General features: G+C 43.4%; 5 protein-coding genes and 1 long non-coding RNA gene across 8 annotated transcripts; all 6 read right to left on the bottom strand.

The window, feature by feature from the left end:
• Positions 1 to 548: 548 nt before the first annotated feature.
• On the bottom strand, positions 549 to 8,043 carry LOC121570359 (E3 SUMO-protein ligase CBX4-like). The gene is made up of 5 exons (XM_041881816.2): positions 7,673 to 8,043; positions 7,530 to 7,573; positions 6,642 to 6,707; positions 3,916 to 3,982; positions 549 to 2,371 (listed from the first exon to the last, which is right to left on the bottom strand). Exons 1-5 carry the CDS (start codon positions 7,739 to 7,741, stop codon positions 941 to 943), a joined length of 1,677 nt encoding a protein of 558 aa, XP_041737750.1. The 5' UTR covers positions 7,742 to 8,043; the 3' UTR covers positions 549 to 940.
• Positions 8,044 to 50,580: 42,537 nt separating this feature from the next.
• LOC121568786 (TBC1 domain family member 16-like) lies at positions 50,581 to 78,991 on the bottom strand. The gene is made up of 14 exons (XM_041879211.2): positions 78,834 to 78,991; positions 76,954 to 78,684; positions 69,778 to 69,984; positions 68,771 to 68,933; positions 68,134 to 68,451; positions 61,383 to 61,577; positions 60,867 to 61,014; positions 60,463 to 60,627; positions 59,972 to 60,120; positions 57,020 to 57,154; positions 55,252 to 55,438; positions 54,749 to 54,928; positions 54,287 to 54,433; positions 50,581 to 53,479 (listed from the first exon to the last, which is right to left on the bottom strand). The coding sequence occupies exons 3-14, from the start codon at positions 69,950 to 69,952 to the stop codon at positions 53,195 to 53,197; spliced, it is 2,247 nt and encodes a 748-aa protein (XP_041735145.2). The 5' UTR covers positions 69,953 to 69,984; positions 76,954 to 78,684; positions 78,834 to 78,991; the 3' UTR covers positions 50,581 to 53,194.
• A 5,868-nt stretch (positions 78,992 to 84,859) lies between these two features.
• Positions 84,860 to 86,234, bottom strand: LOC123491186. Its single transcript, XR_006661161.1, has 3 exons — positions 85,899 to 86,234; positions 85,645 to 85,693; positions 84,860 to 84,902 (listed from the first exon to the last, which is right to left on the bottom strand). It is a non-coding gene; the product is annotated as an uncharacterized LOC123491186 (long non-coding RNA).
• A 967-nt stretch (positions 86,235 to 87,201) lies between these two features.
• On the bottom strand, positions 87,202 to 96,738 carry LOC121568787 (lysosomal alpha-glucosidase-like). Of its 3 annotated transcripts, XM_045221066.1 has the most exons (12): positions 96,589 to 96,738; positions 95,418 to 95,775; positions 95,013 to 95,164; positions 92,938 to 93,103; positions 92,725 to 92,821; positions 92,311 to 92,430; positions 88,822 to 88,940; positions 88,451 to 88,582; positions 88,090 to 88,200; positions 87,650 to 87,813; positions 87,417 to 87,471; positions 87,202 to 87,306 (listed from the first exon to the last, which is right to left on the bottom strand). In XM_045221066.1, exons 1-12 carry the CDS (start codon positions 96,603 to 96,605, stop codon positions 87,286 to 87,288), a joined length of 1,512 nt encoding a protein of 503 aa, XP_045077001.1. In that variant the 5' UTR covers positions 96,606 to 96,738; the 3' UTR covers positions 87,202 to 87,285. The 3 variants fall into 3 exon arrangements, with proteins under 3 accessions (XP_045077001.1, XP_045076999.1, XP_045077000.1); XM_045221064.1 differs by lacking the exon at positions 96,589 to 96,738 and having other exon boundaries at positions 95,418 to 96,059; XM_045221065.1 differs by lacking the exons at positions 87,202 to 87,306; positions 96,589 to 96,738 and having other exon boundaries at positions 87,416 to 87,501; positions 95,418 to 96,059.
• A 732-nt stretch (positions 96,739 to 97,470) lies between these two features.
• On the bottom strand, positions 97,471 to 120,392 carry LOC121568785 (serine/threonine-protein kinase/endoribonuclease IRE1-like). The gene is made up of 14 exons (XM_045221063.1): positions 120,248 to 120,392; positions 119,453 to 119,500; positions 118,784 to 119,032; positions 118,322 to 118,342; positions 111,537 to 111,599; positions 110,864 to 110,945; positions 110,528 to 110,732; positions 109,078 to 109,180; positions 108,764 to 108,957; positions 107,598 to 107,745; positions 104,587 to 104,714; positions 103,997 to 104,132; positions 103,644 to 103,714; positions 97,471 to 98,741 (listed from the first exon to the last, which is right to left on the bottom strand). Exons 2-14 carry the CDS (start codon positions 119,463 to 119,465, stop codon positions 98,535 to 98,537), a joined length of 1,620 nt encoding a protein of 539 aa, XP_045076998.1. The 5' UTR covers positions 119,466 to 119,500; positions 120,248 to 120,392; the 3' UTR covers positions 97,471 to 98,534.
• A 6,820-nt stretch (positions 120,393 to 127,212) lies between these two features.
• Positions 127,213 to 137,696, bottom strand: LOC121568784 (sterile alpha motif domain-containing protein 9-like). Its single transcript, XM_041879209.2, has 4 exons — positions 137,650 to 137,696; positions 137,238 to 137,355; positions 130,272 to 130,328; positions 127,213 to 128,995 (listed from the first exon to the last, which is right to left on the bottom strand). The coding sequence occupies exon 4, from the start codon at positions 128,181 to 128,183 to the stop codon at positions 127,224 to 127,226; it is 960 nt and encodes a 319-aa protein (XP_041735143.2). The 5' UTR covers positions 128,184 to 128,995; positions 130,272 to 130,328; positions 137,238 to 137,355; positions 137,650 to 137,696; the 3' UTR covers positions 127,213 to 127,223.
• Positions 137,697 to 144,179: the final 6,483 nt, after the last annotated feature.

The following is a 144,179-nucleotide window of genomic DNA, read 5'->3' as shown; positions in this document are numbered from 1 at the left end:
TCAGAGTATCCCCCTCTGTGAAACTGGGTCTGTATAATGTCGCTGTGGGTGCCTGGCACACCCAACATTCATATTTGCATTTCTTCTTCCATTAATTTCTCCTGCACTCACAAACAATAACAAAACTCACCAACATGAAATATGACACAGCAGCCTCAGACTGAGCACACCTGGCTGGAGTAGATTGTAAAGCAATGGAAATAAGTATATATTATATGGAGAATACATATACAGTACATAGTACAAATTAATATACACACATAGGTGAATGCAATGAAGTGCTTTTAAACGGATCTTTGATCACCATAGTTACTCAACCTCTTCTACTTATGGACCAAAATAACCGCCATTATTAAGTAGAACATACTATATGTATAAAACGTCATACATCTCAGACTAAACTCCTAGAAAAAAGGTGCTATCTAGAACCTAAAAGGGTTATTCGGCTGTCCCCATAGGATAACCCTTTGTAGAACTATTTTTGGTACTAGGTAGAACCCTTTTGGGTTCCATGTAGAACCCTTTACACAGAGGGTTCTACATGGAACACAAAAGGGTTCTACTTGGAACCAGAAAGGGTTCTCATATGGGGACAGCCAAATAACCCTTTTGAAACCCTTTTTTCTAATAGTGTATAAGTTTGGTATATACCATCAAGCCACAACAGAAAACGCTATTCTATGTGACTTGATATTTCATAATGGACATTTCATTAGTAATTTACATCCACCTGAATGCAGTCACTGAAATCCATGAGGGCACTTTCTTGGCTACCACATCACAGAAGAGTTGCAGTATAAAACATCATAAGAAACTTATTGATTTTGAATGATAAATTATATATCTCCATATGTACAAATCTTCACTTTCTTTTTACATATGCACATATTTAAAAGGCCGTCAAATCAGTAGTCCTCCGTTTCGATTGGTTCAGGGACTGTTAAACAGAAACGTATTCCTTAAAAGTGACCGTGAGACAGTTCGTGGTGATGTCAGTGATGACAATGTTTCCCATAAAAGGAGAGAACTTTAAGACAGGCTCCTCTTCAGCCTCCTCTGTTGTTGTTGTTGTTGTCGTTGTTGTTGTCTCTGACTCCTGTACCACTGGAGTTGGGTCCTTAGGCTCCGGTTCTGGCTCTGGCACTGGCTCAGGTTCAGGTTGCTTTCTGGTTCTAGAACAGCTAAGATCCATAGGTTCTTCCTGACTGGTGCTGGTGTCCGTAACCTCATACCCATACCTGCTACTGCTGCTCCGGCGGGGGACAATGAGGTGGAGGTCCATGGGTTTGTCCTGGGGCGGAGTGGGCACAGCACTGGGGACACTGATGCTCCTGGAGCTCAGAAACTTTTTACACGCGCCCCTGTCCTCCTTGGGTTGGGAGAGCTTGCGCTTGTGGTCGTTATTTGGGGTGGGGAGTGTCCGGATCTGGTCCATAGGGCTAGGGGCGGGGAGGCTAGTATCCATTGCCCAGGGGGAAGGGGTTGGGTTGGTGGTTAGCTGTAGGGGGTGATCATCCGGTAAGTCCGCCTGGCCCCTCGCAACCTCTGTGTTGTATTCCTCAGCCGTGCTGGGCGATGGTTTGCAGAAATGTCCGTCTTCTGGAGAGTGTTTCTTGGGATGCTCAGCGGCCGGAGGGGAACTGGCATTACAGATCTCTTTAGGGACATTGGTGGTCCCCTGTACCTTGGTCCTGTCTGACTGCTTGGTGTGCTGAGGTTTCTCTTCTCCAGTCAAGTCTGAAGAGTGTTTACCCTTGGCGGCCCCAGCCTTGTTGCCGTCCATGTACTTGCTCATGACGATGACAATGCGTCCATTCTTGTTCTTGTTCTTGATTATCTTCATCTTGCTGCTGACGGTGCTGGGTAGGGCTGCCTCCTTTGGGCTGGGCTTCAGTGCGCATTCGCTCTCAGCCTCGTTGACGCGCACCGCTGGTTTCTTCATCTCCACCATCGTCATGTCTTTGACTTTGCTCAGGCAGCCCGTGTTTTTGTCGCGAACCCATTTCTGCTGCAGCGCCGGTGGCAGGTTCCACCCAGGGTTGGGATTGGTGGGCGGACTGTGTTCCTGACCTTTGGCCACCTCTTTGGGCCTGGCGGACTGGGTGTTGTACATATTGGGGTCAGGCTGGTAGTGGTGGTGTTTCTTGCTATTGAGCTGATAGAATAACTTCTTCTTCCCGTTGCCTAGCTGGTCCGCTGGGACTTCCTGTTTGCTGGGCTGGTACTGGTGGTGCTTCTTGCTGTTCAGCTGGTACTGTTGGGGCTGGGAGCGGTGCATCTGGATCAGGTCTGACCTGAGGTGGTTCTCAGCCTCCGGAGACGTCTCCTCGAATCCGGCAGGGATGCTGGATCTTCGTGCAAACGAGGGAAGCTGAAAAAGTTGGAAGACAATGGAAGGTTATTATTCTGGAAAAATGAAAGCACTCCTTTCATCTTTTAATGTTGGGGTTTAACTCACGAGGGAAATAGAAATGGCAAAAGACAACAAACAGGAATTTACCATAAGTCTACATTTATGCTGTGTTGCTTCTCATAACTAGTCCTCAGCCGTAGCCAGCAATCCAATCCAATTCAATAGGACATTATCAATCCCCTCAAGGGCAATTCAAAGACATTGTCGGAGCACAATAATACAATATCATTGCATAAATTATCCACATACTGTAGGCCTAAATGCAACACACAGGCCTTGGCTAATGGCTACATTTGTACATTGGGATTCAGATGTTATCGGCACATTCCATTAAGACATTCTAGTCCTTGGCTACCCTGGCATAAAGGACACAGACAACCAATCTATAACTTTGTGTGAGGAGAGCATCCAGTCAGTGCTCTCCTCCTGGGATTCCTTCCTCCATCTTCTCCGATCCCTCCCCCCTCCTTCCCTCTCCACTTCCCATGCATGACCCCCCCAGGCCATGAGAATGCTATTTCAGAAAGGGGCGGAAGACACTATGTCTGTGACCTCAGGGTCACTTAGGTGCCACTAGACATGTCACGCTTGATCCTTGATGTCAAACCACGTGTGGTTGTAGCAACGTGGTGTGTCTTTTAAAGGCCCACTTTTTACAGACATTTTTGAGGATTGTCAATCCTTGCTTCCATAGCTCCATCTATGAACTTGAGAGTGGTTACATTTCTCCAGCCTTATCCGTCAGCTTTGTAGCAAACTAAGTGGCAGGGCTGCCATTTTGTTTTGTTTTTCAAATTAAGGAGTGGGTCTTTAAAGGCTTGACAACTCGTAGTAATAAATGCAGTGGCTCTAAACCACTAGCCGTTTGTAATTAGATCTGGCTCCAAGTGTGTTCATACAAAATCCTCAACCTCAGGGAACTGTGAACTGTGTTCTGTTATTCTTTCACTTTTGCTTTGAATAATTCCGGAAAAGGCTAATTTTAGAGCTAACAAATTGCGAACGTGAAAATGGAATGGCATACCAAATTTCCCATAGGCAACATGGTTATTCATTTGGGGAAGAGAAAATAACACTTGAAAAATCTTAAAAGGGAAACAGCCATTTGCACGCTATTAGCATAAAATAAAATGAATGCGCTCAAGCAATACTTCCAGAGCCTGAGGCAACAAACTGGGTTTCATGATGAGTGTGTAGGCCAGACCAGCTGGAGGACCCCATACCTCTCTCTCTCCTAATGCAAATCTACTCAAAATAACCACAGCTATAATGACAGGGATCTCCAAAACACCTGACACTGGTGTGTCACAGGAACTACTGTTCTCTCTCTCTCTCTCTCTCTCTCTCTCGCTCTTTCTGCAGTTCAGTGGCATCACAACTGTAGTTCAGTGGCATGCCAACAGAATGGGGATACCTGACTGAAAATCCTGTTCTTTTTAAACAAATGGAACTATTAAACATAAAAACAATATGGACAATAAGGCGGGGATGATGATAGTTACCTGGACTAAGAGATGTTTTGGTTTTGGTCCACGTTTACGATATCCCATCAACTGTTCCTGTCTCTCTCTGTCAAAGATAATGAAAAAAACATAGATTTACCATGAGAGTGGATGTTGGCATGAAACGTAATCTTGTGTCATCATTGTTTTTGTTTTTTTACATATTGGCATACTGGTAGCTTTACAACATATTAATGAACTGCACATATTGACAGACATGTGCACAAACAAAACACAGTTATATCCCTCTATTGGTCTTATTACTAATTCCGTAGCATCTCTAGACCAATTTATTTTTCAAAAACCGAAATTAAATGCATTTGGATCTCTTCAAGGTTGAAAGTGGAATTTTGATTTTGAAGGCTAATGAAGACCCGAGTGTGACCTGCTGCAAAGCATTCTGGTCTGTCTGTATTTGCATAACTCTCTCCATAGTAATATGCCCATCATTCCATATTCTCATTATAATGGAGGAATTCAATTAGTTCTACAGCAGGGGAAGAATCTCCCCCTCTCTCTTCCACATCCTCTCCCACCGCCAGTCCTTACACCTCCCTATGGTTCTGTCACAGTCAAATCTTAATTAGGGTCACAAGGTGTGTATGAAATTGAATAAATACAAGGTTGAAGTGGGGTTTACTGAAAATGAAATAACTGCAACACAACAGCATCTACCCTGCATAAAGATTAGGTGACAAGGTGTGCATGAAATTGAATAAATACAAGGTTGAAGTAGGGTTTACTGAAAATGAAATAACTGCAACACAACAGCATCTAGCCTGCATAAAGATTAGGTGAACACAATGGTTGATTATTAACTATGTACATTTGAATATATTGGGTTGTATTCCCGAGTAAATTACACTCACTGAATAAATGAATGAATAACTACATTCCAGAGAACTATAGCCTACCAAGAATAACATTATATTTGTTTGGGTTTACAAAACTCTCCTCTACAAAAAGAAGGAGAGAGGTGTGCAGAACGTTATTCTTCTGTTGTGATCATATGCACAGTCATGTCCATATGAAATAATTGCTCCCTAGTTGAGGCCTTGAGTCATAACATGCTCGTAAATATAACCCACTAGCCCAGTGGCAGCTGGACTCGACGCACCCACACTGCTGCGCATTAGCGCATGTGGCTAACACACAGCATTAATGTAGTAGGCATACTATGCTACAGTATGAGTGTGTAAGCAAAACACTGAGCAAACTCGTGGTGACACGGCCTGTCCCCGTGAACTTTCTGCATCATAAAGCAATAACGTGGTGTGATTTTACACCGGAGACGTCCAGCGGGGCAACCTCCATTTACAGAAGATTTGGCAATTGCAACCTCCCATGTCGATTCCCCTCCCCCATCCCCCGGGACGAGAGCAGAGCGAGCCGAACACATAGGCCTCCTTCCCTCCCCACACAGCGCAGAGGCAGCGCTCTGAGGCCGACCGTCCAGCCCAGACACACACAAGGCCGCCGGGGGACTGGAGAATATGAGGTCGCCCACTGGAAATGCCGGAGAGCAGTGGATGTCAATCACGGTTTCCATAAATGTGATACCCATCCCCCGTCCTTTAGGCCTTCAGCCTTCTATGTATCTCCCTGTCCCCACACCGACGTGAAACACGGAGTGGTGGTGGCCTATGGGGCGGGTAGCAGGTTATCCCGTGGATGAGAGAGAGACCAGCCGCCTGCACCACGCAATGCTCATGTGATACATTGTTGGAGTGAAATGACTGCGACATACGTGGTCATTAACGCAATCAAGTATTGCATGTGATGTAGGCTATTTGTGAATTTGCTGCGCAAAATTGTTTAAGCCCTATAGGCTTTCGCACAGACATAATACTTTTATGCAGCCTTGCTTATAATCAACTATTGTAAATACTCCAAAGCTTTTAGCTAATACAAAGATTATTCCGATCAATAGTTATGAAATAAAATGTGGTTTAAAATATCCCATTGCGTTTGAATGTAGCCAAACGATAGTCCTAATCATTCGTCGCCTGAATCTTAAGGCTAATTGTTGAAATCAGCCCATGTTTCGGACTACACAAGAGTGGTTTTGTCATTGTATAGACTTTCACAATGATATATTCATGAATTGACTCCCAGGGACCAGACCACCAGAATACTACTAGGCCTATATGGACAGATTCGTAGTTTCTTCACAATAGCATCCCATCGCCGTTATTTCCTGCACCTGCACGACTTGCTCACTTTTGACAGCAGCCCAAGTCTTTGATTGTAATAGGCTACACAATAGGCCCGTACTCTCGTAAATTAGGCCTATAGGAATATTGCTAATGAAGGATATTAACTTCATACATATATTTACATAGTTTATTGATGGACAACCTCACACCGAATGTCTAATTTATTTTGTGAAAATGTAGCAGTTCATTGCATTGGACTAGCCTATATTAACTGCCATGCAGCGAAGCATGGACTCCTTGAGACCAGACCATGACAACAAGCCATGAGGTAGTCTAGGCTATTAAAATGCAGAATGCAGAATTTAATACTAAAACTATGCACACGTGCGCGTATCTAATCAATCCATACGCGTGTCTTTGGAGTTCTCCCAACATTCAAACACATCCCCCCATGGGAGGCTGTGTGGTGTATGAATAACATGCGTTGCTACCCACCGCCCCCCTCCTCTCGTGACCATATAAGGTCATGACTCAACTCGAGGCTGCTAGGCCATATCCAAAGACTCTCACCTGTTTTGGAACGCCACGAGAAGGCGCGGGTCAAGGATGTTTTCCTCGGGTTCCCATGTGTTGTATCTGTAGAAAGAACAGAAAAACATATGTAATTCATGTTGAGAAAAACAACATAGGCTATTCCCTTTTACAATATAGAGGCTAAGGTTGTCTCTCAATATATTATGGGTTATGAATTACATTCTGTTCTTGACTCTAGCCTACAATGTCGTTGCAATTGTCTTCATGCGTAAAGTAGCCTATCCACCAGCATGTTCCAAAAATGTGTTATAGCCTACTAATGGGTTAATCTCTGGGATGATTCACTACGTCTGGCAAGGGAAGCCCATTCCAAAACAAATGCGGATCATGCCTGCCAAATACCCCAAATAACCCTGGGTATGTCTCAAGTAGTCTATGCAAGAGAGAGAGAGAGAGAGAGAGAGAGAGAGAGAGAGAGAGAGAGAGAGAGAGAGAGAGAGAGAGAGAGAGCAGTACACAATTCAAAAGACTGGGTAGGGTCCCTGCTCTATCCAAACGCGAACGGTATAAAACCAATAATCTTTGCACTGTGCACCGAGTTACAGTCGGCCATTTTAACACCACTGTCTCGTAAATTCGCTGGCAGTGCAGCAATAATTAAAACGGGATTACATGGCTGTGCCTACCCCCTTCCCTCGCATAAATTAGTGAAGGCATCCGTATCGCTCTCTCTCTCTTTCTCGCTCTCTATACTCCCCTCTATCTCTCTTAAGCGCGCGCGCGCGTCCCCATTGCTGCCTTTCGAGCGAGGATTTATTTTTTTTGAAAAACAAAATCGGTTGCTGCCTGCAGAATCCACCTATGGGTACTATCTTGTGTCCGAGCATTTAAAATCATATGCGCAATTCAATGTTTCACACTTACTTGGGAGACCACCCTCTCCACTTTACCAGGTATTCTATTTTGCCCTGTAGGAGAAGGGAGAAGGAGAGAGATTTGGTGAGAAAACCGATAACATTCTAATTGAGCTCAACGCTATTGAAATGTGCATTGGTGAGAAGTTTTACCTTCCGAATGCGCTTCTTTTCGATGCCCTCCACCGCAAATACGTGCTCTCCGGCGGCAGGTAGCTCCATTCTGGCTTGAATCCTTTTGAAGCGAACGAACGTCGAAATAAGAACGGTTGATGCCTTCGTTCACTCGGTGCGTTCTCTCCTTTGGTAGTTTTCCAGTTATAAGAAACCAAATTGTATTCCCTCCTCCACTCCTCTCTTTCGCTCCTTCTCGCTCTCTCTGTCGCTCTGTTGCTCTCTCTCTCTCTCTCTCCTCTCTCTCACACACACACTCTCTCGCAGGGTCCTGGCTCGCAGGCAGTAAGCAGAAAGATATCCACAGTCCACACTAGCGGGGCTGCAAGAACACTTCATGCAATAGCCAGGCACATGACGTCAGAGCGAAGAGGGGGAGGTGAAAGGCAGAGGTTTGTCCCCTCCGTGTGTGCAGAGCAGAGTTGGACTGCAAGAGACAGGCAGCTATGGAAATAATGAAACCATTACCGTATAATTTACATCCACGGGCAAACAATACCCTTGTTGACAAAATATGTGTCCTATACCAGTTTCATTCGATCAGCTCAAGATGTATGTTGGATTGGAATCTTCCAATGCCATTTAGAAAAAGAAAATACAACATTTTTAGTTTGAAAACATTTTTCATGTTTAGGACTTTTCATAGGTGCATAACATGGTATTGATGCTTTATAGTCTATTTTCCCAGAAAAATATAGTTGTCAAATTGTATCATCAATTTGCTACGAATAGAATAGAATAGAATAGAATAGAAGGCGCAGGTGCAAAGTCTTCTCCGAATGTTGGGCACATAAGAGCCTGTCGATATGATGACCGTGTCTCTAAATGTAATAGATGCATTATGCAATGGAGTCGAGATGAATTGATCAAAATACGTTATCAATGCGTTTTCATAATGTAGCCTAAGAGCCGAAATTGGTCAGTGGGACAACACTTGTCAACCTTCAGCATAATATAAAACGTGTCGTTGTGGATGCTGAAAATGTTGAATAACTTACATTATTCAAAGGGAAATTGTGTAATATTTTAAGGTTTCCTAAAGGAAATGGCACGATTCAATGAAGAGCGGCATTCAGTGGCATTGTTTTAATGCGACCCCCGTAGGCTAGGCTATGCGTCATGTTCTTCACCGACGACCATAAGCTGCCTATTGACTTTACCTTTTGACTTTCAGGATCATATTCAAAGCAGTAGCCTGCTTGAAGTATTTGAAAATGTGGAGAGCCTATTGGTTATGAGGTTACCAAATATCTAGGTCATGCACTAGGCTACTCTACATCGAAACCAGTTTCATATGCTCCGGGCGTTCACAAATGCCATTTGAACATTGATAGAGACCAGACGGCTGCTGCAATCCATATTCTGGCCAATTTTATAATAAGCCATTTAGCAGACGCTTTTATCCAAAGCGACTTACAGTCATGCGTGCATACATTTTTTTTTTGTGTGTATGGGTGGTCCCGGGGATCGAACCCACTACCTTGGCGTTACAAGCGCCGTGCTCTACCAGCTGAGCTACAGAGGACCACACTTTAGGCTGTATATTAGCCATATATGGCTAAATGTGCTCTCTGAAAAAAATTGAATTCAATAATCTTTCAATAGGCTATTTCAATGCATGTCCAGAAAGATGCAAGCTATAGTAAAGCAACTTCATATGCTACCCTGCTGTGTCGGGTACTACTTCGTTTAATAGTTGTGCCATTAATATTTAGGCTACTCGTTTGTAGGAAATTAATGATTGATTAGACGACCGATAACACCATTGCGCATTTGGTGTACCAGCCGCAATGGTGATATATTTTGATCAGGTCTACCTCGAAACGATTAGACGAGGGGTAAATCGAGAAATCAACACCAAAATGCGAAGTATTCTGACACATAAAGCTTTTCCCTCTCAACTATAATTCAGCACCACAAGGGTTAATGCACGATCTTCCATAGAGCGGCAACCGCCAGCCTATTGCAACCAGGCACGATACAGCGCTGCCCTTCCTTATAAGGTAATGGATAGAAACAAGCGTAATATCACACGGTGTACTAATTAAAAGCCATATTTCACACTCGAAATACATACTGGCCGACTTCCTGATACCGCCTGCCGTAAAAGCGGTCGTTAAAACGACGGATTTGGATCATATTCACGGTTTTCATTTGCCCTTCAACTGCGGTCAGAGAGCGAATACGCCCTGCTCCCTTAGCAACAACATTCGGAGCGAAAGACAATTTAACTGGGACTATAGAGCCAATACAGCCCATAATTAAATGTCATAGGTAGAGCTCACGTTTTCCTATCGTTTGCGAATTTCCTGTCTTATTAGTTAAGCGTTTTAGAAACGAAATGCATGGCTGAAGGCAACATGAAGCCGTGGAGTGAAGACGATATCTATAATTTAGAGGTGTTATTTCTCAATGGCTGTTAAATTGTATATAGTAGTAGGCTACATGCATTCATTCCCCTTCCATGAGGTCATGTTAGTAGGGATGATTTTATGGCACATTGAAGGGAGCATTCATTCTGCATTGGCTGCTCCTGACGCAGCCATTCTGTAATGCTGCTGCCGACTTTTTCCCGATAAGAGTTTGATGGAATGTTGCAAGTGCATTTTTGTGTTGCCTCTCACGTCGATACAAACATCCAACTCAGCACAACCACATAGAATGTCTACACACTAACCTTGTATAATCACCACTGAACAGAAACGAACGACCCTATTAAAATAGGCTTAGAAACGCATTGCGCATAATACATTCTTGTTTCAGAGGGCATTTGTCTGTTTAAACTACGTGATATGGTTTTATCTTATAGTTTTTGTTTTCAAGTTAAACAAATGTCCCCCCATTTAATAAACCCTATTCCAGACTCACAAACTACTCTAGGCTGTGAGAATTCAGGTATAGGCTAAATCAACCAACCTACCAACCCTGCGAGAATTAGTAATCATTTGGGTGTGGTTGCACATTTGCAAGTAGACTGTTTTAATTGATTTTCTCACACCTTGATTACATTCAACGTTTCCCGCCATGTAGGCCTATAGCCAATGTTGTTCTCGACCCATATGACCATTATATCCATCTCTGAACACACAGGTGCAAAAACTCACTGGTTTGGCTCCAGGTTCTGAGGCATCTCTAGTCAATAGCTGTGCCAATAGTTTTAGGTAAAGGCAATCAACTTCGATTGTTCATTCCGACTAATAAATTATTCGGATGCCTAAATACAACCGTTTCTAATGAATATTGTTGGATGTGTAATGAAGATAGTAAGCCTTCCATTCCAACTTTCTGACAGTGTTTCTATAGCACCACATGGTTTATTTTATAGAGAGCATTTGGCCGTGTTGAAGCTAAACACTGTAAAATAATTATAGGCCACAGTTCGAGTTATGAAAGCAGCAATTGAACAAAAATATAACTTTAATTGATTAGAGTTTTTAAACAGATAATTGCACTCTCTACAGCCGGAATAGGCCTATGCGTAAAACGGTAGGTATAATGTGGCAATGCTGCTCGCAGTGTATCTCAAAGTTTCTCCATAAAATACATCCATAGACTAAGTCTATATAAGTTGTGTCTATTTGTGACCGGGTAAAGTATGCAATCTTGTAAGAACCGTGGACGATTTTTACCCACAATTAATAGGTTATATTATTTACACTAACTTCTCAAGTCTGGGACACAAAATACATAGTTGTTGTAGTGTAAAGCAACTGTAAAATAGACACAACAGCCGAGCCAAAAATATAGAATAAATGTTTTCAAATGAGCAATGGCATGGCACATGTTCTAAAAATGTAAAACATTTCTGCTACTGTTAAGCTATCAGATATGAAGGTCAAAATGCGGGGATTGCAACTCCTGTTGGCATGTTGGTGACGGTGTTACTGAAAACTAATGTTAGATATGCATGCACATACATGGGCCTGGGTTAGAATGTAGAAGCCTTTTGTTCCATCATCCCATGGGTAGCTCATTTATCATAGAATTGATGGTGGAAGCACTGTGCTATTTAATATATGAAATTACTGATGGTTTACCACTGTTTATCATACTGGGCTAAGCCTCTGTGCAGGAACATACTTAATAGAATACACAAATGCTGTAGTCTCATATGTTGTATTTCATTATTACTTATCTACATTTGTACTGGGTTGTAGACCTTCACTATACCTCAGATGGCAAGAGAGGCCTGCAGATCTCCAAGAAGTGAGAGAGTAAAAGAGATTGAGAAAGAGAAAGAGGTGTGTGTATGTGTGTGTATGTGTTCCTGTGTGCAAGTGTGTGTGTATCTGTGTGTGTTCAGCAGGGCCCAGGGTCAGGCTAAACCGTGATCTCTGCTCCCCTCACCGTGGGGAGTCATGAGGCGGTGAGGAGAGAGATGCTGGGTGAGATCCCAGACTGTGACCTTTACACAGCCTCATCCCAGAGCCTCTCTCTCTCTCCCGCTCTCAGCCTCTCTCTCACAGCCTGCCTGTATAATCATCCAACCCACAAAATGGTGTCCGCTTAGAGAGGGCTTGGCACTCGCAGTGCCCAGACAGTACCAACTGGGGAAATGGAGAGATCTGGGTAGCGGGGCATGGTGGGGCAGAAGAGGGAGAGAAGAAAATAGAAAGAGGAGAGAGTGAAGAGGGTAAAGAGAGGGAGAGGGAATGTAAAAAAGAGAAGGAGAAGAGGATTAGAAAGGGAGGGATGGGAGGAGGGAAAGAGGAGAGAAAAAGAGAGATGAGAGAAAGAGAGAGAGAGAAAGAGAGAAAGAGAAAGAGAGAGAGAGAAAGAGAGAGAAAGAGAGAGAGAAAGAGAGAGAGAGAAAGAGAGAGAAAGAGAGAGAAAGAGAGAAAGAGAGAGAGAGAGAGGCAGCAGCAGCAGTAACAGCAGCAGGACCACAGCGGATGCTTGCATTGCTCAGCCAAGCATCTGATTCATCCCTCTCAGAAAGATGGAAGAAAAGAGGATTGGATGAGGGGTAAGAGTGGAGGGGTAGAGGGGTAGAAGGAGGGGGGGGGGTATTACAAAAATGTTAAGAGGGCCCTACAGCTCAGTGGGCGGTCATTAAGCCCCCCTATCAACCAGGCTGATGTGGCAGGGAGAGGGGGAGACACACACAATTAGTAGGGGACGTTTTCCCTCTATGAGAATGCCGTTTGAGATTATTCAAGCTGTACACTGTATATCTGGCAACCTTGAATTACTTGGTTTTTCAACAATGTGGTTTCGCTTATTCCAAGCCTTGTTGAATTAGCATCTCTATTATAGGGAAGGATGTGATTTTGTTTGCACGCTTGGAAAAAAGCATAATCAATGCCTTGTAATCACTGCATTATTTTTGATAAATTCTGTCACAGTAGAACATGCCAAGTTAACCTATATGAATTCATTGAAAATGATATGATAATACAGCTGGTCATTTTAAATCCAAACTCCTAGCATTTGGGTTTTAATGCAGCTACCTCCCTTCATCTTGGTTTGTTTCTGACATATGTTCAATTATGATAATGGTAACAAATGAAAGCCATTAGTATCCAATTAATCTTGGCCGCCTAAGATGTTAAAGGCCCAGCGCAGTCAAAAACGTGATTTTCCTGTGTTTTATATATACACTGCTCAAAAAAATAAAGGGAACACTTAAACAACACAATGTAACTCCAAGTCAATCACACTTCTGTGAAATCAAACTGTCCACTTAGGAAGCAACACTGATTGACAATACATGTCACATGCTGTTGTGCAAATGGAATAGACAACAGGTGGAAATTATAGGCAATTAGCAAGACACCCCCAATAAAGAAGTGGTTCTTCAGGTGGTGACCACAGACCACTTCTCAGTTCCTATGCTTCCTGGTTGATGTTTTGGTCACTTTTGAATGCTGGCGGTGCTTTCACTCTAGTGGTAGCATGAGACAGAGTCTACAACCCACACAAGTGGCTCAGGTAGTGCAGCTCATCCAGGATGGCATATCAATGCGAGCTGTGGCAAGAAGGTATGCTGTGTCTGTCAGCATAGTGTCCAGAGCATGGAGGCGCTACCAGGAGACAGGCCAGTACATCAGGAGACGTGGAGGAGGCCGTAGGAGGGCAACAACCCAGCAGCAGGACCGCTACCTCCGCCTTTGTGCAAGGAGGAGCAGGAGGAGCACTGCCAGAGCCCTGCAAAATGACCTCCAGCAGGCCACAAATGTGCATGTGTCTGCTCAAACGGTCAGAAACAGACTCCATGAGGGTGGTATGAGGGCCCAACGTCCACAGGTGGGGGTTGTGCTTACAGCCCAACACCGTGCAGGACGTTTGGCATTTGCCAGAGAACACCAAGATTGGCAAATTCGCCACTGGCGCCCTGTGCTCTTCACAGATGAAAGCAGGTTCCTGCAAGAGGAAGGCATTGATGCTATGGACTGGATCGCCCATTCCCCAGACCTGAATCCAATTGAGCACATCTGGGACATCATGTCTCGCTCCATCCACCAACGCCACGTTGCACCACAGACTGTCCAGGAGTTGGCGGATGCTTTAGTCCAGGTCTGGGAGGAGATCCCTAAGGAGACCATCCGCCACCTCATCAGGAGCATGCCCAGGCGTTGTAGGGAGGTCATACAGGCACGTGGAGGCCACACACACTACTGAGCATCATTTTGACTTGTTTTAAGGACATTACATCAAATTTGGATCAGCCTGTAGTGTGGTATTCCACTTTAATTTTGAGGGTGACTCCAAATCCAGACCTCCATGGGTTGATACATTTGATTTCCATTGATAATTTTTGTGTGATTGTGTTGTCAGCACATTCAACTATGTAAAGAAAAACGTATTTAATAAGATTATTTCATTCATTCAGATCTAGGATGTGTTGTTTAAGTGTTCCCTTTATTTTTTTGAGCAGTGTATTTCCACACTATGAGGTTGGAATGATACTGTGAAATTGTGTAAGAGCTGTTTGAAAAGACCGCCTGAAATTTCTGCTGTTTTGGTGGGATGGAGTTACAGTGATGCCTGTAAATTAGTTAATAGACAAATAAGAAAGCGAGTTCCAAACCTCTCTGCCAATAACAGTTCATTTTCAGTTTCCCCCTCCCCACTTAGACCACTCCCGGATAGTCCAAGCAAAATTCTTGCTTGAGAAATTGCTCTTTGCTAAGAAGCTATTTGTGTTTCTTTTTGACCATTTTAATTGAAAACAATCACAGTAAGGAACTTAATTGTTACCCAGAAATGATTTGATATTAGAGAAAAACGTCTACATTCGACCTTTAATGCAGCCTACAGCCTCTGCATCAGGCTGTATGGGCTGTGTGTATTAATGCAGGAGGGCAGTGGAAATTCCTCCTCCAGTGTCTTTGTCAGGCCCATTGTTGTCGTGGGCGGCTGGTCTATGGAGAGGAGCTCTCTATGAGGGTGGGCTGCCTCACTTTCCTCCCTGCCTGCCTGTCGTCGTGTGGGGCTTGCTCAGTCACCCCCCCTCCACCCCTAACACTCCACCCCTCCTGCGACCCCCCTCTACTCCCACACCCAGGAGTCTGTGCAGGGGGTGTGTGGGTGGGAGTGAGGGAGAGCTGGGAGGGGGGCTGATAGAGAGCGCCATGCTCCCCGGGGATGGGGTGGGGGGTCTAGTAGGGTGTTTGTGGTGGAATCCGCTGCAGCAGACGTGTCAATACTGTATCGAGCCACCGCTATGCTGGCCTGGGCTGCAGTCTCTGGATTCTACAGCCGAGACTGAGCAGGCATAACACACAAATATAGAATGAATAGATACAGACTACTGCCCTCAGTGATACATATGTAGCAAATGCAGTTTCCCACAGCAGTTGTGAGGCAATGTATGTTTACATGTTTGACCGTTAAGACGTGGTTTCATCTTTATGAACTACAGCCCACTGTCTCTTTGTTCTTGTAACATGGAGTGGGTCCATTCATTAGTGTCGCAGGCTGACATCCCGTAACCAGAGCTCTTTCTTCAGATTCACTTCCTCTTCCTGGCTCCTATTATGTTAATGATGAGTGGCATAGCTAGGCCCGTCGTCTTTGGCTGAGTGCTTATAATCCTTGTTGTCTTCCCCCTCCGTCTCTTGGGACGGCTTATTTGCTTGTTTTAATTGCATTTTAATTTACAATAGCCTGGAAAGTCTCTCTCTCTCTCTCTCTCTCTCTCTCTCTCTCTCTCTCTCTCTCTCTCTCTCTCTCTCTCTCTCTCTCTCTCTCTCTCTCTCTCTCTCTCTCTCTCTCTCTCTCTCTCTCTCTCTCTCTCTCTCTCTCCTCTCTCTCTCTCTCTCTCTCTCTCTCTCTCTCTCTCTCTCTCTCTCTCTCCTCTCTCTCTCTCTCTCTCTCTCTCTCTCTCTCTCTCTCTCTCTCTCTCTCTCTCTCTCTCTCTCTCTCTCTCTCTCTCTCTCTCCTCCTCCCTCCCTCCCTCCCTCCCTCCCTCCCTAATAACAACGTCAAGCGCAGCCCACACCGTGTCTCCAAGTCAACACAACAAACCAGCAGGTATATATCACAACCTGGTTTACTCTATAGTGGATATGAGAGGTCAGTGGCGGATCAAAAACAATCAACTGTCTGGCCAGATAGAATAGACAGCGAGAGTGGCTGGATGTTAGAAGTCGATGATGTAGATGAAAAGAGCAAGTGTAATAAGAGGAAGGGTGAAGGGGAGAGGAGAGGAGGCAGACAGACAAGTTTAATGTGCCGGCCTATCTATATGGAAATTCAGTCACTCTGGCTCCCGCCCTGCTGATTTTTTTATATCATACTGGATTTTGATTGGCTTCTGGGAAAGCAAAGAGGAGTTCAGAAGAATGGTACAGAGATAAGACTGGCTTTCTTATTTGGGCAAAGAGCACAATGCGGATTAGAGATTGGTATTACATCTATAGAGACAGTAGGGCTGGGGTAGGAGGACTGACGTTTTGTTTCAATCATTTAGAAATTTGCAGTCCACTGCGTTTTGGGATTGGCACACAAGAAACAAAGACATGGATGAATGGATTTGTTTTCTCTCTTTTTCCCTCTCTCTTTACTGTGTCAGTACTTCCTCCCACTTTCCTCCTCTCATGTTTACCTACACCTGAGGCTGATGTCCTACGGCGCCTCGCTCTCTCTCTCTCTCGCACTCTCTCTGTATGTGCATGCTTTTGTGCCTATGCGTGCACATGCATGTGTGTGTCTGTGTGTCTCAGCCACTCATCAGCCTGACATACATTGTAACACGCATTAGAAAAAAAAGAGAAATAAATCACTGTCATGGCCCATAGTGAAGTGTCACTCTCAGTCAATCTGTCCCCTCTTTCACCTAGCACACCCTTCCAGTGGCATCCATATACCAGCTGACCAACAATAGAGACCCTGCTTCATAATGTGCTTCCCAAGACAAAGAGACAACATACCACAGATACAGTGGAGGCTGCTGAGGGGAGGAAGGCTCATAATAATGCCTGGAATGGAGTTGATGGAATGGTATCAAACACATCAAACACATGGTTTCCATGTGGTGGTTACCATTCCATTGACTTCATTCCAGCCATTATTATGAGCTGTCCTCCCCTCAGCAGCCTCCACTGCACAGAAATAAGAAAGCACTACACAGTAAGCAATGAAAGCTGATACATTTTAAGCTGTAAAGGTCTTATTCAGCAAAGTGTTTAATTGATAACGACGCTATGGGTGTTTTCGATATAAATATATTAGAGCAGGACAGAGGGTATTCACCAGGATAGAAGGATTGCATTGGTTATTTCAAGCCTCTCAAATGGTGTGCGCCCCAAATGGCACCCTATTCCCTTTATAGTGCACTACTTTGGACCAGGGCCCTGGTCAAATGTAATGCACTATATAGGGAATATGGTTTAATTTGGGACTCACCCAAGGTCTCCAATATTGTTTCTATATGACATACTGTATGTCTCATGTCTGTCTGTGATGGATATTTAAAGGGAGAGGTATGGATTTTCTCCCCCATTCAACTTAATGGTAAATCAATAGCCCAGCTGGATAAAAGATGGGAGACCGAATTGAAGTGGAAACACAGAAAAAATATAAATAAATATATATTTAAACTGCTGTTTTTAATCTAATAGTCTGGTTTATGTTTTTATTTTGGTTATTATTTTACTGAGCACCAACATCCTATCACTGTAAGTAAATTGGTTGGGGCCTCCCGAGGGGCGCAGCGGTCTAAGGCACTGCATCGCAGTGCTAGAGGTGTCACTACAGACCCAGGTTCGATCCCAGGCTGTGTCGCAGCCGGCCGCGACCCATGAGGCTCCGCACAATTGGCCCAGCGTCGTCCGGGTTAGGGGAGGGTTTGGCCAGCCGGGGTGTCCTTGTCCCATTGTGCTCTAGAGATTCCTTGTGGCGGCCAGGCGCATGCAAGCTGACTTTGGTCACCAGCTGTACGGTGTTTCCTCCGACATATTGGTGTCGCTGGCTTCCGGGTTAAGCGAGCAGTGTGTCAAGAAGCAGTGGAGCTTGGCGGGGTCGTGTTTCGGAGGACACATGGCTCTCGACCTTCGCCTCTCCCGTGTCTGTACGGGAGTTGCAGCGATGGGACATGACTGTAACTACCAATTGGATATCACAGAAGAAAAACATTTCAAAGTATAATTGGTTGGATAGTTGGTGGTTTGAATGTTGGAGGTTATTCTGTTGGCCGGAACATACAGAATGTTGTAGGGAGAAATGCAGTATAAAGCAGGAACATTCTTTACAGAACAGAGTGAAGTTTCTGTGTGTAGAAGTGCGTTTCCTGTTTGTTTGGATTGGGAATGTGTACGTGTGTATGTTTGCGCTCGCGTGTGTATGTATGTACAGTGGTGTGAAAAAGTGTTTGCCCCCTTCCTGATTTCTTATTTGTTTGCATGTTTGTCACACTTAAATGTTTCAGATCATCAAACAAATTTAAATATTAGTCAAAGTAACACACGTAAACACAAAATGCAGTTTTGAAATGAAGGTTGTTATTATTAAGGGAAAACAAAATCCTGTGTGAAAAAGTGTTTGCCCCCCCTGTTATAACACAACTCAACTGTGGTTTATCACACCTGAGTTCAATTCCTCTAGCCACACCCAGGCCTGATTACTGCCACACCTGTTCTCAATCAAGGAATCACTTAAATAGGACCTGCCTGACAAAGTGAAGTAGACCAAAAGATCCTCAAAAGCTAGACATCATGCAGAGATCCAAAGAAATTCAGGAACAAATGAGAAAGAAAGTAATTGAGATCCATCAGTCTGGAAAAGGTTATAAAGCCATTTCTAAAGCTTTGGGACTCCAGCGAACCACAGTGAGAGCCATTATCCACAAATGGCGAAAACATGGAACAGTGGTGAACCTTCCCAGGAGTGGCCGGCCGACCAAAATTACCCCAAGAGCGCAGCGACGACTCGTCCAAGAAGTCACAAAAGACCCCACAACAACATCCAAAGAGCTGCAGGCCTCACTTGCCTCAGTTAAGGTCAGTGTTCATGACTCCACCATAAGAAAGAGACTGGGCAAAAATGGCCTGCATAGCAGAGTTCCAAGACGAAAACCACTGCTGAGCAAAAATAACATTAAGGCTCGTCTCATTTTTGCCAGAAATCATCTTGATGATCCCCAAGACCTTTGGGAAAATACTCTGTGGAATAACGAGACAAAAGTTGAACTTTTTGGAAGGTGTGTGTCCCATTACATCTGGCGTAAAAGTAACACCGCATTTCAGAAAAAGAACATCATACCAACAGTAAAATATGGTGGTGGTAGTGTGATGGTCTGGGCCTGTTTTGCTGCTTCAGAACCTGGAAGACTTGCTGTAATAAATGGAACCATGAATTCTGCTGTCTACCAAAAAATCCTGAAGGAAAATGTCCAGCCATCTGTTCGTGACCTCCAGCTGAAGCGAACTTGGGTTCTGCAGCAGGACAATGATCCAAAACACACCAGCAAGTCCACCTCTGAATGGCTGAATAAAAACAAAATTAAGACTTTGGAGTGGCCTAGTCAAAGTTCTGACCTGAATCCTATTGAGATGCTGTGGCATGACCTTAAAAAGGCAGTTCATGCTCGAAAACCCTCCAATGTGGCTGAATTACAACAATTCTGCAAAGATGAGTGGGCCAAAATTCCTCCACAGCGCTGTAAAAGACTCATTGCAAGTTATCGCAAATGCTTGATTGCAGTTGTTGCTACTAAGGATGGCCCAACCAGTTATTAGGTTGTAGGGGGCAATCACTTTTTCACACAGGGCCATGTGGGTTTGGATTTTGTTTTCCCTTAACAATAACAACCTTCATTTCAAAACTGCATTTTGTGTTTACTTGTGTTATCTTTGACTAATATTTAAATTTGTTTGATGATCTGAAACATTTAAGTGTGACAAACATGCAAACAAATAAGAAATCAGGAAGGGGGCAAACACTTTTTCACACCACTGTATGTGCACGTGTGTACGCACAAGCCTACATGCATGTGAGAATCCTGTCAGCTTGCAGTTGTCTGACATCATGTTCCGACAGGGATATTTCCATGGGCCCGGCGAAGGGAAGGGAGGAGGAACAGGTTGTTACCATGACATGGATTTCACTGCATTTTCCGATGTTGCTGAAATATGGGAGAGGAACAGAACAGTAACTAATTCTGGGAAACAGAATAGTACAGGCAGAGATGAAAACATGAGAGGAGAGGAGAGGAGAGAAAAAGAAAACAGTAGACCTACCACAGTGGTCGTGAACCCATGCTGGATGACATAGGAGAAATGGATTGATCGTCTCAGAAGCCTTTCCATGATCTCAGTCTCCTCTCTCTTCCTATCTTTCACACAACAACCAGCAGCAACACACCCTTGCGTGAGTCACCAGCCATTCAGTCACCACACTCACACTGAGTGGCCTTTGCTTTGTGTAGGGGTCAAGGAATCACACTAAATCCGGTTTAATCATTTCTACCACCATAGCTGATAGCCTGTGTCACATTTTCCTGTTCTTCTCTCACTCTGAGGTGGTAGCTTGGTTCCATATCTGTGTGTGCTGTCTTTCCTACTCCTTTGGTAAGTGTCATGCCAACAACCATAGGAGTTGGCTATAGAGCACAAACAGATCTAGGACCAGGCTAGGGAGGTGGAAGGTGGAGATGGAAGATGACTAGATGATTTAGGTACAGTGCCTTCAGAATGTATTCACACCCCTTGACTTGTTGCACATGCTGTTGTGTTACAGCCTGAATTTAAAATGGATTAAATTGATATTTTGTGTAACTGGCCTACACACAATACCCCATAATGTCAAAGTGGAATTTTGTTTTTAGATTTTTGTTAAACGAATTCATTAAAAAAGAAAAGCTGAAATGTCTTAAGTCAATAAGTATTCAACCCCTTTGTTATGGCAAGCCTAAATATGTTAAGGAGTAAAAATGTGCTTAACAAGTCACACAATAAGTTGCATGGACTCACTGTGTGCAATAATAGTGTTTAACATGATTTTTGAATTACTACCTCATCTGTGTACCCCACACATACAATTATCTGTAAGGTTGAGCAGTGAATTTCAAAACACAGATTCAACCATTGGCGTCGGCTAATGGGGATCCTAACAAATCAAATCAAAGACCAGGGAGGTTTTCCAATTTCTCGCAAAGAAGGGCACCTATTGGTAGATGGGTAAAAAAAAAAAAAAAAGACATTGAATATCCCTTTGAGCATGGTGAAATTATTAATTACACTTTGGATGGTGATCAATACACCCAGTCACTACAAAGATAAAGGCGTCCTTCCTAACTCAGTTGCCGGAGAGGAAGTAAACCGCTCAGGGATTTCACCATGAGGCCAATGGTGACTTTAAAGGACATGGGAGTTTTTTTGGATAAAAGGAAATGGAATAAGATAAGCACAGGCAAAATCCTCGAGGAATACCTGGTTCAGTCTGTTTCTGGCAAGACTTGAAAAGGGCTGTCTAGCAATGATCAACAACCAACTTGACAGAGCTTGAAGAATTAAAAAAAGAATAATTACAAATATTGTACAATCCAGGTGTGCAAAGCTCTTAGAGACGTACTCAGAAAGACTCACAGCTGTATTCGCTGGCAAAGGTGATTCTAACATGTATTGACTCAGAGGTGTGAATACTTATGTAAATGAGATATTACTGTATTTTATTTTAAATACATTTGCAAAAATGTCTAAAAATTTGTTTTCACTTTGTCATTATGGGGTATTGTGTGTAGATGGGTGAGAAAAAAAGATATATTTAATCCATTTTGAATTCAAGCTGTAACACAACAAATGTGGAATAAGTCAAGGGGGATGAATACTTTCTGAAGGCACTGCATGATGCAGATTGCAGCAACAGTGCCATTGTTCCTGCATATCTCTCCACTCTTGTCCACATACACTCCCAGCCAGTCAGACAATGCTTCTCATTGTCTCCCCTGTGCCGACATTGGAGAGCCCTCTCCTGGGTAGCTCCCTAGGCCAGGCCCCCTGGTTCCTGGAGCTCATTCTATGCTAGCTGATGTTTGGTGAGCGTTCTGGCACAAATAAAATGGTTGCCGTGCATCACCCCGGTGGGTGCCACACATTGGTGGTGGATGAGGTGAGTTTCCCCCTTACTATGTAAAGTTCTTTGAGTACCTCAGTTGGTAGAACGGTCTATATAAATCCAATCCATTATTATTGTCATTAAAGGCTCTTCATATCTTAAAAGGGCAGAGGAGAAAAAATATCTGATGCAATTTCAATGTGATTCAATGGTTTTGTCTCTAATGTCATTTGAATACAAATGGGTCAGATAGAGAGATGGAGAGAGGAGGAAATGTTACTCCTCTAGGATCATGACAAAGCTATTGGCAACGTTAAAAAATAAACGTTGAGTTGAACGACGCATGAAAATGTTACACATAGTGATGTTGTTCTGTTATTCATGTATCTTCTCTCTCACACTGACACCTTGATCAGTGCAGGTGTGAATGTGTTTGTCTTCAATGCCACAAGCCACAGGATGTGCCTCACCTCTGCAAACACACTCACTCACACACACTGCAATGTTCACTGTTGTGCTGGCTGTACTCATGCATGGGCAGATTTTAGATTGGAGCTGATGGCACACACACACAACACTGTGTTTCTTCTCCTTCTTGTCCTCCATGTGTATTTATATGTATATATATATGTATATTGTATGCGCACATGACTGTAAGTCGCTTTGGATAAAAGCGTCTGCTAAATGGCATATTATTTATTATTATTTATTTGTGGTCTTTGTCAGTTTGATGGGTGAGAGAGGTTGGGGGTGGGAGGTATGATGTTAATCTAACACTTAAGAGTTTAGAATCAACACACACACCCTCCCCTCCCCAATCCTGCTTGACAGTGTGCTTCACACACACACACCCTTAATCTTGCACACACCACGCTCACCCACACACACACACACCACGCTCACACACACACACACACACACACGCACGCGCACGTGCACGCACGCACGCACGCAGGCATATTTTCCTTGTATGGTCAGCTCTTGCTGTTGACAGCAGATTGAGAGGCAGGCATAGAGACGGCATGTTTGAGTAGAGATGGGTCATTTAGCACCATATACACATGCCTCTACTGTTTACAGCCTGGGTAACCTGAGAGACAGTTTACAGTAGAAAACCTGACGGCTGTGTCACAGACCATCCCTTCCCTACTGTACACTTACTTTCTCTTTGACACGAAAGCGCTAGCTACTTAAAAGAAGACTGCTTTCAGGAACATGTGGGGAATTTGAGGGAACCGATAAGAAGGGGAAAAAGCAGCGTTTGAAGATGAACATAAACAGCTTTAGTCCCTCAATACTTCATAGCCACTGCATGAGGCACTCAGAAATCACATCATTAAAAATGAATGAAAAATATTGTATTTTTTTTTACAAACCTCTTTCAGCAGGTGTTTACCGGGTTGCACTGGAGAAGCATAACAAGCAATATTGGTAGTTACCAAATATAATTGAACACAGGGTGACTGTCTGGTAGAAAATAGTTATTTTGTTTATGCTGTGGTCCTCTGTAGCTCAGCTGGTAGAGCACGGCGCTTGTAACGCCAAGGTAGTGGGTTCGATCCCCGGGACCACCCATACACAAAAAATGTATGCACGCATGACTGTAAGTCACTTTGGATAAAAGCGTCTGCTAAATGGCATATTATTATATTATGCTCCTGACAACAGAGGAATGATTAGGTCATTATTAAGTAATTACCTAAATTACCATGTCATTGGAATGTAAATAGCAGGTAAATAGCAGGCCGTAAAAAGTAACAACGTTATAAAACTGTTGTTGAGCTACACAGAGATGACCTCGTCTCAGAGTGAGGTTGCATTGGCATTATTGATTTCATCACAGCTTAAATTATTGGAAATATTGAATTATGGATGGACACATGCAGAATGAGTTTGTAATTAAACACTCCCTAGAGTGTGTTTGGGGTCTGAGTCTGAGTCTCCAGAATTACAAATCAACCCTATAAGGAGGAAACCAGATAACAGTAGAACATCCATATTAGGAAGTCTTTCGATTTCAGGCAAAAAGCAGAGCAACGGAATCTCAGAAGGGCTAGGAATTCTGAAAGTAAAGAGGTCTTACCATTTCACATGTGTATAGGTCTTATCATTTCACATGTCACCACAGCAGGTGCATGAAGCAGTTTTTCTTCAATTACCTAGTAGCCTACTCACTGCCATTCCTAGAACTGTTCTAGTCAAAGATACCTTGTACATTTTGTATCCTTATCTTTTATATACATATAGCTGTTAGGATTGGTTTTGTTGAGGTGTCTTTCTCAGTCTAATACAGCATTGAGTTCCTTGTTACATTATGTTTCCATAATGCTGCATTTTATAAATACACCCAAATAATTTTTGCTAGACATGGTAATAAATCACATGATCTTTCAGAGGGAAATGACTTTGATTCCTCTCCTAGTTATTCTGTATCCAATCTCATTTATCTAGCTTTAGGAGCTTTGTATTTCCTCAGGCTGCATTTCCATGACACACGGTGATCCGCACGGCACGTTACAAAGACAAAGGTTTGACAAGCATTAAAAACCGTGAAAACACAGGCTCAACAGGTTCCACTTCCCTCCTGAATCCCCACGAATGAAACAATTCACTTGATGTGGGAATTCATAAGAACACTGGTGGAGGCGGCACCCTGAGTATCTATCCTTTGCAGAGGTTGCACACACACACACAAACACACGCACACACACACACACACACACACAAACACACGGTGAGCTGCGAGAGAGGAGGCCATTAAAATACACTACGGAAAATGAGATTTGGGGAGCCCTGTGAAAAACGATGCGTGTAATCATCTCTTTCCTCCTCAGTTTATCTGCCGAGGATTTGGAGGAGGCTTTAAGGTTTTCCACCCCGTGGCCTCCTCAGCCTCCCCCGTACTCAGCATTAATATTCATGCTTATTCTCTCGCTCTCTCTCTGTATGAGTTTTGTTATTTTGAATATACAATATACAGACTCTCTAGCGGTTTCTATTGTCATGAATAAACAGAGACTGGATTATCATTATGAATTCATAGACACTGCAGGAGTTGTGCTGTTATGAATATATAGTCTAGAATCAGTGTTTGGTTGTTGTAGACTGGATGTACATAAGGAATGTTTTGGGTTGAGTGTTGTGGAAAGGTGAGTCAGAACGAAAGAGAGAGATCCCTTGTTTCACTTCTTGTTTTTTGGTTTCTAATTAACTTCCTGAGAGAGGGGGGAGGGAGGGGGAGACAGAGAGAGAAGCAGACATAGAGAGAAGGGAGAGAGAGATAGAGTGTAATGTTTACTGTTCATTTTTTATTTCCCTTTTGTTTATTATCTATTTCCCATGCCAATAAAGCAATTTGAATTGAATTGAATTGAATATATATATATATATATATATATATATACAGTGGGGGAAAAAAGTATTTAGTCAGCCACCCATTGTGCAAGTTCTACCACTTAAAAAGATGAGAGAGGCCTGTAGTTTTCATCATAGGTACACGTCAACTATGACAGACAAAATGAGAAAAAATCCAGAAAATCACATTGTAGGATTTTTTATGAATTTATTTGCAAATTATGGTGGAAAATAAGTATTTGGTCACCTACAAACAAGCAAGATTTCTGGCTCTCACAGACCTGTAACTTCTTCTTTAAGAGGCTCCTCTGTCCTCCACTCGTTACCTGTATTAATGGCACCTGTTTGAACTTGTTATCAGTATAAAAGACACCTGTCCACAACCTCAAACAGTCACACTCCAAACTCCACTATGGCCAAGACCAAAGAGCTGTCAAAGGACACCAGAAACAAAATTGTAGACCTGCACCAGGCTGGGAAGACTGAATCTGCAGCTTGGTTTGAAGAAATCAACTGTGGGAGCAATTATTAGGAAATGGAAGACATACAAGACCACTGATAATCTCCCTCGATCTGGGGCTCCACGCAAGATCTCACCCCGTGGGGTCAAAATGATCACAAGAACGGTGAGCAAAAATCCCAGAACCACACGGGGGGGACCTAGGGGGGACCTAGTGAATGACCTGCAGAGAGCTGGGACCAAAGTAACAAAGCCTACCATCAGTAACACACTACGCCGCCAGGGACTCAAATCCTGCAGTGCCAGACGTGTCCCCCTGCTTAAGCCAGTACATGTCCAGGCCCGTCTGAAGTTTGCTAGAGTGCATTTGGATGATCCAGAAGAGGATTGGGAGAATGTCATATGGTCAGATGAAACCAAAATAGAACTTTTTGGTAAACTCGTCGTGTTTGGAGGACAAAGAATACTGAGTTGCATCCAAAGAACACCATACCTACTGTGAAGCATGGGGGTGGAAACATCATGCTTTGGGGCTGTTTTTCTGCAAAGGGACCAGGACGACTGATCCGTGTAAAGGAAAGAATGAATGGGGCCATGTATCGTGAGATTTTGAGTGAAAACCTCCTTCCATCAGCAAGGGCATTGAAGATGAAACGTGGCTGGGTCTTTCAGCATGACAATGATCCCAAACACACCGCCCGGGCAACGAAGGAGTGGCTTCGTAAGAAGCATTTCAAGGTCCTGGAGTGGCCTAGCCAGTCTCCAGATCTCAACCCCATAGAAAATCTTTGGAGGGAGTTGAAAGTCCGTGTTGCCCAGCGACAGCCCCAAAACATCACTGCTCTAGAGGAGATCTGCATGGAGGAATGGGCCAAAATACCAGCAACAGTGTGTGAAAACCTTGTGAAGACTTACAGAAAACGTTTGACCTGTGTCATTGCCAACAAAGGGTATATAACAAAGTATTGAGAAACTTTTGTTATTGACCAAATACTTATTTTCCACCATAATTTGTAAATAAATTCATTAAAAATCCTACAATTTGATTTTCTGGAATTTTCTTTCTCATTTTGTCTGTCATAGTTGACGTGTACCTATGATGAAAATTACAGGCCTCTCTCATCTTTTTAAGTGGGAGAACTTGCACAATTGGTGGCTGACTAAATACTTTTTCCCCCCCACTGTATGTATATGTATATATATATATATATATATATATATATATATATATATATATATATATATAGATAGAGAGAGAGAGAGAGAGATATGACTCATCACTCTAGTGACTAGCCTCAGTGACTAGTTCACCCAGAACCATTCTGGCTATCTCTCAACAACAAACTCAACATCAACAACATATTACACCATGTAATTATTTTTCTTCACATAGTAATTTTGTTCTCTATTCAAAACAAAATAAGTTCCTAAATATGTCTCTCTCTCATGATATTCATAGGAAACCAAGAGAGGCAGATGTAGTGTTAACCTACATACAGTATGTAAAAGCCCAGCTGTCTACCGGTACAGCAGCACGCTGCAGCTACTCTACAGAGTGAAACCACACTGACAGCCACCACAGCAGATAACAGCTAATGAAACACCCAGAGAGAGAGAGAGAGAGAGAGAGAGCGCTCACAGGCCAAGGCCAATGTAAAGGCAACTGCAATATTTTGGCACAACAAGCACTATAGTTGCATGGAGTTAGTTGACAGGGGGTGATACAACTAGAAGATATTGCAGACTTTTGGATACTTTTGGACACTCACAAACACACACAGTCACACACACTAATAAAAAACACACACACACATACAAATGTAATGTTACCCCCAAGCCCACACACCAGCAAACACAAACCACTGACTTAATCTCATACACGTGCCTTTACACACACACACACCTCCCTCTTTCACATGCAAATCAGTGTTTAATCTCAGTGCCTTAATAGAGAACCATGGCAACAGAGACAGCCCTAATGAAGCCGAGGCTCAGGTTAAAAGCTGCCTGCATGTTGCCACCACTCACATTCAATCAACAGCATATACATACACACATTCACTCAGAAACACACGTGCACACGCACACTTTCTATAGCAGCTTATAAAACCCTCAGCTGTGTTCATTGTCATGTGACTATGACTCTAGATTCTGCCGCTCTTATTTCCAGCTATATTAAAGCTATTAGGAGAACACATGTTCCAGACCAGACCTCGACCGCACTGCAGACTGATGAAAACTACTGCCAGACAAGACCCAGATCACACTGCACTGATGATAACTACTGCCAAACAAGACCCAGATCACACTGCACTGATGATAACTACTGCCAAACAAGACCCAGATCACACTGCAGACTGATGAAAACTATTGCCAGACAAGACCCAGATCACACTGCAGACTGATGAAAACTATTGCCAGACAAGACCCAGATCACCCTGCAGACTGATGATAACTACTGCCAGACAAGGCCCAGATCACTGCAGACTGATGAAAAATATTGCCAGACACATACAGGCATTTACTGTCATGCCTGACAATTATACAGAGAGAGAGGCACACACACAGAGAGAAATAGATAGAAAGAGAGAGCGAGGGAGATAGAGAGAGGGAGAGAGATAGAGAGAGGGAGAGAGATAGAGAGAGGGAGATGATCTATTTAAAATAGAAAACGTACAAACGTAGACCGTGACAGTCCTTCTGGCATGTCTGAAAGCTTCGTGTACAGAAGTGTATTATCATTCATTCATATTTTGTTGATATATAATCCGAGTCAGGGCTTTACAGTAAGATTGTCATCTGGTGGCTGGGCTGGGGACTAAAAACACATGTGCATGTCTCCAACACTTCATTGATTTTACAAATAATTCCCACCTCTCCTACACTGGAGGTTGGGGGATGGCATACAAGGAAATGTTCAATTCTCAGTCCTTTTGTTCTATTTTCATATTATTATTATTACTTTTATTTTATTTGTTTACGCATATGCATGATGTACACATAGCCTTAAGTATGGTAGGTGTTAACGTGGGGAAACAACATAACCCGTCAACACTAGAACCACACTAGTTCACTTCCCCTTCCTGTCACTATCCTGTCTCGCCACTGACTCTCCACTGTCTCACCAGAGACCTTCTCCACTACCTTCAGAATAAACATTCCTCATCACGTAGAACACACCAGGAACAGATGGGCACAGGTATATTCTGCTCCTACAGTTTTAATTGCCTGTGAATATAAACACATCAGCCTCACCTCGTTCCTGCAGTCTGCTGTCTGTACATGCTACTGTCCTAATGATCAGGTAATCACCATAGAGCCCTGTAAACAAACACCCTCAATAATGACAATACAGAATAAAGGTGTGTGTGGAACATGATTGTTTGAGAGGACAGGTATTTGCAACAAGGATGGAAATATAATACAGTGGGGGAAAAAAGTATTTAGTCAGCCACCAATTGTGCAAGTTCTCCCACTTAAAAAGATGAGAGAGGCCTGTAATTTTCATCATAGGTACACGTCAACTATGACAGACAAATCCAGAAAATCACATTGTAGGATTTTTAATGAATTTATTTGCAAATTATGGTGGAAAATAAGTATTTGGTCACCTACAAACAAGCAAAGATTTCTGGCTCTCACAGACCTGTAACTTCTTCTTTAAGAGGCTCCTCTGTCCTCCACTCGTTACCTGTATTAATGGCACCTGTTTGAAGTTGTTATCAGTATAAAAGACACCTGTCCACAACCTCAAACAGTCACACTCCAAACTCCACTATGGCCAAGACCAAAGAGCTGTCAAAGGACACCAGAAACAAAATTGTAGACCTGCACCAGGCTGGGAAGACTGAATCTGCAATAGGTAAGCAGCTTGGTTTGAAGAAATCAACTGTGGGAGCAATTATTAGGAAATGGAAGACATACAAGACCACTGATAATCTCCCTCGATCTGGGGCTCCACGCAAGATCTCACCCCGTGGGGTCAAAATGATCACAAGAACGGTGAGCAAAAATCCCAGAACCACACGGGGGGACCTAGTGAATGACCTGCAGAGAGCTGGGACCAAAGTAACAAAGCCTACCATCAGTAACACACTACGCCGCCAAGGACTCAAATCCTGCAGTGCCAGACGTGTCCCCCTGCTTAAGCCAGTACATGTCCAGGCCCGTCTGAAGTTTGCTAAAGTGCATTTGGATGATCCAGAAGAGGATTGGGAGAATGTCATATGGTCAGATGAAACCAAAATATAACTTTTTGGTAAACTCGTCGTGTTTGGAGGACAAAGAATGCTGAGTTGCATCCAAAGAACACCATACCTACTGTGAAGCATGGGGGTGGAAACATCATGCTTTGGGGCTGTTTTTCTGCAAAGGGACCAGGACGACTGATCCGTGTAAAGGAAAGAATGAATGGGGCCATGTATCGTGAGATTTTGAGTGAAAACCTCCTTCCATCAGCAAGGGCATTGAAGATGAAACGTGGCTGGGTCTTTCAGCATGACAATGATCCCAAACACACTGCCCGGGCAACGAAGGAGTGGCTTCGTAATAAGCATTTCAAGGTCCTGGAGTGGCATAGCCAGTCTCCAGATCTCAACCCCATAGAAAATCTTTGGAGGGAGTTGAAAGTCCGTGTTGCCCAGCGACAGCCCCAAAACATCACTGCTCTAGAGGAGATCTGCATGGAGGAATGGGCCAAAATACCAGCAACAGTGTGTGAAAACCTTACAGAAAACGTTTGACCTGTGTCATTGCCAACAAAGGGTATATAACAAAGTATTGAGAAACTTTTGTTATTGACCAAATACTTATTTTCCACCATAATTAGCAAATCAATTCATTAAAAATCCTACAATGTGATTTTCTGGATATTTTTTTTCTCATTTTGTCTGTCATAGTTGACGTGTACCTATGATGAAAATTACAGGCCTCTCTCATATTTTTAAGTGGGAGAACTTGCACAATTGGTGGCTGACTAAATACTTTTTTCCCCCCACTGTACATGAGCCATGTGTGTTAGATAACGTTTCTTTATTGCTTCAAAAGTCACAAGATACATGTGCAATTTGTACTGTATGTTCCTGGTGTGAATATCTGTCATATTTGGGTGACAAAGCATTCACACACACATCTTATCTCTCTAAATTGATCAATCAGAAGAAAATCAATGGCATTTGGAATGCGTCCATAAATCAACACGAAACCTCAACACAAGACACCGTAAATCCTTTTGTTCACTGGAACTGCCAACTCATAAAAGGCATTAATTTATAGCCAGTGCAAGAAGGGAAGTGAAGGGGTGTGGAAATGAAATATGAGTAGGTAATCACAGGCTGGGATTTCTTCCGGCAGGTCGGAATGCTGAGAATGTGGAAACCTGCGGAACATTGAGTGTCAGAGTGTCAAAGTTCCACTGAAAGAAATACAAAAGAGCGAGAGAGAGAGAGAGAGAGAGAGAGAGAGAGAGAGAGAGAGAGAGAGAGAGAGAGAGAGAGAGAGAGAGAGAGAGAGAGAGAGAGAGAGAGAGAGAGAGAGAGAGGAGGCTGAGTGAATGAGGAAGAGCTGTGTGAGACTGAGGAGAGTAAAGGTATTTAGGTGTGAAGGAAAGTGGGCAATAACCACTGTGTGTATAAAAAGGATGTGTATTTTACAATTTGTGTAATCATGCAATTTACATGTTGATAGTGCATACATTGAATACAGTATACACAACATAATCAACGCTTTGAGTATTCATTGAACTAATATCTCAGTCTCACTGAGCCAAACAATTTGATAGGCATGTGTTGGTGTGGAACTGAACTACCTATGAGAATGTTTATTATGGAGCTCACTACCCAACTCATCCCAAATCCATTTCTAAAGGATTTGATGACAATCATCTCTTATTCTCCACCCTTTCTTTTCCAGCCCACAAACCTTCTCCCATAGTGTAATATACTGTACCATCCCACCATTCACCATCCACCTCATTAGCATGTTCTGTACATGAAATTCATGAACTCATCCCGCTCCACAAAGATCATAATTCACTATAAATAAGGAAAGGCTCACATCCCGAGGGAGAAAAGATGCATGAAAAGATGCATGACCCACGTTGCAAAATACAATTCAGAGGTGTGAAAATCTCCCCCTTAATCCAGAAATCCGAGTGCTGTAAAGAGGGGGATTTGTGTCTGTCAGTGCTGAGGTCCTTGTCCCTGATGCATTATTCCAGTCACAGTGTAGAGGAGACAACAACCAAACCATGTTGCTGCTGCATCTTCAGAGTCACGTTGTTGATGTGCTGAAATAAAACCACATTTCAGTCAATCTCAACACACCATTTCAGTGCATGTCATTCCATTAGCTACTGAAATCTATTTGACACATGCTATTTTGTTAATCTCAACACAGCTGTATTAGTGACTATGAAATGCAGCATTTTGATTTAGCACTGCAACCTTTAGAGAGTTACATAGTTGATGTGCTGAAATTAGTATCGGGACTGACTGAATAGACCCCGGCACTCCATAGGATAAACATCTAAACAATGGAAGTGTATGCTAATCCTAATGTCTGCATGAATACCCACATGTATGGTACTGCAGAGTTGCGTTCAAAGGAATTATTTAAGATGAGTGTGCCTCCTCAGTTTATTCTTTCCCCATTTTGTGCATTTGAACATGACACAGGATGTGTTCCCTGCAGACCTGGTGAAGACAGTAGTTAGTGAGCTGGCTGGGTTCCTGTAGAGCAGGGTTAAGTGTAAGGGCTGGCGGGCAGGGAGGCAGGGCGATGAGTGGGTCGCTGTTCACTGTTCCAGCCCTGAGCTAAACATAGACCCAGACGATTACAGGTTCACCCTCCAGGGAATGGAGCTGGTGGAGAGGGAGAGGGAATGAAAGAGGGAGAGGGAATGAAAGAGGGAGAGGGAATGAAAGAGGGAGAGGGAAAATAGAAGGTAAAGAGAGTGAAAGATAATAGGGAGATGGTGGAAGGAGGGAAAGGGGGATGGAGAAAGGAGAGGAAGGAGGAGAGAAAGGGGGATGGAGAAAAGAGAGGTAAGAGGCAGAGGAAAATAAAGGTAGAGGGAAAGAAGGAGCTGCAGCAGGAGAAGAGGAGGAGAGAGAAGGAGATGAAGGGGAAGGGAGAGAGAAGGAGGGAGAGAGAGAAGGAGGGAGAGAGAGAAGGAGGGAGAGAGAGGAGGGAGAGAGAGAAGCAGAATGGGCTAAGGAATGGAATAAGGAGGGATAGAGTACAATAGGATGAGTCATTGTAATGGCTGAAATAATGGAATGAATTAAAAAGTGTTTACAGTGGGGGGGGAAAGTATTTAGTCAGCCACCAATTGTGCATGTTCTCCCACTTAAAAAGATGAGAGAGGCCTGTAATTTTCATCCTAGGTACACATCAACTATGACAGACAAATTGAGGGAAAAAAATCCAGAAAATCACATTGTAGGATTTTTAATGAATTTATTTGCAAATTATGGTGGAAAATAAGTATTTGGTCACCTACAAACAAGCAAGATTTCTGGCTCTCACAGACCTGTAACTTCTTCTTTAAGAGGCTCCTCTGTCCTCCACTCGTTATCTGTATTAATGGCACCTGTTTGAACTTGTTATCAGTATAAAATACACCTGTCCACAACCTCAAACAGTCACACTCCAAACTCCACTATGGCCAAGACCAAAGAGCTGTCAAAGGACACCAGAAACAAAATTGTAGACCTGCACCAGGCTGGGAAGACTGAATCTGCAATAGGTAAGCAGCTTGGTTTGAAGAAATCAACTGCGGGAGCAATTATTAGGAAATGGAAGACATACAAGACCACTGATAATCTCCCTCGATCTGGGGCTCCACGCAAGATCTCACCCCGTGGGGTCAAAATGATCACAAGAACGGTGAGCAAAAATCCCAGAACCACACGGGGGGACCTAGTGAATGACCTGCAGAGAGCTGGGACCAAAGTAACAAAGCCTACCATCAGTAACACACTACGCCGCCAGGGACTCAAATCCTGCAGTGCAAGACGTGTCCCCCTGCTTAAGCCAGTACATGCCCAGGCCCGTCTGAAGTTTGCTAGAGTGCATTTGGATGATCCAGAAGAGGATTGGGAGAATGTCATATGGTCAGATGAAACCAAAATATAACTTTTTGGTAAAAACTCAACTCAGTCGTGTTTGGAGGACAAAGAATGCTGAGTTGCATCCAAAGAACACCATACCTACTGTGAAGCATGGGGGTGGAAACATCATGCTTTGGGGCTGTTTTTCTGCAAAGGGACCAGGACGACTGATCCGTGTAAAGGAAAGAATGAATGGGGCCATGTATCGTGAGATTTTGAGTGAAAACCTCCTTCCATCAGCAAGGGCATTGAAGATGAAACGTGGCTGGGTCTTTCAGCATGACAATGATCCCAAACACACCGCCCGGGCAACGAAGGAGTGGCTTCGTAAGAAGCAAGGTCCTGGAGTGGCCTAGCCAGTCTCCAGATCTCAATCCCATAGAAAATCTTTGGAGGGAGTTGAAAGTCTGTGTTGCCCAGCGACAGCCCCAAAACATCACTGCTCTAGAGGAGATCTGCATGGAGGAATGGGCCAAAATACCAGCAACAGTGTGTGAAAACCTTGTGAAGACTTACAGAAAACGTTTGACCTGTGTCATTGCCAACAAAGGGTATATAACAAAGTATTGAGAAACTTTTGTTATTGACCAAATACTTATTTTCCACCATAATTTGCAAATAAATTCATAAAAAATCCTACAATGTGATTTTCTGGATTTTGTTTTCTCATTTTGTCTGTCATAGTTGACGTGTACCTATGATGAAAATTACAGGCCTCTCTCATCTTTTTAAGTGGGAGAACTTGCACAATTGGTGGCTGACTAAATACTTTTTTTCCCCACTGTAAATATTTTCATTCATTCCATTAAAGCCATTACAATGAGCCCCATCCAACGATTTCTCCAATCACAAGCCTCCACTGGATGAGTTGGAGAGAGAGGCTTAGGCACCTTACACACACACACACACTTCAGATTCAGAAGCATGACAGACCTGTTTCAAAGCAGCCATTGCAGTGTTCTGTTCTATTGGGGGAACAAACATCCCTGTGCACTAGAGAACGTATCCTCCTTGCCTCACTCTAGTGCTCTCTCCCATGAACCCACAAGGCGAGACAAAGGAAGACAAGCTGCCACAAACATGGACATGGTGCTGGTGTGGCAGCCTGGCCCTGCCCCAGTCACCACCAGCTGTGACGTGAGTCTCAGAGTCAGAAAGGCTGGTATCACTGGGATGATCCTCTAGACATCTCACCATGGTGTCTGCGACCACACTGTGATAGGGACCCAGAGGAATCAGAAGAATCATCTATCACCTGCATCTAAATCTTCTGGTCCAGTGTGAGGACTCCAGGAAAACTCCCTCCCTGCCTCACTGCCCGTACGGTCAACTTCAACAGATATCAGCACCATGTTTCTAAAATTTGCCTAATCCCATGGTTCACCTCTCTGGTCTGCCTCCAGTTGTGCTGAAACACGCACTGTGCTGTAACACTTCCCCCCCAAACTCCCCCAAGCCCACCTCCCTCCACACAGTGTCTCCTACTACGTCTCAGCCTGCCGTGACCCAGACAGTAGCTGCATCTCAAATGGCACCCTATTCCCTGTTTACAGTGACTTCGGAAAGTATTCAGACCCCTTGACCTTTTCCACATTTTGTTACGTGACAACCTTATTCTAAAATGTATTAACTAAAACAATTTCCTCATCAATCTACACACAATACCCCATAATGACAAAGCGTAAACAGGTTTTAATACATTTTTGCAAATGTACTAAAATTTTAAAACAGAAATACCTTATTTACATAATTATTCAGACCCTTTGGTATGAGACTCGAAATTGAGCTCAGGTGCATCCTGTTACCATTGATCATCCTTGAGATGTTTCTACAACTTGATTGGAGTCCACCTGTGGTAAATTCAATTGATTGGACATGATTTGGAAAGGCACATGTCTGTCTATATAAGGTCCCACAGTTGACAGTGCATGTCAGAGCAAAAACCAAGCCATGAGGTCGAAGGAATTGTCTGTAGAGCTCCAGAACTGGATTGTGTCAAGGCACAGGTCTGGGGAAGGGTACCAAAACATTTCTGCAGCATTGAAGGTCCCCAAGAACACAGTGGCCTCCATCATTCTTAAATGGAAGAAGTTTGGAACCACCAAGACTCTTCCTAGAGCTGGCCGCCTGGCCAAACTGAGCAATCGGGGGAGAAGGGCCTGGGTCAGGGAGGTGACCAAGAACCCGATGGTCACTCTGACAGAGCTCAAGAGTTCCTCTGTGGAGATGGGAGAACCTTCCAGAAGGACAACCATCTCTGCAGCACTCCACCAATTAGGCCTTTATGGTAGAGTGGCCAGACAGAAGCCACTCCTCAGTAAAAGGCAAATGACAGCCTGCTTTTAGTTTGCCAAAAGGCATCTAAAGGCTCTCAGACCATGAGAAACAAGATTTTCTGGTCTGATGAAACCAAGATTGAACTCCTTTGGCCTGAATGCCAAGCGTCATGTCTGGAGGAAGCCTGGCACCATCCCTACGGTGAAGCATGGTGGTGGCAGCATCATGCTGTGGGGATGTTTTTCAGCGGCAGGGACTGGGAGACTAGTCAGGATCGAGGCAAAGATGAATGGAGCAAGTACAGAGAGATCCTTGATGAAACCTGCTCCAGAGCGCTCAGGACCTCAGACTGGGGCAAAGGTTCACCTTCCTACAGGACAACGACCTTAAGCACACAGCCAAGACAATGCAGGAGTGGCTTCGGGACAAGTCTCTGAATGTCCTTGAGTGGCTCCCCATCCAACCTGACAGAGCTTGAGAGGATCTGCAGAGAATAATGGGAGAAACTCCACAAATACAGGTGTGCCAAGCTTGTAGCGTCATACCCAAGAAGAATCGAGGCTGTAATCGCTGCCAAAGGTGCTTCAACAAAATACTGAGTAAAGGGTCCAAATGCTTATGTAAATGTGATATTTCCATTTTTTTAAATAAATGCATTTGCAAACATTTCTAAAAACCTGTTTTGCTTCGTCATTATAGGGTATTGTGTGTAGATTGATGAGGGGAAAAAACAATTTAATCAATTTTAGAATAAGGCTGTAACAAAATGTGGAAAAAGTCAAGGGGACTGAATACTTTCCGAAGGCACTGTAGTGCACAACCTTTGACCAGGGCCTATAGGGCTCATTACATAGGGAATAGGGTGCCATTTGGGCCGCAGACAGTCTCTCTCCACTACATATGTCTGTGTTCCTCCTGCCAGATTCCAGAGAGGGAGGAATGCAACGAGGAGAGGCCCTCATAGCGTGGCAATTAACATTTCGACAGTGTTCCCACACCTATGAAGTCACTGCTTACTGACAGCATATTCATGAAAGGAAAATATTTGCCCAAAGCTGTTTCCAAGCGACCACTGAGCGGTGTACGGTAAACACTATAAGATCATTGAAAGGCGTTAGATGGCGGGGGGCTATAGAAAGATGATAGGAGAGGAGAGGAAACAAACGACAGCGTTGGCTTTGAAGACGTGGGTCGGCGTGCTGAGTGGACTCCCTGTGAAGGGTCTCTAATGACAGAAGAATGCCCCCACTGTTTGAGCTGGCACCACGCAGAGGGAGGGGGGACGACGTTACCAGATAACCACCCAACCAGGAGGGCATCTGCACAGAGGGAGAGAGAGAGAGGGGAAAGACAGAGATAAATACATGGGTAGAAGGATAGAGCAAGAGAGTGCTAGAGAGATGGATAGAGACATGTTGAAAGGAGAGACAGGTCTAAATGGTGAGAGAGAGGGAGAGAAATTACAGAAAATAAAGAGTTACAGTCTCAATCAAAGAGAGAGAGAGAGAAAGAGAAGGAGAGAGAGAGAGAGAGAGAGAGGAGAAAGAGAGAGAGAGAAAGGAGAGTGAGAGAGAGTGAAAGGGGAGAGAGAGAGAGGAGAAAGAGAGAGAGAGGAGAAAGAGAGAGAGAGAGAGAGAGAGAGAGAGAGAAAGGAGAGCGAGAGAGAGGGAGAGGGGAGAGAGAGAGACACAGCATGAGGCAGATCGTCCTCCAAATGAGCAGACTGCACGCTGTCCTCCATTTCCCCAAATAACATCCCTCCCTGCTGCTGCCCCCGACTGAGAGATACACACCAGCCTGGGGGAGGGGAACAGAGACAGAGAGACGGAGGGAGGAAGGGAGGGAGACGGAGAAGGAGGGAGGGGAAGAGCAGGGGAGAGAGGGGGTAGAGAGGGAGTAAAAGAAGGGAGAGGGAGAGAGGGAGAGATTAGGAACGATGCAGAGGTAAAGGAAAAGAGAGGAACAGGGGAAGGAGAAAAGAAAGTAAGGGGAAGGGAAGGAGAGATGGGAGGAATATGAAAGATATCAAGAGACTTGGGATTGAATGATATCCTATAACCACTTTCCAGGATAGGTGGATATTAGCATTTTTCCTGTGCAGAGAGAAAAGCCATGTTGGAATGATGAGTCCAAGTCCACACCTGCTTCTCCTCACCAATGAAACATCATTCACATCTACATCTTAAACACCCCCCACCTGACTCAGCATCCACACAAACACAGACAGCTTAGTTTTCGTGAATATTCTGGAGTACAAATGTATTCACATTCAAAATCCTATCTTCCCTAACCCTAAAACAGCATTTGAACAAATTCAGGACTTTTCAAAAATGCTCATCTTCCTACCTTGTCAGGACATTCTGGTGACTTGTCAGGACATTGTGGTGACTTATCAGGACATTGTGGTCCTGATAAGGTAGGAAAACATGTCCACACAAACACACACATACACAAAACCCCAAACAAATAACCCCCTTGCAGAGAAAGAAAATGATGGACGTGATTCAGGACTGGAGTCAATAACACCACTATGACATAACCACACCCCACCACCATCATCATCATCATCATCATCCCATCTACAACCAAGCGGCAGCAGTAGACAGCTTGAGCTATCAAATCAAAGCCTGGGAGACTTCCTTCTTCAGATGGGTTTGAGATGGTGGGCTTTACGCTTTCGTCTGGCTGCCAGGGATCTACTGCTGGGAATGAGACGTCGCTTGAAGCCACTGCAACCTTATAAGGCAAGGCTCTCTCTGCCAGAGTGGGGGAGGGAGGAGGCTGCTTTCAAATATCTGTGACAAAGACCAAATTAAGGCACCTGGCTTTTTCAATATGGTTCGTTATAATATGGTTTCATGGGATCACAATCAATGGGATGTGATTCAGATTCAGTCATAGTGAAGATATAGATGGGTTCATTATAGGGAATTTAGATGAAGTATGGTATTTCAATCACATCCTTAGGAATGTAGGCCTAATATTTTGATTGTATGAATTATTGATCTCGAGTCCACCGCTTCTTATAGGGAGAATGCAGACTGTCCTCACATTGACTGGTTCTCAATTAAGACCACCTGATTACACACAGCAAATATAGCACATCAATATTTGGGGCTTTGAGTGTAATACTCTTTTAGCTGCACTGGCCACACAGTTATAGCCAACACAGGCAGTACCTGAAAAACAGATGAGGTGGCAATGCAACTGCCATCATGCCAACTGGCATCGAGTAATGCCATGATGCAAATTGGCATGGTGTAACACTGAATCTATGAGACATGAGGGTTTTTAGACTCATATATCCAGATAAGGGTGAAAAACTATTTGTTAAGCATACTTTCTAATGTGGTATACTTGAACTGTAGCGTTTTTAAAGTGTGAAAGGAATGTTTGAGTCACATTTAAAATAATATATAACAGCACCACTCAAACATCCAGCACCCATCTTCCCAATCATCCCTTGTATAGTTGATACTGTATTCAAGAAACCTAAAACAAGGACCTAAAGCACCAACACCTCCCCAACGTGAGTGTTCTCTGACACCGTCTCCCATCTCCACATAGTGCCCTGGCTGCAGAAGGAGCAGGCGACCCCTCGCAGAAACCAAGACCTCGCCGTGCCTCGTCTGTGTTGGGTAATCCCTTGAGCTGCTAAAGAAAAGAGTGCTGACTGTGCCCTTTCCCATCCTGATCCCGGGCTGTGGGCCCTGCCAGAATAATCCTGGATTTAGGAGCTGCTCCCTACAGAGCAACCGGGGACTCCGAAGGGGGCTGATCGTACACAGCTGCGCCTCAGGCACCGGCTTTACCCCCTCACAGTCACTCACAGAGGAACGGAGAGGAGACAATCCATCCAATCCAATAACACAGACAAACAAAATGGCATCAAACCCTGCCCCAGCCAAGGCAGGCAGTCGCCTCAGGGGCATTGCATTGATTCAACCAGTTATGAGAGAAAAGCAGGGGGAGATGAATGATACTGAATGATGATGGTTGATAAAAAGGGATAATAGTGGATGATACAGTGGGGAAAAAAAGTATTTAGTCAGCCACCAATTGTGCAAGTTCTCCCACTTAAAAAGATGAGAGAGGCCTGTAATTTTCATCATAGGTACATGTCAACTATGACAGACAAATTTAGAAAAAAAAATCCAGAAAATCACATTGTAGGATTTTTAATGAATTTATTTGCAAATTATGGTGGAAAATAAGTATTTGGTCACCTACAAACAAGCAAGATTTCTGGCTCTCACAGACCTGTAACTTCTTCTTTAAGAGGCTCCTCTGTCCTCCACTCGTTACCTGTATTAATGGCACCTGTTTGAACTTGTTATCAGTATAAAAGACACCTGTCCACAACCTCAAACAGTCACACTCCAAACTCCACTATGGCCAAGACCAAAGAGCTGTCAAAGGACACCAGAAACAAAATTGTAGACCTGCACCAGGCTGGGAAGACTGAATCTGCAATAGGTAAGCAGCTTGGTTTGAAGAAATCAACTGTGGGAGCAATTATTAGGAAATGGTAGACATACAAGACCACTGATAATCTCCCTCGATCTGGGGCTCCACGCAAGATCTCACCCCGTGGGGTCAAAATTATCACAAGAACGGTGAGCAAAAATCCCAGAACCACACGGGGGTACCTAGTGAATGACCTGCAGAGAGCTGGGACCAAAGTAACAAAGCCTACCATCAGTAACACACTACGCCGCCAGGGACTCAAATCCTGCAGTGCCAGACGTGTCCCCCTGCTTAAGCCAGTACATGTCCAGGCCCGTCTGAAGTTTGCTAGAGTGCATTTGGATGATCCAGAAGAGGATTGGGAGAATGTCATATGGTCAGATGAAACCAAAATAGAACTTTTTGGTAAAAACTCAACTCGTCGTGTTTGGAGGACAAAGAATGCTGAGTTGCATCCAAAGAACACCATACCTACTGTGAAGCATGGGGGTGGAACCATCATGCTTTGGGGCTGTTTTTTCTGCAAAGGGACCAGGACGACTGATCTGTGTAAAGGAAAGAATGAATGGGGCCATGTATCGTGAGATTTTGAGTGAAAACCTCCTTCCATCAGCAAGGGCATTGAAGATGAAACGTGGCTGGGTCTTTCAGCATGACAATGATCCCAAACACACCGCCCGGGCAACGAAGGAGTGGCTTCGTAAGAAGCATTTCAAGGTCCTGGAGTGGCCTAGCCAGTCTCCAGATCTCAACCCCATAGAAAATCTTTGGAGGGAGTTGAAAGTCTGTGTTGCCCAGCGACAGCCCCAAAACATCACTGCTCTAGAGGAGATCTGCATGGAGGAATGGGCCAAAATACCAGCAACAGTGTGTGAAAACCTTGTGAAGACTTACAGAAAACGTTTGACCTGTGTCATTGCCAACAAAGGGTATATAACAAAGTATTGAGAAACTTTTGTTATTGACCAAATACTTATTTTCCACCATAATTTGCAAATAAATTCATTAAAAATCCTACAATGTGATTTTCTGGATTTCTTTTCCTCATTTTGTCTGTCATAGTTGACGTGTACCTATGATGAACATTACAGGCCTCTCTCATCTTTTTAAGTGGGAGAACTTGCACAATTGGTGGCTGACTAAATACCTTTTACCCCCACTGTATTTGTATTCAACAGAATTTAATTTACAATCTAAGAGGTTGGTGGTGAGATTGTAAGGAGAGAGCCACCAACGATGTGTGGTTATGGTGCAGCGCAAGCCTAAATCATCTTCATAGCCCACGGTGGCCATTTTGTCGCAGTACACTCAGTCGCTCCCCACACATAAGTAAACACACACACTCTGTAAAATACCTAATTTCATTTGAAGAAGCGATGAAACATGAAACAAACATGACTTCTGTACACCAATAAAAGCATTGGGCGAGGCTGCTGCACAGGAATCAGAGACAGAGATGAGAGAGAGAGAGAGAGCGAGAGAGAGAGAGAGACAGAGAGACAGAGAGACAGACAGAGAGAGAGAGAGAGAGAGAGAGAGACAGAGAGAGAGAGACAGAGAGAGAGAGAGAGAGAATGGAAAAAGGCGTGAACGAGAGAACGAAGGAATGAAAGAGTGAACCACAGATATGGAGGAAAGCCAGAGTTGCCTGAGGGGACCATCTCCACCAGAGGTAGGGACCACTAAAGAGGGACCACACCATCCTTTCTAAAACCACAAGGGGGTTTCACAGGACATTTGAGAGTGACAAATCACCCCTTTAATGTTGGTCCTCCTAGACGTGAGAGAGTCACCGTGTTCTGAGCAACAACACCAGGTGTGTCAACACCACAAGCCTGCTAGGAATGACCACAGTACTGCCCTCCCAGAGAGAGCACATCATAGGGAACGCTAGTTAACAACAGCAGTGACTATCCTCTGTACTGTAGGAGTTTGGCTTGAAGAATGGGTGGTTAACGGATGATAGCCAGAACCTTTATCATTTCCTTTGGCGTTTCATTTGTCAAAACAAGGACTGATAGTAAGATGGTGTTCATGCGATGGTAAATCAGTTTTCAGATGCTTACATTTTCACTGTGACGGTTAAAACTCAAACAGAAATATAAACTAGTTTGCTGAATACAGATGACACACAATGTTAAGCCCAGGGAAAATAGGCTCGAGATACAGTATTTCAGTGACAAAATATTAACCTGATCATTGTTAACTACTGCACTATGATACTAGAATATACCCTAAATTGTTAATTACAATAAGTCAATCAAATCAGTGTATAAAATAAAAACAGATAGCCTTCCAGGCTCACTGTTTATCATCGGTGATACTGTGCCTTCAACCGCTGTGCTCACCGGACTGTTTATTTACTTGCTGGCTCGTGTCGTGTGGGATTTTAACTTGCGTCATCACCCGTATCCCATGGCTCTGGTGGAGCATGTCAGGGGAGAGACACTGGCGCTAATGTTTTAACCCTTAACAACCCTTAAAAAAGGTCCAATGCAGCTGTTTTAATCTCAATATCAAAGAATTTCTGGGTAACAATTAAGTACCTTACCTTACTGTTCTCAAATAAAATGGTCAAAAAGAAACAAAAATAGCTTCTTAGTAAAGAGCAATTTCTCAAGCAAGATTTTTGCTATGACTGTCTGGGAGTGGTCTGACTGGGGAGGGGAAAACTAGCAGTTATTGGCAGAGAGGTTTGGAACTCTCTTTCTCATTGGTCTATCAACTAATTTAAAGCCTGGTGATGTCACCATGGAGGTCCAAATCATCATCCCACCAAAACAGGCTGAAATTTCAGGCGGTCTTTTCAAAATAGCTCTTACAATAAAAAATGCATTATCATAATTTTTACAGTATTATTCCAACCTCATGGTATGGAAATATATATAACACACAGGAAAAAACTAGTTTTTGACTGCACTGGGCCTTTAACAGCACCACTGTGACCATGTTACATCATTCACATTATATAGTACATGAGTCACCTTACCCCAAGCAAGAGTTTCATCATCTTCACAGAGTAGTTGTTATTCTGAGAGTCTTACATTAAGAAAAAAATACTCATATCTTATATAGTTTCTTACATAAATCTATTTTAAGAACGATGCAATATTTAAATAAAACAGAGGTTCAACCTAATGTATAAAAAGCAGTCAACAATCTTTTGTGTGAGCCATTGAACGACTGTGGCACAGAAACAGTGACATTTAGTCTGATGAGGTGATATGAGAAGATGACATAGAGCTGTACATCCATCACCATGGCAACAGTTTCCATGCTTCATTCCATGTGGTCTACATTAACCTGAAAGCTGAATTACAAAGTGAGGGCTGCACCTGAAAAGCTGATCTAACATCAGTTTTCCTCACCCCTGCCTTTGCCATTATAAGTCAGAGAGCCCAACTGTTCCATAATATCAGAATTTCTTCCATCTCCACTAAATTCCAGAACCATTATGATTACAATCTTAGAAAAATAAATACATAGCTCTCTTAGTCATTCATTTTCTCTCTCTGGATGTTCATTACAGTAGTCGACACACATCCACAAGTGTGTACACACACACAATTTTACACAAAGTGCCCATTTCAAAGTTACACAGACGACCAAGCATAATATGTTGTTATTTTGTGAAACACTATATTTCTGTCATAAGTCATACTTTTCACCAACATGCCACCAATGGCAGAATATTACCGTCATGGTAGAGTTGAGTTTTGGCATTGTTATGGTGAGAGGCCAAGACAAGTTAAGCCATTTGCATTGGAGCGTGAAAAGAAATCTATTTTTGCCCTGATCCTTACATGGCCAGAGAACACAGAGTACAGGCAAGATGGCTGCTCCCAAAGTGACAGAGCAGAGGCGATATACACTGAGTGTACAAAACATTAGGAACACCTTCCTAATATTGAGTTGCACCCCCTTTTGCCATCAGAATGTCCTCAATTTGTCAGGGCATGGACTCTACAAGGTCCACAGGGATGCTGGCCCATGTTGACTCCAATGCTTCCCATAGTTTTGTCAAGTTGGCTGGATGTCCTTTGGGTGGTGGACCATTCTTGATACACATGGGAAACTGTTGTGCGTGAAAAAACCAGCAGCATTGCAGTTCTTGACACACTCAAACCGGTGCACCTGGCACCTACTACCTACCATACCTTGTTCAAAGGCACTTAAATATTTTGTCTTGCCCATTCACCCTCTGAATGGCTTAGAAATCCTTCTTTAACCTGTCTCCCCCCGCTCATCTACACTGATTGAAGTGGATTTAACAAGTGACATCAATAAGGGATCATAGCTTTCACCTGGATTCACCTGGTCAGTCTATGTCATGGAAAGAGTAGGTGTTCCTAATGTATTATACACTCAATGTATAAAGGAAAATAATGATCAGATGTCTAATGAAATAACATGTAATACACATAGAAATATATGATTACAATATATGAAATCCAGATTATTTTTTTTCAATGCCATGACACTTTTTGCACTAGCTAAGAATAAGCATTATGCAAGGAAAATTCCTTATTTACAAGATGTTGTCCTGATACAAACTTTGACCCCGACCCAATCTAGAAGTAATTGAGAATGATCAGCCATAATTTATGGCCCATAAGTCAGCCAGTGAATTCTTTCATAATGACATTACAAATCCAGACAGAGGGAGAGACAGTTTTCATACTTCTATCAATATGGCAGTCATCTGAGTATATTCAGTAAGTCATCTCTCTCTTTCTCTCCCACTTCCTCCTCCCCCACTCATCCCAATCCTCCCACTCCCATGCAATGATAATAGCATAGATAGTGTGGCCAATTTAGGAGAGCGAAACTGCGTCTGTATCATTGACATCGATCATAAAGTATCTAAGCTCCATAATCGCATTGGAAGCTAAACTAAGCCTGTGGACTGGGTCTTTATGAAATTATGTTTCAGAGTCATAGTGTTGTTGAATGCAGTACTTCTCCATATAATACTACTTGTATACTACTGTGTACGGCACCATAAGACCAGTATTTATTCTGGACTACTATTACTGTACTGAAGAACACACTAGATCATATCATTAGAGGCTGCTGCTGCCTATTGAAATCACTGGCCACTTTAAGAAATGGAACACTAGTCACTTTTATAATGTTACATATCTTGCACTACTCATCTCATATGTATATACTGCATTCTATTCTATAATATTATTCTGTATCTTAGTCCATGCAGCTCTTTCATTGCTTGTCCATATATGTATATATTCTTAAATCATTTACATTTACATTTACGTCATTTAGCAGACGCTCTTATCCAGAGTGACTTACAAATTGGTGCATTCACCTTATAGCCAGTGGGATAACCACTTTACAAATTTTTTTTTTGGGGGGTAAGGGGGGTAGAAGGATTACTTATCCTATCCCAGGTGTTCCTTAAAGAGGTGGGGTTTCAAATGTCTCCGGAAGGTGGTGAGTGACTCCGCAGTCCTGGCGTCGTGAGGGAGCTTGTTCCACCATTGGGGTGCCAGAGCAGCGAACAGTTTTGACTGGGCTGAGCGGGAACTGTGCTTCAGCAGAGGTAGGGGAGCCAGCAGGCCAGAGGTGGATGAACGCAATGCCCTCGTTTGGGTGTAGGGACTGATCAGAGCCTGAAGGTACGGAGGTGCCGTTCCCCTCACAGCTCCGTAGGCAAGCACCATGGTCTTGTAGCAGATGCGAGCTTCAACTGGAAGCCAGTGTAGTGTGCGGAGGAGTGGGGTGACGTGAGAGAACTTGGGAAGGTTGAACACCAGACGGGCTGCGGCATTCTGGATGAGTTGTAGGGGTTTAATGGCACAGGCAGGGAGCCCAGCCAACAGCGAGTTGCAGTAATCCAGACGGGATATACCCAATACTAGTTTTGTGTGTAATGGGTATATGTTGTGAAATTGTTAGATATTACTGCACTGTCGGAGCTAGAAGCACAAGCATTTCGCTACACCGGCTATAACATCTGCTAAACACGTGTATGTGACAAATCAAATTTGATTTGATTTGATCTTGAGTTTGAACAAATTAACAGGAAAAAGTCAGCAATTTGTAAGTCGCTCTGGATAAGAGCGGTTGCTAAATAATGTAAATGTAATTTAAAAAATTAAAAGCCTAAATAAATTCCAATACAATGAACCAAAACAAACATAAAATCCAACCGAACAATATCAGGAAATGAGTCAATGAACACAGAGAACCTAGTAGCCTCCACAAGCACCAAGCTTCCCCGTCACTCTCCATTCACTACTGTTTTATGGTGGTGACTGACTATTGCAGTGGCAGGTCCATTAACACCTCCGCACCACAACGCCCAGCCCCCTCGATAAAGAGCCCAGCCGGGGTCCACCCTAATGGGCCAAACTCATTCTCAGCCCAGCCTGTCTCCAGGTGTGGAAGTGTGGCCCTGTAATTGATATTTAAGGGGCAATAACCCAGCGGTCAATGCAGCCCCACAGCAGGGGAGGGGCCAGGCCCCACACTGTCACTCAAAGAAAATAGAGAGGGAGAGAGATGTGGGGGTAGGTTGTTGGCTGCAGTTCAATAAGGGAGGCTTGGAGGGACAAACACACAAACAGGCAGGCATGGCTTGCACAACGGCAGGCATGAACGCAGGTATGAACTTAGGCAGGCAGGCATGCCCTCACGCACACACACAATGCTGAGAAAGAGATAAATGTGATAAAGGAGGAACACACACAGATGAATCAGACACCCACACTGATCTGCAGCGTACAAATTCTAATGGAAAACACAGAGACTGACACACACACACAGTGTTAGTACTGTAGGTGTGGCACATCGGCAAAGGTACTGACTGTAATGTGTCTGTATGTCTATGGTGGCAGCAGTGAGGTTGCAGACGGTGCTGGTTGGTTGGGCTTCCACCCATGTCTGAGATAGAGCACTTACAGTTACACCTCAGATCTTATCAATCATACAGAGCTGTAATGACAACTATTTAATCCACCTTGCCACTGTAGGTTTAGGCAAAGCAGCACACAACGTTGAGCGCCTCTCAGACGAACACTTTACATTAACATGAAGGGAGAAGATGACAACGTTTAAACCATCTGCTTTTCCTGCAATGCTGCTGCACACAGATCAGTTTAGCCTTTTAGATCATAATGAATAAGATTATATGTTCAGGGGGGAACCTGATCCTAGATCAGCACTCCTACTCTGAGATGCTTCATGAATATGGGCCCCCACAGATCTTATAGTGCTCTTCCTTCACATGTGCAATTCCTCAGTCAGCTTCCATCATCATTCAACAGTAATGTCGTTGTGTAGATGAACCTCATAGGAGTTACTCAAAGGAGACTGTAGATAGGAGTAATGAGAAGTGGCTTTTTATTCATTTATGTATTTATTGTCATTTTCCCATGATCTGGTTTACTGCTCTTGAAATGCATTAAGCCTGATAGGGGCTATCAATCAGCTGCTAATGGGTTGTGTAATTGCAGTCAGTTCCGAGCATAGAAATAGAGTTATTAGAACGGAAAAAACTGCACTCTAACAGGTACACTCAATATGACTGCCGGTCCACCAACTAAAGATCATTGACTTGAATGGGGATGTCCGTTCTTGTCATGCTATTTCTATAGTTCCAACCTCAGAGGCAGTAGGGTCACTCAGGATGAAACCAGCCAATAGGCCTGCAGCATCAGCCAACTGCAATGAACATTATCACATTTTGAAATCATGTCAAAATGTTTTTCCCTCAATCTTTCTTTCTAAATGTCATAAAACATTGCTATCAAATTCTTGTTGGCTAGTTTCAGCGACCTCTCCCATCCAAATGATGAACTATGATAAATACGTCATAGAGTTGTAGTGTAATCTTAAACTCAACAGACAGACAGAGATCATCTTCTTATAAGGCTGCAATCAATCCAACATGGGGAAAGAGCAGAGACCGGGGGATTTTAGGCAAATCTGGCAACTCTGGTTTGAGCGTTCCTGTTGCTCTCCAAGACAAGGCCACCTGAAGATCATTCTGATGCCATCTTAACAGATGTTGATGGAAGGCAGTTTAAGACTCCAGCACGTGTTACAGTCCTCCAACCATAATGAGAAGCTACAGCAAACAACCATTCCAGATTAGATTGTGTACAGTGCATTCAGAAAGTATTCAGACCCCTGGACCTTTTCCACTTTTTGTTAGTTTATAGCCTTATTATAAAATTGATTAAATTGTTTTTTTCCCCCTTCATCAATCTACACACAATACCCCATAATGACAAAGCAAAAAAAAAAAAAAAAACATATGACATTTACATAAGTATTCAGACCCTTTACTCAGTACTTTGTTGAAGCACATTTGGCAGCGATTACAGCCTTGAGTCTTCTTGGGTTTGACGCTACAAGCTTGGCACACCTGTATTTGGGGAGATTCTCCCATTCTTCTCTGCAGATCCTCTCAAGCTTTGTCAGGTTGGATGGGGAGCGTCGCTGCACAGCTAATTTCAGGTCTCTCCAGAGATGATTGATCAGGTTCAGGTCCGGGCTCTGGCTGGGCTACTCAAGGACATTCAGAAACTTGTCCTGAAGCCACTCCTACGTTGTCTTGGTTGTGTGCTTAGGGTCATTGTCCTGTTGGAAGGTGAACCTTCGCCCCAGGCTGAGGTCCTGAGCACTCTGGAGCAGGTTTTCATCAAGGATCTCTGTACTTTGCTCCGTTCATCTTTCCCTCGATCCTGACTAGTCTCCCAGTCCCTGTCACTGAAAAACATCCACACAGCATGATGTTGCCACCGCCATGCTTCCCTGTAGGGATGGTGCCAGGTTTCCTTCAGACGTAATGCTTGGCATTCAGGCCAAAGAGTTCAATCTTGTTTTCATCAGACCAGATAATCTTGTTTCTCATGGTCTGAGAGTTCTTTAGGTGCCTTTTGGCAAACTCCAAGCAGGCTGTCATGTGCCTTTTACTGAGGAGTGGCTTCTGTCTGGCCACTCTACCATAAAGGCCTGATTGTTGGAGTGCTGCACAGATGGTTGTCCATCTAGAAGGTTCTCCCATCTCCACAGAGGAACTCTTGAGCTCTGTCAGAGTGACCATCTGGTTCTTGGTCACCTCCCTGACCAAGGACTTCTCCCCCGATTGCTCAGTTTGGCCGGGCGGCCAGCTCTAGGAAGAGTCTTGGTGGTTCCAAACTTCTTCCATTTAAGAATGATGGAGGCCACTGTGTTCTTGGGGACCTTCAATGCTGCAGACATTTTTTGATACCCTTCCCCAGATCTGTGCCTTGACACAATCCTGTCTCGGAGCTCTGAGGACAATTCCTCCGACCTCATGGCTTGGTTTTTGCTCTGACATGTACTGGTCAACTGTGGGACCTTATATAGACAGGTGTGTGCCTTTCCAAATCATGTCCAATCAATTGAATTTATCACAGGTGGACTCCAATCAAGTTGTAGAAAGATCTCAAGGATGATCAATGGAAACAGGATGCGCCTGAGCTCAATTTCAAATCTCAAAGCAAAGGGTCTGAATACTTATGTAAATAAGGTATTTCTGTTTGTAATTTTTTATAAATGTGCAACATTTTCTAAAAACCTGTTTTCGCTTTGTCATTATGGGGTATTGTGTATAGATTGACGAGGACATTTTTATTATTTAATCCATTTTAGAATAATGCTGTAACTTAACAAAATGTGGAAAAAAGTCCAGGGGTCTGAATACTTTCCGAATGCACTGTATCTGTAGACATACCTCTGCCAGACCTCAATTTCTGTGATCTCCACCCCAAATGAATAGCTGGCTGGCACATGCGTTTCCTCATGCTTAAGTTCAAGGTCAGAATGCAGAGAGAAAAGTGTGTGAAAAATAAATTAAGTTCCATTTATGCCATTTATTTCAAATCACCAACGTTTCGGCCTTCACCACGGCCCTCCAGCATGTGAAAGCCAGTCTTGTATGTGTCGGCTACACTACAGCATAGGACCACAGTAGGTCCTCTTATCAGTGGCCTGTGTATTATTATAGAACCTTATAGAACTGTACATTCAGTGATAACTCGCAGTCACAATCATTTGTTAAATAGTGCTAAACCCAATGACATGTTACAGTGACTCACATGTGCAGAAACAGTTTCAACATGTGAGTTAAGCAGTCCATGGAAAGAGATGGAGAATCGAAGTAAGCAAGCAAATAAACACACACACACACAAAGCCCCCGCCGCCTTGCCACCCAATTATTTTCCAAACCACGTTACCATCCATCGGTTAGCCCTTTATAAAGTGGTTGGCCCAATCTTCTAAATTCTCCAGGCTTTTTCAGCAAGCAGCAGCCACAGATGACTAATGGACACAGGGGCCAGTAATGCATGTCATTTACAGTGACTGCATGTTGAGCGGGAGAGAGAGGGGAAGCAGCTTGGAGATCCTAATGTTACCTTTTAGTGGCAATTTCAAGATGTTTTCCCCCCAGGAGTGGCACTTAAACTCTCCCCCCGGTACCCTCGCCACCGTGACAACTCACAGATTACAGGAAACAGGCCCAGAGAACTTGGGAAATAAATTAAAATAAAATAATTAAAATCTTTCAAATACTTTTAAGCGTTTGCGCTTGCCTTCCTGCCTGCCTTTTGGGAATACTCTATTGGTCCATTATTCAGCCAGGCAAGTTCAATCCAGCACAAATAAAGTATTTTAAATTATTTCAAATAGTATTTGTACCCAGGTCAGGTACAGAGCTGCCATTCCTTTGGTTGGTTTTCTTTCGCCCTCTCTCCCCCTTTCTTTCTCTCTGTGCTGATGTGTTTTGTAATTGAGGAGATCAGTCAGTGGAGGCCTTTTGGGGGCTGCTCCCCAACTCATTACCAGATGTTGGGAGGTCACTGCCGTTTCACACACACACACACACACACACACACACACACACACACACACAACACACGTGAAATAAACAGTCAAGAGAATAGAAAGCAACAAAGTGGATACATTCATATGGACAAATTCACTTGGTTGGTGCAGGTGAAGAACCTTGATATTTCACTGTATTTGATTGAAGCTGTGCTGTACAAATCAAATGAATTATAATATTGTATAGTGCAGTGACAACAATGGTGGTGTTCTTTCACTTGGTCAAGGTGGAGGTCAAAGTGTTTCTAGATATGAATAACAACACTTGAGCTTTTACACAACCGCCCTGTCTGAAATGATTTAACAAAAACAAACTTAAAGTAAAAAAACGTACACATTGTCTAATATCCTGCGTCGTATTCAATATGTAGCTAACTGACCAAATTGTACACTCTTTGGCTGTTAATGTTGTGATATCCACAACCATCACCCCATATTTTTCACAAACTCATATCCTCTACATCTAGTCTAACTTTTATTTTTCAGTCCCTATTGCTTTGATAGATGCCATATTTATTCATACCCTCTCTTATCAAAGATAAATGAAATACCACCTTCTTTCTGCCTGACAGGCAGTGTCATCTGATAATGTGAGAATACATGAGCAGGTTTCTGAACAGGAATCTGATAAGGATGTTTGTAGAAAACCTGTTGTGGGAAGTTTGTTATATACCTCTGTTTTGGGCTTCTGTGTTATTCGCTAAACAGGTTGTGCCCTCTATACTTAAAGGATTGTTCATGCAAGGATATAACCGTACTATATTGCTAAATATTGTAATCGCAAACCCACAGATACACACACTCCCTCTTTGAAGGGAATGGAAAAAATATATTATTTGAAAAGTACCAATATTTCAACTTACTGACAGTTGAAATGACAGCTTGCCGCTCTTGGTTGATGGAGGTTTATAAGTGTGTAGTGTTAAAAGGCCTCAGCCTGATTGCGATATGCTGAGATAATATATAATTCCATTATTCACACAAACATTCCATTGTGAGTACATGAAAACCTTTCGATGGAGTTCAAATAACCGCAACACACCTCAAGTCAGTATTTGACCCTTGGAGTCACCTTAAATCAAGTCCAGCAACCTTAGACCACAGTGTGGACCCTGAACGGTTACAGTCCAACACAGAGTGATGATTATCCAATCTCCTCCAATAGCAGAGCAGCTTCTTCTTCATGGGAACCGTAGTGCCAAGTCTCTGTGGTAGTGTTCCAAATAAATATACATTCTTATAAGGCAGTGTTCCATGTCGCACTGGACAAAAGGATCAGGTGGAAAATCCCTTTACTAAGATGGAGATTGTGAAACGGGGGAGAGTGTGGAGAGAAGTGTCAGAGAGAAGCACAGTATGTCGGAAATCCTAGTGGCGGAAAAGCAGTACTGCAGCTCCTGATCTACTCAACAGTTACAGTTAGCACCATTGTCTCCCTCCCGCCTACCCCCTATTTCACCTCAGGACTGCTTCCGAAACGTGAAGATGTCTCTGGTCTTAGAGCCTCTCTTGCCCTCGGGGAGTGGGGTGAGGTAGGGTGAGGGGGAGGGCGACGGGGAGGCCGAGGGCTGGGGGATGGCTGTGCCTCCATAGGGGCAGCTCTGGGAGTCAGGGTGCTCCCCGGAACACTCCACGGCCGGGATGTAGCGACTGTCCCACATCCCTGGACCGCACAGCTTACACAGGTCATGGAGGCTGCACGGGATTCTGCGTAACAGACGGAACTGGTAGAGTAGACTACGGGCCTGGTAGTAGGAAGGGTGGGTGAGAGAGAGGAAGAGAAAGAGAGAGAGAACGTAAGAGAGGGTCAAGGAGAGCAGTAGAGAGAAGAAATGGAGAGAAAGAAAGAGAGCATGTGAGAGAGCAAGGGAGTGGAGGAAGGGAGTGGCAGAGTATGAGAGAAAGGTTAAACATGAGGAAAACGCGTACAAAGGAGGAAATAGAAGCTATACCTCAAGACTTGCAAAACAGCTAACAGGATCACACTTAGTATCATGTAGATTTGAATAGCATTTGACAAAATCAATAGCTCCTTCAGATGTGGAAGAACATAATCTAACACAGCCAAAATCAATTAACATGATTTAATTTAAACTAAAAAGGGCTGAGCTGTTCACAGACACAGACATATCAAATCTGATAGGGGTTCTAAAACAGTCATGACACCTGCATGCTAAAATGTGCTCTTGCTGCAGCAGCAGTACTAACATGGCATCCATAAACATGAGGAGAAGACAGAGACACACTACCGGCCATGACTCATAAATCCTCAACACGGCAGGATCACACCAAGTATTTCAAGGCTCCTTGAGGGCTGGGTAGCAAGCAACAAGGACTATTATGCTTTGTTGTATCACAAACTCCATTCCTTTTAAATCCATTCTGCACAGTCGATGAGTGTACACTGAGGGGATGAGTTAAGAAGTAAACAACAACCATAGTATGCTAACTAGAGGGTAAAATGCTAGTGTTGCATAAAATGCTAGCATAGCATGAGGTAAAGTGGCATGGAGTAGCGCATCGTCATGCTAAAGGCTAACTGCTAGCGTTACCTTGCGCAGCACCAGCTCCCCGTTCATGTGCATGGAGAGGTTGCTGAAGTGGAGCAACATCTGGTCAGTGGCTAACTGCTGCTCCGTCACGTCATCGCCGTACAGCACGATGATGGCCACACACACGAACAGATGGAAGTAGTCCGTCTGAGGGAGTGATAGTGTTAATGACAAAGTACATTTACACTTAACTGTTGAGAGCCTGCCTACAGTACAGTGGTTGTGTGTGGTTGTGTCTACATCCAACTCTAATCTCCATAACTAGTGGGTTGTATGGTTATACCTATACCCGGCTATAAACTCCTAACATTGTTACACACAGTTGTTAATACATATTATTACACACATTGTTTGACATTGGTGTATGTATGCCAATGTTGTGTTTGATATTGCTCTGTGTAAACCAATCCCATGTACAACATGATGATGTTGCTGTGCGTATGCTGATGTAAAGTTGTGTACCTGGTAGTGTGCCCAGCAGGCCTCCCACATGCGCAGGGCCTCTGTGTCGGGGAACTCCCGTTTGAAACAGAGTAGGATCCAGCGGTGACAGAACAGCAGCTGTAGCCCATCCTCCCCCAGCTGGGTCAGGTGCTGGTGGAACCGGGGCAGCATCAGACGCAACAGCTCCCTCAGGTACATCTGGAACAGGGGAGAGAGATGGTTAGATGGTAGAGAGAGAGAGAGAGAGAAAGAGAGAGAGAAGAGTGTGTGTGTAAGAGAGAGAGAGAGAGAGAGAGAGAGAGAGAGAGAGAGAGAGAGAGAGAGAGAGAAGAGTGTATGTGTGAGAGAGAGAGAGAGAGAGAGAGAGAGAGAAAGATAGAGAGAGAGAGAGAAAGAGAGAAAGATAGTGTGTGTGTAATAAAGTGAGAGAGAGAGAGAGAGAGAGAGAGAGAGAGAGAGAGAGAGAGAGAGAGAGAGAGAGAGAGAAAGACAGAGTGTGTGTAATAAAGTGAGAGAGTTACCAGTTGTCTCTCCATGTCCTCGTCGCGGGGAGAGCTGATGAAGATGGTGTTCTCCATCAGGCCTACGAAGCACCAGAACGTGTCGCTCTCGTCCTGCACCTCGGTCAGCAGGGGAGCCACCAGGTCAGACATGCCCTGGCAGTAGCCCATCTCTGGGTTGAACACTGCGTAGTTCAGCAGCACACACCTGGAGGAAGGGAGGAACACCACCACAGACAATATCAAGATATCAAGTCATACATATTACCTCATACTAAGTCCTACATACAAAGTCTTACTAACCCATCACACTAACCAACAGATCATATAGATGTTTAGACACTGTCGTTAAAACAATCAATTAGATCAAATCAAATTGTATTTTTCACATGCTTCGTAAACAACAGGTGTAGACCAACAGTGAAATGTTTACTTCTAACCCCAACAATGCAGAGAGAAAAATCGAGAAATAATAACTCAAGGAATAAATATACAATGAGTAACGATAACTTGGCTATATACATGGTGTACCAGTACCAAGTCAATGTACAGGGCTAAGAGGTAATTGAGGTAGGATATGTACATATAACTAGGAATAAAGTGACTAGGAAACAGGAGAGATAATAAACAGTAGCAGCAGCGTATGTGATGAGTCAAAATAATTAGTGCATAAAGGGTCAATGCAGATAGTTAAATAGTTAACCAATGGCTACCCGGACTAACTATTTAGCAGTCTTATGGCTTGGGGGTAGAAGCTGTTCAGGGTCATGTTGTTTCCAGACTTGGTGCATCGGTACCACTTGCCGTGCGGTAGCAGAGAGAACAGTCTATAACTTGGGTGGCTGGAGTCTGACAATTTTTAGGGCCTTCCTTGGACACCGCCTGGTATAGAGGTCCTGGATGGCAGGAAGCTCGGCCCCAGTGATGTACTGGGCCGTACACACTACCCTCTGTAGCGCCTTGCGGTCGGATGCCAAGCAGTTGCCATACCAGGCGGTGATGCAGCCAGTCAAGATGCTCTCAATGGTGCAGCTGTAGAACTTTATAATGATCTGAGGGTCCATGCCAAATCTTTTCAGCCTCCTGAGGGGGAAGAGGCGTTATCGTGCTTTCACGACTGTGTTGGAGTGTGTTGACCATGATCATTCCTTAGTGATGTGGACACCAAGGAACTTAAAGCTAATTAACACTATGGCATTAGAACTTAGAGTAAGCGAATGAATAAAACAAATATGAAAAGTGGTGAGATAATATTAGGCCATAATAATACATGAGAGTTCTAACCTCTCCCACCACTACTCTACTTGACCCAGTTACTTTGACCAAAACTGAGATCCAGCCATGAGTCACTTAACAAACAGCCTGGTTTCAAAACCTTTAGAGCCTCATTTAGGAAGCTATTAGCTGTAAGTATGCATCAGAAGTAGTGTACTAAGAGCTTAGTGGGAGTCAATAAAGCATGAAAGTCATTAGCTAGCTTCCCCCAGGGTTCACAATATGATATTCATGTAGAATATTACCTCCTGTGCACTGGACTATGGGATAGGAAAGATGATGAGGAATTGAAAAGGTGAGGAAGAAATGGAGGAGAGGAGAGTGAGAAAGAGAGGGAAGAGAGGAGAGAGTGAAATATAGAATAAAGAGTGACAGAGATAGAGATGAGAGGAAAGAGAGAAAGAGGAGTGGCAGGGGATAGAAGGTGTAAGATTGAAAGAGCAGAGAGAAGAGAGAGTAAGAGAATAGGGAACGAAAGAGGGAGAGACCCAGACAGAGAGCCAGCTGTCCTCACCTCATGATCTCCACATTGGGGTTGTTCTCTCCCCTGAAGAAGTGGTTGCTGCGGTCTGTTCTCACCACGTCCTTATCCACGGTGAACTGAACCTTCCTCCAGAAGTCACTGTGCTCCTCTGGACTCATAGATAACCTGGGGATGGCAGGGACAGACACAGGGAGGAAGCGGTTTTAAACTGGGTTAAATACTGGGGCTATGCACTAATGTCAACCAAACTTGAGGGCAGTTCCGCAACTTCAAAAAGTTACTTTTAATTGAACCCTTGATAGGATGTCAGGACAAGGGTAGGGTGAGGATGTTGAGGCACTTGAAACCACTTAAACAACCTATGATCTAACCCTAACCCCCTCCCATCACCCTCTGGCTGCGAACCTGAACAGTGAGGACCTGACCCCTACCCTAACGAGCAGAGCAGAGGGGATTTAATTAACACTATTTGTTTTCCATTGAGCCCCGCCAGGAACAATAACACCAGGCGTGATGCAACTTCACGCAACTGTTTACTTTCTGGGGCTGTGTTTGTGTCTGCCTCTCCCTCGGCGTCTCCTCCCTCTCACTCCTTCTCTCTCCCAGTCCCTTGTTCCCTCTCTCCCAGTCCCTCGTTCCCTCTCTCCCAGTCCCTTGTTCCCTCTCTACCTCCATGCCTCACCCTCTCGCTCTTCTTCCTTTCTGGAGAACAGTCATCAGCTGTACCTGGTCCTGCTACCAGAATCCCCTAGTCATGTAACTCAACATTAACATTAGCATGTAAGACCACAAAGACATCAGACCTTCTAGAAAATAGACGAGTAAACTGAATCAACTCGCCACAACCCTCTTCTCCTCCAGTGTTTGTTCAGAACAGGTGTATTTGGACATTCCTCTCCTCTCAAGCAGGATCCTCCATTTTTAACATCTTCAACAGTACTGGCTACAGCACAGAACAGAACATCAAACAAGCAATAATTGATTCTTCAAAATGTAACTTATGACCATCTGAAACAAAATATAAATAATCTAATGTTACATTTCCATATATAACTAATTGATTTAATTAACAGGGGCTGGTCTTTAGTCAGGATCACAAAGAGATGATTCTAAGGATGTCATACATGTTCATGATAAGTCTTATTTAAGCAATAAGGCCCGAGGAGGTGTGGTATATGGTCAATATACCACGGCTAAGGGCTGTTCTTATGCACGACGAAACGCGTAGTGACTGGACCCAGCCCTTAGCCGTGGTATATTGGCCATATATCACAAACCCCCGAGGTGCCTTATTGCTATTATAAACTGGTTACCAACATAATTAGAGCAGTAAAAATAAATGTTTTGTCATGCCCGTGGTATACGGTCTGATATACCACGGCTGTCAGCCAATCAGCATTCAGGGCTCGACCCACCCAGTTTATAAAAGTTATTATACCTGCATCATAATGCATTATATCTGCAGGCTTTAAGGAAAGTGTTACCAGTGCCACCACCTCTATAAGGCAGAGACTGTAGTTCCAGGGTCTTAATGATGAGCCAGTGGCCCCTGGAGGCTCAGTCAAGTGTTTTTCTAACAGCCACATCACAGGAGGAATAGAGCATCTAATTGACTGGTTTGGATTAGGTCTTCTGATGTATTCAAAAGGTTAATATGCCATACCGCTGAAGACTGGCCAATTATCATATTAATTCTGTGCACTCGTGCACACATGCACACTGTGTGGAGGCTTAGGTAGCCTAGTGGGTAAGAGCGTACAGCCAAGTATCCGAAAGGTCGCTTTCGGATACTTGTGCCAATGTGCCCTTGAGCAAGGCACTTAGCCCTAATTGCTCCTGTAAGGTGCTCTAGATAAGACATCTGTTAAATGACAAAAATAAAACAATTGAACGTTTTGGAAAAATAAAGAAGATTAGGGACAGACACACAGACAGGTAACGCTGGGAGGTTAATGTAAACTCTGACTAGTTGCACCCTTTACTCTCTTTTAGTGTGTGAGCGTGTGTGGTGTGTGATGTGTGGTGTGTTGGTGTGTGGTGCATGATGTGTGGTGTGTTGGTGTGGTGTGGTGTGTGGTGTGTTGGTGTGTTGGTGTGTGGTGTGTTGGTGTGTGGTGCATGATGTGTGGTGTGTTGGTGTGTGGTGTGTGATGTGTGGTGTGTGGTGTGTGTGATGTGTGGTGTGTGGTGTGTGTTGTGTGATGTGTGGTGTGTGATGTGTGGTGTGTGGTGTGTGGTGTGTGATGTGTGGTGTGTGGTGTGTGGTGTGTGGTGTGTGGTGTGTGGTGTGTGATGTGTGATGTGTGGTGTGTGTGTGATGTGTGGTGCATGATGTGTGGTGTGTTGGTGTGTGGTGCATGGTGTGTGATGTGTGGTGTGTGGTGTGTGATGTGTGGTGCATGATGTGTGGTGTGTTGGTGTGTGGTGCATGGTGCGTGATGTGTGGTGCATGATGTGTGGTGTGTTGGTGTGTGGTGTGTGATGCATGGTGTGTGGTGTGTTGGTGTGTGGTGTGTGGTGTGTGGTGTGTGGTGTGTGATGTGTGGTGTGTGATGCGTGCGTGTGTATCGAGCTGTAGAATATGATTTGATCAGCGTTTACATGTTGTTTCCCAACAGGCCTGTTAATTTACATCCAGCACTCCCATAACACGTTCTGTAAGTGTGCCTATTGATTGCTCCATTTGCAAAGTGTGTGTGTGTGTGTGTTAATAGTTAGCAGGATATGGCTTGGTGCCACCTTATTCCTTTGGATAAATAAACCACATATGTTCCAGTGTTATGAATGTCCTTCTTACATGGAATAGAAATACAATACAACTTTATTATGGTTAGAACTGACATTTTTCTTCTGCCCCCCCACACACACAGACACACACACACACACACACACACGGTCAGTAGCAGTGCAGCTCCCCTGGATGGAGAGACATTAGTTATAGTAAACCCAGAAACATCCTGTTTGCACCCCACAGCCACCTACCTCCTCTGCTGGATGTCGTGGTACTCTGAGCGTTTCTGCTGTCTCCAGGCCTCTCTCTCCTGGGAGGAGGAGTCACAGCTGTAGTAGTGCAGTAAGAAGGGCCACACCTCCCCGCGGATGGATGGGTCGACGCCCCCAAAGAAGATGGCCTGAGGGGGGAAAGAGAGGACATGATCAGCCTGGGTAGTAGAAGTCTAGAATTTAACAATGTTAGCTACAGTAACTACACCAGGGTTCCCCAACTGGCGGCCCAGGGACGAATTTGGCCCGCTGGTGGTTTTATTTTTTTGTCATTTTCATTGTTGGACATAAGACTGTAAAAATACCAGGAAATCAGCCCCAAGTTATTTTAATTTAAGATATCTGTACACACACATACACACACACATAACTGGTGATTTGAACAATGACCGTTCCACATCTGCTGTGTATCTGAAGCTGCCCACTGACTCGGTCAGTCTTCCAAGGTCTTATCACAGCTACACACTCACCTTGCGTAGCTTGTACTCCTCCTCCACCTGTCCGTTGTGGTTGAGGTGTCGGAGCCAGGTGGTGACGTCCAGGCGGCGGTACAGACGTTCCTCTGGGTGGGTCTCAGCGGACGGCAGGGTGGGCCTCCGGATGGAGAACTGCATACATGACTTCTCATCCACTACCTGGAAAAGAGAGGGAGGAGAGAGAGAGCGAGATTGATGGGTGGGGGGCGGAGAGAGAGTGAGAGAGATGGGTAGGGGGCAGAGAGAGAAAGAGAGAGCAAGAGAGATGGGTGGGGGGCAGAGAGAGAAAGAGATATATCAAAGAACTAGCCATTATGCTAACACTGAAATAACATATCTAGCCACAATAATAACGCCGAAGTAAGATGGTATCTAGCCACAATGCTACCATGTCTCACCTGGTCTTTGAGCTGGGTCTCTCTGCAGCACTTCCACTGTTGGAAGACCTCAGCCAGCTTGTCCAGACCTGTGTGGTGGAAGTGGAGGACCTTATACTGGCTCTCCCTGCTGGCGATCACCAGCTGACCACTGTTACACGCCTCATCACTGGAATCACAACATACCGTATGTCAAACATACAGAAACACTGGCTGAAAGAAATACACATACATTATTCCTGCACTGCTCAAACATGGCTTATAACATATACAGCAAACTCTCAGTTGGAGAAGAATTTCAGGGGAATTTCCTGGATTGTCAAATACAGTACTTTTCTACATACATATAGGCCTACTTTTTGAAGCGACTTCTTAATTTTTGTAATCGTTTGAGTTGGACTCATTGATAATCTTCCCCTTTACCCTCACAGGCAAAACAACACAACTGTACACAGGTGAGTTATTATGAGAGTAAAAGTCCGTTCCTGAGGTCATAAAGTATCCAGACAACATGACCCCCCGTGACCCCTGGCTGACCTGAAGAAGAGGCGGAGCGACCTCATATGCCCCAGGTCAACCCGGAACACTCCCCCCAGCTGCTCCAACGCCAGCACCTTCTGCTGCTCCTCCCACCGCATGCCCTGCGATTGGCTGTTGTTCTCATAGGGGGCGTGGCTGTCCAGGCTGGAGGCGGAGCTAGCCGAATGGGTCATGGACTCGTCGCACAGCTCCCTGAGAAAAGGAGGGGGGAGAAGTTGGAGTTGGTTGTAGGATCAGATTAATTTACACCCACCCGATGGTAACCATAACTATTAGTGGTAAATGCAAAACAGACCTTAGATCAGCGTCTAAGGGAAACTGATGGGACCGTGATTTTGGACAATCATTGCATTGCACACAAATGTCGTTCTAACAATACATAAGCCTAGATATCGCAAACAGGGTCCAGAGGGCTATGTACTGTCTGTGACTAGTGTTGAATATCAGGAGTCTATTTACTGCCTTGTTTTATGTCCTGGGATTGTGCTGGCTTAGACCAGGGGACAGAGAATGAGAAGAATGCATGGAGGTTACTGTGCAGGGGGGAACCACACATGCCACACACACACACACACACACACACACACACACAGTGCATACAACAGAAACTGTGCACACACACACACAAATCACAGCATCTGCCTTCCAATTTCCCCCGTCCTTCCCCCGTGGCCACTGTGTTTTTCCCGGCACCGTAACCCGAACTGGGAGTTCCACATACACACACACACATAAAACAACTGGGTAAGGGGGGAAATCAAACACAACTAACAACCAAAACGTACCCCAAGCCACGTCTCGGAGTCTGAGAGCCAGACCTGAGAAGCACAGTGACGTATTAATTGCAAATGTGGCCAACTTTAAAAACAGGTCTAAGAAACACAAGTCAGTCATATGGAAAAACATTTACATTGAAATGCTCTTTCCTTGTATGCTGATGGAACAGTATTTCTCTAAGTCCATAATAAATACAAACAGCCTATTGGTCCCATGAGAGGAGCCAGAGCTGGTCAGTTTCAAACTAAATCAATGGCTGTGAATTGATCATGTCTCGGGTTGTCACATACCTGTATATGGGAAAGTAATATGTGAGATTGATAGAGACAGCAAGGTTTCCCCTCATTGGTCAGATTTACTGCCCTCTGGATCATGTATCACATGTATCACATCATAAACCAGGTCCCAGTTCTGAGTTCTGGGACACTACAGCACAGAGAAGTGGGGGGATTCTGTCTGGCTCAATCTAAACCTAGTCATAGCAGACCTGGTTCAAATACTATTTGAAATCTTTCAAATAATTTGAGTGTTTACTTTAGCCTGTCTGGGGTGCTAAATGGGCGGTCTTTGCACGTTTGGGACTTGTCTATTGGATCCATTGCAACAGGAAAGCTCAATCAAGCCCAGCAAAAGCGTTAGAAATTATTTTTGTAAGTATTTGAACCCAGGTCTGAGTACTAGGCCTGTTGTATTACATTGAGGTGCTGACAGAACATACAGAAACCAAACGTCTCACACTTAATGGTCTGCTGTAATAACACCTGACAACATTTGATTGATTAAAACAGTCTCAATAAACAAATATTTAAACTGCGCCACATGCTAACTCTACCGTAACTCTCATAGGGATTTTGCTAAGCTAACAGTCTCTATGGTCTTTCCAGTTAACTAAGCAGCATTAACAGAAGGTGTTGAACATGGACCCGTTTTAAATGTTGTCTACTTAATCAATGAAGCGAAGCTAGCTTACGCTAACATAACAGTGGGTGCTTACGGAGAGGTTTTAAATGTAATCTACCTCATCAGTGGATCTCAATTAGCTAATGCTAAATGTTCACACTAACAGCTGATGCTGTTCTCTATAGCGACTACACTATAGCCTATGTATACAGTGTGTTATACACAGACTATACACTGAGTGTACAAAACATTAGGAACACCTGCTCTTTCCATGACATAGACTGAATCCAGGTGAAAGCCATGATCCCTTATTGATGTCACTTGTTAAATCCACTTCAATCAGTGTAGATGAAGGTTTTTAAGCCTTTAGACAACTGATACATGGATTGTGTATGTGTGCCATTCAGAGGGTGAATGGGCAAGACCAAATATTTAAGTGCCTTTGAACAGGGTATGGTAGTAGGTGCCAGGCGCACCGGTTTGTGTCAAGAACTGCAATGGTGTTGGGTTTTTCACACAACAGTTTCCGGTGTGTATCAAGAGTGGTCCACCACCCAAAGGAAATCCAGCCAACTTGACACAACTGTGGGAAGCATTGGCGTCAACATGGGCCAGCATCCCTGTGGAACGCTTTCGACACCTTGTAGAGTCAATGCCCCGACAAATTGAGTGTGGGTGCAACTCAATATTAGGAAGGTGTTCTTAATGTTTTGTACACTCAGTACATGTCAACAGCATGTTTTGATGGAAAAGCTGATTTAATGGCATGTCCCTCGTCAGGGGAGCTACAGCTACAAGCTGGGGTGAGACCAGACTGCCCACAGCACTCTGCACCCCACCTACGTGATGCTCTACCCTGGGGAAAGAGCTCTGGTGTCATCCTGAGAACCAGAGCCTGGGGCTAAACACCCACAGAGACCCACGGTCTCTAAACTCAATGAATAATGTAGCTGTTGAGCAAGTAGAAGAGACTAAACTTCTTGGTGTTCTATTAGATTGTAAAATGTCCTGGTCAAAGCATATTTATTCTATTGTTGTAAAGATGGGGAGAGGTCTGTCTGTGATAAAGAAATGCTCTGCTTTTTTAACATCACATGCAACCAAACTAGTCCTGCAGGCTCTGGTTTAGTCGCATCTTGACTATTGCCCAGTTGTATGGTCCGGTGCGACAAAACAAATACCTAGAAAAGCTGCAGCTGGCCCAGAACAGAGCAGCACGTCTGGCCCTCAAATGTACACGGATGGCCAATGTCAATAACATGCATATCAGTCTCTCCTGGCTCAGAGAGGAGGAGAGATTGACTGCATCACTGTCGATCGTTGTAAGAAATATTGATGTGTTGATAGCACCGAATCGTCTGTTCAGCCAGTTAACACAGCTCAAAAACCCAGTCCCCAAGTCAGAACAGAGGCTGGGAAAATGACTACATGGAATTTTCTTCTACCCTCAGGTAACTCAGGCAAGAAAAAAAATCTTTAAAAAGAAAACTGATAAAACACCTCAAGGAACAACGCGGACTGTGGAGACGCATACAAACACCGTTTTCTTTAGTCGTTTAAAATGTAGTTTTACATTTGTGTTGCTGTTCTTATCTATTAGTGTTCTGCATTTTGTAATGTTCTATGTTTTGTGTGCACCTCAGGAAGAATAGCTGCTGCTTTTAACAGCTAATGGGGATCTGAATAAAATGCATTCAACAAAAATAGAAAACGCAACATGCAACAATTTCTAAGATTTTAGTGAGTTACCGTTTATATCAGGAAATCAGTCAATTGAAATAAATTCATTAGGCCCTAATCTATGGATTTCACATGACTGGGAATACAGATATGCATCTGTTGGTCACAGATACCTTTTAAAAAAAAAGGTAGGAGCGTGGATCAGAAAACCAGTCAGTATCAGGGGTGACCGCCATTTGCTTCATGCAGCGCGACATATCTCCGTCGCATAGAGTTGATCAAGCTGTTGATTGTGGCCTGTGGAATGTTGTCCCACTCCTGTGCGAAGTTGCTGGATATTGGCAGGAACTGGAACATGCTGTGGTACGCGTAGATCCAGAGAATCCCAAACATGCTCAGTGGGTGACATGTCTGAGTATGCAGGCCATGGAAGACATTTTCAGCTTCCAGGAATTGTGTACAGATCCTTGCGACATGGGGCCGTGCATTATCATGCTGAAACATGAGGTGATGGCGGTGGATGAATGGCAAGACAATGGGCCTCAGGATCTCGTCATGGTATCACTGTGCATTTAAATTGCCATTGATAAATTGCAATTGTGTTTGTTGTCCGTAGCTTATAACCCCACCGCCACCATGGGGCACTCTGTTCACAACGTTGACATCAGCAAACTGCTCACCCAGTGGCCATCGAAGGTGAGCATTTGCCCACTGAAGTTGGTGACGACGCCGAACTACAGTGAGGACGATGAGCACGCAGATGAGCTTCCCTGAGAAGGTTTCTGACAGTTTGAGTAGAAATTATTTGGTTTCATCAGCTGTCCGGTGGCTGGTCTCAGGCAATCCCGCAAGTGAAGAAGCCGGATGTGGAGGTCCTGGGCTGGCGTGGTTACACATGGTCTGCTGTTGTGAGGCCGGTTGGACGTACTGCCAAAATGTTGGAGGCGGTTTATGGTAGAAATGAACATTAAATTCTCTAGCCACAGCTCTGGTGGACATTCCTGCAGTCAGCATGCCAATTGCACACTTGAGACATCTGTGGCGTTTTGTTGTGTGACAAAACTGCACATTTTAGAGTGGCCTTTTATTGTCCCCAGCACACGGTGCACCTGTGTAATAATCATGCTGTTTAATCAGCTTCTTGATATGCTACACCTGTCAGATGGGTGGATTATCTTGGCAAAGGAGAAATGCTCACTAACAGGGACCTAAACAAATTTGTGCACAAAAGTTGAGAGAAATAAGTATGGAACATTTCTGGGATCTTTTATTTCAGCTCATGAAACCAACACTTTACATGTTGCGTTAATATTTTTGTTCAGTATAAAAACATCTAATCAAAACCCTGGGGAGGGTAGGGAGAGGAGGAGAGCTAAAACTAGGTATTCATGATAATTGAATTACCTATGTTTTGGATTCTAACCATTGTAAAGGGCAGCAAGAGGCCTTTAAGATATATTATGAATTTAAAAGTTTTAAAGATTAAGAAAAGTAATAGCAATTTTCTATAAACAGACGCACTACATTCAGTGGTTTAGAATATTGTACTGGAGCAACTAATGGCTAAACCATATAGAGCAGAGTTTCAAAGGGGTGAAACACTAATAGCATTGTGAACACGTATGCGCGCATGCATGCACACACACACACTAGCTACAATACACAGTCTCTCTCACACACCAACATACTGTACTCTCTCGCTCTTTCTTACACACAGATTATTTCTCTCTGCATGATTCCTAGTGACATGTTTCCAGTCCCAGGCCCCTTAACAGTGTCAATTAAAGCTGAGAGCTGTGGTGTTCCAGAGGCAGGCCCGCACCAGACCACTCCTCTAATCCGCCCAGCACAACAACCCCAGGAGCAGGGAGGAATCAAAGAGAGTTTCACACAGACCCAAAGAGGGAGGAAGGGAGGGGGGGAGAAAGTACACGGGAGCAAGATTAGCTTAAAGAGAAACATTAGCGAAGGAGAAAGAGATAGAGAGAGAGATCGAGAGAGAGAGCGAGAGAGAGAGATCGAGAGAGAGCGAGAGAGAAAGGGGGAGGGAGAGGGGATGAAGAAAAGGTTAGAGGCAGTGCAAGAGAAAGCTGCCAAGTCACACACTAAATGGACACACACACGCACACACTTCAAACTCACTGATCCTGGGCTGTGTTTCTGGCCAAATACCTTTGTGTGGAAGCGACCTCTGAGGGATGTATAAAGGAGAATGGCCATAAGGTCAGTACAGCAACATGATAGTGGTTTAGTCCAGATGGTTTAGTTGGTTGGAGCAGAGTGTTGGCAACACCAAAGCTGTCGGTACAATTCCCGCATGGACCACATAATGAATATGCATGCTAACTGCTAACTAAGCTGCTTTAAATTGGATTGCATTTAGTGAAGCTTTCACAGCCCTTTCTCTCCCTACAGAGTGCACACATCCAGCCTTGGTAGGCCGTCATTGTAAATAAGAATTTGTTCTTGCCTAGTTAAATAAAGGGTAAATTATTTTTATTTATTTTTAATGCTGTGTAAAGTGTGAACCTCCCCCATTGACAGTAAAAGTACTCTTATCCTCTTCTCTGTGGCTCCACCATGTGGTAGGTTTGGCCTATTACAACTACCTTGATCTGGTGAGAAACATCCATGCTGTCTTGTTGTGAGGTCAGAAATTGGCATCTGGAGTGGGGGTTCAACATTATTCAAGTTTATACCCTTTAAACACATAAAACTGTTGCTGCTCTCTCTCGCTCTTGCTCTTTTTTCTAAACTCTTTTATAAAGTGGTGGGAAAACGATCAAATTGCCAGTTACTTAAAATAAGCATTGGACATTTACGCAAATGGGTTGCAGGTTCTTGTTTGCAATCAGGCAGTCATTTTCAAATATATATTTAACAAGTTGGATGCTGCTCTACCCAAATAATTGGAAAAGCATTTCTCTTATGTGCTTATGCTTAAACCATTTCAATAGGTCTCCATTGCGAGATAAGACACCAATATTCAGTGTCTGAACTGAGAGAGACTGGATTCAATACATACATAAATTATAAATACCATGGAAACTACATCTCCTGTTTCCATTACTTCCCTGCATATCAATAGCTACCTCGCAGAGATAATTCACACAAAATCCAACTGACAATAACTCATTTTTTTCACTAAAACACCCTATTCCTATCGATGTCCAACACAAGTCACAAACAAATGCGTGCACACATAACAGACCTGCGTTCAAATACTGACATCTTTCAAATACTAGTATTTGCATTAACCTGCCTTTTTCTATTGGTTCAATTAGAACATGCAAACTCAAATCAAGCCCAGATAAAGTATTTGAAATGATTTAAATTACAATTTCAACCCAGGTCTGTATCATCCACACACACAAACCCCTCCCCAGCTCACCTGCTCTCGTTGTCCAGGAACACAGAGCCGCTGCTCTCAAAGAGGGCCTCGCTGACGGGCGACAGGCAGAAGGGTGAGGAGAAGGTGTCCGAGTCGGAGCCCATGGTGCTGTCCCTGCTCACCTCGTCAGCCGACAGCTCACAGGACCCCTCATCCCCCTCATCCCCCCCAGGCTGGGGCTGCTGCTGCTGGGGAGGAGGGGGCTCTACGCTGGCCTCCAGACCCAGGCTCCCCCCATTCCCAGTTCCGTTCCCGATCCCCTCCTCCTCCTCCCGGTCCTCATCTTCCTCCTGGGCAGGAGGGTGTCGGGAGTGGGGCCTGCAGGTTGGGTTAACATTACAGTGTTACCATAAAATATAATTTTTTCAGATTATGAAATTCAGTTAGATAAAACCAGATGTAAATTAACCACCATCCCTAAACAGTGTTTACCTGTATTACAAAAGTTCAGGCTCAGTTGTCGGGATACAAGCAGTTATCACAATAAAACCAATTATTGCAATAAAACCTGTTATCACGATACAATACGTTTTCATGATAAAACCAGTTACTGCAATCAAATCTGTTATCGCGATACAAGCAGTTATTGCAATATCACCACATACAACTCCATTACGTTCCACTCTCCCCACTCTACCTGCGGGGCCAGCGCCGAGCGTTTCTGCGGACAGGTGAGCTCTCGGGGGTAATGTAGCGCAGGGCCTCCTCGTCCTGTCTCTGGATGCGAGAGTTGGGAACCCAGGTCAGGATCAGAGTGGTGCCCAGGCTCTCATCCTTCTCCATGTGCACACACAGGTACCCTGAGGAGAGAAGGGAGGCATGAGGGAGAGGGAGAAACATGGCCGCAAACACACAGGAACACAGGAATGTGAACAAGAACACACACACACACACACACACACGCTCACCCTGATGAGATCATATCATCAGAGGATAGGAGACAGGTTGGGAAAGAGAGGAGGACACACACACACACACACACACACACACACGAAAACACAAGCACCGAGGTCACCTGAGAAGATCACATGTACATGTGGGTAGAGTTAAAGGGACTATGCATAAATAATTAACAGAGTAGCAGCAGCGTAAAAAGATGGGGTGGGGGGTGGGGGTGGGGGGGGCAGTGCAAATAGTCCGGGTAGCCAGGACAAAACCTTCTTCCCAAGAACCAGAAGTCAGATTGACTCCAGATTTGGTACATCTATATATATCTGGAGTCAATCGGACTTATGGTTCAACCCTACTATATGACACACAGGGAAAGGAAGAGAAGAACAGCAGAGGAAGAGGTGAACAGGTGAATGCTATAGTGATAGCTGGGGCCTGTTCAGGAGGATGTAATGTTACAGAACATTCAGATAGAAATGTATGGTGTAGAACAAATATGATTGTTTGTCAGGAAGAATAGGGAATCGTGTTAGCACTATTCATTACATTTCTGTGACGTTCAGAATAGTTCAGCTCACTGAATACACCCCAGGGTTGTATGCATTAGGCACCAAAAGCAAGAAAATGCACTGAAACAGGAAGGGACTGCATGAACTTGTCCGATAAAAAATCATATTTTCCGTTTTCCGTCGCTAAGATCTTCGCTACGGTGTGCCCTAATGTAGGGGACTCCTAGACAGCTATATACTGTACCTGGGTGGTGTTCGGGCAGGCCCGGCAGGGGCTCGGCAGGGTGCACACACACATTGTTCTTGGAGAAGATGATCTCTCCGTCCAAGCCGTTCCGCGACCCCGCCGACCCTGGGTTAAAGGTCAGGAGGTCTGAGGCCTTGGAGGAGGCGCGTCGCAGGAGCCGACCGAGAGACATCTACACTGACACCAGGACACTGCGCCCATCCTCTGGAGTAGGAGGAGGGGGAGAGGTGAGAGATGGGGAGAGAGGGGGACAGAGGGAGATGGGGGGAAAGAGGAAGGAGAGGGAAAGGAGAGGGTGGGAGAGGGACAGAATCAGGTCAGAATGGAGGAAGTGGGGCACTAGTGTTTTACAGCATAACATTTGCCTATTCAAAGTAACAAATCATATATACAGTATACACTGCCTTCGGAAAGTATTCAGACCCCTTAACTTTTTCAACATTTTGTTACGTTACAGCCTTATTCTAAAATTGATTAAATTGTTTTTTTCCCCTCATCAAGCGACACACAATACCCCTTAATGACAAAGCAAAAACAGGTTTTTAGAATTTTTTGCAAATTTATAAAAAAATCTAAAACAGAAATATCACATTTACATACGTTTTCAGACCCTTTACTCAGTACTTTGTTGAAGCACCTTTGGCCGCGATTACAGCCTCGAGTCTTCTTGGGTATGACGCTACAAGATTGGTACACCTGTATTTGGGGAGTTTCTCCCATTCTTCTCTGCAGATCCTCTCAAGCTCTGTCAGGTTGGATGGGGAGCGTTGCTGCACAGCTATTTTCAGGTCTCTCCAGAGATGTTTGATCGGGTTCAAGCCCAGGCTCTGGCTGGGCCACTCAAGGACATTCAGAGACTTGTCCAGAAGCAACTCCAGCGTTGTCTTGGCTGTGTGCTTAGGGTCGTTGTCCTGTTGGAAGGTGAATCTTCGCCCCAGTCTGAGGTCCTGAGTGCTCTGGAGCAGGTTTTCAAATCAAATCAAATTTTATTGGCCACATGCGCCGAATACAACAGGTGCAGACATTACAGTGAAATGCTTACTTACAGCCCTTAACCAACAGTGCATTTATTTAATAAAAAAAGTTAAATAAAACAACAACAAAAAAGTGTTGAGAAAAAAAGAGCAGAAGTAAAATAAAATAACAGTAAGGAGGCTATATATACAGGGGGGTACCGGTGCAGAGTCAATGTGCGGGGGCACCGGCTAGTTGAGGTAGTTGAAGTAATATGTACATGTGGGTAGAGTTAAAGTGACTATGCATAAATAATTAACAGAGTAGCAGCAGCGTAAAAAGATGGGGTGGGGGGTGGGGGTGGGGGGGCAGTGCAAATAGTCCGGGTAGCCATGATTAGCTGTTCAGGAGTCTTATGGCTTGGGGGTAGAAGCTGTTGAGAAGTATATCAATTTACATAAGTAATCAGACCCTTTACTCAGTACTTGTTGAAGCACATTTGGCAGCGATTACAGCCTAGAGTCTTCTTGGGTATGACGCTACAAGCTTGACACACCTGTATTTGGGGAGATTCTCCCATTCTTCTCTGCAGATCCTCTCAAGCTCTGTCAGGTTGGATGGTGAGCGTCGCTGCACAGCTATTTTCAGGTCTCTCCAGAGATGTTCGATAGGGTTCAAGTCCCGGCTCTGGCTGGGCCACTCAAGGACATTCAGAGACTTGTCCCGAAGCCACTCCTGCGTTGTCTTGGCTGTGTGCTTAGGGTCGTTGTCCTGTTGGAAGGTGAACCTTTGCTCCAGTCTGAGGTCCTGAGCAGGTTCTGGAGAAGGTTTTCATCAAGGATCGCACTGTACTTTGCTCCGTTCATCTTTCCCTCGATCCTGACTAGTCTCCCAGTCCCTGCCACTGAAAAACATCCCCACAGCATGATGCTGCCACCACCATGCTTCACCGTAGGGATGGTGCCAGGTTTCCTCCAGACGTGACGCTTGGCATTCAGGCCAAAGAGTTCAATCTTGGTTTCATCAGACCAGAGAATCTTGTTTCTCATGGTCTGAGTCCTTTAGGTGCCTTTTGGCAAACTCCAAGCGGGCTGCCATGTGCCTTTTACTGCGGAGTGGCTTCCGTCTGGCCACTTTACCATAAAGGCCTGATTGGTGGAGTGCTGCAGAGATGGTTGTCCTTCTGGAAGGTTCTCCCATCTCCACAGAGGAACTCTGGAGCTCTGTCAGAGTGACCATCGGGTTCTTGGTTACCTCCCTGACCAAGGCCCTTCTCCCCCGATTGCTCAGTTTGGCCGGGCGGCCAGCTCTAGGAAGAGTCTTGGTGGTTCCAAACTTCATCCCTTCAAGAATGATGGAGTCCACGGAGTTCTTGGGGACCTTCAATGCTGCAGAAATGTTTTGGTACCCTTCCCCAGATCGGTGCTACGACACAATCCTGTCTCGAAGCTCTTAGGACAATTCCTTCGACCTCATGGCTCGGTTTTTGCTCCGACATGCACTGTCAAATGTGAGACCTTATATAGACAGGTGTGTGCCTGTTTTCACTTTGTCATTATGGGGTATTGTGTGTAGATTGATGAGGGGGAAGAAAACCTAATTTAATCAATTTTAGAATAAGGCTGTAACCTAACGAAATGTGGAAAAAGGGAAGGGGTCTGAATACTTGCTGAATGCACTTTAAATGACAGAGTGAAAAGAAGGATGCCTGTATAGAATAAAACATATTCCAAAACATGCATCCTGTTTACAATAAGGCACTAAATGAAAACTGCAGAAAATGTGGCAAAGAAATTAACTTTATGTCCTGAATGCAAAGCGTTATGTTTGGGGAAAATCCAACACAACCCATCAGTGAGTACCACTATTCATATTTTCAAGCATGGTGGTTGCCGCATCATTTTATTGGCATGCTTGCCATCGGCAAGGACTAGGGAGATTTTTTCTATTAAAAGAAACAGAATAGAGCTAAGCACAGGCAAAATCCAAGAGGAAAACCTGGTTCAGACTGATTTCCAACAGACACTGGGAGACAAATTCACCTTTCAGCAGGACAATATCCTAAAACACAAGGTCAAATATACACTGGAGTTGCTTACCAAGACGACATTGAATGTTCCGGAGTGGCCTAGTTACAGTTCTAACTCAAATCTACTTCAAAATCTATGGCAAGAATTGAAAATGGGTGTTTAGCAATGATCAACAACCAACTTCACAGAGCTTGAAGAATTTTTAAAAGAATAATGTGCAAATATTGTACAATCCAGGTGTGCAATGCTCTTAGAGACTTACCCAGAAAGACTCACAGCTGTATTCGCTGGCAAAGGTGATTCTAACATGTATTGACTCAGGGGTGTGAATACGTATGTATATGAGATATTTCTGTATGTAATTTTCATTCAAATTTGCTACCATTTCTAAAAACCTGGTTTTCACTTTGTCATTATGGGGTATTGTGTGTAGATGGGTGAGACATTTCTTTTTAAATTCAGGCTGTAACACAACAACATGTGGAATAAATCAAGGGATATGAATACTTTCTGAAGCAACGTATATTATCGTTATACAACCATCCATGGCAAAGCTAACTCTTTTACAGTTCCAGCTTTCATTTTAAGGCAGTGACAGACATTTGTACTTAAGTTACACTGTGATGTTTGTATAATATTAGTGTGTGTTCTTACCCCGATAAGTCAACCCTGGCATGCAACAAAAATTCACAGTTAGTGTTTTCCTATGCCACGTCAACTATCTTGACTCACACAATTGGCTCTGTTAGTGTAGGTGTGTGTGTGCAAGTGTGTGTCCCACCTTGAATAAACACACACACTACACACACCTGGTCACTCATTCCATGTGAAATCCTAGCCTGTTATTAGGAGCGAACAGATGTCAGCATCCATGGCTATACTCAACATGTCACACAACTGTGCACTATGACTGGTCTCACGTGCCAGACTAATAGCTTTCACAGCGGCTGATGAAAGAGACTACACTATGACTGGTCTCACGTGCCAGACTCATAGCTTTCACAGTGGCTGATGAAAGAGACTACACTATGACTGGTCTCACGTGCCAGACTCATAGCTTTCACAGTGGCTGATGAAAGAGACTACACTATGACTGGTCTCACGTGCCAGACTCATAGCTTTCACAGTGGCTGATGAAAGAGACTACACTATGACTGGTCTCACGTGCCAGACTCATAGCTTTCACAGTGGCTGATGAAAGAGACTACACTATGACTGTGAACAAAATCAGTTTGCTGTTCACTCCAGTCAACCTTTCTCCTATGACTGGAATTGGCCACTCTTTTGCTACTGGCATATCAGTGTTACTCCATACTGTGTACGTTCCTCTGTGAGACCCTATGATAATGTAGCCTAGTTCCCTATCACTACAGTCTATGGACAAGCTGACCTCTAAACACATTCCCAGTGCCCCACTACTCCTGAATGTGTGGAATGTTCCCTCCTTTTCCTCTTCCTCAGAACCCTGAGTCATGGCCTGTGACCCAAATGGCACCCTATCCCCTATATGGTGCACTACTTTTGTCCAGAGCCCTATGGGCCTAGGTCAAAAGTAGTGTGCTACATAGAGAATAGAGTGCCATTTGGGAGGTAGCCATGTTTACCTCCTCTGATTAACTCTATGCCCCACAACTTCCTGTTATCAGGGCTCCGGGGTGACGTTTCCCCTTGGTAAAGATCTAGGATCAGATTCCCCTCTCCCAATCCTAACCTTAACCATTTGTGGGGGAAATGCAAAACTGACCCAAGATCAGCATCTAGGGGTAACTTCACCCTTCTGCCTTATTAGGACTCGGACAGGAAGTCTTCTACCCCGGAATCCGGGCAAGGCCAGGGAGTATGTACTGTAGGCTGGTCCCAGATATGTGTGTGCCGCCTTGCCAACTGCTATGGTCTTTGAACTGACATTGATCATAGGAGTTGGCAGGACAGCACAAACAGACCGGGTACCAGGCTAGGGAGAGTGAGTGAGGTTCCTAGGAACGATCCTGATGTATAGACAGAGGGAGTTACCCATTGTTGCAAGGAATTTCCACAGAGGAAGACAATCAAAGGTATTGTATTCCGGAGCCATCGGTTTATTTTCTCTACTGAAGATATGGTTCATGAAAATATGGCAACAGAAAACCTCATGAAGAACGTTGTACTACACATTTATGCAACAAACGTATTTATTTGGCCTGGTAACACTTTACAGTGATGAAGTTGCCCTCTTAGGCTACCTGTCTAAGAACACTGCATTTACACACTACACTTCAGTATTACAACCATCCTAAAACCACTCTGGCCATAGCGCTGAGCTGCTCACATGGACATTTGCATGGTAACTGCTTACAGAACAAAGCCAATCCATTGAATCGACTTGCAAATGAGCAGTAGTAAACCAGGCTGAACTCACTATACCAGATGTTCAGTGTCAACCATACCCCCCTGGACCTTCCATACCTCAACAGATTAAAACTACATTTCATAGTCCATGTTTCTGCTTCTGGTCGCCCCAGACAACAGCTATCCCTAACCAGTTGATAGACAGTGATGATCTGCACCAAAACAGGGAAGTTAGAGGTTATTTGGTGGTAAAACAACAGCTATAACCAGATCTCTGTGTGTGTCCATAGCCTGAGGTTATTCTGGTCAGTATGATCGCAGCAGGGTGAGAAGAGGTCAGAGTGTGATATGATTCCATATTCAGCATGTGACTAAGCAGGGAGCCTGACTGATATAGCACAATGCTCTCTCTCTCGCTCTCTCCTTCCCACCCACCCTCTCTCTCCTTCTTCCATGCTGTCAACACCTCAGTGTGTGAGTGTTCACACATTGCCTTGTCTCCTCCACTATAGCCTGTCACCTCACACTGGTCCTACTGTAGCATTCCAACAATGGAGACAGCTTTCCAGAGAACCTGTTACTCTCCTGTGAGTGTGAAGTCTGCATTCTGTCATTCTTTTTTCTGTAGCCATTAATCTCATTTAGTATTTGTCTCCTTCTGCCTTGCTGTATGTAGTTGTTTTGTTCAGAAAAACTTCAAACAAAACAGTCCTAAGGATTTTCTGAGAGAAAATGAAGATGTTCTGTTTCTGAGACTACTAAACCTTCCTCAATGAGAATACAGAGTGAGTGTATCACTACAGTAGCCCACTGTGTCCTGCCAGCCACAATGACTATAAAGGCAGAGGGTTCCAGTGCCTCAGATCAGTGGGTTCAAGTTCACGTCCGGGCCACTGTAATAAACTTGTCAGGCTGCTGACATTTGAATAGAGGAGGCTTCCATAATTAACTGCCTCTCCTGTTCATCTGGATTGTGACAACAAACCACTGCCTTGGGGGCAGCTAAAATAGACTTTAAATAACCAGACTCTCTCAGTGAGTTGCAATCCCTCATGCAGACTAACTTCCATGAGCAAAGAGTCAATAGGCTATGTATCAGACACAGACAGAGCAATAAGTATTCTGTATACATTATGCCTAGTACAGTAGAGCTCGAATGGAAGTAGCCTAGGTAAGAAATATCGAATGGGAGCTGAAAATTGTTGGCTTAGCCCACCTTCCCAAATCACATTCACAAGGCATATGCCTATAATTTGACCCTGTTATAGCTTTAAACAGGTGGATATGAACTCAATGAGATAGCCATGTGGAAATCATTAGTAAATGCTCTCTCTATGCCAATGAATATAGCTGTAGGCTATCAATAGCCTACGCGACACAGTAACAGAGGAGTATCCTCAAGAGTGGCGTAACGCCCGTGATGACGAGGCTACATCAACTATTGACACATTGTATCAATGACAGGCAACATCCATTTGACAGGAGAGAGGATGGAACAGCGGCCCGGTCCTTCTTCCCCTGCCTCTCCGACATTGCCATCGGTTTGGCCGGGCAGGGATTTGATCTGTAGTTAAGCCTACCTTCACGAATAAATATTTTAGTTTAGCTGGCTGGCCTATGTCCTCAAATTGCTCCCCATCACATTCAGCGCACATCCCGACCAACCCCGCATAGTTCGGCAAAGGAATAGCCTAGCCTAGGAAATACCGGGGTCTTGTAGGCTAGAAACCCCATAACCTTATCCATAATAAATGAGGTCATTTGATTCATTTTCGGTCATCGGTGAACACCTGTGCGAGCAGGGGAATTAATAAATAAATGCACACTCAAAAACACAGGCGATGCAGTCTTGCTTTCTCACCCTCTGTCCCACCCGAGACTACTGTCTTTGCCGCTTATCCATTCCGAAGCGAAGCGGTGTTTATGGTGGTTGTATCCGAGTAGTTTGAGGTCACGTCTTCGGTATTTTGTTACGCGGAGTGCGTGTTTGTATCCGTGCGGTCTTTCTCTACCGCACGCCGAGCTGCTATCTTTCTCTAACCCAACCCCCAAATTCCTCTGCTTCCGGGATGGCAGACTGGATAAAGGCTGCTTCTGTGAAAGCACGGGCCAGTCAACTATTAGGATCACATTACATTTGGAAGTATTTTTGTTTTATTAGCAAAAGCAAATTATCCTCATCAACACATCAAAATGAGACATCTATGTAAGGCTAACCTTTTATCATAGTATGACGTTTTAGAGGTCAATGCCGAAAGCTTCACTGCAGTTGGCTGATCCCGAACTCACATGAGCATCATCAGGACCAGTGGAGCTGGAGTCGGAGCATCATGACGCGGATATGATATGTCCCGCTGGAACTCTTATTTATGGCAGGTTAAACCACTAGCAGCAAGGATAATGAGCAATCATTTAAACAATAAATAGCACATCTCAAAATGACTATTTCAAGACAAGGTATTTCGAGACCAATATTTTAAACAATAATTGATAACATAAGCTAGCATAACCCTACTACAGGTATGATATTTTGTGCAATTCATAATTGTTTACAATATGCAATTGTACACTTGTATTGAGCTTAACTGCACTGAGTTATAAGGCAGATGTTCACCAGATGGGAAGACTATGAAGTATATGAAGAAAGAGATAATTGACTGCACATTCAAACAGTGGTGACAGCTCACTAATAAGAGAACATGAGAAACAATGCTTAGCTTAGGAGAAACAAACCCAGAGCTATCTATTGCCTTTAATGGTAACAATATGGCAATATCACTAGAAGTAATTTGATAAGACTTAACACAGATCCTACCATCATACTGGAAGAGTACAGAATCGGCATATTCTGATCAATTTGAGATGTTAATTAATAAAAACATTTGTGTAGAGCCACTGCTAACTGTTATCATCAGGACAATCAATCAAACGCTATTTATAGAGAACATTTCTTACAGGGGATGCATTTCAAAAGTGCTTAACAAATAAAATAATAAAGGTTAGAAAGATTTACAATAAAACTTTTCTCAGAGACAAATTAAAATAGTAAAACAATAATACATTTCGGCCCAGTGTTCTAGAATGACCCCAATTCTCAATCTCTCACGACTGTCTCAGCATCTCACCTGAGACAATGTCATGTAATCACTCATCTGCAACAACAAGGAAATTGAGAAATATCTGATTGAGCTTTTGAAAAATTTATCATCGCCAATAACCCACACAGTTCACTCTGGTACTATTCACAGATTTTATTAAAAATACAGTTGAATATAAAAGCAATAAAAACTATGATTTCCAAAAATACTTCAGTGTAGTCCGTCCATTCATAAAACCCAGAAGTCTATTAGCGCAATTGCTTACGCAGGGTAGCAGTGATGAAGTGGCAACTTTGGGTGGAGGTTCTTGTCAGAGATTTGCTAGGTCAGGAGTGCCAGAAGAACCTGAGAGGCTGTCTACTGGGTCACAGAGTCCATTGAGTCATTATGAGGTTCACTGAGTCACACGGTTCATAAGGCTCACTGGGTCATGAGGTCCACTGGACTTCAAACACCTCTGACATGGGCAGGGCCAGGCTGGACACTGTCAGAACCTACAGACAGACAGACAGGATTATAAACAATATATATTATACTGTAGATTTCAATAGAATAAACAGGTAGGCAAGCAGAATTAGAATGTCTGTTCTACTATTTCTTAATTCTAAACTCTATAGAGGTAACTCAGCCAGCTACAGCTCACCTTGGTGTCAGTCCGATAAGAGAAATCCCTCACTTTCTTTCCGTTGGCCCATACATAGCGGGGTGGGGTGGGGAGGGCACCCCGAACACCCGAACCCCTCCCAGCACCAGCCCGTCCAGGGCCCCGTTCTGATGCAGGGGGTCACTCACCACCTGGGACTGGATCAAATGAAAAACCGTATTGATCCCTACTGGCAAACACACACATGTACAGTGCATTCGGAAAGTATACAGACCCCTTGACTTTTTCCACATTTTGTTACGATACAGCCTTGTTCAAAAATTGATTAAATAGTTTTTTTTCCTCCTCATCAATCTACACACAATACCCCTTAATGACAAAGCAAAAACAGTTTTCTTGAAACTTTTGCAAATTTATAAAAAAATCAAAAACAGAAATATCACATTTACATACGTTTTCAGACCCTTTACTCAGTACTTTGTTGAAGCACCTTTGGCCGCGATTACAGCCTCGAGTCTTCTTGGGTATGACGCTACAAGGTTGGTACACCTGTATTTGGGGAGTTTCTCCCATTCTTCTCTGCAGATCCTCTCAAGCTCTGTCATGTTGGATGAGGAGCGTTGCTGCACAGCTATTTTCAGGTCTCTCCAGAGATGTTTGATCCGGTTCAAGCACAGGCTCTGGCTGGCCCACTCAAGGACATTCAGAGACTTGTCCAGAAGCAACTCCAGCGTTGTCTTGGCTGTGTGCTTAGGGTCGTTGTCCTGTTGGAAGGTGAACCTTCGCCCCAGTCTGAGGTCCTGAGTGCTCTGGAGCAGGTTTTCAAATCAAATCAAATTTTATTGGCCACATGTGCCGAATACAACAGGTGCAGACATTACAGTGAAATGCTTACTTACAGCCCTTAACCAACAGTGCATTTATTTAAAAAAAAAAGTTAAATAAAACAACAACAAAAAAGTGTTGAGAAAAAAAGAGCAGAAGTAAAATAAAATAACAGTAGGGAGGCTATATATACAGGGGGTACCGGTGCAGAGTCAATGTGCGGGGGCACCGACTAGTTGAGGTAGTTGAAGTAATATGTACATGTGGGTAGAGTTAAAGTGACTATGCATAAATAATTAACAGAGTAGCAGCAGCGTAAAAAGATGGGGTGGGGGGGTGGGGGGTGGGGGGCAGTGCAAATAGTCCGGGTAGCCATGATTAGCTGTTCAGGAGTCTTATGGCTTGGGGGTAGAAGCTGTTGAGAAGTCTTTTGGACCTAGACTTGGCACTCCGGTACCACTTGCCGTGCGGTAGCAGAGAGAACAGTCTATGACTAGGGTGGCTGGAGTCTTTGACAATTTTGAGGGCCTTCCTCTGACACCGCCTGGTATAGAGGTCCTGGATGGCAGGAAGCTTGGCCCCAGTGATGTACTGGGCCGTACGCACTACCCTCTGTAGTGCCTTGCGGTCGGAGGCCAAGCAGTTGCCATACCAGGCGGTGATGCAACCAGTCAGAATGCTCTCGATGGTGCAGCTGTATAATTTTTTGAGGATCTGAGGACCCATGCCAAATATTTTCAGTCTCCTGAGGGGGAATAGGCTTTGTCGTGCCCTCTTCACGACTGTCTTGGTGTGTTTGGACCATGATAGTTCGTTGGTGATGTGGACACCAAGGAACTTGAAGCTCTCAACCTGTTCCACTACAGCCCCGTCGATGAGAATGGGGGCGTGCTCAGTCCTCTTTTTTTTCCTGTAGTCCACCATCATCTCCTTTGTCTTGGTCACGTTGAGGGAGAGGTTGTTATCCTGGCATCACACGGCCAGGTCTCTGACCTCCTCCCTATAGGCTGTCTCATCGTTGTCGGTGATCAGGCCTACCACTGTTGTGTCGTCGGCAAACTTAATGATGGTGTTGGGAGTCGTGCCTGGCCATGCAGTCATGGGTGAACAGGGAGTACAGGAGGGGAATGAGCACGCACCCCTGAGGGGCCCCTGTGTTGAGGATCAGTGTGGCAGATGTGTTGTTACCTACCCTTACCACCTGGGGGCGGCCCGTCAGGAAGTCCAGGATCCAGTTGCAGAGGGAGGTGCGCCCTGCGGCCTTGTGAATGTTGACCTGCTTAAAAGTCTTACTCACATCGGCTACGGAGAGCGTGATCACATAGTCATCCGGAACAACTGGTGCTCTCATGCATGCTTCAGTGTTGCTTGCCTCGAAGTGAGCATAGAAGTGGTTTAGCTCGTCTGGAAGTATTGTGTCACTGGGCAGCTCGCGGCTGTGCTTCCCTTTGTAGTCTGTAATAGTTTTCAAGCCCTGCCACATCCGACGAGCGTCAGAGCCGGTGTAGTACGATTCAATCTTAGTCCTGTATTGACTCTTTGCCTGTTTGATGGTTCGTCGGAGGGCATAGCGAGATTTCTTATAAGCTTCCGGGTTAGAGTCCCGCTCCTTGAAAGCGGCAGCTCTACCCTTTAGCTCAGTGCGGATGTTTCCTGTAATCCATGGCTTCTGGTTGGGGTATGTACGTACGGTCACTGTGGGGACGACATCATCAATGCACTTATTGATGAAGCCAGTGACTGATGTGGTGTACTCCTCAATGCTATCTGAAGAATCCCGGAACATGTTCCAGTCTGTGCTAGCAAAACAGTCCTGTAGCTTAGCATCTGCGTCATCTGACCACTTTTTTTATTAACCGAGTCACTGGTGCTTCCCGCTTTAGTTTTTGCTTATAAGCAGGAATCAGGATGATAGAGTTATGGTCAGATTTGCCAAATGGAGGGCGAGGGAGAGCTTTGTATGCGTCTCTGTGTGTGGAGTAAAAGCGTTTTCCTGTTGACTTATGGCCTTATACAACTCAATTCAGTGCAATTTTAATGGCAGCATTGGTATGTGGTGGTAAATAGACAGCTATGAAAAATATAGATGAAAACTCTCTTGGTAAATAGTGTGGTCTACAGCTTATCATAAGATACTCTACCTCAGGCGAGCAAAACCTCGAGACTTCCTTAGTATTTGATTTTGTGCACCAGCTGTTGTTTACAAATATACACAGACCGCCACCCCTTGTTTTACCGGAGTCAGCCGTTCTATCCTGCCGATGTAGCGTATAGCCCGCTAGCTGTATGTTGTCCATGTCGTCGTTCAGCCACAACTAGGTGAAACATAAGATATTACAGTTTTTAATGTCCCGTTGGTAGGATAACCATAATCTTAGGTCATCCCATTTATTCTCAAATGATTGAAGATTGGCTAATAGGATTGATGGGAGAGGCAGTTTACTCACTCGCCGTCGGATCCTTACAAGGCACCCCGACCTACGTCCACGATATCTCCGTCTCTTCCTCATGCGAATGACGGGGATTTGGGCCTTGTCGGGTGTCTGTAGGATATCCTTCGCGGCCGCCTCGTTGTAGAAAAAATCTTTGTCCAATACGAGGTGAGTAATCGCTGTCCTGATATCCAGAAGCTCTTTTTGGTTATAAGAGACGATGGCAGAAACATTATGTACAAAATAAATTACAATTAACGCGGAAAAACACACATAATAGTACAATTGGTTAGAGGGCTGTAAAACGGCAGACATCTTCTCCGGCGCCATTTCATCAAGGATCTCTCTGTACTTTGCTCCGTTCATCTTTCCCTCGATCCCGACTAGTCTCCCAGTCCCTGCCGCTGAAAAACATCCCCACTGCATGATGCTGCCACCACCATGCTTCACCATAGGGATGGTGCCAGGTTTCCTCCAGACATGACACTTGGCATTCAGACCAAATAATTCAATCTTGGTTTCATCAGACCAGAGAATCTTGTTTCTCATGGTCTGAGAGTCGTTAGGTGCCTTTTGGCAAACTCCAACCGGGCTGTCATGTGCCTTTTACTGAGGAGTGGCTTCCGTCTGGCCACTCTACTATAAAGGCCTGATTTGTGGAGTGCTGCAGAGATGGTTGTCCTTCTGGAAGTTTCTCCCATCTCCACAGAGGAACTCTAGAGCTCTGGCAGAGTGACCATCGGGTTCTTGGTCACCTCCCTGACCAAGGCCCTTCTCCCCCGATTGCTCAGTTTGGCCGGGTGGCCAGCTCTAGGAAGAGTCTTGGTGGTTCCAAACTTATTCTATTTAAGAATGATGGAGGCCACTGTATTCTTGGGGACCTTCAATGCTGCAGACATTTTTTGGTACCCTTCCCCAGATCTGTGCCTCGACACAATCCTGTCTTGGAGCTCTACGGACAATTCCTTCGACCTCATGGCTTGGTTTTTGCTCTGACATTCACTGTCAACTCTGGGACCTTATATAGACAGCTGTGTGCCTTTCCAAATCATGTCCAATCAATTGAATTTACCACAAGTGGACTCTAATTAAGTTGTAAAAACATCTCAAGGATGATCAATGGAAACAGGACGCACCTGAGCTCAACATCGAGTCTCATAGCAAAGGGTCTGAATACTTATGTAAATAAGGTATTTCTGTTTTTTATTTTTAATAAATTAGCAGAAATATCTAAAAACCTGTTTTCGCTTCGTCATTATGGGGTATTGTGTGTAGATTGCTGCAGATGTTTTTTTATTTCATCCATTTTAGAATAAGGCTGTAATGTAACAAAATGTGGAAAAGGTCAAAGGGTTTGAATACTTTCCGAAGGCACTGTATAGTACCAGTATACATCAGACATTAACAGTTAGGCCTACTGTTCACAGGATGACAGGGGAAGAGTACATCTTCAATTTTGATTGGATTGGATCTGGATGTAAATCTTGCGAGCATTGCTAGAAACATACTGTACTGCAGAAACCAGAAGCCAAATCACCCTAGATAATTCCCTGATCTCCATCCTCTCTTTAAAGTCCATTTAGGGCCCTACATTTTTCCTACCCAGGTGGACCGAGAGAATGAAAAACAGCTTCTATCTCAAGGCCACCAGACTGTTAAATAGCCATCACTAGCACATTAGAGGCTGCTGCTGCCTATTGAAATCACTGGCCACTTTAATAATGTTTACATATCTTGCACTACTCATCTCATATGTATATACTGCATTCTATTCTATAATATACTACTGTATCTTAGTCCATGCCGCTCTGTCATTGCTTGCCCATATATGTATATTTTCTTAAATTCCATTCCTTACTAGTTTTGTGTGTATTAGGTATATGTTGGGAAATTGTTAACATTTACATTTTAGTCATTTAGCAGACGCTCTTATCCAGAGCGACTTACAGTTCGATATTACTTGTTAGATATTACTGCACTGTCAGAGCTAGAAGCACAAGCATTTCGCTACACCCGCTATAACATCTGCTAAACACGTGTATGTGACAAAAACAATTTGATTTGATGTCATGAAGTACCTTGAAGTAGGACACACAAAAGGTGTGATGGGTCCGCACTCAAAAAGATGTCGCATAAAGCTTACTTCATTTTTCTTATTTTCACTACATCAGGGTTGTGTGATCAGGAAAAACTCAGGACCCTATGCAACCTCTACATCTCCTACCTGTCCTGCGATGAAGATAACATAGGAGTAGTCTCCTCTCTGGAAGGTGTCCAGACTGTCCCCGTCGTCCCAGAACAGGTCACCCCAGGCCCAGCCCCCAGCAGACAGCGCCACCGTCAGGAGGAAAGGGTTACTGCGAGAAGCTGAGGTGGTCAGGGCTGGCTCCTGTATCTCAGTTAGAAGGTATTTTGAGGGTATTTTTCATTGAAATATATAATATAATTACTGATTAAGACAGGCAACAGGCTTTACACAGAAACCTGACACAAGCTCCAAAAGATCATAGTCAGATTAGTACGCAGAGAGTATTTCATTTTAGGTTTTATCACACAGTTTCACAAAGGAATTCTGTGTCTCTTGTTCTATGACAAATAACTTTAATTGATTTCATGATATGAGAGTTTGGCAGCTCATTCATCTCCTCCACCATCAGTGTGTAACAACAACAGTATGGGCCTAAGATGAAGCTTTGTCACACAATGAAACAACAGCCAACCAAACTCTATTGTGTACAGAGGACACACACACCTGCTGTGGGATGATGTGTCCCTCTCTCACATGGACGTTGATGGTGTCCAGAGGGGCTGGGAGGAGCAGGTACTGACCCTTACTGTAGAACGGCTGGCCCTAGGGAGGGAGGGATGAAAAGAGAGAGAGAGAGCGAGAGAGAGAGATGCCCATTGGAATATGGTTATAGTAGACACAGTACTACAGTATTACACATCTTTGCCTGGTCCTAACGTAAGCCTACAAGACTCTAAGAAAGGCTCACATATTTTTTTATCGGTTTATGTCTGTTAGCGACAGAAAATATGGGCTAGGTCTCCTAGGAATCCCTTTAAGCAGTTGTGAACGAATAGCAGTGACAGTATGAAAGGCCTATACAAATACACTGAGTGTACAAAACATTAGGAACACCTGCTCTTTCCATGCCATAGACTTAAATATTTAAGTGCCTTTGAACGGGGTATGGTAGTAGGTTCCAGGCGCACCGGGTTGTGTCAAGAACTGCAACGCTGCTGGGCTTTCAACAGTTTCCCGTGTGTATCAAGAATGGTCCACCACCCAAAGGACATCCAGCCAACTTGACATAACTGTGGGAAGCATTGGAGTCAACATGGGCAAGCATCCCTGTGGAACACTTTTGACACCTTGTAGGAGACGAATTGAGGCTGTTCTGAGGGCAAAAGGGTGAAGTGCAACTCAATATTAGGAAGTTGTTCGTAATGTTTTGTACACTTAGTGTATAACTGTATTGAATGGAGGAGCTGTTTACATTGTGCAGACTGTACCAAGTCCCCGGGGGGAGGTAGGCAGCCAGCTCCACTGCCCCCTGCTCTAACACCGGGCTGACGAGCAGAGAACTTACCCACAGGAACTGTCTGTCAATGGTGTGGCAGTTAGGGTCCGAGGGGAACCTGGGAGAGATGGACAGAGAGGGAGGGAGGGGCAGAAAACAGTTTCAACATAGTAAATAAGAGTGTAAATAAGAGTGTTACAATAGTGTCCAAATATTGGAGAGAGAGAGAGAGAGAGAGAGAGAGAGAGAGAGAGAGGAGAAGGGAAGATTGGAGTGGACAATGGCAATTGAGAGGAGAAGAGAGGAGGAGTAGAGGGACGTACTGGAGGAAGAGAGGCGTGGCCACAGTGTCTGCGGAGGTGTGTGCGTGGTAGAAGAGTGTGTAGAGGAACGGCAGGAGAGATTAACGCAACGTCACCGCGCTACGCATAGCCGCCTGGGCCTCCTGCCCAAACACATAGGGCTCCTGGGGCTACACACACACAGAGCTAGAGATACCTCCATTCATAATACATGAGACCCATGGACTGTTACATAGAGACAGTGAAAAGACATTAGCAGTTCAGGAAAACATTGTGGTATATTCCTATCCAACTAAGTTAACTGTAAAGACCATACAACCTGGCTTGCGTGCCACCACCCACCCACACAACGATAGCACAACTCACAGCATTGGGCTTGTCGTTGTGGTTCCTCATGAAGGGGTAGAAGGCTCCAAGCTGGGTCCAGCGTACACACACCTCCTCTGTGGTGTCCCCCCCCGAACCCACACACATCCGCCCCCGCCAGGGGCACCCTGAACAGGCCAAACAGCAGCACCGCTGGGGGGGTGGAGGGACGGACGGATATTGGCCATATACATTCACTTTATTCATTATTTAACTTTGATGTCAGGCAGTCAGAGGCATCTCTCTGTACTTGCTAGCTACATCCAGTCAAATAAAAAGTAGGCGGTTCCATTACAAGTCTGAGAGAGAGCGAGTCTATTCAAACCCCTCATTCAAGTCCATAGTTAACTACCACTGAAAAGGCTCCAACTTTCAACTGAGGACAATAGAGGAGACAACAAACTGCTGAGTAAGAGCACACTGCAACGTGTACTGTCTGGATGGTGCATCGGTACCATTAGTCCTCTGATGGCTAAAACACACACTCAGGGCTTGTGAATGGCTTTGGGAATCTGGTTGAGAATGGAAATGGCTTGTAATGGAGATGGAAATGTTGGGATGTCTTTCCCCTCACCAGGGATGGAGTATCTGAGCTGCTCCCAGTCGCTCCTCACATCTCCCGTCCAGACTCCGGAGAAACGGCCGATGCCAGGGAAGGAGGAGCGGGACAGCACGAAGGGTCGCGACCCCCGGACCTTCACCAGGGCACTGAGAGGGTCAAAGGCCAAAGATGGGAGGTCATGTCATACAGTCTTAACCCAAGGTACAACATAGTTTCAACATTGATTCGACACTTCTGCTATAATTGATCTTCCAACTACAGTTACAAAGGTGGCAAATTTGTAATCTAGACAAGGTAAATTAAATTAAAACAACCTGAAGTAAATGTGACAACATAGTTTTAGGATAAGTTGTGACACTGATCCCTGTAGTGCTGTGTCTGACCTGTGGGTGGCGCTAGCCTCCGTCAGCCCATAGAGGTTATGCTGGTTGTAGTGAGTGGACAGGTTCTGTTGAGCTGACATGCAGAGAGTACCAGTGTTCAGCTGTCCTCCAACCAACCCTGTATGTGTGTGTATGGAGACAGAATTCATGAAAATGAATGATTGAATTCACTAAATTCCTCAATTTATTTTATATTGACAGGAAACTATTCAGCTGCAGTACACTCACGTGGCACGTAAAGGGGGCTCTCCAAATCACTGTCAGGACACCCCTCCATAGAGCCCTGCACAAAACTGTCTGGTTCATTTATATCCTGAGAACAGAGCGACGAGAGAAAGAGTGTGCTGGATGCTGAGTAGCATTGACACAGCCTGGATGATGCAAGCTTGTTAGTGCAAATATAGAATAGAATAGGGGATGATTTCAGCCCTCTACAAGACATTTCTATCTGCGACACTCACAATCCACAGGCCATCCAGGGGGACTCTGGAGTGGAACTCCCGAATGCAGTCCTCCACAGGCCATTCAGGGGGACTCTGGAGTGGAACTCCCGGATGCAGTCCTCCCACCAGCTCTGTGTCTCTGGGTTGGTGAAGTCAGGGAACGCTGTCGGACCAGGCCACACCTGGACACAGAGGAAGAAGATTGAGGAACCGAACATGCACATCTTTCCACACAACACACACGCCTGCATGCACACACACACACACACAGCTTCAAGAGGAAGTTTTGTTTAGAGTAACCTTGCTTTTCAGCGGACACATTACTTGAATACACAATGGACATACACAATGTTTTCAAGCCGATCAAAAATATGTTATTTCCCAACTATTCAGAGTATATGTAGCCCAGTTTACACTGGGTCTCGAAATAGAGGAGAAGTGAGAGTTTTAGGTCTGACCTTCCCTATGAGTGTCTGTCCTGTAGAGTTCCTGATGAAGACCCCTCTCCGCTGACCCTCATCAAAGGGTGGGTAAGTACCAGGGGGGCTGGTGCTGCTGATCCCAGGGTCCTGGGAAAATACAATTACAGTAATGCTTTTGCTGCCATCTTGTGGATTGAGAAGGAAGGTTCCTTAACTGGCTCCCTTCTATCAGGGTTAGACATTTTAGATGTACCTTCCAATATTGCACTCATTCAACAATTTAATAATAATGCAGATTGTTATTTAGAATAAAAAATTACATTGAAGTACTATTTCAATCTAATATTAGTGTGCCTATGTGTCCCAAATGTTGTGAGGGTTGAGGCCTCTCTCTTACCAGGATGAGAATGTACTTCATGCCCTTCTGATGGAACTCCTTCACCATGTCTGGCAGGTCCACGAAGCGCTGGGGGTCAAAGGTGAACACCCGACGCTTGTCTGCGTAATCCAGGTCATTCCACTGCACGTCCTGACCAAAAACAAAAGCAGTTGAACTAAAGAATGCAGTGAATGTTCTCCAAGAATTGTGAACCCTCAGTGGTATGATAATACTGTACTTGAGAACGCAAACATCCAATTAGCATTAGAATGGAGAAAACCCATTGTAGCATGATAATGCTAACAATTCAATGTTAGCATTATCCAATAGCTGTCAACCCAAGTGATAATACTGTACTGCAATATAAGTGTTTCCACCAGCATCTTTACCAAGGGAAAGTTGGCGTTGTGCATGCGTCGCACCACCTCTCGGGTTGCGTTGGTGGACCGGTATCCCCAGCGACACAGGTGGAACCCCAGTGACCAATAAGGAGGCATCATAGGGTACCCTGGGGGAAGACGACGGGGTAGACATTAGCTACAGTGGGGGGGGAAAGTATTTAGTCAGGCACCAATTGTGCAAGTTCTCCCACTTAAAAAGATGAGAGAGGCCTGTAATTTTCATCATAGGTACACGTCAACTATGACAGACAAATTGAGAATTTTTTTTCCAGAAAATCACATTGTAGGATTTTTTATGAATATATTTGTAAATGATGGTGGAAAATAACTATTTGGTCACCTACAAACAAGCAAGATTTCTGGCTCTCACAGACCTGTAACTTCTTCTTTAAGAGGCTCCTCTGTCCTCCACTCGTTACCTGTATTAATGGCACCTGTTTGAACTTGTTATCAGTATAAAAGACACCTGTCCACAACCTCAAACAGTCACACTCCAAACTCCACTATGGCCAAGACCAAAGAGCTGTCAAAGGACACCAGAAACAAAATTGTAGACCTGCACCAGGCTGGGAAGACTGAATCTGCAATAGGTAAGCAGCTTGGTTTGAAGAAATCAACTGTGGGAGCAATTATTAGGAAATGGAAGACATACAAGACCACTGATAATCTCCCCGCGATCTGGGGCTCCACGCAAGATCTCACCCCGTGGGGTCAAAATGATCACAAGAACGGTGAGCAAAAATCCCAGAACCACACGGGGGGACCTAGTGAATGACCTGCAGAGAGCTGGGACCAAAGTAACAAAGCCTACCATCAGTAACACACTACGCCGCCAAGGACTCAAATCCTGCAGTGCCAGACGTGTCCCCCTGCTTAAGCCAGTACATGTCCAGGCCCGTCTGAAGTTTGCTAGAGTGCATTTGGATGATCCAGAAGAGGATTGGGAGAATGTCATATGGTCAGATGAAACCAAAATAGAACTTTTTGGTAAAAACTCAACTCGTCGTGTTTGGAGGACAAAGAATGCTGAGTTGCATCCAAAGAACACCATACCTACTGTGAAGCATGGGGGTGGAAACATCATGCTTTGGGGCTGTTTTTCTGCAAAGGGACCAGGACGACTGATCCGTGTAAAGGAAAGAATGAATGGGGCCATGTATCGTGAGATTTTGAGTGAAAACCTCCTTCCATCAGCAAGGGCATTGAAGATGAAACGTGGCTGGGTCTTTCAGCATGACAATGATCCCAAACACACCGCCCGGGCAACGAAGGAGTGGCTTCGTAAGAAGCATTTCAAGGTCCTGGAGTGGCCTAGCCAGTCTCCAGATCTCAACCCCATAGAAAATCTTTGGAGGGAGTTGAAAGTCTGTGTTGCCCAGCGACAGCCCCAAAACATCACTGCTCTAGAGGAGATCTGCATGGAGGAATGGGCCAAAATACCAGCAACAGTGTGTGAAAACCTTGTGAAGACCGACAGAAAATGTTTGACCTGTGTCATTGCCAACAAAGGGTATATAACAAAGTATTGAAAAACTTTTGTTATTGACCAAATACTTATTTTCCACCATAATTTGCAAATAAATTTATTAAAAATCCTACAATGTGATTTTCTGGGAAAAAAATTCTCAATTTGTCTGTCATAGTTGACGTGTACCTATGATGAAAATTACAGGCCTCTCTCATCTTTTTAAGTGGGAGAACTTGCACAATTGGTGGCTGACTAAATACTTTTTTTCCCCACTGTATGACGGAAGATTCACAAAAGGTTAGAGCAATATGGTGGATAAAGCCTATATGGTGGATGGTGCCTAACGGTGGAAAATGTATTTGCTTTCACCAGTCAAGTTCTTTCACATACAGTGGGGGAAAAAAGTATTTAGTCAGCCACCAATTGTGCAATTGTGCTTTTTTTGTTAAAAATAAATGCACTGTTGGTTAAGGGCTGTAAGTAAGCATTTCACTGTAATGTCTGCACCTGTTGTATTCGGCGCATGTGACCAATACAATTTGATTTGATTTGATTTTGGCCCATTCCTCCATGCAGATCTCCTCTAGAGCAGTGATGTTTTGGGGCTGTCGCTGGGCAACACGGACTTTCAACTCCCTCCAAAGATTTTCTATGGGGTTGAGATCTGGAGACTGGCTAGGCCACTACAGGACCTTGAAATGCTTCTTACGAAGCCACTCCTTCGTTGCCCGGGCGGTGTGTTTGGGATCATTGTCATGCTGAAAGACCCAGCCACGTTTCATCTTCAATGCCCTTGCTGATGGAAGGAGGTTTTCACTCAAAATCTCACGATACATGGCCCCATTCATTCTTTCCTTTACACGGATCAGTCGTCCTGGTCCCTTTGCAGAAAAACAGCCCCAAAGCATGATGTTTCCACCCCCATGCTTCACAGTAGGTATGGTGTTCTTTGGATGCAACTCAGCATTCTTTGTCCTCCAAACACGACGAGTTGAGTTTTTACCAAAAGGTTCTATTTTGGTTTCATCTGACCATATGACATTCTCCCAATCCTCTTCTGGATCATCCAAATGCACTCTAGCAAACTTCAGACGGGCCTGGACATGTACTGGCTTAAGCAGGGGGACACGTCTGGCACTGCAGGATTTGAGTCCCTGGCGGCGTAGTGTGTTACTGATGGTAGGCTTTGTTACTTTGGTCCCAGCTCTCTGCAGGTCATTCACTAGGTCCCCCCATGTGGTTCTGGGATTTTTGCTCACCGTTCTTGTGATCATTTTGACCCCACAGGGTGAGATCTTGCGTGGAGCCCCAGATCGAGGGAGATTATCAGTGGTCTTGTATGTCTTCCATTTCCTAATAATTGCTCCCACAATTGATTTCTTCAAACCAAGCTGCTTACCTATTGCAGATTCAGTCTTCCCAGCCTGGTGCAGGTCTACAATTTTGTTTCTGGTGTCCTTTGACAGCTCTTTGGTCTTGGCCATAGTGGAGTTTGGAGTGTGACTGTTTGAGGTTGTGGACAGGTGTCTTTTATACTGATAACAAGTTCAAACAGGTGCCATTAATACAGGTAACGAGTGGAGGACAGAGGAGCCTCTTAAAAAAGAAGTTACAGGTCTGTGAGAGCCAGAAATCTTGCTTGTTTGTAGGTGACCAAATACTTATTTTCCACCATAATTTGCAAATAAATTCATAAAAAATCCTACAATGTGATTTTCTGGATTTTTTTTCTCTCAATTTGTCTGTCATATTTGATGACAGACAAATGGAATTTTCCCCCACTGTAAGTGAAAGGAGATGAAGGAAAGGAGATGAGGAAGCATGTTCAGACTACTAGGACACTAAGACACAGACAGACACTATCCTTTCCTTAGCTATTACCCAAAAGGAATTAGTTGTGACCCACCAGTGGCCCTTCCCACCATAGAAACACTGGGATAGGAGACAAGAAAAGGATATTCAGTGACAGGAAGTTACACCTAAAGGTCAAAGGTCATATACAACCATACCTATAACCTGGAGGTACTGTCTGACAACACTCTGAGGGTCAGGGCCCAGGAAGATGTACAGGTCCAGGATTCCTCCCACAGCCACCCAGGTCAGAGCAGGGCTAGGCTGCAGGACCACCTCTAGAGAGAGAAGGAGAGGTCAAACTCGGCTCAATCATTTACACCTGTATCCTGATACAGTAGAAGTACTGTGCCATGTAAACACAAAAAAAGACTGACTGCCAACATTCTGGGCAGAGCTGCTAAGTAGCATGGCCGACAGCCATGGTGGTCTGCTCGAGGCTAAATACCCATTATATTGTCAGATCGTCAAAAGAGCGATTACAAAATCTACTAGCTCAAACCAAAGCTTTCCTATTAGAACAAAACATTTCAGCTTTTGGATATGGTACATGGAGCAACATGCTTTTTTACCCATGGCATTGCTGTTGAGCAGGAAGACCCCATGAGCCTTTCCATCCCCCTCCTGCACCATGTAGAACGGATGGGAGCCATACAGGTTGGCATCGCCCTGCATGGTGAATAAAGAAGACACTTCTGACTTACCACTCCTGATCATGATTTAAAAAGGAAGCAAATTAATGATGACGACGAAGATGAAGATGATGATAATGACATCAGACTCACATGGGGCGCCATGTCCCTGTTCCAGAGGGTGAGGGAGGTCCAATTGAGGTCCAGGCTGAGGGGGGTGTATTGTTCCCCCAGCCCAGACATCAGTGAGGAGGCCAGGGAGGTAGACAGCTGCAGGTACTGGTCAGCATACAGCAGCGGGGCCACCGTGGTGTTCACACTGACAGTTGTAAGTAGGGACAGGGACATCTTACGTCATGCTTATGACAGTTGTAAGTAGGGACAGGGACATCTTACGTCATGCTTATGACAGTTGTAAGTAGGGACAGGGACATCTTACGTCATGCTTATGACAGTTGTAAGTAGGGACAGGGACATCTTACGTCATGCTTATGACAGTTGTAAGTAGGGACAGGGACATCTTACGTCATGCTTATGACAGTTGTAAGTAGGGACAGGGACATCTTACGTCATGCTTATGACAGTTGTAAGTAGGGACAGAGGCGTCCTATGTCATGCTTATGGGTGTTATACTGCAAGCCAATTTACCCTTTGGGGTCGATAAAAACAATCCTTATCTTATGGGTTAGGCTTATGACATGGTTACAACAGTTTTATGTCAGGTTTATGAGATCTGATCAATGAACCAGTGCCAGACATACAGTCCCAGTCAAACGTTTGGACACACCTACTCATTCAAGGGTTTTTATTTATTTTTACTATTTTCTACATTGTAGAATAATAGTGAAGACATCAAAATTATGAAATAACACATACGGAATCATGTAATAACCAAAAAAGTGTTAAACAAATCAAAATATATTTAATATTTAAGATTCTTCAAAGTAGCCACCCTTTGCCTTGATGACAGCTTTGCACACTCTTGGCATTCTCTCAAACAGCTTCATGAGGTAGTCACCTGGAATGCATTTCAATTAACAGGTGTGCCTTCTTAAAAGTTAATTTGTGGAATTTCTTTCCTTCTTAATGTGATTGAGCCAATCAGTTGTGCTGTGACAAGGTAGGGGTGGTATACAGAATATAGCCCTATTTGGTAAAAGACCAAGTCCATATTATGGCAGGAACAGCTCAAATAAGCAAAGAGAAACGACAGTCCATCATTACTTTAAGACATGAAGGTCAGTCAATCCGGAACATTTCAAGAACTTTGAAAGTTTCTTCAAGTGCAGTCGCAAAAAACATCAAGCGCAATGATTAAACTGGCTCTCATGAGAACCGCCACAGGAAAGGAAGACCCAGAGTTGCCTCTGCTGCAGAGGATAAGTTCATTAGAGTTAACTGCACCTCAGATTGCAGCCCAAATAAATGCTTCACAGAGTTCAAGTAACAGACACATCTCAACATCAACTGTTCAGAGGAGACTGCGTGAATCAGTCCTTCATGGTCGAATTGCTGCAAAGAAACCACTACTAAAGGACACCAATAAGAAGAAGAGACTTGCTTTGGCCAAGAAACACGAGCAATGGACATTAGACCGGTAGAAATCTGTCCTTTGGTCTGATGAGTCCAAATTGTTTTATGTCAGGTTTAGGAGATCTGATCAAAGGAGATCTGATCAATGAACCAACCCATCTGGTTTGCGCTTAGTGGGACTATCATTTGTTTTTCAACAGGACGATGACCCAAAACACACCTCCAGGCTGTGTAAGGGCTATTTGACCAAGGAGAGTGATGGAGTGCTGCATCATATGACCTGGCCTCCACAATCACCCGACCTCAACCCAATTGAGATGGTTTGGGTAGAGTTGGACCGCAGAGTGAAGGAAAAGCAGCCAACAAGTGCTCTGCATATGTGGGAACTCCTTCAAGACTGTTGGAAAGCATTCCTCATGAAGCTGGTTGCCAAGAGTGTGCAAAGCTGTCATCAAGGCAAAGGGTGGCTACTTTGAAGAATCTCAAATATAAAATATATTTTGATTTGTTTACCACTTTTTTGGTTACTACATGATTCCATATGTGTTATTTCATAGTTTTGAGGTCTTCACTATTATTCTACAATGTAGAAAATAGTAAAAATAAAGAAAAACCCTTGAATGAGTAGGTGTGTAAAACCTTTCGACTGGTACTGTATAAGCAGACATAAAGACCAACTGACAATGAATACTCACAGGACACGGCTGTTGGATTTCCGGCACACTATGAACCCAAAAGGGTCAGGTTGAAACTCAGTGACATAGAGGTGGTCCTGGGTTTGAGCGTTACCTCTGGACGGGGAAGTGGATAGGGGAACTTCATATCGCTGGGACGATAGATCCTTCAACTGTAGGGAGAAGAAACATGTTGTTATGACTCTTACACAATAATATGGTCTGAGGAGAATTACTTCTCGGTGATGAGTGATTGGTTATAGTAAAATTGATGAAAAAGTAATGAGATAAAACATTTAGTAAATACTGTATGCCCTTTTCAGAGGCAACACTTTTAAAAGCAATGTTATAGACAAAGACAATGGAAACCAAACCCTTTATCTCGGCAGGAAATATACAAGTGGTTATACATCCACAGAGACGAACCATGAGGTGCAGTCGGCCTTCTGTCTCATCCAGGACCTCCAACTGGAGTGTAGAGATATCCCGGGGCAGGTAGGAGGGAGTGGGCCTCGTGAGGGTGGCAGCCTGGCCCCTGGAAGTGGGGGTGAGGGGCCCCATCCTGTACCCGCTGTATGACGGGGGGTAGAAGCACCACGGGGGTCCTCCAGAGTGGCCTTGTGGTAGGGGGGCATAGCAGCACCCTCTCCCCTGACACTCTGTCTGGCTCAGAACTCGGTCCCGGGCACAGTCAAAGCGGCTCTCATGGGCTACCCTCCTACACTCAGCCTCTCTGGGACCACTGGAGCTGGCTGGGTGGGGGACTTCCCACAGCAATCTGTGGCTGGGGGCAAGATGGGAGCTAACCCTCTGGAGGTTCACTATATCCTCCCTCTCACTGGCCTGTCTTGTTGCTGGATCCTGCTCTAAACCATGTCTTACTGATAGGTGTATTGGTGTCTCATCTGGTTGTTGTTTGCTAGTTAACTTTATCAGTGAGACCTTTTGGTCAGACAGGTAGCTAAGGTGTAAACATGTTATCAAGGCCATGGTGAGCAGGGCAGAGAGAGACAGGGCAGACAGACAACTAGACAAAGTTGGGGCGGCAGGTAGCTTAGTGGTTAAGAGCGTTGTGCCAGTTATCGAAAGGTCGCTGGTTCTAATCCCCGAGCCGACTAGGTGAAAAATCTGCCGATGTGCCCTTGAGCAAGGCACTTAACCCTAATTGCTCATGTAAGTCGCTCTGGATAAGAGCGTCTGCTAAATGACGTATATGTATATGTATATATATGTACAAACCCATGTCCTGTGTCGAGTTGGGAAATCGGTGAGGTGGTGGGGCAAAACTGTCTCCAAATGCTGACGAGCAAATGAAAATGATATGAAACGGTAGCCTAAGATAATTGGCAACTATGGACGCACTACAACAAATTGTGGACCTACCACTTCCGATAGATGTTATATGTCAGCTGACAGATGTACAAAGTCTAACGTTACACATATAAACAAGACAAGGAGTGTGCCAGCTAACGTTAGCTAGAACAGACTGTAGCTAGAATTGTCTGCATAGTGCATACATAGCTAAATGTTAGCAAGAGATATTAGAAAGCCGGTGAAAATTAGGAGATTAAATGTACGCATTTTCCCCAGTACTTACTCTAGGGCAGGCCACATAAAATTAATTGAATGTCGCTTCGCTTGCGCACGCACGTGAAAAGTTGTTGTTGAACTGGACTGAGCGATTTCGACGGCATGTCGCTAGGGACAAACTGGGCGCAGTTTACAGTGGATGTAGCCTATACTTCGATTCCTTGAGTGCATTTATCTAAAGTAGGGTGTTGTATGTTAACTAGTGAGCGGTACCGGAGCGCCAAATCTAGTTCCAAAAGGCTTCTTAACAGCTTCTACCCCCAAGCCATAAGACTCCTGAACAGCTTCTACCTCCAAGCCATAAAACTCCTGAACAGCTAATCATGGCTACCCGGACTATTTATGCATAGTCACTTTAACTCTACCCACATGTACATACTACCTCAATTACCTCGACTAACCGGTGCCCCCGCACATTTACTCTGTACCGGTACCCCCTGTATATAACCTCCATACTGTTATGTTATTTTACTGCTGCTCTTTAATTATTTGCTATTTTTATTTTTTTCTTAAACTGCATTGTTGGTTATGGGCTTGTAAGGAAGCATTTCACTGTAATGTCTACACCTGTTGTATTCGGCACATGTGGCAAATAAAATGTGATTTGATTTGATTTTGTCGTGTATCGCGTCGAATGCTGGTACTTATTGCTGTCAAACAAAGAGTCCGCTTAGGCTGCACTTTGATTATAAGTTTTATTTATATCACAAGATGTCAGCATAAGTTACAGACATGCAGCGTCTGGAGAAACAGTGTCCCAAATTAATCTGTCTGTTCTAACCCCCTCTGCCTCCAGCATATACTTATAAACAATGCAAAAATATGGGTTGCTCCCTCTGCTGTCCAATCACCTGTCTCCCCTGGGGCGTCACCCTACAAATGGCTATTTTTGAACTAACATAAACATATTTTCAGTTCCACATGAAAAACATTAACAAAGACATAATCCTAATACACTACAATTTCAAGTGAACCCATTTCCAGTTACTGGGACTTACAGTATGTTGAGGATATTGAGGCACCATGTGAACCACTAGTTTTGAGTGATTCGATTTCGTGAAGCAGGCTCACATATTTCATATAGCTAGCACACAATAAGTAGCTACAGTACAAACATCTTGTTATCACATCAGTCTATATAGACTATAATAGAATAGCAGTGATCAGAAGGACCAGGGTAGACTCTAATATACTAGCAGTGATCAGAAGGACCAGGGTAGACTCTAATAGACTAGCAGTGATCAGAAGGACCAGGGTAGACTCTAATATACTAGCAGTGATCAGAAGGACCAGGGTAGACTCTAATAGACTAGCAGTGATCAGAAGTACCAGGGTAGACTCTAATAGACTAGCAGTGATCAGAAGGACCAGGGTAGACTCTAATAGACTAGCAGTGATCAGAAGGACCAGGGTAGACTCTAATAGACTAGCAGTGATCAGAAGGACCAGGCAGCGTAACCTAGTTAGAAAAATGTATTTAAGTGTCAATCCACAATGATACAATAATAAAATAATACAGGGGGAAAAAAAGAACTAAAACACTGTGGACCACCCAAATTTAGTTGAGGCACTAAAAGCCATCATAGTCAAACATGGTACAGGCTTCATCTATAAAGCATTAAATCATCTATACACATACATAAACAAAACAAAGTACAGTGTCAGGGTCCACAGAGGATCAGGAATAAATAATAATATTTCATAAGCAATGTAATAGAAAAACAGATACACACAAAAAAAAACGAAGGTCACTTTTGTACACTGACAGTACAGTGAACTGACAGCCTCTATCTAGTTATGGAATTGTCATTGAAGGAATGTCTCTGGATTCAGTGCACTGCAGGTTCATGTTACGAAAACAACAATAAAAGCAAAGCCTAGAAAAATACACAATATTTGGCTGGTGGCTTGGTTGTCATCACTTCAAAGATTGGTGTAAAGGACCTTTTGGTCTTAGGCTGTCTGTGTGTCATTGACCATCCACGCCTCTCTCAACTTGGGGTAGTATTTCTGGAAGGCCATCTCCTCAGCACAGGTGAGCATGGCCCGGTAGGTGTGCAGCAGCAGGTGGGGGAAGCGGGAGGTGAAGTAGGACACAAAGCCTTCTGGGAATGAGCCGAACGTCTTATGGAGATCAGGAATTTCATCGTAATGGTTACTCTATGGGAAACAGCATACAGTTTATAGAATGTCACTTGCACACATTTAATGAGGTTATCAATACTGAACAAAAATATAAATGCAACATGTAAAGTGTTGGTCTCATGTTTCATGAGCTGGAATAAAAGATCCCTGAAATGTTCCATATGCACAAAAATGTCTCTCAACTTTTGTGCACAAATTTGTTTCCCTGTTAGTGAGCATTTCTCCTTTGCCAAGATAATCCTTCCACCTAACAGGTGTGGTATATCAAGAATTAAACAGCATGACCATTACGCAGGTGCACCTTGTGCTGGGGACAATAAAAGGCCACTCTAAAATGTGCAGTTTGTCACACAACACAAACCACAGATGTCTCAAGTTTTGAGGGAGCGTGCAATTGGCATGCTGACTGGAGGAATGTCCCCCAGAGCTGTTGCCATAGAATTCAATGTTCATTTCTCAACCATAAGCCGCCTCCAATGTCATTTTTAGAGAATTTGGTAATACGTCAACCGACCTCACAACCACAGACTACGTGTAACCACGCCAGTCCAGGACCTCCACACCCTGCTTTTTCACCTGCGGGATCATCTGAGACCAGCCACCCAGACAGCTAATGAAACTGAGGAGTATTTCTGTCTCTATTAAAGTCCTCTTGTGGGGAAAAACAAATTCTGATTGGCTGGGCCTGGCTCCTCAGTGGGTGGGCCTATGCCTTCCCAGGCCCACCCATGGCTGCGCTCCTGCCCAGTCATGTCAAATCCATAGATTAGGGCCAAATTAGTTTATTTAAATTGACTGATTTGCTTATATGACCTGTAACTCAGTAAAATCGTTGAAATTATTGTTGCGTTTATATTTTTGTTCAGTATATTAAAGGAGGTTGTAGTCACACAAAGAAATATGTCCATACCTTATGTATTTGATTAATTCTGATAACAATCTTTATTTTTTCAATAATGAAATAATTATTAATGTTACACAATGAACTACTTATACCAATATAGTGTTTAATTCGAGTAGCAGCACCTTAGAGACTGCTGCTGTCTCCTTGTTCGGGCAGGCTTCGGCATTCGTCGTCACCGGCCTTCTAGCCACTGCCGCTCCTCATCTCATCATTCCATTTGTTTTGTCTTGTCTATTACACACACCTGGTTCATATCCCCTCATTAGTACTTGTATAAGTGTTCCCTCTGCCCCCTTGTCCTTGTGGGTGATTGTTTAATGTGAGGAGAGAGTAGCGCGGCTGAGCTACGTGTATTTTGTATTGCCAGGGTATACTTTCCCTGTGTGCCTGTTTTGTTCCAGTGCGCCTGTTTTGCGCATTTGACTATTTGAGCTATATCTGCGTAACTCAGTATTCCGGAATAAACTCTGTATTCTGTGATCACCCATCACAGCTGCCCTATGTACATAGTCAATGAACACTGGTCACTTTAATGTTTGCATACTGTTTTACCAACTTCATATGTACAGTGCATTCAGACTTTTTCCACATTCTGTTACGTTACAGCCTTATTCTAAAATGGATTTAATTGTTTTTTCCCCCCCTCATCAATCTACACACAATACCCCATAATGACAAAGCAAAAACAGGTTTTTAGAAAGTTTAGAACGTTTATCAAAAATAAAAAACTTAAATATCACATTTACATAAGTATTCAGACCCTTTGCTATGAGACTCGAAATTGAGCTCAGGTGCATCCTGTTTCCATTGATCATCCTTGAGATGTTTCTACAACTTGATTGGAGTCTACCTGTGGTAAATTCAATTGATTGGACATGATGTGGAAAGGCACACACCTGTCTATATAAGGTCCCAGAGTTGACAGTGCATGTCAGAGCAAAAACCAAGCCATGAGGTCGAAGGAATTGTCCGTAGAGCTCCGAGACAGGATTGTGTCAAGGCACAGATCTGGGGAAGGGTATAAGAAAAATTCTGCAGCATTGAAGGTCCCCAAGAACACAGTGGCCTCCATCATTCTTAAATGGAAGAAGTTTGGTACCACCAAGGCTCTTACTAGAGCTGGCCGCCTGGCCAAACTGGGCAATTGGGGTAGAATGGCCTTGGTCATGGAGGTGACCAAGAACCCGATGGCCAATCTGACAGAGCTTTAGAGTTCCTCTGTGGAGATAGGAGAAACTTCCAGAAGGACAACCATCTCTGCAGCACTCCACAAATCAGGCCTTTATAGTAGAGTGGCCAGACGGAAGCCACTCCTCAGTAAAAGGCACATGACAGCCCGCTTGGAGTTTGCCAAAAGGCACCTAATGAGAAACAAGATTCTCTGGTCTGATGAAACCAAGATTGAATTATTTGGTCTGAATGCCAAGTGTCAAGTCTGGAGGAAACCTAGCACCTCCCTATGGTGAAGCATGGTGGTGGCAGCATCATGCTGTGGGGATGTTTTTCAGCGGCAGGGACTGGGAGACTAGTCAGGATCGAGGCAAAGATGAACGAAGCAAAGTACAGAGAGATCCTTGATGAAACCTGCTCCAGAGCGCTCAGAACCTCAGACTGGGGTGAAGGTTCTCCTTCCAACAGGACAACGACCCTAAGCACACAGCCAAGACAATGCAGGAGTGGCTTCGGGACAATTCTCTGAATGTCCTTGATTGGCCCAGCCAGAGCCCAGAAGAATGGGAGAAACTCCCCAAATACAGGTGTGCCAATCTTGTAGCGTCATTCCCAAGAAAACTCGATGATGTAATCGCTGCCAAAGGTGCTTCATCAAAGTACTGTACATAAAGTGTCTGATTACTTATGTAAATGTAATATTTCAGTTTTGATTTTTAATACATTTGCAAAGAATTCTTTAAAAGTTTTTGCTTTGTTGTTATGGGGTATTGTGTGTAGATTGATGAGGGGGGAAAAAAACATTTTATCAATTTTAGAATAAGGCTGTAACGTAACAAAATTTGGAAAAAGTCAAGGGGTCTGAATACTTTTTGAATGCACTGTATATACTGTATTCTAGTCAAGGCTCATCCTATTTAATTACTGCTGTACACACCTTTTCTATCCATATACTGTCTATACACACCATTATATACACAGTGCACAAAACATTAAGAACACCTTCCTAATATTGAGTTTGTCTTGTTTGCAACGAAACTGTCTCTGTTTGTAAATAATTAAATCTGAGACGTCAGTAGGAATCTGAGCATGGTACTTTCAAAAGTTAGACCTACCATTCCACCCCAGGCCTACAGACGAAGAAAAATGTAAGCTTTAACTGCTGGCTACTCTTCTTCCTTGGCTTAACCCAACAAGAGAAGGTCACAAGTGCTTCCCTAAAAGCTGTCTGGGTTTTAAAATATTATATTGTACAGAAAGTGAATAGCTTAATCAATTGATAGTGACAGAATTAGATTAATTCCCAAGCAAAGTACATGTTTTGTCTCCTCGGCTATAGAAGGTTGTAGCTCAGCCTCTGAATGTCAAAGTGATATCCCCATATGCATCGGAGTCACGTCTTTCTCTGGTATTTTACAGCTTGTTTCTAGCATTTAAAAAATTGTGGACCAAAGCGCTGTTATAGATCACTTTATAAATCAGATCAGTTGTATTTTCTTCCAAATCTTAAACTAACAAGGGGTAGGCCTGTGCTTTTTGCCATTTTCTTTAATAAAAAGTAGGCCTATGGCATACCATCTCATACCCCCTCAATTTGAGTCTTGGTTTTAACTTAACAGCTCTTCACTGACACAGAAGTAGTCTATTTAAAGAGTGCATAGTGGATGGAGGAATTGACCGACAAATCTATGGATATAGCAGCCTATAGCCTAATTTTGTCTGTCAAACAGATAGACCTACCTCTTATTTCTTAAATAGGAAGACAAATAGGCTCCAACATAAAGCCCTCTTGTTGTTAGTAAAGTCGAATTAAAATGAAGACAGTTTAAATGAATGCCTACTCAAATTTGCCTATTTTCAGAACCATGAGCTGTCCATTTCCAATTGATTGTGCCCCTGCTTCAAGTTTCAGCACCACAATGTAAGTTACTCGAATCTGGCTTATTATGATGTCAATAAGTCTGATAAATTGGCCAACATCATGTGCAAGAAACATATTGTTTTGAATAAAATCAATTATAGTATTAGCAAGCTATCAAAGTTGACCTTCAGTCCTCCTCATATTCGCTCTCTCCTTCTCAAACTGAACAGAACATAGGCTATAGGCTTGTCCACATACAATATTTTTTGGGACTAGGCCTAATCAACAGAAACTAATTCGGAAGAAGCCTTTGACTCCCCCTGAACTGCCACTGTAGGCCTACACAGCACAGCCATTGGTTAGGCAGCACATAAACACGTTTTTGATCAATAAGAGAAGAGCAGGCCGGGGCTCAGGGTTGGAATATCCATAGCAGTGTGTAATGCAGCCTAGTTTTATTTACACCATCCCAGCAGCTATCATAGAAATATAACTTTGCTCTGTGCTTCTCAGAGCATGCACTTTGTAGCCTATAGCCTGTGGATCATTTGATTGAGACCACACTAAATAGCCTATAGGCACACTTGATATTGCGCGTCCAGTGGAGAATCAGAGATGAGGGGTTCATCGGACACACAGCGATATATAGCCTAATAAGCAACTAATTCTAAAATGTCATCAATTACAAATTACATGACCCTCCCCTAGAGTTAAAACTAGACTAGAGTTAAAAAAATACTAAACCCTCCCTTGAGGGTTTGAAATTGGAAAAGCATGACCCTCCTCCATTTTCCTTCAGGTACCCATTATGTAAATGTCGATCATTCCCTAAGCATTCCGATGCACCTGCGATAACATCTGCAAAATGTGTACGAGACCAGTAACATTTTATTTCATTTTGATAATATACAAATACTAGAATAATACAGTACATATCAATAGATATTATGTAATTCATTGCCAATGGACAGAACACACTTACCTTGTTTCTTATGGCCCGTAGAAGACGTTCAACGGAGCCCCCTTTACATGCTCCTTTGCGTTTTTCTAGATCTGCAGAGGGAGGAGCGACAGCCAGTAAGCAAACAATGATAATTACATATACAGTATAGCAAGAATTGATCCAGAATTATGTAATCAAAAGAGGCCAAGAAAGGAGATGTTGCTGTAGCCTGGTCCAGATCTGTTTTAGCCAACACCTCTTTCAATCATTGTCATGCCAGTCATGACGCTCTTGATTTGGACCAGGCTAAAGTGGCTGTGATATACAATACGTAAATTATATTAAGGCCTCACAGTCTGTTGGTGTTCAAACACTGATCCTCAGACACTAACTTTTTCGCAAATCCTCAGTGATATGTTTCATCCAGTTCCCCTTGACCACTTTTTCTGCCTCTGACTCCAGCTGATCGATGATTGCCTTGTTCAACTGCTTCAGCTGTAACTGTGCATCAATCCAGTCACTCACATCCTACAGGGGAAAACATGGCTTTAATTCCTCAAATATCTCATTTATTACCTTCTAGCTTTGTAACCAATAGAGTCCTCGATTACTAGCCTGAGTACCAGACTGTTTCTGCTCCACTGTATTCCAGTTTAATATGAAGAAACAATTTCAGCTTACCAGGAAAAAACGGACTTAATGAACATCCTCTGATGAGCTGTGGGCTATTTTAACCAATGGTTTAAGATGATCCATTGTCTGACAAACTTGGTATCCATAATGTTCTCATTAATGACAAGGACAAACAGCTTCAATGGAGAATCCAGAAAGAAAGACAGCTAAAATGAGGGCTATAGTATTGCCACTTGTAGTTATATTTACTGTATCCCCATTGTAGTTATTCTGGTGAGCTTTCTTCAGGGAATAAAATTGCTTGATTTTATATTATATCTAAATGTGAACAATGAAACTTGATTCAGACCTGGAAAAACTGCAGTTGTTTCTCCGGGCTCCAGAAGAAGGGGTGTTCGAGCACGCTCTCAGCAGAAGGCCTCCTCTTGGGCTCCTTAGTCACCATATATTTTATCAGGTGTTCGGCCATGATGTCCTCTGGGATAGACAAGACCAAACACACAGTCACCATGAGGGGGTTGATAACCAAGATACTTTTTTCATTCAAAAACATGGTGATAAAATGATTTCCTCTGAACCAATGTGATGATTTCAATGAAGAAAGACCCAGTAGTGTTGCTTACAACATCATTTCAGTTGACAAATATGATGAGAATATTTTTAAATGACAGAGCTTAATCAAACATTTTATCAGGCCTCTCTCAAAGACAACATTTGAGATCACTATTCAGTAGGATCAAATTCTGGCAATTTGTGCATGTAAAAACTGTCGCTCTGTCATTTTACATCGCTTGTGCCAGGTTCGGCAATTTACCGCTCAAACATCCGCTCGCTTGCACTGAGGTGGAAGGGGTGGCAATATTTGAGGTGTGTCTTTAAAAACAAGCGCAAAAGTGCCAATTTCATGAGGCGCTAATGGGAGATTTAAGACCTACCAGAAGCAGATTAGCAGTAACGCGGTTGATAACAGTCAGAACTTCTGAAAACCCCAATAGTACGTGAACGCCACATTATGCTCATGAAACGAGAGATGCGGTTTATGATATCATGGTTCCGACCTCATCTTATTTATAAATATTGTTTTGTTTAAAAAACAACAGCAATACAAATAAAATAAAAACATGTACGTTTTTTGTTTAATTTAATTAAAAACCTAAATACGTTTGCATGATTGCCGTCCATGGCTTTATGGTGAGATCGTTCATGGCTCGCATGCAATGCAATTTGGAGCCGTCTACTATTTCTGGAGAAGTGCGAATATAATCTGTAAAATGGTTCCATTATGTTTATAAAACATTAAATTGTGGAGCAGTATAACGGTGAGTGGACAATCCCCCTTTCTGATTACATTGGAACCCTGCATGTCCAGCTCCTGTGAAAAGTTTGGATGTGCGTAAAACCCTCCATAATCTACGTTGCCTTAATATTAGATGCCCAGAGGGAGCAATTATGGTGCCTGTAACTGTAGACATTACCTATTTAAAACAAGTCCTTGTTAAGTTTTGATTCACATTTTCTTCAAGTTATTCACTGTCTTTTTAGGCCTTATCAATAGTGAATGTAATATTGCTTATTGACAATGTTTGGCATGTCCATGGCTCAGACATAATTTTATTTACAGTAGACCTAGCCCCTATATCAGTACATTGCTATGTTTAACAATGTACACTATATATACAAAAGTATGTGAACACCCCTTAAAATTAGTGGATTCTGCTATTTCAGCCACACCCATTGCTGACAGGTGTATAAAATCGAGCACACCGCCATGCAATCTCCATAGACAAACATTGGCAATAGAATGGCCTTACTCTGTGACTTTCAACGCGGCACCGTCATAGGATGCCACCTTTCCAAGAAGTCAGTTTGTCAAATTCCTGACCTGCTAGAGCTGCCCTGGTCAACTGTAAGTGCTGTTATTGTGAAGAGGAAATGTCTAGGAGCAACAACGGCCCAGCCGTGAAGTGGTAGGCCACACAAGCTCACAGAACGGGACTGCTGAGTGCTGAAGTGTGTTGCGCGTAAAAATCGTCTGGCCTCGGTTGCTACACTCATTGCCGAGTTCCAAACTGCCTCTGGAAGCAATGTCAGCACAAGAACTGTTCATCAGGAGCTTCATGAAATGGGTTTCCATGGCTGTGCAGCCGCACACAAGCCTAAGATCACCATGTGCAATGCCAAGCGTCTGCTGGAATGGTGTAAAGCTGGCCGCCATTGGACTCTGGAGCAGTGGAAACGCATTCTCTGGAGTGTTGAATCACGCTTCACCATCTGGCAGTCCAACGGACGAATCTGGGTTTGGCAGATGACAGGAGAATGCTTTGTGGCACAAGTTTGGGGAAGGCCCTTTCCTATTTCAGCATGACAATGCCCCCGTGCACAAAGCAGGGTCCTTACAGAAATGGTTTGTCGAGATCAGTGTGAAAGAACTTGACTGGCCTGCACAGAGCCCTGACCTCAACCCCATTGAACACCTTAGGGATGAATAGGAACGCCGACTGCGAGCCAGGCCTAATCACCCAACATCAGTGCCCGACCTCACTAATGCTCTTGTGGCTGAATGGAAGCAAGTCCCCGCAGCAAAGTTTCAACATCTAGTGGAAAGACTTCCCCGAAAGGTGGAGGCTGTTATAGCAGCAAAGGGGGGACCAACTCCATATTAATGCCCATGGTTTTGGAATGAGATGTTCGATGAGCAGGTGTCCACATCCTTTTGGTAATGTAGTGTATTTTCATATTGAAGCCATGCAATTACTTGGAACAATGTGGACTGCAAACATGTTCAACATAATGAGTAAAGATGGGATAAGTCTATATTTTGTTATTTTGTCTCTGTAGACTATTTAACAAATTAGGCTATAACGGAATAACAATTGAATTGGAGTTGATGACTACGCAATACATGAAAAACTGTAAATGCTCAACTTGAAGATACCACATATTTAGCCATGGAGCATGTTCTGATTGGCCAGTGAAGGGTCAAGCCTGGGAAACCTACAATTGATGTATTCATCAAAAATCACTTTTGCTACAGCACCCATAATTCCCCATGTGAAAATAGTACAAATATTTTAGACAACCCGGAACCTATAGCGCTGCACAATAGCGCTAAGATCTACCATTGTGTTAGGTTTGTTCAAATAGAGCCTCTAAACTCATATGAGACCAATAGCGTAATGGTTTTAGTTAATCATAAGCACAATGTTTCCAGTCATATATTTATCAATAATTACATTTCAAAAACCACAACCATCAAAAGTTACATGATGCCACTGCAAAAAAAGGACTCTTTGCCTTTAAATTAAGTAGTACTCTAATGATCATTTCAGAAACAACCTTTCAGTTGTACACTAGTTTTACCATGTTTGTCTTTCTGTAATCCGTCGAGGTTATATTTTCCATCCTCGATATTACCAGCCCTCCGATTGGGTTCCCCAAAGGGATGTTTGCCTCCTGTCAACACATAGTAAAACACACAGCCGGCAGAGAAGATGTCCACAGCACTGGTCTGTGGAGGAAGAGGAGTGTCTTTAATAATAGTTGTTTCAGTACAGTACCACCATCGTTACTAGTTCCAATCTACAGGCAACCTAACAGAATAGTTCACACATTTGTAAGACTTTTTTAGACCCCAAAACCAGAATAAGACCCTCAATGTTTGAAAGGACCATCCAGCTCATCGCCATGCACTTTCACCACCCTGTGAAGTTCATTATAACTGATTTCATCTGTAGCCTAGTAAACGGCATGGTTTCCGAAGTCATAGTGGGTGGACCACACAACATATCATCGCCTCCAAGTTTAACTCCAAGTTTAATTCATTATGATGGTTATTATATCAATATTTGCGCATAAAGCCGTAATTTGTTTGTTCTGTCTGTAAAATTTATAATGTGAGAAATGGCATATATATTTTTTACTTTCCAAGGTTAGAATGCTTGTCACTGGTTTCAGTCCGCGAAGGTCAAAATGATTTTCTTTAGTAAAACACTGGAAGAGACATACAAGTATTAGTGAGCTGATGAACCCCAAGCATTCTAACCTTGGAAAGTAAAAAATATATATGCCATTTCTCACATTATTAATTTTACAGACAGAACAAACAAATTATCTATCGGCATTCATAAAATTGTACGGAAACTTCCTGATTCCATCACATTTTTAAAAATATGGTATGACTTTACTGGCATAAAAACTGTGGATGGAAAGTGGTAATTATTTTAGCCCTAAAAGTGGTCTAATGTCGAGCATAGTCCACATCCCACACCATGGTTGTGTAGATGGTGCCTATCTTTCTTATTTATGTATAATATACTGTAGCTTGATCTCCACAATAGATGATCAACTTTAATTTTAGGTTGAACTGTACCTTTGAGCAATGGGCCAAACCTTTAAATAAATTATTATTTACTTGAATAAGGAAATCCCAATTAGCCTATTGCACCGCATTTCTTTCTCAATTATCTCTGAATCTGTAATGACTTGAGCTGTTCTCTGGTCCAGTGTAAAGATCAGGGGTCACTCACAGGGTTTCCTTTCCTGCTCTCATCCAGGACCTCTGGGGCGTTCCAGCCGATGGTGCCAAGGGCTCCCGACCTCATGCTGTAGCTTTGTCTGTCGTCCGCCAACTGCTTACTCATCCCAAAGTCTGAGATCTTGACCATGAATGAGTCAGAGTCTTTTTTCAACAGGATGTTGTGGGGCTTCACATCACGGTGGACTGGGGAGAAAAGATCAGGATGGAGTTGAGGGAAGATCTGATCAATGATAATGTAAGGAAAAGTCATGAATACCGTAACTTCACTAGGATTATCTACAGTATACAGCATATCATTATAACCTATGTTGTGAGAGTGCAGGTGTTTCAGTCCTATCATGGTCTGTTCCAGCAGCGTCACTGGTTTCAGTCCGCGAAGGTCAAAAGGATTTTCTTTAGTAAAACACTGGAAGAGACACACAAGTATTAGTGAGCTGATGAACCCCAAGCATTCTAACCTTGGAAAGTAAAATAAATAAATATATAAACGCAACATGTAAAGTGTTGGGCCCATGTTTCATGAGCTGAAATAAAAGATCCCAGACATTTTCCATATAAACAAAAAGCTTATTTCTCTAAAATGTTGTGCACAAATTTGTTTACATCCGTTAGTAAGCATTTCTCCTCTGCCAAGATAATCCATCCACCTGACAGGTGTGGCATATCAAGAAGCTGATTAAACAGCATGATCATTACACAAGTGCACCTTGTGCTGGGGACAATAAAAGGCCAATCTAAAATGTGCAGTTTTGTTACACAACACAATGCCACAGATGTCTCAAGTTTTGAGGGAGCGTGCAATTGGCATGCTGACTGCAGGAATGTCCACCAGAGCTGTTGCCAGAGAATGTAATGTTAATTTCTCTGCCATAAACCACCTCCAACGTTGTTTCAGAGAATTTGGCAGTACGCCCAACTGGCCTGACAACCGAAGACCACGTGTATGGCGTCTTGTGGGCAAGCGGTTTGCTGATGTCAACGTTATGAGCAGAGTGCCCCATGGTGGCAGTCAGTTATGGTATGGGTAGGCATAAGCTACGGACAACGAACACAATTGCATTTCATCTATGGCAATTTGAATGCACAGAAATACTGTGACAAGATCCTGAGGCCCATTGTCGCGCCATTCATCCGCCGCCATCACCTCAAGTTTCAGCATGATAATGCATGGCCCCCAGTCTCAAGGATCTGTACACAATTCCTGGAAGCTGAAAATGTTACAGTTCTTCCATGACCTTTATACTCACCAGACATGCCACCCATTGAGCATGTTTAGTATGCTCTGGATCGGCGCGTACAACAGCGTGTTCCAGTTCCCGCCAATATCCAGAAACTTCGCACAGCCATTAAAGAGGAGTGGGACAACATTCCACAGGCCACAATCAACAGCCTGATCAATTCTATGCAAAGGAGATGTGTTGTGCTGAATGAGGCAAAGGGTGGTCACACCAGACACTGACTGGTTTTCTGATCCACGCACCTACCATTTTTAAGGTATCTGTGACCAACAGATGCATATCTGTATTCCCAGTCATGTGAAATCCATAGATTAGAGCCTAATTAATGTATTGCAATTGACTGATTTTCTTATATGAACTGTAACTCAGTAAAATCTTCGAAATTGTTCATGTTGCGTTTATATTTTTGTTCAGTATATATTCTAACATAGATAATCATGATGTGAGACTTATATAATTAAGTTTGATCCCCTTGGATAAATCTGAGAATAAAATAGTGAGTCATTCAATTAGACCTTATCTAAAGAGGCGGCACACTGCTCGATGGCAATGTATAGGAATTGCTTGTCCTTCTCAGTGCAGAAGTAGCGGACGACATGGGGATTGTAGTCCAATGTAAGAAGCAAAACGACCTCTCGATCAGCATAGCTTTGTTTTGCTAGTTCAATTCTCTTCACTGCAGCAGGACGCTTGTTGGCATCATCACAAAGGAAGAAACCCCTGGAGGACAGCGGTAGAGAAAGATAAACATCTAGTCAATGAAGCGATCATAAGGACATTTTTGCTACAAAGAGCAAAGAGGGGTTTAGGGTTACAAACACATTTACACAATAATGTTTAAGCTGGTTTACCTGAACACAATTCCATCGGCACCTTTTCCAAGATCGTTATTGGTGTAGTATGTGATCTTTCCAACTGATTCCTCATCTGATGCTATATCAAAATTACAACACTGTGTTAAGACAGAAAATACCACCCTACAGAACCTTTATTGTCAAGACACAGAACCTGATCTGTTAAATCATAGACTTATGAGAATTATACAGATGTAGGATCTTAATTTGAGCAAGTTTGATACCACAGGAAAATAATCCTGAAGCAACAGGAAAGGTGAATTATTATGTGGATTATAATTAACGGACATTTGTGTAAGGGTTGATACATTTTTTGTATGGGAAAATCAAGTCTGACATGTTAAAGTGAAAATAACAAACTTCAGAAGCCTTTTCAAACCTCAAATACACTACAAGTTTTACATTTCCTGCATTTCAGGAAAGTTCTCCTTCAACAGGGTGATCAAATGAAGATCCTACATCTAAAGTAGGCCTAGCTACAGTTACACATTGTGTTAGCATAGCACCTATTGCTGTGTTGCATTTAACATAATCTGTAAGGAGTATTGAACTGCATACATGCAGTTGTAAATTCGGAACCAAAAAGGGGGAATACTCTTTGGTCAATTGGATCTTTAGGTGTGGTTCTTGAGTGGTTATAACAAGCATGTCAAAATGGTTGAAAGCTCACCACGTTCAACTGATTGTCTTCCAGTCCCTGACAATATATTGGAGGCAGGAGGTAATGCAGGACCTAAGATTGGATAACATCATACATACAGTGAGGTCCATAATTATTGGATCCCCTGATAAATATTAGCAAAAAATACAACAAAATAAATAATACAATACTGTAGCTTGCATAATATTGTATTAATTTTTACATTGTAGAATAATAGTAAAGACATCAAAACTATGAAATAACACATATGGAATCATGTAGTACCCAAAAAAGTGTTAAACAAATCGAAATTTATTTTATATTTGAGATTCTTCTAAGTAGCCACCCTTTGCCTTGATGACAGCTTTGCACACTCTTGGCATTCTCTCAACCAGCTTCATGAGGTAGTCACCTGGAATGCATTTCAATTAACAGGTGTGCCTTCTTAAAAGTTAATTTGTGGATTTTCTTTCCTTCTTAATGCGTTTGAGCCAATCAGTTGTGTTGTGAAAAGGTTGGGGGTATACAGAAGATAGCCCTATTTGGTAAAAGACCAAGTCCATATTATGGCAAGAACAGCTCAAATAAGCAAAGAGAAATGACAGCCAATCATTACTTTAAGACATGAAGGTCAGTCAATACAGAACATTTCAAGAACTTTGGAAGTTTCTTCAAGTGCAGTCGCAAAAACCATCAAGCGCTATGATCAAACTGGATCTCATGAGGACCACCACAGGAATGGAAGACCCAGAGTTACCTCTGCTGCAGAGGATAAGTTCATTAGAGTTACCAGCCTCAGAAATTGCAGCCCAAATAAATGCTTCACAGAGTTCAAGTCACAGACACATCTCAACATCAACTGTTCAGAGGGGACTGTGTGAATCAGACCATCATGGTCGAATTGCTGCAAAGAACCCACTACTAAAGGACACCAATAAGAAGAAGAGACCAGCTTGGGCCAAGAAACACGAGCAATGGACATTAGACCGGTGGACATTTGTCCTTTGGTCTGGAGTCCAAATTTGAGATTTTTGGTTCCAACCGCCATGTCTTTTTGAGACACAGAGTGTGTGAACAGATGATCTCCGCATGTGTATTTCCTACCGTAAAGCATGGAGGAGGAGGTGTTATGGTGTGGGGGTGCTTTGCTGGTGACATTGTCTGTGATTTATTTAGAATTCAAGGCACACTTAACCAGCATGGCTACCATAGCATTCTGCAGCGATACGCCATCCCATCTGGTTTGGGCTTAGTGGGACTATCATTTGTTTTTTAACAGGACAATGACCCAAACCACCTCCAGGCTGTGTAAGGGCTATTTTACCAAGAAGGAGAGTGATGGAGTGCTGTATCAGATGACCTGGCCTCCACAATCCCCCGACCTCAACACAATTGAGATGGTTTTGGATGAGTCGGATGGCAGAGTTAAGGAAAAGCAGCCAACAAGTGCTCAGCATATGTGGGAACTCCTTCAAGACTGTTGGAAAAGCATTCCAGGTGAAGCTGCTTGAGAGAATGCCAAGAGTGTGCAAAGCTGTCATCAAGGCAAAGGGTGGCTATTTGAAGAATCTCAAATATAAAATATATTTTGATTTGTTTAACACTTTTTTGGTTACTACATGATTCCATATGTATTATTTCATAGTTTTGATGTCTTCACTATTATTCTACAATGTAAAAACATTTTAAAATAAAGAAAAACCCTTGAATGAGTAGGTGTGTCCAAACTTTTGACTGGTACTGTATATACTAATACAATTGCTCAGATAAATATATTTGGATTAACATGTAATAATTTTTTTTTAAAAGAAATAGAGTTCAAACGACACGTAGCCTTTTTCTTTAATGTTTTATGAAATTGGAGAACACATTGGGAGGGATCTATCTTAGACCATTCCTCCATACAGAATCTTCTTTCCAGATCCTTGATATCCTTCTTTTTCTCTTACGGACGGCCCTCTTCAATTCAAACCACAGGTTTTCAATGGGGTTCAAGTCCGGAGACTGAGATGGCTATTTCAAAATGTGGATTTTGTAGTCAATTAACCATTTCTTTGTGGAGTTGGATTATTGCTTGGTTTAATTGTCTTGCTGGAAGATCCACTTGCGGCCAGGTGTCAGCCTGGCAGAGGCAACCAAGTTTTTGGCCAAAATGGCCTGGTCCTTGGTAAAGTTCATTATGCCATTGACCTTAACCAGGGCCCCAGGACCAGTGGAAGCAAAATAGCCCCAGAACATCTAAGATCCCCACCATATTTTACCGTAGGTATAAGGTACTTTTCTGCATATGCTTCTATTTTTCAACGCCATACCCACCACTGGTGTGTGTGGCCAAAGAGCTCTATTTTCACATGGATGGGAACTAATTATATGGTTAGATAACATGAAAATAGAGCTCAACCACACCAGTGGGTGGTTTGGTGGTAAAATATGGTGGTGGATCTTTGATGTTATGGGGCTAATTTGCTTCCACTGGTCCTGGGGCCCTTAAGGTCAACGGCATCATGAACTTTACCAAGTACCAGGACATATTAGCCAAAAACCTGGTTGCCTCTGCCAGGAGGCTGACACTTCCAGTATGATAATAACCCCAAGCACTAATCAAAATCAATTGACCACAAAATCAACACTGTGCAATGGCCATCTCAGTCTCCTGTAGTTTGAATTGAAGAGGGTAGTCCATAAGAGCAGGCAAAGGATATCAAGGATCTGGAAAGATTCTGAATGGAGGAATGGTTTAAGATCTTTCACAACGTGTTCTCCAATCTCATAAAACATTTTAGTTAAAGGCTCAGTGTAATTATCTTCGCAAGGGGAGGGTGCTAGAGTATTGAAAACAGGGGTGCCAATCATTTTTACCCCTATCTTTTTTAGAAATGTTTTGTATTACTTGTTAAAAATATATGTAATACCTTGCTAAAACCAAGTATAGAGTTTATTTGTTATAATTCATTGGTATTAGATTTAAAAGGTGATCGAATAGCTCCTGATTTGTAATGTCATTAATGCATTTATTTTGAAGCAATGTTTTTAAAAAAATGTACAAGTGAATAGGTTGGTTTACTTTTAAGTTTAAGTTTCCCACGTATCTCGTTAAAGTTTTGACCAATGAGGTAACTTGTTAAGTTGTGGCCAATGGGAGAGTGGACTGGTTGCTGGGAAAGAAAAGAGAGGGAAAGGCTGAAAGAAGGGAGAGAAGTTAGTGGGGTTGGTGAAGGAAAAAACGACCAAAGGAAACGATAAAGAGAGAACAAAACCATACCTACAGAGTTTTTTTTTAAGAGAAATCCTGATTTTATTTCTATAAGAGAGTGTTTATTATTTCGTTAAGAAAGACCTAGTGGAGACTGAAGCTGCCGTCGCATTGTGGAGACATTCGACATTCTAGAGCAGGGGTGTCAAACGTACGGCCCGCGGGCCGGATCAGGCCCGCAAACGGGTTTAATCCGGCCCGCGAGATGATTTAAAAAAGAAAAAAAAAAGAAGAAAAAAATTGCAATTTTTCTATAAAATAAACTGCTGTTCCAATTGCGTCCACTGGATGGCGCAATAGCAATTGTGTTAAGCAAGCAAACTGTTTATACCGGGGCAGAGCAAGTAGGTCAAGCACGTGCAGCCAATGAGCTACTTTGTTTTGCCCACGATATTTATTACGGCTTCTACTTTTAACATTATGTGCTTTGGCACCCTCATTGCCCCAATATGTCTCTGTCAAAAAGAGAAAAGTGGACGCAGAGTGCAGAGTGTTCCAAGAAAAATGGTCATCCTATTTAATCACGGAATTGAATGGGAAAGCTGTATGTTTGGTGTGTTCAGAGCATGTTGCAGTGCTGAAAGAATATAACCTTCGTCGCCACTATGTGAGTCTTCATGCCGACAAATATGACAACTTTCAAGGACAGCGGAGATGAGAGAAGGTGAATGAACTGTTGGCGGGTCTGAAGAAACAGCAGTCTGTGTTTACTCACAGCCGAGACATCAGTGACGCTGCAGTGAAAGCTAGCTACCTCATTGCTAATGAAATCGCAGTGGCTTCAAAACCATTTAGTGAGGGTGAATTTGTAAAAACATGCATGATGAAGGCAGCGGAGATTGTGTGCCCTGAAAAGCGGCAGGCTTTTGCAAATATCAGCCTGACAAGAAACACAGTTGCAGACAGGATTTCCGATCTTTCAGTGGATTTGGACAGCCAGTTGAAGCAAAAAGTAAAGTCATTTATTGCGTTTTCGGTTGCAATTGATGAAAGCACGGACATTACAGATGTTGCACAACTGGCCATTTTTTCATCCACGGAGTTGATGACACATTGACCGTCACCGACGAGTTCGTGGAGTTGGTGCCGATGACAGATACAACGACAGCAGCTGATATTTTTACCGCACTCGTCGGCGCGCTGGACAGGGTCGGAGTGGACTGGTCCCGCGCTGTCAGCCTGGCTACAGATGGTGCGCCCTCAATGATCGGGAAAAAAGCAGGCGTTGTGACAAAGTTCAGAGAGAAAGTGCAATCTGCAAATGGAGGACGTGATTTGTTGACTTTTCACTGTATTTTGCACCAGGAGGCTTTGTGTTGCAAGTCATTAAAGATGGATAACGTCATGAAGGTGGTCATCCAAACTGTTAATTTCATCCGATCCAGAAGCCTGAATCACCGTCAGTTTGACAGCCTTCTCAGAGAGAAAGACCACATCTATGGCCTGCCATACCACACTGAGGTAAGATGGTTAAGCCGAGGTGCTGTGCTGAGGCGTTTCTTTGATTTACGAGAAGAAATTGAACAGTTCATGGAAGAAAAGGGCAAACCAGTGTTAGAATTTCATTCCGCAGAATGGATGCCGGACCTTGCATTTATGGTGGATGTTACAGAGCACCTGAATAACTTGAACAAACAGCTGCAAGGGCGCAACAAAGTTGTCACGCAGTATTATGACAGCATACGTTCTTTCAAGTTGAAGCTGTCATTGTGGGAGACGCAACTTGCCGGTGGTGATGCAGCTCACTTCCCCTGTCTGAAAAATGTGTGTGCGACCCAACATGTGGCAGACATGAAGCGGTTCAAAGATAAAATAACGGGACTGTTACGGGAGTTTGAGCAACGCTTTCAGATTTATGTTTATATGTTTTTATGTTGATGTGCTATTGTTTTTAATTGATTTTATTTTATTTGTATATTTAACCTATTCTTGACTCTGTGGTTCTTGCACTTGTTTGGGGAACAGGATTTCATTATTTGTATCTACATTTCTGCCTGAGAAATGACACCCTGATATAGTTCTGTGATCTGTGAAACAGTTCTGTTAATCACTGAGGCATTGTGTGTTTGTGTGTTCTTTGTCCTCAGAACTTTCAAATAACTTGAGGTGTTTTATGATTAATAGTGATGTTGTGCTTTTGGACACTGTCCTCAGGCTCCAGCTTTATGTTTATATGTTTTTATGTTGATGTGCTATTGTTTTTAATTGTTTTTATTTTATTTGTATATTTAACCTATTCTTGACTCTGTGGTTCTTGCACTTGTTTGGGGAACAGGATTTCATTATTTTTATCTACATTTCTGCCTGAGAAATGACACCCTGATATAGTTCTGTGATCTGTGAAACAGTTCTGTTAATCACTGAGGCATTGTGTGTTTGTGTGTTCTTTTTTCTTTAGAATTTTCAAATAAACTTGACGTGTTTTATGATTAATAGTGATGTTGTGCTTGTACTATTTTGGACACACTGTCCTCAGGCTCCAGCTTTATGTTGTATGTTGATCGTATTAAAACAAAGAAAACAATCTGAAGTTGTTGTTTTTAAGTTATATATATACCATGATTTTTCCGGTCCGGCCCACTTGGGAATAGATTTTCCTCCATGTGGCCCCTGAGCTAAAATGAGTTTGACACCCCTGTTCTAGAGGTTAGCCTAGCATCGTGCAAGACATGGAGAGAATTGCTTGTGACGATCAACGAGTTCGGGTTTCCAACGGATGTCTGTTGCTGCTACGGAGTACTGGCTGCATTGATAGCTGTGATCGCTGTGGATCTTGTGAGGACACCTGCACGGAACTACTATATTTTGCTGAGGCATTATCTACAAGTAGTGAGTAACTACAAATGTGGGGTGGACTTCGGGACTTTATGTATGTCGTCATTTTTTTATGAGCTCCAACGCCGCCCCAGGGTTTAAGCAAGCTTGCAAATAATTTGAACATGGGTTGTGGAAAAATCATTGGGGTTTATTATTTTTATTTCTTCTGATGTGATACATTGAAAATTTGATTAATATAGATCTTGAACCTTATGTCTGTTGTATTGGTGGAGTCATTTACTGTTTCAGTTTCATTTAATGCATGGGAAAGCATATCCTTATAATAATAACCAAGTCTATAATCATTCTATCTGAAGTTAATACCCTATTTGTCATTCACCCTAGCAAGTTTACAATAGGGATTCTTATTGGAGATGTCCTTCTCACCTAATATCCCATGCTGTTCAGATATTCTAAATAAGGTAATATTGTGAGAGTCAAATTCGAGCCTGGTGAGAGGGTTACATATATATATTTCTCTAAACAATTGTATTAGTATAAAATAATACAATTCCCTACTTTTTTTTTTTTTTACTTACCATATAGCTCAGTATTTGTATTATTTATTTAATACAGTCTCAAGATTGCCAATAATGATGGATCTGACTGCATATAACGCACAAAATCATGTCATTGAGAACTACCATACCATATCCACAATGGTGGATATATACCATACATTTTATTATTGCCAATAAAGATAAGCCTAAAGAGGACCTGAGAGAGAAATTATAAAATACAACACCTGGCTGAAGATGTCCTCTCTCTGAAGAAGAGGGAGGGAGGGAGGGAGGGTGGGAGGGAGGGAGGGAGGGTGGGAGGGAAGGAAGGAGGGAAAGAGAAAAAGACAGATCTTTTGAGGAATTGTTATTTCATAAAGTGCAGGTGTCTGTATATTACAGACTGGGTGATGAAGTAATTAGAAATGAAAACAGACAAACATTGAGAGTATAATGGTCAGTTATGGTCTGCCTCTTTTGTCTGTCAAGACAACCACTTACAGAGACTGACAGATTTCACTTTAGTTGTGACTTGGTTAAATGTTTACTTTACCTTAATAAAACTAACATCAGAGAGTAGTTTATGTTCTTAAACACAGAATGGGGGAAAGTGTGACAAATGGTAAATGTGTAAAAAGTTAATATATTCTACATAACAGTAGTCTTGTAAATTGCACCACTATCAAGAGGAAGAGAGAGGAATGTACCCAGATCGTTGACTAGATAACGGTCGTGTTTCAGCAGACTCCTGTAGAAGGCTGATTTCACTTTTGGCCCTCCTGACTGTAAGAATGGGTACAACGTTCTTATCTTGTCCTGGCTGGTCTGGGAAGTGTGAATATTAGAGTACTCCTCAGGACTGATCATGTCATTGCTGAGCAGATCATCTGCTATAGGCATCACCGTGTGGACCCTCTGGATGAGATTAGCCATGTGTCTATCCACAAAATCGGCACCTGATAGTCAGGTTAGAAAAGAGAGAGTTAAAATTATCAAGCCAATATTAGACAATCACACTTGATTCCCACAATCACGTAAATGTGGCCCTAAGTGGACAAGACTAAACAGGTACGAAGCTGGGAAGTTTTGTTTTCATTTATGTTCGAAACACACAACATAAAAACTACATTATAGTATGTGTCCATGTAATATCAATGGTGTAGTATTAATGCTCTCTAGCAGTATGATTCTTGCTACCTTTATGTCATTTATTATCATTACTCACAATGTGAATCTTTTCGGACCCTTTTGATTTCATAACTACAAAACATGGTAGACAAATTATATACAAATACAGCAATTGCACTACAGCAGTTGTAGAAAAAGTAAATGACAAACATTTTTTTGTTGATCCCAAAGCAAATATGTCACATTACCATCTGAAGACATGGCAGCAAACTAAGAATGGAGAGAAGCAGCTTGCCCTGAAGAGGGAGAGAGAGAAAGAGAAGGAGAGAGGGAGAGAAAGAGAGAGGGAGACAAAGAGAGAAAGAGAGGGAGAGAAAGAGAGGGAGAGAAAGAGAGGGAGAGAAAGAGAGGGAGAGAAAGAGAGGGAGAGGGAGAGAGAGTGAAAGGGAGAGAGGGAGAGAAAGAGGGAGAGAGGGAGAGAAAGAGAGCATTTCAAGTTACCTTTTGAAACTTTAGCAGCACAAAGAAAGAGGAAATGACTTGATGTTCCACTTTCATTCTTAACAGAGCTACATATATCCAAAATTAGTATACCATAAAAGTTATTTGTTGGCTCCCTATAAAGACACTGTTCATCTTCATTTCAATCATTTGTAAACAGTGTTTATTTTGAACATAAAACAATGCATTAAACATTTCTCAAGGGTAGAAAAAAGCTTATAGGCTATCCCCTACAACTGATAAGCTAGTTTTACACACTCTGGTACTGTATGTTCTTTACGTTCACTTCCTTTTTCATCTCACTAATCTTCCCTCAACAATGTTAACTTTTTGTCTCCAGATATCTGTCTCTGAGTCATGTTTTATGGTCTCATGAGGGTCTTCTACTCCAAGCTACTAACTTCCTGAGTACACCCAGAAATATCCAGTTTAATCCTGTCCTCATTTCACATATAACCATATCCTTGACCTTGACCCTTTTTAAAACTTTGATAAACCTTGTCAAAATCCAAATGCATACTGTATAAAGAGATCCTACTTACGGTGCCAGATAACTTCTTCTGCTCTCGCTAATGTTGCTAGCTTGTGACACATACACCGAATGAGGATATATTTCCGCTGAAAATGGGATGGGTTAGAGGCATTTCCTAAAAGTTCAGGTCTACCAGTAACACTAACAATGCAGGAAGTTATTTAATGTACTAAGGGAATGGAGAATGTAGAGAAGTCATACGCCCTTAACCTAAACCAGGAAGTTAGAAACACAGTATGAGAGAGAAAACAGATGTACACTACAGATGTACAGCACGCTGTAGAGTAGCTACTATACATAAAACAGCAGGCCATAAGGCCGTATTCAGTGAAAAAACTATAACAAGAATAAGTCAACAAGTTTCTATGGACAATGAGAAAAGCATGTTTGAAATTATTATACATTCGAGTTTCTTTATTTCACTCAGTAGGCCTGATGTTTGTATTGTTGAGTGAATAACATAAGTCCAAATCTGCATTCCTGCAGGACCGGAAGATTGATGATGATTTTGACTTATCCCACAAAACCGATATCTGGGTTTCATTGAGAAGAGGCCAACTGTCTCTAGTCCACTATTCTGCTGATGAATACTCATTTCAGCAACCCCTTCATGAAAGGTTATCTAAGGGTTCAGATAGTATTACAGTACTCACTCCAGTGCTACCCTGGATCATGCCTGTCCTGCATTGACATCTGCTGGCCTTAGGAGGACGATACTATACTACCAAGAGAAGAGTCCTACTTTGCTGTACATGGCCTTGAGGTCAGAGACGGAAGAGGAAGCGAGACATCACACTCCCTCCTTTGTTTCTGGTTCACATACAGTCAATGAACTAAGCAGACCAGACCCAGCTGCTAATACATTGTTGCCTGTGGGAGAGCCACCCCTTAAGTAGACTGGAACTGTAACAATTATTTTCAATGGTAAACGGCCTGAGTGGGAGATCTTCATTCATCCATCATCTTTGCTCGAGGCCTCTAGGGCTGCGCTCAGGAGAGTGGAATGATCTGAACGTTGTAGATATAAATTTTTTGTATAGAGCTGGCATCATTCCCCATTCTACACTGAACAGAAATATATATAAACGCAACATGCAACAATTTCTAAGATTTTATTGAGTTACAGTTCATATAAGGAAATCAGTCAATAGAAATACATTAATTAGGCCCTAATCTATGGATTTCACATGACTGGGCAGGGGCGAACTCATGGGTGGGCCTGGGATGGCATAGGGCCTGGCTCACACTTGGGAGCCAGGCCCAGTCAAAATGAGTTTTTCCCCACAAAAGGGCTTTATTACAGATAGAAATACTCCTCAGTTTCAGCAGCTGTCTGGGTGGCTGGTCTCAGACTATCCCGCAGGTGAAGAAGCCGGATGTGGAGGTCCTGGGCTGGCGTGGTTACACGTGGTCTGCGGTTGTGAGGCCAGTTGGACATTCTGCCAAATTCTCTTAAACAACGTTGGAGGCGGCTTATGGTAGAAAAATTTACATTCAATTCTCTGGCAACAGCTCTGGTGGGCATTCCTGCAGTCAGCATGCTCCCTCAAAACATGAGACATATGTGGCATTGTGTTGTGTGACAAAACTGCACATTTTACAGTGGCTTTTATTGCCCTCAGCACAAGGTGCACCTGTGTAATGATCATGCTGTTTAATCAGTTTCTTGATATGCCAGTCAGGTGGATGGATTATCTTGGCAAAGGAGAAATGCTCACTAACAGGGATGGAAACAAATTTGTGCACAACTTTTGAGAGAAATAAGCTATTTGTGCGTATGGAAAATGTATGTGATCTTTTATTTCAGCTCATGAAACATGGGACCAACACTTTACATGTTGCATTTATATTTTTGTTCAGTATACATCATTGGACAGGAAAAGTCGCAACGCTCGCTCACTATAAAAACATGGGTGTTTTATTAGACAAGTTTAAAAGATTGACGTTTCGGCCAGGGCATGGGGAAGACAATTAGGGAGAACTCTCTTCAGCTGGTGGTGCTAATGAGAGACAGTGTGGTAGACCATACAGGTTGTTACTCAGGGTGTGCTGTGGTCAATGTCTCCACCTAGTGATGAAAAACAGAAGTAAAACCAACAAACAACTGGAAAACTGGACAAGCTTTTTTCAACTACAGTAGGTGTAATTGATATGCAACCATTACTATATAATTTGTTGAATATGTTGGGCTTTGAAAAATAAACAACATGGCTAAGCAAAACTAGGGATGACAACAAAAAACATCAAAAGGTTAGGCAATGACAGAGAACCATGTCTTTTCTACATAATATACAATATTTCAGCACTGTATTTCCATCTGAACATTCTGTAAAGTCGAACTCGACCCAGATGGATTCCATAACAGCACAGTTCACACATTAATCATCTATGTAATTAGTTTGTATTCTGAACATAAATATATTAGATATTAATTATACCTTACGACAACAGATAGTCATAATTAATCATCCCTTAGTATTACAAGTTTGTGTCATAATAAAAACACATTTGATCCATAAACCTTACTGAGCCTTGTGATAAGACCTCTTACCAGGATGAGCAAGGTCTTCCACTTCCTCTGGTGGAATCATAGACTTATAAGGGTTGGAAGCAGCTGTTAGAAGGCTTTCTCCATAACAAAGGTCCCCAAAATTCTGAAGGTCAAAGGTTAACACTGCGCTTCACTGTGTAGTGGTCTGTGACTGTGTTACTGCACATCCTGACAACAATGCAGTGGATTGTGAATGTTAGCGTTGGACTTATCAATTGTGAAATACAGTTCTCATGACAAAATGTAAATCGTTTGGAACTCGTGAGAGCATGTAAGCATGCCATTATCATGTGCAATTAGTCAAGTCATGTAGGACAAGAAAACGATCACACTTTTGAGCAGTGTGCATCTTATCTGAAGTGTGCTGAGGATGAAATTAACAAAGATACGCTGTTAATAATGTACCACAACAATGATTGGTCATAAGTCTACTATATTTTATCTGCATGCTTCATATTGAGGAATATACTTGAGTTTGCAACCACAGGGTAAAATATCCAGCTATGCCACTATGAGGAGATGCTCACTTATGTGTTGTTGAAATGTAGTGGACACACCTTGGCTTCCTGCCATTTTGTTCTTCAGAGAAGGAATGGGACATCTAGCTGATGTTGACCACTGAAGTTATGTTGACAAATCAAGAGTTCAATTCAGTAGACTTTACACAATAGACACTGTCCATCGCAGTTCTAAGTATGTTAGAAGCATTGCACTTCAGCCTTCATACCTGCTTGTGGGTAGTTTGAACTCAACTGTTTTTATTATGTGGTCCTATGGATTCATGGTACTACCATTATATTTTCTATTTTGTAATTTTTCTATGCATGAATTTCATGTTACTATTTTAGCATTGTTCACACATTTGCTAAAAGAAAGTCACACAATAACCATTCAAAACAAACAAAGTTATAGCAACTTTAATAGAAATGAGTTTAAATTACTATAACTCAATTTTTGCATTAGTCATTCTTCATACAAAAAGACAATATAAAAAATGGTTACAAAAAAATACATATAATTAAAATCTGGAAATCCTATAGAGGGGGACATTTCCCTGGGGAATATATCAATAAATGAATGAGAAGTACAAAGTTGTTTGGTCATCAAATGCCACATTTTGGGCACAATACATATAATATTACATAGGCTTGCTGCATAAGACAAGATATAATAAATATACAATATTCTTCAAGAATAAAACAAAAACAATAGATCTCATGACTGCATAACTTGACAACACATTCCTTCATATTTTCAGTCCACATAATGGTTGAAAATTTGGTCCAAATGGACCAACTACACTTGCAACAAAGTATTCAAACAGAAATAACTTTACACTTATGGTATGCAAAATATCCATACAATTGCCTTGTTAGCTACATTTTTTACAGGCAGCATTTAATTCTGTCTTTTGACAAACTGAAGGGGGAAAAAACGAACACACATATATATATATATATATACACATACACATACACATACACATACATACATACATACATACATACATACATACATACATACACACACAAAATGTGACATCTTCCTCTGACAATGCGCTCTAAAACCTGCTCATTCATTGGTATATTGGTCCAAAATGTTCAGGAGATATTCAATAACAGACTGCTTTGTCTGGCAGCATCTGTCTAATTGGCCTCTCAGCCTTCTATTACAACCCTACTTTTTCACAGTGATGTTGTACGCAACAGTTCCTCTAAATGTGAACCCCAAGTAAAATGTGACGTTTTCATTGCCATAAGGCACCGAGGCTGCTTTCAGATGAGGAATAGTGAACTTCTTCTCTTTTGGGCCATCAAGGTAGACTATCCCATCTTCTGTCCACCCAGACACAGTCCTGAGCAGTTTTGCCATCTCTGGCATTTTCCACACCTCCCCACTGAACCACTTCATTCTCTTTTCTGAGATGGAGAGGACCTTTGTAATCGTTTCAACCTTGCTCTTGTGGGCAATCTTGTCCCATCCACTTCCATTACTCAGAAAAAAGTGGGTGTAAATCCTTTTCTTCCTTTGTGGTATATCCTTCATTTTGGTCCAGTAGCTTCTTTTGAGGTACTCAACAGGTGATAGAACAATGTTGTATTTGGTCTCCTTTTCAGGGTCAGTGTCATGATCTTCTGGCCAGAAGAGTAAGATGAGCAGGAACAGAGCACTGGACAGGCACTTCCGTTTCTCTGTTGGGAACTGCTGACTGAGTTTCTGAAGGTCTTTCAGAGCAGCCAATTTTGGAGATTGGGTTGTAAGGCAACTCAGAGCAATTTGAGCTGCTATGTAATTGACAAGATCCATTTGATCCAACCTGGCCATCAGAGGGTTGCTGGGGTAGAGAGATATGATATTCTCTAGGACTTTGACTTGGTCTCTTTCTTTCTGGTCAGTCAGAAGGGAGAAGATCGAAGTTATATTCCCCCCACCAAGCCGGTAAATGATCATGCGTTTCATGAAAGGAGATAAACTGCCAGGGTTCGACTGGCACAGCTTTGGGGCAATACCGAGAGAGGCATCACTGAAATATTTACCATACTCAGAAGATTTTCTTACCAACCATGTCATTGGATGGCTTATTTTCATCTCAGAGCTTTCAATCGTCTCCTCCTCATCTGCACTGATGTCTGTCTGGAAATAACTCAGGTCTTCCGAGATCCACTCCAGGGCTTAATGTAGTGTCATTTGAAGGCCTTTCAAATTGCTGTGAAAATTCTCCCAGGGCTTCTTCACTTCCTCAGGAATGTAATCGGTGAGCAGGTACTTCATACATTCTGAGTGGCCATACGTTTTTCTTGAGAAAACACGCAATGAGAATACAAGCTTCAACAGACTGCAGCCAACTTCAACTGCAGCAAAAAAGCCACTGTTGTTCATGTTCTCAAGTTTCAACAGCATCTGCTGTATTTTCTGCCGTTTTTGGTACTTTCTCAATTGCTTTACACTTGGCGTTGAACCATCTTCTGTACACCTGGCCTTTTGTGTCAAGAATGTAAGCGTTGTTAGGCATTTGTTTTGCTGCAATCTCTACCCAATCTTTTGCCTCTTCAAACTTCTCATGGGAGTAATTCAGGCGAGCAAGTTGCTGAGCAAAGAATGCATCTTTGTTGAAGCGTTTGTATGCCTCCTTGAGGAGCTCGATTGCCTTGTCAGGGGTTTCCTTTTCACTCACATGTTCAAGGAGAGGAGAGAAAAAGCTGTTTGATTCATCACCTTTACTTACTCTGAAACGTCTCATGAACAGGGTTCGCAAAAAACTTTGCATAATCTTCTTTTCCAAATCTGTGCTCAAAAGCACATCCTCGTGGAGAAGATCCATGGCCAACCCACTTTGCTGCTTTTGGTCACCGAGGAGCTGCTGAAGGATTTCCTTTGCAACAAGTGGATGAATGATTCGAATTGATTCAATGTGTGTCTTGTCATCTCTAAGATGTATAAAGACAAGTTTGGCCTGCTCACTCAGTGATCTCTCAAAAGCATGCTGGTGGAATCGATCCATATGAATGGTGAATACTAGCAGAGCTTCGCAATGGGACTGGGAAATGAATTAGTTCTGAACATAAGTGTTGAGCAATGCCACATACCGAATGAGCCGAGTGACGACTGCTTCATGATCGATGCCTTGGAGCAAATGTTTCACAAATTGCGCAACATACTCAACAATCTTCTGGTGTTCAAATTCTTCACTCATCAAGATGAATGTCAAAATGAATTCTGGCTGGTACTGTTCTTCAAGCTGCTGCCGTTTCCCAGCAAACTGTCTCTTCTCTTCTTTTGATAGTTTGTGAGTGACAGCTACATTCTGCAATGGCGAGACCTTGCACATCTTCTCTGGGTTATGTGATCGTCTGCAGCTCAACAGAATGAAACACGGTGTTCCTTGTTTGATTTTCTTAGTGTTGATGGAAAACTCCAATTAATTCCTCATCTCATCAAGGTATTCTTTGTCACAGTCCTCTATCAACAGGAGCACTGGGAGACATTTCTCAGGATCTTTTTCCTCATACTCTCGGAGTTGAACAGCATGTTCAGATACAATGGCTGCTGAGTATGACTGCTTCACAACAGCACATCTTAGGTCTTTCCTGTTGTTCCACAGCACCTGCCTTCCCACTGTGCTTCCACCGCTTCCTGGGTGATGGTAGATGTTGATACTGTTCACAGGTCTGTCTACACCCCATTTCATAGTGTCAGTGAGAAGTTCGGAGACCTACCTGTATGCATCCCTTTGAATCACTTCTCCAACAAACGTATTCTCTGCAAGCCAGAAATGCAACCAGGTCACTCTTTCCCCGTGGTAAAACTGTCTTTCAATGTTTTCTTTTTCTGCTTTGATGTAATCGTCGCTTGTTTCATCACAATGATTGACACTCAGGATTTCCAAGGAATACATCCTTTTCTCCTCACGAAGTTTCAAGAAGGCACTGTCCTTTCAGGTAGATAGGCAAGTGTTTGGTGTCGCATCAACATGGCTCATTTTCATCCCGACAACACTGGAACGGTTCACAGTTTCTGTTCCACATAAACCCTCTGTAAAACATTGCCATTTCTGATAGTTGTCCTCAGATTCTGAGATGCAAATGATGTCTTCATGACCTTCCATATCTGTGAAGAACTCATAGAAGGTGTGCAAAAGTGGTTTCTCAACTGGGGAGGTGAGAAGGAAGACCACAGTGAATGTTCCTTTTGGCAAGATCTGTTTGCAGATCAGTGACACGGATTCCCTGAGGAGTGTCATCTTCGTTTTAATCAATATCATTTCATCAGAGGGGTTTTCATTCCCTTTGTAATCGCTTCGTCCATTGCAAAAGATCCAGCTAGTTTGCTCAAACAAATGCAAATGGCTCACAAAATCGGCAATGCTTATACCACTTGGTATTTTGTAGTTCTGCATGAAATGTATATTTGCAGCATGGTGCTGGATGTTTTTACTGCACAGTCCTGACAGCTTGGAATCTGGGTAGAAGTCGAACACACAGAAAATGTTCATGTTGAGCAAGAAGTCAATGTTGCTCAAGTCATCTGGTTTGAACTTGTTAGTGACAAGAATGTACCATTTCTCCTTTTCAATGAATTTCTTGCCACTGGTTATCAGCATGGTGAGTTTCCTTCCAAGGTCTTGGCAGATGTCTGGGGTGTTAATATATCGACAATGCTCAGCCTCTTCTCTTCGGCCATCTCTGTCTCGCTGGTAGAAGTAATTTTGATCACTCACTGGCTCGGTTTTAGATCCTACCCTGCGATAGATTGTTTCCTTTTCATGCTCAATCTTGTTAGAGGACTCTTTGAAGTTCGGCAGACGAACAGAGTACACTCGGTTCTTAACAATGCTTATGGAGGGAACAATATCAACCTCCACCACATATCTTTGTTCTGTGCTATACATGTCCATGACCTCTATAAACCGAGGTGGGCGAATGCACTGTCGCACATGCTCGCTGTCAGAGAGAGAGAGAAACTCCTCTCAATGTGATCCAATGCATCAACATGTATCTTTCTCAGAAACCGGAACACCGATTATCTCGCCATGCACATAGCCTGCATCATCCCTACTGTCTATCACACCAAAGTGTATTGTAACATTTTATCTGATATTCATGCAGCCAGCACCGAATTTGAGAACCTCTTTGGAAAATGTCGCCTGTAGTCTTGTGCGGTTCAATTTGGCAGTATTGTCAAGTGACTTGTACTCATGACAGGGAGAGATCAGATCAAATACACCAGATTCAGGTTGCAGAACACTATGTTTGACATATGTGAAATCAATGCCTTCTTTGTCAAATGGCCATGGCTTGCAGTCTCTCTTTGTGGTTAACACATTGTCCTCAGATTGTCCTTGATGAGTTTGTTTCTCTTCCTCTGAAATACCTTGATCTGTCTCTGGAATCTGGTGAGCTGATCCCTGCTTCTTCTTTTTACTTCCCTTTTCACTATTGTTGCTACTTTGAGGCTTTTCCTTGCCCTGAGTTCTCTGTTTTGTGTCTACAAGCTCATTTCTCTTTCTGATGATCAACAGAGCTGGTCCTGATTTCATTCCAATCTCTTTTCTCAGATAGTCCTCAGTCAGTACAAGGAGGATTCTCCCATCTACATCTTCCTCATAAAGTTTTTTGATGTATTGCTCCTTCACTCCAATAGTTCTTAACCAGGAGCTCATGTGGGAGTCAGTCCATTTTTCAACAGGCAGTTCATCAAGTTCCTCTGCTGTAGAATAAAAAATAGAAACATAAATTAACAGTGATTTATTACTTACACTACCAGTCAAAAGAAGATAGCCCTATTTGGTAAAACAGCTCAAATAAGCAAAGAGAAACGACAGTCCATCATTACTTTAAGACATGAAGGTCAGTCAATACGGAAAATTAAGAACTTTGAAAGTTTCTTCAAGTGCAGTCGCAAACACCATCAAGTGCTATGATGAAACTGGCTCTCATGAGGACCGCCACAGGAATGGAAGACCCAGAGTTACCTCTGCTGCAGAGGATAAGTGCATTAAAGTTACCAGCCTCAGAAATTGGAGCCCAAATAAATGCTTCACAGAGTTCAAGTAACAGACGCATCTCAACATCAACTGTTCAGAGGGGACTGTGTGAATCAGACCTTCATGGTCGAATTGCTGCAAAGAAACCACTACTAAAGGGCACCAATAATAAGAAGAGACTTGCTTGGGCCAAGAAACACGAGCAATAGACATTAGAACAGCGAAAAAGTTGAGATTTTTGGTTGCAACTGCCGTGGCTTTGTGAGACGCAGTGTGGGTGAATGGATGATCTCCGCATGTGTAGTTTCCACCGTAAAGCATGGAGGTGGTGTTATGGTGTGGGGGTGCTTTGCTGGTGACACTGTCTGTAATTTATTTAGAATTCAAGGCACACTTAACCAGCATGGCTACCACAGCATTCTGCAGCGATACACCATCCATCTGGTTTGGACTATCATTTATTTTTCAACAGGACAATGACCCAACACACCTCCAGACTGTGTAAGGGTTATTTTACCAAGAAGGAGTGATGAGTGCTGCATCAGATGACCTGGCCTCCACAATCCCCCGACCTCAACACAATTGAGATGGTTTGGGATGAGTCGGATGGCAGAGTGAAGGAAAATCAGCCAACAAGTGCTCATCATATGTGGGAACTCCTTCAAGACTGTTGGAAAAGCATTCCAGGTGAAGCTGGTTGAGAGAATGCCAAGAGTGTGCAAAGCTGTCATCAAGGCAAAGGGTGGCTATTTGAAGAATCTCAAATATATTTTGATTTGTTTAACACCTTTTCGGTTACTACATGATTCCATATGTGTTATTTCATAGTTTTGATGTCTTCACTATTATTCTACAATGTAAAAAAAATAGTAAAAAATAAAGAAAAACCCTGGAATGAGCAGGTGTGTCCAAACTTTTGACTGGTACTCTATATTAATGATGATTTTATATTCTACTAATACTTATCATTACACCAATATCTCCAAAACTGTTTCTTACCCATTATTCCACTTCAGTCTACGAGCTCACTGCTGAGTAGGGTCTTGTATAATCAGTCTGAGGAAAATAGTAACTATTAATAATTTGTCATCTTTTATTTTGCAAATCAACCACATGATCTTAAAATAGCACTGCTTGTTTTTCTACTGTGTGTTGCTCAGTTAAACATATTTGACATTTAACATAAACTACAAAAGTAGTACAGCATTTAGTAGGCTGTGAATAGAAAACAAACCGTTCTTGTGCTGAGTGTTGCAACAGAGGACAGACGATTTTTATGCGCTACGTGCATCAGCACTCTGCTGTCCCGTTTAGGGCTCTGGCAGTCATGACATTTCGTCAGCCGGTAATTGTCAATGCAACTAACTGCCGGTCTCACGGTAATTAACATAAACACATTTAGCATCTCCTGGCTTCCATGCGTCGCCTAAAAGCCACTGACGCAGACCTTTGGAACATCTACATTTTAAAAAGTCTAATAAAACCATAGCCTACACCATCACAATAAATCCCTTATGTATTTTAGACAGGTCTAAAGAAACATGATATGAAGAAAATGTAGTCTATTTCAGATAAACATTATAGCATACCGAGTTGTGTTAGGCCCTGATCTGGCTATGTCGTATGGCTGTGGGCTACACTAATTAATTTGGCAAACAAGATTTGCTTCGAATTCTGTGGCATTATTTTATATTATGACGAATACAATTGAACATATAAAATAATAAAATAGAAAGGATGTTTTGTCCAAAAGATTTGAGGAGTGCGCACATGCGGCTATTCTGTTGAGCGCTTAACAAAGAAACAGGTCTTCCTATATGCTTAATTTAGAGTTATTTATGCAGCTTTAGTTGTGATCAAAACATATAGCCAAACGTTTATATTTGTCATATACAGTGGGGGAAAAAAGTAACATCTCCCACCGTAGTCACAGTGAAGCCAAGCGCTACATACGCTTCGTCATACAGTGAGGGAAAAAAGTATTTCGTCAGCCACCAATTGTGCAAGTTCTCCCACTTAAAAAGATGAGAGAGGCCTGTAATTTTCATCATAGGTACACGTCAACTACGACAGACAAATTGAGAAAAAAAAATCCAGAAAATCACATTGTAGGATTTTTAATGAATTTATTTGCAAATTATGGTGGAAAATAACTATTTGGTCACCTACAAACAAGCAAGATTTCTGGCTCTCACAGACCTGTAACTTCTTCTTTAAGAGGCTCCTCTGTCCTCCACTCGTTACCTGTATTAATGGCACCTGTTTGAACTTGTTATCAGTATAAAAGACACCTGTCCACAACCTCAAACAGTCACACTCCAAACTCCACTATGGCCAAGACCAAAGAGCTGTCAAAGGACACCAGAAACAAAATTGTAGACCTGCACCAGGCTGGGAAGACTGAATCTGCAATAGGTAAGCAGCTTGGTTTGAAGAAATCAACTGTGGGAGCAATTATTAGGAAATGGAAGACATACAAGACCACTGATAATCTCCCGCGATCTGGGGCTCCACGCAAGATCTCACCCCGTGGGGTCAAAATGATCACAAGAACGGTGAGCAAAAATCCCAGAACCACACGAGGGGACCTAGTGAATGACCTGCAGAGAGCTGGGACCAAAGTAACAAAGCCTACCATCAGTAACACACTACGCCGCCAAGGACTCAAATCCTGCAGTGCCAGACGTGTCCCCCTGCTTAAGCCAGTACATGTCCAGGCCCGTCTGAAGTTTGCTAGAGTGCATTTGGATGATCCAGAAGAGGATTGGGAGAATGTCATATGGTCAGATGAAACCAAAATAGAACTTTTTGGTAAAAACTCAACTCGTCGTGTTTGGAGGACAAAGAATGCTGAGTTGCATCCAAAGAACACCATACCTACTGTGAAGCATGGGGGTGGAAACATCATGCTTTGGGGCTGTTTTTCTGCAAAGGGACCAGGACGACTGATCCGTGTAAAGGAAAGAATGAATGGGGCCATGTATCGTGAGATTTTGAGTGAAAACCTCCTTCCATCAGCAAGGGCATTGAAGATGAAACGTGGCTGGGTCTTTCAGCATGACAATGATCCCAAACACACCGCCCGGGCAACGAAGGAGTGGCTTCGTAAGAAGCATTTCAAGGTCCTGGAGTGGCCTAGCCAGTCTCCAGATCTCAACCCCATAGAAAATCTTTGGAGGGAGTTGAAAGTCTGTGTTGCCCAGCGACAGCCCCAAAACATCACTGCTCTAGAGGAGATCTGCATGGAGGAATGGGCCAAAATACCAGCAACAGTGTGTGAAAACCTTGTGAAGACCGACAGAAAACGTTTGACCTGTGTCATTGCCAACAAAGGGTATATAACAAAGTATTGAGAAACTTTTGTTATTGACCAAATACTTATTTTCCACCATAATTTGCAAATAAATTCATAAAAAATCCTACAATGTGATTTTCTGGACAAAACAATTCTCAATTTCTCTGTCATAGTTGACGTGTACCTATGATGAAAATTACAGGCCTCTCTCATCTTTTTAAGTGGGAGAACTTGCACAATTGGTGGCTGACTAAATACATTTTTTCCCCACTGTATGACGGAAGATTCACAAAAGGTTAGAGCAATATGGTGGATAACGCCTATATGGTGGATGGTGCCTAACGGTGGAAAATGTATTTGCTTTCACCAGTCAAGTTCTTTCACATACAGTGGGGGAAAAAAGTATTTAGTCAGCCACCAATTGTGCAAGTTCTCCCACTTAAAAAGATGAGAGAGGCCTGTAATTTTCATCATAGGTACACGTCAACTATGACAGACAAAATGAGAAAAAAAATCCAGAAAATCACATTGTAGGATTTTTTATGAATTTATTTGCAAATGATGGTGGAAAATAAGTATTTGGTCAATAACAAAAGTTTCTCAATACTTTGTTATATACCCTTTGTTGGCAATGACACAGGTCAAACGTTTTCTGTAAGTCTTCACAAGGTTTTCACACACTGTTGCTGGTAGTGGCCGGGGACTTTAATGCAGGGAAACTTAAATCCGTTCTACCTAATTTCTACCAGCATGTTAAATGTGCAACCAAAGGAAAAAAACTCTAGACCACCTTTACTCCACACACAGAGACGCATACAAAGCTCTCCCTCGCCCTCCATTTGGCAAATCTGACCATAACTCTATCCTCCTGATTCCTGCTTATAAGCAAAAACTAAAGCAGGAAGCACCAGTGACTTCGGTTAATAAAAAAAAGTGGTCAGATGACGCAGATGCTAAGCTCACAGGGCTTTTTTTGCTAGCACAGACTGGAACATGTTCCGGGATTCTTCAGACAGCATTGAAGAGTACACCACATCAGTCACTGGCTTCATCAATAAGTGCATCGATGATGTCGTCCCCACAGTGACCGTACGTACATACCCCAACCAGAAGCCATGGATTACAGGAAACATCCGCACTGAGCTAAAGGGTAGAGCTGCCGCTTTCAAGGAACGGGACTCTAACCCGGACGCTTATAAGAAATCCCGCTATGCCCTCCGACGAACCATCAAACAGGCAAAGAGTCAATACAGGACTAAGATTGAATCGTACTACACTGGCTCTGACGCTCGTCGGATGTGGCAGGCTTGAAAACTATTACAGACTACAAAAGGGAAGCACAGCCGCGAGCTGCCCAGTGACACAAGCCTACCAGGCGAGCTAAACCACTTCTATGCTCGCTTCGAGGCAAGCAACACTGAAGCATGCATGAGAGCACCAGCTGTTCCGGATGACTATGTGATCACGCTCTCCGTAGCCGATGTGAGTAAGACTTTTAAGCAGGTCAACATTCACAAGGCCGCAGGGCCAGACGGATTACCAGGACGTGTACTCCGAGCATGTGCTGACCAACTGGCAAGTGTCTTCACTGACATTTTCAACATGTCCCTGACTGAGTCTGTAATACCAACATGTTTCAAGCAGACCACCATAATCCCCGTGCCCAAGGACTCTAAGATAACCTGCCTAAATGACTACCGACCCGTAGCACTGACGTCTGTAGCCATGAAGTGCTTTGAAAGGCTGGTCATGGCTCAATCAACAGCATTATCCCAGAAACCCTAGACCCACTCCAATTTGCATACCGCCCCAACAGATCCACAGATGATGCAATCTCTATTGCACTCCACACTGCCCTTTCCCACCTGGACAAGAGGAACACCTACGTGAGAATGCTATTCATTGACTACAGCTCAGCATTCAACACCATAGTGCCCTCTAAGTTCATCACTAAGCTAAGGATCCTGGGACTAAACACCTCCCTCTGCAACTGGATCCTGGACTTCCTGACGGGCCGCCCCCAGGTGGTAAGGGTAGTTAACAACACATCTGCCACACTGATCCTCAACACGGGGGCTCCTCAGGGGTGCGTGCTCAGTCCCCTCCTGTACTCTCTGTTCACCCATGACTGCATGGCCAGGCACGACTCCAACACCATCATTAAGTTTGCCGACGACACAACAGTGGTAGGCCTGATCACCGACAACGATGAGACAGCCTATAGGGAGGAGGTCAGAGACCTGGCCGTGTGGTGCCAGGACAACAACCTCTCCCTCAACGTGACCAAGACAAAGGAGATGATGGTGGACTACAGGAAAAAAAAGAAGACTGAGCACGCCCTCATTCTCATCGATGGGGCTGTAGTGGAACAGGTTGAGAGCTTCAAGTTCCTTGGTGTCCACATCACCAACGAACTATCATGGTCCAAACACACCAAGACAGTCGTGAAGAGGGCACGACAAAGCCTATTCCCCCTCAGGAGACTGAAAATATTTGGCATGGGTCCTCAGATCCTCAAAAAATTATACAGCTGCACCATCGAGAGCATCCTGACTGGTTGCATCACCACCTGGTATGGCAACTGCTTGGCCTCCGACCGCAAGGCACTACAGAGGGTAGTGCGTACGGCCCAGTACATCACTGGGGCCAAGCTTCCTGCCATCCAGGACCTCTATACCAGGCGGTGTCAGAGGAAGGCCCTCAAAATTGTCAAAGACTCCAGCCACCCTAGTCATAGACTGTTCTCTCTGCTACCGCACGGCAAGCAGTACCGGAGTGCCAAGTCTTGGTCCAAAAGACTTCTCAACAGCTTCTACCCCAAGCCATAAGACTCCTGAACAGCTAATCATGGCTACCCGGACTATTTTCACTGCCCCCCCACCCCATCCTTTTTACGCTGCTGCTACTCTGTTAATTATTTATGCATAGTCACTTTAACTCTACCCACATGTACATATTACCTCAACTACCTCAACTAGCCGGTGCCCCCGCACATTGACTCTGCAACGGTACCCCCCTGTATATATAGCCTCCCTACTGTTATTTTATTTTACTTCTGCTCTTTTTTTTTGTTGTTGTTTTATTTTTACTTTTTTTGTTAAAAATAAATGCACTGTTGGTTAAGGGCTGTAAGTAAGCATTTCACTGTAATGTCTGCACCTGTTGTATTCGGCGCATGTGACCAATAAAATTTGATTTGATTTGATTTTGGCCCATTCCTCCATGCAGATCTCCTCTAGAGCAGTGATGTTTTGGGGCTGTCGCTGGGCAACACGGACTTTCAACTCCCTCCAAAGACTTTCTATGGGGTTGAGATCTGGAGACTGGCTAGGCCACTACAGGACCTTGAAATGCTTCTTACGAAGCCACTCCTTCGTTGCCCGGGCGGTGTGTTTGGGATCATTGTCATGCTGAAAGACCCAGCCACGTTTCATCTTCAATGCCCTTGCTGATGGAAGGAGGTTTCACTCAAAATCTCACAATACATGGCCCCATTCATTCTTTCCTTTACACGGATCAGTCGTCCTGGTCCCTTTGCAGAAAAAACAGCCCCAAAGCATGATGTTTCCACCCCCCATGCTTCACAGTAGGTATGGTGTTCTTTGGATGCAACTCAGCATTCTTTGTCCTCCAAACACGACGAGTTGAGTTGTTACCAAAAAGTTCTATTTTGGTTTCATCTGACCATATGACATTCTCCCAATCCTCTTCTGGATCATCCAAATGCACTCTAGCAAACTTCAGACGGGCCTGGACATGTACTGGCTTAAGCAGGGGGACACGTCTGGCACTGCAGGATTTGAGTCCCTGGCGGCGTGAGTGTGTTACTGATGGTAGGCTTTGTTACTTTGGTCCCAGCTCTCTGCAGGTCATTCACTAGGTCCCCCCGTGTGGTTCTGGGATTTTTGCTCACCGTTCTTGTGATCATTTTGACCCCTCGGGGTGAGATCTTGCGTGGAGCCCCAGATCGAGGGAGATTATCAGTGGTCTTGTATGCCTTCCATTTCCTAATAATTGCTCCCACAATTGATTTCTTCAAACCAAGCTGCTTACCTATTGCAGATTCAGTCTTCCCAGCCTGGTGCAGGTCTACAATTTTGGTCTACAATTCTGGTGTCCTTTGACAGCTCTTTGGTCTTGGCCATAGTGGAGTTTGGAGTGTGACTGTTTGAGGTTGTGGACAGGTGTCTTTTATACTGATAACAAGTTCAAACAGGTGCCATTAATACAGGTAACGAGTGGAGGACAGAGGAGCCTCTTAAAGAAGAAGTTACAGGTCTGTGAGAGCCAGAAATCTTGCTTGTTTGTAGGTGACCAAATACTTATTTTCCACCATAATTTGCAAATAAATTCATTAAAAATCCTACAATGTGATTTTCTTGATTTTTTTCTTCTCAATTTGTCTGTCATATTTGATGACAGACAAATGGAATTTTCCCACACTGTAAGTGAAAGGAGATGAAGGAAAGGAGATGAGGGAGCATGTTCAGACTACTAGGACACTAAGACACAGACAGACACTATCCTTTCCTTAGCTATTACCCAAAAGGAATTAGTTGTGACCCACCAGTGGCCCTTCCCACCATAGAAACACTGGGATAGGAGACAAGAAAAGGATATTCAGTGACAGGAAGTTACACCTAAAGGTCAAAGGTCATATACAACCATACCTATAACCTGGAGGTACTGTCTGACAACACTGAGGGTCAGGGCCCAGGAAGATGTACAGGTCCAGGATTCCTCCCACAGCCACCCAGGTCAGAGCAGGGCTAGGCTGCAGGACCACCTCTAGAGAGAGAAGGAGAGGTCAAACTCGGCTCAATCATTTACACCTGTATCCTGATACAGTAGAAGTACTGTGCCATGTAAACACAAAAAAAGACTGACTGCCGACATTCTGGGCAGAGCTGCTAAGTAGCATGGCCGACAGCCATGGTGGTCTGCTCGAGGCTAAATACCCATTATATTGTCAGATCGTCAAAAGAGGGATTACAAAATCTACTAGCTCAAACCAAAGCTTTCCTATTAGAACAAAACATTTCAGCTTTTGGATATGGTACATGGAGCAACATGCTTTTTAACCATGGCATTGCTGTTGAGCAGGAAGACCCCATGAGCCTTTCCATCCCCTCCTGCACCATGTAGAACGGATGGGAGCCATACAGGTTGGCATCGCCCTGCATGGTGAATAAAGAAGACACTTCTGACTTACCACTCCTGATCATGATTTAAAAAGGAAGCAAATTAATGATGACGACGAAGATGAAGATGATGATAATGACGTCAGACTCACATGGGGCGCCATGTCCCTGTTCCAGAGGGTGAGGAGGTCCAATTGAGGTCCTGGCTGAGGGGGGTGTAGTGTTCCCCCAGCCCAGACATCAGTGAGGAGGCCAGGGAGGTAGACAGCTGCAGGTACTGGTCAGCATACAGCAGCGGGGCCACAGTGGTGTTCACACTGACAGACAGAGGACAGCGGTGTCATGCTTATGACAGTTGTAAGTAGGGACAGGGACATCTTACGTCATGCTTATGACAGTTGTAAGTAGGGACAGGGACATCTTACGTCATGCTTATGACAGTTGTAAGTAGGGACAGGGACATCTTACGTCATGCTTATGACAGTTGTAAGTAGGGACAGAGGCGTCCTATGTCATGCTTATGGGTGTTATACTGCAAGCCAATTTACCCTTTGGGGTCGATAAAAACAATCCTTATCTTATGGGTTAGGCCTATGACATGGTTACAACAGTTTTATGTCAGGTTTATGAGATCTGATCAATGAACCAGTGCCAGACATACAGTCCCAGTCAAACGTTTGGACACACCTACTCATTCAAGGGTTTTTATTTATTTGTACTATTTTCTACGTTGTAGAATAATAGTGAAGACATCAAAATTATGAAATAACACATACGGAATCATGTAATAACCAAAAAAGTGTTAAACAAATCAAAATATATTTTATATTTAAGATTCTTCAAAGTAGCCACCCTTTGCCTTGATGACAGCTTTGCACACTCTTGGCATTCTCTCAAACAGCTTCATGAGGTAGTCACCTGGAATGCATTTCAATTAACAGGTGTGCCTTCTTAAAAGTTAATTTGTGGAATTTCTTTCCTTCTTAATGTGATTGAGCCAATCAGTTGTGCTGTGACAAGGTAGGGGTGGTATACAGAATATAGCCCTATTTGGTAAAAGACCAAGTCCATATTATGGCAGGAACAGCTCAAATAAGCAAAGAGAAACGACAGTCCATCATTACTTTAAGACATGAAGGTCAGTCAATCCGGAACATTTCAAGAACTTTGAAAGTGTCTTCAAGTGCAGTCGCAAAAAACATAAAGCGCAATGATTAAACTGGCTCTCATGAGAACCGCCACAGGAAAGGAAGACCCAGAGTTGCCTCTGCTGCAGAGGATAAGTTCATTAGAGTTAACTGCACCTCAGATTGCAGCCCAAATAAATGCTTCACAGTGTTCAAGTAACAGACACATCTCAACATCAACTGTTCAGAGGAGACTCGTGAATCAGTCCTTCATGGTCGAATTGCTGCAAAAGAAACCACTACTAAAGGACACCAATAAGAAGAAGAGACTTGCTTGGGCCAAGAAACACGAGCAATGGACATTAGACCGGTAGAAATCTGTCCTTTGGTCCGATGAGTCCAAATTGTTTTATGTCAGGTTTAGGAGATCTGATCAAAGGAGATCTGATCAATGAACCATCCCATCTGGTTTGCGCTTAGTGGGACTATCATTTGTTTTTCAACAGGACGATGACCCAAAACACACCTCCAGGCTGTGTAAGGGCTATTTGACCAAGGAGAGTGATGGAGTGCTGCATCAGATGACCTGGCCTCCACAATCCCCCGACCTCAACCCAATTGAGATGGTTTGGGTAGAGTTGGACCGCAGAGTGAAGGAAAAGCAGCCAACAAGTGCTCAGCATATGTGGGAACTCCTTCAAGACTGTTGGAAAGCATTCCTCATGAAGCTGGTTGCCAAGAGTGTGCAAAGCTGTCATCAAGGCAAAGGGTGGCTACTTTGAAGAATCTCAAATATAAAATATATTTTGATTTGTTTACCACTTTTTGGTTACTACATGATTCCATATGTGTTATTTCATAGTTTTGAGGTCTTCACTATTATTCTACAATGTAGAAAATAGTAAAAATAAAGAAAAACCCTTGGAATGAGTAGGTGTGTAAAACCTTTCGACTGGTACTGTATAAGCAGACATAAAGACCAACTGACAATGAATACTCACAGGACACGGCTGTTGGATTTCCGGCACACTATGAACCCAAAAGGGTCAGGTTGAAACTCAGTGACATAGAGGTGGTCCTGGGTTTTGAGCGTTACCTCGGGAAGTGGATAGGGAACTTCATATCGCTGGGACGATAGATCCTTCAACTGTAGGGAGAAGAAACATGTTGTTATGAAACTTACACAATAATATGGTCTGAGGAGAATTACTTCTCGGTGATGAGTGATTGGTTATAGTAAAATTGATGAAAAAGTAATGAGATTAAACATTTAGTAAATACTGTATGCCCTTTTCAGAGGCAACACTTTTAAAAGCAATGTTATAGACAAAGACAATGGAAACCAAACCCTTTATCTCGGCAGGAAATATACAAGTGGTTATACATCCACAGAGACGAACCATGAGGTGCAGTCGGCCTTCTGTCTCATCCAGGACCTCCAACTGGAGTGTAGAGATATCCCGGGGCAGGTAGGAGGGAGTGGGCCTCGTGAGGGTGGCAGCCTGGCCCCTGGAAGTGGGGTGAGGGGCCCCGATCCTGTACCCGCTGTATGACGGGGGTAGAAGCACCACGGGGTCCTCAGAGTGGCCTTGTGGTAGGGGGCATAGCAGCACCCTCTCCCCTGACACTCTGTCTGGCTCAGAACTTCGGTCCCGGGCACAGTCAAAGCGGCTCTCATGGGCTACCCTCCTACACTCAGCCTCTCTGGGACCACTGGAGCTGGCTGGGTGGGGGACTTCCCCACAGCAATCTGTGGCTGGGGGCAAGATGGGGAGCTAACCCTCTGGAGGTTCACTATATCCTCCCTCTCACTGGCCTGTCTTGTTGCTGGATCCTGCTCTAAACCATGTCTTACTGATAGGTGTATTGGTGTCTCATCTGGTTGTTGTTTGCTAGTTAACTTTATCAGTGAGACCTTTTGGTCAGACAGGTAGCTAAGGTGTAAACATGTTATCAAGGCCATGGTGAGCAGGGCAGAGAGAGACAGGGCAGACAGACAACTAGACAAACCCATGTCCTGTGTCGAGTTGGGAAATCGGTGAGGTGGTGGGGCAAAACTGTCTCCAAATGCTGACGAGCAAATGAAAATGATATGAAACGGTAGCCTAAGATAATTGGCAACTATGGACGCACTACAACAAATTGTGGACCTACCACTTCCGATAGATGTTATATGTCAGCTGACAGATGTACAAAGTCTAACGTTACACATATAAACAAGACAAGGAGTGTGCCAGCTAACGTTAGCTAGAACAGACTGTAGCTAGAATTGTCTGCATAGTGCATACATAGCTAAATGTTAGCAAGAGATATTAGAAAGCCGGTGAAAATTAGGAGATTAAATGTACGCATTTTTCCCAGTACTTACTCTAGGGCAGGCCACTAAAATTAATTGAATGTCGCTTCGCTTGCGCACGCACGTGAAAAGTTGTTGTTGAACTGGACTGAGCGATTTCGACGGCATGTCGCTAGGGACAAACTGGGCGCAGTTTACAGTGGATGTAGCCTATACTTCGATTCATTGAGTGCATTTATCTAAAGTAGGGTGTTGTATGTTAACTAGTGAGCGGTACCGGAGCGCCAAATCTAGTTCCAAAAGGCTTCTTAACAGCTTCTACCCCCAAGCCATAAGACTCCTGAACAGCTTCTACCTCCAAGCCATAAAACTCCTGAACAGCTAATCATGGCTACCCGGACTATTTATGCATAGTCACTTTAACTCTACCCACATGTACATACTACCTCAATTACCTCGACTAACCGGTGCCCCCGCACATTTACTCTGTACCGGTACCCCTGTATATAACCTCCATACTGTTATGTTATTTTACTGCTGCTCTTTAATTATTTGCTATTTTAATTTTTCTTAAACTGCATTGTTGGTTATGGGCTTGTAAGGAAGCATTTCACTGTAATGTCTACACCTGTTGTATTCGCACATGTGGCAAATAAAATTTGATTTGATTTGATTTTGTCGTGTATCGCGTCGAATGCTGGTACTTATTGCTGTCAAACAAAGAGTCCGCTTAGGCTGCACTTTGATTATAAGTTTTATTTATATCACAAGATGTCAGCATAAGTTACAGACATGCAGCGTCTGGAGAAACAGTGTCCCAAATTAATCTGTCTGTTCTAACCCCCCTCTGCCTCCAGCATATACTTATAAACAATGCAAAAATATGGGTTGCTCCCTCTGCTGTCCAATCACCTGTCTCCCCTGGGCGTCTCCCTACAAATGGCTATTTTTGAACTAACATAAACATATTTTCAGTTCCACATGAAAAACATTAACAAAGACATAATCCTAATACACTACAATTTCAAGTGAACCCATTTCCAGTTACTGGGACTTACAGTATGTTGAGGATATTGAGGCACCATGTGAACCACTAGTTTTGAGTGATTCGATTTCGTGAAGCAGGCTCACATATTTCATATAGCTAGTGTCGTATCGGATGAGTGGTGGCAATTATTGCTGATAAACAAAAGGAGTCTGCTCATACTGAATCCTTTGATCATAAGTTTATTCAGATCACGAAGCTTTCAGCATTTCAAGTGACAGGTGACATGACACCCGGAGAGAGCGAAGCCTCAGAATGGCCGCTCTTGCCTCTCTTCTTCGAATTTCCCCCTATTTAAATCAAATCAAATCAAATCAAATTTTATTGGTCACATGCGCCGAATACAACAGGTGCAGACATTACAGTGAAATGCTTACTTACAGCCCTTAACCAACAGTGCAGTTATTTTAAACAAAAGTAAGAATAAAACAACAACAAAAAAGTGTTGAGAAAAAAGAGCAGAAGTAAAATAAAGTGACAGTAGGGAGGCTATATATACAGTAAAATAAAGTAGACAGTAGGGAGGCTATATATACAGGGGGTACCGTTGCATAGTCAATGTGCGGGGGGCACCGACTAGTTGAGGTAGTTGAGGTAATATGTACATGTGGGTAGAGTTAAAGTGACTATGCATAAATACTTAACAGAGTAGCAGCAGCGTAAAAAGGATGGGGTGGGGGGCAGTGCAAATAGTCCGGTAGCCATGATTAGCTGTTCAGGAGTCTTATGGCTTGGGGGTAGAAGCTGTTGAGAAGTCTTTTGGACCTAGACTTGCACTCCGGTACCGCTTGGCCGTGCGGTAGCAGAGAGAACAGTCTATGACTAGGGTGGCTGGAGTCTTTGACAATTTTGAGGGCCTTCCTCTGACACCGCCTGATATAGAGGTCCTGGATGGCAGGGAGCTTTGCCCCCAGTGATGTACTGGGCCGTACACACTACCCTCTGTAGTGCCTTGCGGTCAGAGGCCAAGCAGTTGCCATACCAGGCGGTGATGCAACCAGTCAGGATGCTCTCGATGGTGCAGCTGTAGAATTTTTGAGGATCTGAGACCCATGCCAAATCTTTTTAGTCTCCTGAGGGGGAATAGGCTTTGTCGTGCCCTCTTCACGACTGTCTTGGTGTGTTTGGACCATGATAGTTCGTTGGTGATGTGGACACCAAGGAACTTGAAGCTCTCAACCTGTTCCACTACAGCCCCGTCGATGAGAATGGGGGCGTGCTCAGTCCTCTTTTTTCCTGTAGTCCACAATCATCTCCTTTGTCTTGGTCACGTTGAGGGAGAGGTTGTTGTCCTGGCACCACACGGCCAGAGTCTCTGACCTCCTCCCCTATAGGCTGTCTCATCGTTGTCGGTGATCAGGCCTACCACTGTTGTGTCGTCGGCAAACTTAATGATGGTGTTGGAGTCGTGCCTGGCCATGCAGTCATGGGTGAACAGAGAGTACAGGAGGGGACTGAGCACGCACCCCTGAGGGGCCCCCGTTGCATTTATAAACAATGCAAAAAGATGGGTGGCTCCCTCTTCTGGCCAATCACCAGTCTCCCCTGGGGCGTCACCATCCAAACGCCACATTTGAACTAAGATCATAAAACAACATTCTTTGTTCCTCCAAAACAGTCATAATGTTAATACACCACACTAGCACACAATAAGTAGCTACAGTCACAAACATCTTGTTATCACATCAGTCTATATAGACTCTAATAGAATAGCAGTGATCAGAAGGACCAGGGTAGACTCTAATAGACTAGCAGTGATCAGGAAGGACCAGGGTAGACTCTAATAGACTAGCAGTGATCAGAAGGACCAGGGTAGACTCTAATAGAATAGCAGTGATCAGAAGGACCAGGGTAGACTCTAATAGACTAGCAGTGATCAGAAGGACCAGGGTAGACTCTAATAGACTAGCAGTGATCAGAAGGACCAGGGTAGACTCTAATAGACTAGCAGTGATCAGAAGGACCAGGGTAGACTCTAATAGACTAGCAGTGATCAGAAGGAC

Source organism: Coregonus clupeaformis, chromosome 7 (assembly GCF_020615455.1).
Source record: "Coregonus clupeaformis isolate EN_2021a chromosome 7, ASM2061545v1, whole genome shotgun sequence".
NCBI lineage: Eukaryota > Metazoa > Chordata > Actinopteri > Salmoniformes > Salmonidae > Coregonus > Coregonus clupeaformis.
Note: the sequence above shows the minus strand (reverse complement) of the source record. Positions and strands in the feature narration are given on the sequence as shown.

Excerpts from the sequence above, each read along its gene's own strand:
- LOC121570359 (XM_041881816.2), bottom strand. The coding sequence starts at position 7,741 with ATGGAGCTACCTGCCGCCGGAGAGCACGTATTTGCGGTGGAGGGCATC. Across the intron at positions 6,708-7,529 it reads TGGAGAGGGTGGTCTCCCAA|ATACAACACATGGGAACCCG; the intron begins GTAAGTGTGAAA and ends TTCTTTCTACAG. Across the intron at positions 3,983-6,641 it reads CTCGTGGCGTTCCAAAACAG|AGAGAGACAGGAACAGTTGA; the intron begins GTGAGAGTCTTT and ends TATCTTTGACAG.
- LOC121568786 (XM_041879211.2), bottom strand. The coding sequence starts at position 69,952 with ATGTCTCTCGGTCGGCTCCTGCGACGCGCCTCCTCCAAGGCCTCAGAC. Across the intron at positions 55,439-57,019 it reads CCCAATGTGGAGATCATGAG|GTGTGTGCTGCTGAACTACG; the intron begins GTGAGGACAGCT and ends CCCTTCCTCCAG. Across the intron at positions 54,434-54,748 it reads CCTGCTGGGCACACTACCAG|ACGGACTACTTCCATCTGTT; the intron begins GTACACAACTTT and ends TCACTCCCTCAG.
- LOC121568787 (XM_045221064.1), bottom strand. The coding sequence starts at position 95,981 with ATGGCCTTGATAACATGTTTACACCTTAGCTACCTGTCTGACCAAAAG. Across the intron at positions 88,941-92,310 it reads ACAGTACCTCCAGGTTATAG|GGTACCCTATGATGCCTCCT; the intron begins GTATGGTTGTAT and ends GTCTTCCCCCAG. Across the intron at positions 88,583-88,821 it reads ACAACGCCAACTTTCCCTTG|GACGTGCAGTGGAATGACCT; the intron begins GTAAAGATGCTG and ends GTTTTTGGTCAG.
- LOC121568785 (XM_045221063.1), bottom strand. Across the intron at positions 118,343-118,783 it reads TTATCTAGTCAACGATCTGG|AGAGAGGACATCTTCAGCCA; the intron begins GTACATTCCTCT and ends CCTCTTCTTCAG. Across the intron at positions 104,133-104,586 it reads AACAACTGCAGTTTTTCCAG|GATGTGAGTGACTGGATTGA; the intron begins GTCTGAATCAAG and ends TTTCCCCTGTAG.
- LOC121568784 (XM_041879209.2), bottom strand. The coding sequence starts at position 128,183 with ATGGACATGTATAGCACAGAACAAAGATATGTGGTGGAGGTTGATATT.